The sequence below is a fragment of the Rana temporaria genome, chromosome 1 (genome assembly GCF_905171775.1).
Source record: "Rana temporaria chromosome 1, aRanTem1.1, whole genome shotgun sequence".
Taxonomy (NCBI): Eukaryota; Metazoa; Chordata; class Amphibia; order Anura; family Ranidae; genus Rana; species Rana temporaria.
Genome location: NC_053489.1, coordinates 534,403,750 through 534,547,928, shown reverse-complemented (window position 1 = coordinate 534,547,928; position 144,179 = coordinate 534,403,750). Strand labels below are relative to the sequence as shown.

The window sequence follows — 144,179 nt, the reverse complement described above, 5'->3', positions numbered from 1 at the left end:
GAAATGAATGGGCTGCCCTAAACGCGACATGCAGGAACTTGCAAAAATGCACACTTTGTCGCACATTTGGGGTTGGAGCAGAGCCAAAAAGCCCAACTCCAGCCAGTGCACTCTTTGGGGGGCACAAGAAGTGACATTCTCTTATCTTTAACCACTTGCTTACTGGGCACTTAAACCCCCCTCCTGCCCAGACCAATTTTCAGCTTTCAGTGCTCTCACTCGTTGAATGACAATTGCACGGTTATACAACACTACCCAAATGAATTTTTTATCATCTTTTTTTTCCCCACAAATAAAGCTTTCTTTTGGTGGTATTTGATTACCTCTGCGGTTTTTATTTTTTGTTAACAAAAAATTGGAGCTGCGGTGGCTCAACGCTGACAAGCCATTCACCTCTGCAGCTAAGGTTCGGATCCCGGTCTCGGCTACATGTGAATTGAGTTTGGTGGTCTCAGCCCGGCTCCCGGTGGGTGTGCTATGCAAGGTAAGCCTGCGCTTAGTACGCACACCCCCTCCCACAAAAACCACCACACTTACATGCACTCGAAATTAGGTTAACATGCACGCACTTTGACCACGCGGTCTCTAAAAAAAGAGGCGAAGGACTAACGGAGCTGGTTGAGCGGGCAAATCCTCTCACTCCCTTATAGGGAGTCCCTCTTCCCCGTTGGGCTTCAAAGCGGAGCAGGTAGGGCGGGCTGTGTGGGAGGACCCCCTCACACACCCGCCATTGCCACCCGGGGCATGGAGAAAGGTGGCAGATTGCCTCTGGGGGAGGCCTGCCTACTCCCAACTCCTGCAGTCCGGCTCCTCTCTCGAGTACACGCACAAAATGCACTTAAAAAATAAATAAATAAAAAAGGCCAAATAAAAAAAAAAAATACAAAACCGTTTTATATTTTGTTATAACATTTTGCAAACAGGTAATTTTTCTCCTTCATTGATGTACGCTGATGAGGCTGCACTGATGGGCACCGATAAGGTGGCACTGAAGGGCATTCATAGGTGGCACTGGTGGGCACTGAGAATTGGCACTAATAGGTGGCAGTGATGGGCACTGATCAGCGCTGGTAGCGAGTTTGGGTTGTAGGAACTTGACTGGCCTGCCTGCACAGTCCTGACTTCAAACCGATAGAACACCTTTGGGATGAATTGGAGCAGAAACTGCGAGCCAGGCCTTCTTTTCTACATCAGTGCCTGACCTCACAAATGCGCTTCTGGAAGAATGGTCAAACATTCCCATAGACACACTCCTAAACCTTGTGCACAGCCTTCCCAGAAGAGTTGAAGCTGTTATAGCTGCAAAGGGTGGGCCAACTCAATATTGAACCCTACAGATAAGACTGGGATGCCATTAAAGTTCATGTGCGTGTAAAAGTAGGTGTCACAATACTTTTGGTAATATAGGGCCAGATCCACAAAAACCTGGCGCAACTTAAAAAATCCCATTTAAGTTACACTGCCTTAAAAGTGCCCGATCCACAAAGCACTTACCTAGAAATTTCAGGCTGTGTAACTTAAATCCGGCCGGCGCAAGGCGTTCCTATTCAAATGGGGCGAGTCCCATTTAAATGAGGCGCGCTCCCGCGCCGGCCGTACTGCGCATGCGCAAAGTTACGTTACGCCGAGTTTTGTGGATCGCGCCGGGTAAAAAAAGTTGCGTCGGGAAAAAAAAAAAATTAAAAAAAAATTGACAGCGTCGCTCGGCATGCATTCCTGAGAGGGAGAACTCCATGCCAATTTTCAAATAAAAAACCGGCATGGGTTTCCCCCCCAGGAGCATACCAGGCCCTTAGGTCTGGTATGGGTTGTAAGGAGACCCCCCCTACGCCGAAAAATCGACGTAGGGGGTCCCCCTACAATCCATACCAGACCCGTATCCAAAGCACGCTACCGGGCCGGCCAGGAATGGGAGTGGGGACGAGCGAGCGCCCCCCCCCTCCTGAGCCGTACCAGGCCGCATGCCCTCAACATGTGGGGGTTGGGTGCTCTGGGGCAGGGGGGCGCACTGCGGGCCCCCCCACCCCAGAGCACCCTGTCCCCATATTGATGAGGACAGGACCTCTTCCCGACAACCCTGGCCGTTGGTTGTCGGGGTCTGCGGGCGGGGGGCTTATCGGATTCTGGGAGTCCCCTCAAATAAGGGGGCCCCCAGATACCGGCCCCCCACCCTAAGTGAATGGATATGGGGTACATCGTACCCCTACCCATTCACCTGGAGGCAAAGTGATAGTTATTAAACACACAACACAAGAGTTTTTAAAATCATTTATTAGTCTGCTCCGGAGGCCCCCCCTGTCTTCTTTAGCTCTAATACCAGGGGGGGCTTCTTCTTCTGCTCTCCGGGGGGGGCTTCTTCTTCCGCTCTCCGGGGGGGGCTTCTTCTCCCGCTCTCCGGGGGGGTCTTCTCCGCTCTCCGGGGGGGTCTTCTTCTTCCGCTCTCCGGGGGGGTCTTCTTCTTCCGCTCTCCGGGGGGGGGGGTCTTCTCCGCTCTCCGGGGGTCTTCTTCTATCTTCGCCGCTCTCCGCTGTTGACTCGGCGCACCCCGGTTCTTCTCCAGCTGTCCGGTGCCTTCTCCTTCAGCGCTGGCTGCCTGCTATCTTCGTGTGTTAGCTCAATTACTAGCAGGCAGCCAGCGCGGTCTTCTGTGAAGTCATCTTCTTCTCTTCTCTTCTTCTCCCTTCTTCCGATGTTGACCCGACGCCTCTTCTCACTGCAATGATGGAAGCGCGCCTTGCATCCCATTTATATAGGCCTCACCGTCCCATCATGCTCCGGTAGGTACCCACGTGGGTAGGCCGTGTCTGGGATTCAAACCAACAACCCTAGTGTTGCTAGATGGAAGTGCTACCACTTAGCCACTGTGCTTGCCTGAGGTTAGCAGGCAAATACAAATATTAACCACTTGCTGGCCATCATATGACATCCTCGGCTTTGCAGTAATATATCTGAATGATTCCTGCAGCTACAGGCATCATTCAGATATCAGCATTTTCAGCCAGCGATTCCCTACACCATAAGAATGATCATAGGGGCTGTTCCACTGCTTGATAGTTCTTACGGATGGCAAGAGGGGATGTCCCCCCCCCTCCTCCCGCCGCCCTCCAATGCTTCTACCAACTCACCTGTGCGATCGATGAGTCGGTGAGAGGATCCGGATGTTGATCATAGAGATTTCTGGTGGACCAGATGGTCGCTGGAGTCTCTATGATCGTTGGAGGCCTGGTGCGATGTTATGACGTCACGCCCGACCACTGCATTCAAAATAACGGCGCTGCTTCTTCTGTAAAGTGGTGATCGTTTTTTTTCAGGCTTCCCGGCCGAGTGGTGAGATGTGGGGTCTTATTGACCCCATATCTCACTGTAAAGAGGACCTGTCATGTAATATTCCTATTACAAGGGATGTTTACATTCCTTGTAATAGGAATAAAAGTGATCAAATTTCTTTTTTTTTAAAGTGTCCAAATAATTTTTTTAAGTAAAATTAACAATAAAAATAAATACATTTTTAGGTGCCCCTGTTACGCATACGTAAGTCCCGCCCACATATGAAAACGGTGTTCAAACCACACATGTGAGGTGTTGCCGCGAATGTTAGATCGAGAGCAATAATTCTAGCCCTAGACCTCCTCTGTAAATCAAAACATGTAACCAGTAAAAGATTTTAAAACATCGCCTTTGGGGATTTATAAGTACCGAAGTTTGGCGCCATTCCACGAGCGTGTGCAATTTTGAAGCGTGACATGTTAGGTTTCTATTTACTCTGCGTAACTTCATCTTTCACATTATGCAAAATTGGGCTAACTTTACTGTTTTGTTTTTTTTAAGCAAGAAACTGTTTTGGTTTTTTTTTGCAAAAAAAAGTTTGAAAAATTGCTGCGCAAATACCGTGCAAGATAAAAAGTTGCAATGGCTGCCATTGTATTCTCTAGGGTCTCTGCTTAAAAAAACATATATAATGTTTGGGGGTTCTATGTAATTTTCTAGCATGATTTTTAGGAGAGAAGTGTCAGAATTGGTCCGGTTGTTAAGTGGTTAAAAAAATAATCTAGACCGTTCCGTTGATTTAACTTGAATATTTAAACTCTTGCAGAAGTCCTATTTAGAATATGCTTGTCACTGAAAGTAATATGTTGGCTGCTATTGCTGGCTGCTATGTTAGTTGCCTAGCTGTGTACTCTTGATACAAGTTAGCAGCAGATGAAAGTGGAAGAGACATTAGAATTCCTCAACAATATCGTTATTTCAGGTCAATGACTGAGAAAATATTCGTTCTAAAGTTTCAGTATGACAGCCCGGCAGTGAGCATTTTCAAAAGACAATGGCACCCCACATATTTTTCTCATGAGATGTTTTCTTTAGGATTCTAAAAGCATTTGTTTTTTTTGTGCTCCCAGTGAAGAGATTTAAATCAGTTGTAAACCGCTGGTTGTTTTTTTTTTTTTTAGGACCTGTAAGGTAAAGGCATAATGCCCCGTACACACCATCACTTTATGTGATGAAAAAAAATGACGTTTTTAAAAACGTCACTTTAATTGACTGTGTGTGGGGGAAAACGTCGTTTTATGTCTTCTAAAAAACGACCAAAAAAAATTGAAGCATGCTTCAATTTTATGTGTCGTTTTTCAAAAGGTCAACTTTTACTTCACAGAAATTGACCGTGTGTAGCAAAAACGTAGTTTAAAACGACGTTTTTTCACCCGCGCATGCCCAGAAGCTACTTATGAAGCGAGCTTCAATGGAAAAACGTGGTGAACGTAACCTCGCTTTGCTAGAACATTGTGAGAAAAACGATGGTGTGTATGCAACTTCGTCTTTGAAAATTGAAGTTTCAAAAACGTCATTTTTTACTTCACAGAAAATGTCGTTTTTTTCCATCACATAAAGTGATGGTGTGTACGCGGCATAATGTGCTAGTATGCATGACATACTAGCACATTATGTGAAGCCTGAAAACGAAGCCCTCCAGCGATGCAATCTAATCGCTGGAGGCAGCGCCCATCTTCTCCCGGTCTTCCTTCCGGGTCTGGGCTCCAACTCTGTGAAAGTCTGGAGCCACGATGATAGGCTTGCCTATAGCTAAAAATTATGCACAGGAGTTTACTTCTTCTTTAAGAGATTTTCCTGTTAAAGACTCTTCTTTCCTGTGCAGTCAGTGGAGTAGGAAATAAGGAGAAATATCATAATGGGCACTCTGACAGCCAGGGACAGATTGGGACTCTATGGCCCACAAGTGAAAGGAAGAAAAAGTGCCCATAGCACGCCTTTGTGTGCCACAACGAAAATTGGATGCAGTGCACAAGACACTGTTGGGGAGAAAATTGAGTGTAAGGCCCCTTTCACATTGGGGCGTTTTTCATGCGGTACAGCGCTAAAAATAGCGCTGCTATACTGCATGAAAAATCATGCCCTGCAGTGTTCAATGTGAAAGCCCGAAGGCTTTCACATTGAAGCGGTGCGCTAGCAGGAGCGCACCAAAAGTCCTGCTAGCCGCATCTTTACCGTGGTATAGGAGCGGTGTGTTCACCGCTCCTATACCGCGCCTTCCCATTGAAATCAATGGGAAAGCGCGGTAATACCACCCGCAACGCGGGCGGTATTAACCCTTTTTCGGCCGCTAGCGGGGGTTAAAACCTCACCGCTAGCGCCCGAATATCGCGGTAAATACGACGGTATAGCCGCGCTACAAGCTGCAATGTGAAAGCAGCCTAAAGCTCCCAACTGTCCCTGATTTTGAAGGACTGTCCCCGATTTGGAGCAATGTCACTCTGTCCCTCTTCCCCACTCATTTGTCCCTTATTTTGGTCTGATCTATATATTTGTACATAAAATGCACGTTTTATCTTTCAAAAATTTCCCAGAGCTGAACCTTTCATCCAATTTCTAAATTGCGAATTTTAAAAGCCAATATAAAGGAATAGTAATGGTAAAAAAAAAGCCCCTGCGAATTTAATTTATTTTTTGGTTAGTTCTCCTTTAAGGGACTGTGGCAGGAGGCGTGTCTACATACATACATACATACATGCCTATATACATTTTCTAGTAGGTGTCCCTCATTCCCATCTCAAAATGTTGGGAGGTATGGTAAAGCATTAAGCCTTGTACACACGATCGAATTTTCAGATGGGAATTGTGTGATGGCAGGAAAATCCGACCGTTTGTATGCTCCATCGTACAATTGTTGTTGGAATTTCCGACAACAAATGTGGTATAGCATACAAATGTGTCTTGTCGGATTTTCCAATTGTGTGTACAAGTCCGTGGGAAAAAATCCAAAGTACAAACACGTATGCTCAGAAGCAATGCTAACCATAAGACAACATTAGCAGAAGTTGCCCAAAGGGTGTGGCTAAAGAGCTGAAAAAGCACGTTGTTTCGTGTTTGTTGGATGACAATTCTTTGCCGTTTGTATGCAAGACAAGTTCACGGCCAACGCCCATCGGACAAAAGTCCTACGATTTGTCCGCGGAAAATCCGATCGTGTGTGCGAGGCTTTACAGTGCAGACTCATGCCATGTATAAAGTTGTCCGTAATGCTCCTCGGTAGCTTTATGTTTTTCTCACTTTTGCAGAAAACCTCCTAGGGGCACAGTTTGGAAGACTGAGGACATCTGGTAGTGAAAAAGTAGTGCAGGGAACAGCTCTAGACTGAAGGTGAGTTTTGCAGATAAAAAGTTTTCATTTTCTTTTATATTTTAGTCAGCTGTTGATTTTTTGAAGGCCACACACCATCCTCATTTTCCTATATACCATGCTGTCCTAGAAATTTGCTTTCCTATCAGGAACGTTTAGCAGTTTTAGAATTTGTCTCTTTAAAAAAAAAAAAAAAGAATTCTTAGAACTAAACAGCCATTACCGAGAATAACACAGTCCTATAACAGAGTGGAAGAATCATCCTCATACCACATGCTTGTCATATTTTCTTTCCCATTCTATAAAAATCATAAGGTTAGGGCAAGTCAGAAGCTGCATAACTCGATCCATGCGGACATTTAATAGCTTAGATATGCTGTAATCTCTTACGCAGACATGACTTGGAATACTATTGGTGGCTGAATGTATAACATTGACAATTTCCAGGATCTTTTTAGAGAACACAGCTGCTAGTTGTTGAAGAAAGAAGTATGTCTATTTTTTTTTCTTGCACTACGCATTGGTTTTTCTGTAATCTCTCAACACAGAGGTGTTAAGAAAGCTGCCTTGTGACTTATCTGAACTTGGTTAATCAGTCTGAGGAATTTTGGACTGTACAGTAGTACAAAGCTCGACCCTCTTGGGGTTTACTGTATGTGTGTGTTGTCACATTGAACAAAACAGGCTCTATCCAGTACACAGTGTTCTAAGCAATTGCGATTAAGGTCTGTAACCCTACAGTGGAAGCTTTGAACATTGTTATAAATAGCTCTGTATTAGTAAATTAAGTATTAAGACAATATAAAAAAAAAGCATGTTTCAACTTCCAAAAAAAAGCAGTAAGTATACTCATAGCACAAAATATTATATATATATATTTTCATATGTATACATAACACCATTAGCTTGCAGACTACATTTCAAATTGTCCAATTTCTTCTCTTTCATGGAAGTTCCTAAACTCATTTTAAAGTCCATTGCATGTGGTGGGCTGTCAAACTAACCAGTTTGGAAAGAGGGTGAGGATTAAATAGGCCCCTAATGCTGTATTTACATGGAGGGGGGAAAACAAAACAATTTGGCTAGTAGAGAACTGGGCAAAAGGGCCAGGGAACAACATGGCTGCCTAAATGTTTTGTACAAGTTCTAGGTATGGCTGCTAATGAATTAAATTGCTTGCCCTGTTGTCCCCGCAGTCAGGGCAGCCATTAGAAATTGTGGGGCCCCTTACACAGCTTTAGGTCTGCCCCCCCCCCCCCGGCCTGACCACCAACATTCCCCAGAGCCCCCTCACACCTGTACGCTCTCAGCTCACACCTGTATGCTCTCAGTCCCCCCTCATACCTGTACGCTTCCAGCCCCCCTCACACCTGTATGCTCTCAGTCCCCCCTCATATCTTTACTCTTCAAGCCCCCCCTCACACTTGTATGCTCTTAGCCCCCCTCACACCTGTACACTCTTAGCCCCCCTACACCTGTACGCTTCCAGCCCACCCCACACACCTGTACACTCTTAGCCCCCTCACATCTGTACGCTCTCAGCCCCCCCACACACACCTGTACGCTCTCAGCCCCCCCCACACACCTGTACGCTCTCAGCCCCCCCACACACACCTGTACGCTCTCAGCCCCCCCCACACACCTGTATGCTCTCAGCCCCCCCCCCCCACACACCTGTACGCTCTCAGCCCCCTCCCACACACCTGTACGCTCTCAGCCCCCTCCCACACACCTGTACGCTCTCAGCCCCCTCCCACACACCTGTACGCTCTCAGCCCCCTCCCACACACCTGTACGCTCTCAGCCCCCTCCCACACACCTGTACGCTCTCAGCCCCCTCCCTCACACCTGTACGCTCTCAGCCCCCCTCATATGTGAATATATGACACACGTACACACACACAGACAGACATGTATACACACACACACAGACATGTACACACACACAGACATGTGTACATGTACATACACACACACACACATACATGTACACAGACACACACACCCCCCCTTCACTTGTACAACAGCCCTTACTTGTAAGGTGGTCTTCCTAGTCCCAGCTCTTGTTTCCACAGGTGGCTGAGACACAGATAGGAGCTGCAGTCCAGGATAAAGTACAGGCAGCACTGACAAGGAGTGCACATGCAGGACATTGCCAGAGGTGGCAGCAAAGAGCCCGATGTAAGCTCAATGACAGAGCAGCAGCTTGGGCCCCTTGCAAGTGTATGGGCTGTACCCCCCTGATGGTGGCCCTGCCCACAGCACACCCTGGTAAGAAGCAATTTGACAGCTGGCGAAATACTGACCTGACAACAGGGGCACCTGATGCCTTTGTTTATGCAGTGTTTGTGTACATTTAGCCTAAAATGCATAGTTGTCCCAGACACAGTATTTAGCTAATACCAATAGTAATACTCACTGGAGGGAGAAGTGCCCTCTTTGATTGGTGGTTAATGGAGAAGTTTCCCCCATTATATTCATTGTAAGTAGAGGTGTCCTCTTGGATTGGTGGCCTGTGGAGAAGTGTCTCTTTACACTGGCCAATTTAGGAGTGTCACCTTATTTTGTTGGTAACAGAGAAGTACCATCTTTCATTAGTGATAGCTGAGAAGTGCCATCCTACATTACGGTTTACTGTGGTGCCACTTAGATTGGAGGCTAGTGGATAAGTGTCCCCTTAGATTGGTAGTCAGCTGAGAACTGCCATCCTGGGATTAGTGGTTGGTGGAAAAGTTCCTCCTTATAAATTGTAAGTAGAGAAGTATCCCCTTGGATTGGTAGTCTTTGGAGATTTGGAGAAGTATTTCCTTACAGCGTTGGCCAATGAAGAAGTGTCACCTTAAATTGGTGGTAGTGGACACCTTATATTTATGATTTTTGTAGTGCCACATTACATTGACATTAATTGGAGACTTGCCCCCTTACATTGGTGGACAGTGTAGACGTGCCTCTTAAGTTGGTGGGTCAATGTAGAAGTATCACCTTATATTAGTGGCAGCAGATAAGTGCCACCTTACATTGGTGATAGCTTTACATTAAGGTTTACTGTGGTTTTCACGTTACATTGGTATCAGTTAGGCCTTGTACACACGACCGGATCTGTCCGCTAAGAATTTATCCGCGGATCAGTTCCAGCAGACAAATCCGGTCGTGTGTACGGCCTAGCGGACATTTTTCGGCGGACATTTGTCCAGCCGACCGTTTTTCAAGCGGATAAAAATTTCTTAGCATGCTAAGAAATCTATCCACTGGAAACCTGTCCGTCGGACGTGTTCGGTCGCCTGTAGAGACTCACCGGACACGTCCGACCGACCGCCATCCCTCGCATGCGTCGTACTGATTCGACGCATGCGTGGAAGCTTTGAACTTCCAGGGCCGCCCACGTCGCCACGTCATCGGCGCGGCGACGGCGCGGCCATGCCCCGCGTATTGTTTACGTGCGGATTTCTGTCTGATGGTGTGTACAACCATCAGACAGAAATCTCCGGGCGGACCGTTTTCAGCGGATTATCCGCCCGTGTGTACAGTAGGAGGGTGCTGTAACAGCCAGATAGTTAACTGGTATCGTTGTAATTTTGTGATGGTCATCAAATGCCTGGTAAAGGAATCCTGTGTGACCTTGAAATGTTGCACTTACACAAAGTGTGATGTGAACAATTCAATAAATGTTTGGACTTTATATTATAGATCCTTGAAGTGCTAGCGACATATGTTGTTGTCTTAGTTCAGTGGTTAGTGAAAAAAAGCCCCCTTAGATTAGTGGTCAGCAGAGAAGTATTTCGTAGCATCATGGTCAGCAGAGAAGCACCCCTGGAGCAAAGTTTCCTCTTTGATTGCTTGTTATTGGAGAAGTATCTCCTTGGATTGGTGGTTTGTGTAAAAGTGTTCCCTTAGGTTGGCGGTCAACAAAGAAGTGCCCCCTTACATTGTTGTTAACATTAAGATTTACTGTAGTACCACTTACATTGGTGGCCAACAGAGAAGGCTGCCATTGGACCATACAGCTGTTTTATAAATGAACCTCTTAGTTCAGATATATCACACTCATTCTTGGGAAAACCTTGATGAAGGTGGGTGCTGATATCAATGTAATTAAGTGATGGTCATCAAATGCCTGATAAAAAGGTATGGCCCCGAAACATTGCACTTACGTGAACTTTTATGTGACCACTTCAATCAAATTGTGGATTTTAAATCGTTGGTGTGCTAGCAAAATATGTTCCCAGTTCAGATCAGACTACATTTTTGGAGTCAACTAATATTTCTAAAAGGTTGAAAAAACATTTGCATGCAGCTGTATAACCAAATCTGATGTGCATACTGACAAAGGTTGGAGATGCTCACATTAACTCAGATTAAAAAGCTTGTTGGCCATACATCTTTTGTGGGTCACAGCAAGTGCACATATGTTGCTCTTTTGTGACCCAGAGTCAGCTGATGGTGGGCTATTGTCTGCTGTCAGCTGACGTGGGAGAGCTGCTCCAGGTTCAGGAACCTGACCTTATTGATGGAATCCACCCTGGTGCCTAATCGACAAATGGCTCTGCTAATCAGCATATGGCTGAGAGCCGAAGTCAGATGATGCTGCCTCCTCTCTAAGCAGACCAAGAGCTGAGCCATCAGTGATCATGCAATCGTTGGAGCTAAGTTTAAACGTTTCTTTTTTTTCTAAACCCCAAACTTTTCCTTTAAACACTAAAAAGCTGCTGTATTGTGAGAAATATACAGTATTTAAAAAATGCCGAACTCTGGGATGGAGAAAAAAGAAATGTACCTTACCCCTGACAGGCTCCAGCACAGTCCTCTTCTCCCTAAGGATTTGGATAGGTCTTCAGCATCATCATGTACAATGCCTACAGTGTGACTGTGACAGTGAGCGCCTTAGAAAGAAGGCTATTCTTGTGTAGCGCCTATGTACTTTATAGTACTGGTGCTAGTTAAATTTAAGGGTAGATCAGAGTGTTATGTAACAAATAAAAAGGGGAACTAAAGCGCTGGTCAAAACTCACAAAGTGGGGGTGAAAAAATTGTGTAAACTAAACTGAATATAGATTAATGCAGCTCAAATCTAAATTGTGCTAACAACAAATATAGGGATGAATAAAGAAAGTGATGAGCGCAAAAATACAAATAAATGGTGCATAAATCACATCAATAATGTGTATAATAAATAAAATGTAAACAGTGAATGAGATCCTCTGCTATGGAGGATCCAACATGAGCACACAATAAACTGCTAAATAAGTGAAATGTGAAATCAATACTCCAAAATGAACAGTGTCCAAGACACTAATGTGTTGATGAATACAATACAATGTCCCAAAAAAGAATTATTAAGGTGATTCCTCAGTGAAAGTAAAAAAGCAATGTGCTATGGCTCTTGTGCAATAATGGAAACATCCACACGGCAGGTGGGCTCACAATCTGCTTACCTCCCCCCTACAGGGTAATCAGCCTTGGAAATCCTCAGATGGAGAGCCTGTGCTACGATCTCCTCTTCCAATAGGTGGTCTGCGTTGTCCAGGAACTCCCTCCAGAAACGTGTCCTTGCCACTGGATTCAGGTTCCTGGGCTTCACCAAGATGGCCGCGGCGTCACCGTGTACCAGTTAGAGATGTCAACAAAAAAAGGCTTCCATAGTGAAGTACTTCCCAACAGGGATAAAATTTATTCAAACAAAGGATTTAAAATAGCAAACAGTTTGCTATTTTAAATCCTTTGTTTGAATAAATTTTATCCCTGTTGGGAAGTACTTCACTATGGAAGCCTTTTTTTGTTGACATCTCTAACTGGTACACGGTGACGCCGCGGCCATCTTGGTGAAGCCCAGGAACCTGAATCCAGTGGCAAGGACACGTTTCTGGAGGGAGTTCCTGGACAACGCAGACCACCTATTGGAAGAGGAGATCGTAGCACAGGCTCTCCATCTGAGGATTTCCAAGGCTGATTACCCTGTAGGGGGGAGGTAAGCAGATTGTGAGCCCACCTGCCGTGTGGATGTTTCCATTATTGCACAAGAGCCATAGCACATTGCTTTTTTACTTTCACTGAGGAATCACCTTAATAATTCTTTTTTGGGACATTGTATTGTATTCATCAACACATTAGTGTCTTGGACACTGTTCATTTTGGAGTATTGATTTCACATTTCACTTATTTAGCAGTTTATTGTGTGCTCATGTTGGATCCTCCATAGCAGAGGATCTCATTCACTGTTTACATTTTATTTATTATACACATTATTGATGTGATTTATGCACCATTTATTTGTATTTTTGCGCTCATCACTTTCTTTATAGATCAGAGTGTAGTTAAACTCTGAACCAGATTGTTAAATGCAAAACAGGGTCTCTGTCTCAGCTTGGCTGTGCTGTGGGCTTATTCTGTTGTACTGGGGTGTTCTTCCAGCCCCGGAGCTGCAGGTGGCAGCAGTGGAGTCAAGGTTTGGGTGCTCTTTCCCAGCAGCCAATCAGGAGTGTTTGTCTTCACTGTTCATGCTGGGGAGGGGTATTTATGAGGCAGACGCCATTTGGTCTGGGTCTTCTTCGTCCAGTGTGGCACCCGCCTTTAGGGTGGCCACGCCATGGCGCTATGGCCTACCCGGGCGTGCGTGCCACGCGGTGTTCCTGGTTCCGGGACCATGCTGGCCCGGAGCATCTGAACAGCGACGGGGACCCAGTGAGTGACTGGGTTCCCACCTTTAAAGATCCCAAGCTGTACTGCTGTTCGGTGGAGAGTCAGTCTGAGGAGCGCCATTGAGAGGCTGGCGGTCCAAAAGGGCCTGGACAAACCTCCGGGATCGAGGTAGCCAGTCACTGAGGGATTAACCACCTGTCAGTCGGTACCTGGGTGACAAGTTGAAGGAGATCCAGGCGTAACTCATCTAAGGAGGGATATATCCAAGAATTCAATCCAGAGAGGACCTGTGGCAGAGGTGTCTTTCTGAGGCTCACCGAGGGGAGTCTGTGGCAGAGGCTCTTTCTCAAGTTCACTAAGGAGGGTCTGTGGCAGAGACTTTATCCTACAATTGTCCGAGTGATACTCCGGCTGCCAGGTCAGTGAGAGAGGCCTGTCCGGGTATGCTAAGCCCACTCCGGCGGGAGTGGCGCATTGAAGGGTTACGTTTGGGAGCAGGACTGTTTCCTATTATCACGCCTGAATCTGCTATTCTCCATTCCTCTTCAACTTTACTTATCTCACCATAAGTTTACTGTTTTTACCCGGCTGGGTAATAAAGAGCACTGCAAAGAGCACCTGTCGTGGACATTCCTTTACTTCTACTATATGCAACATGCAACATCCACCCCTAGAAATCCGGGGGTAGCGCTACACTTGTATTGTAAAAAGTTGTTTCATTAAGGGCTTGTTCACACTTGCTGAGCCTTTGCGGCCTGTCCTAGATGCCTGTTAGCCTCCTATGAAAAGCAGGTTGACAGGCAGCTGGGAGCTGATATATTTCTATATTTCCTCCTCACTTCCTGCTTTAACCCTGAAGTCTGTACTACTGTGTCACAACCACTTGCAATGCACACAATGCATTGCAGCTGTGGCATGTGTACAACCCTGTCTAGCCAGTGGTGCAGATTGGGGGGGGGGGGGAGCGACCGACAGTGAAGGGGAGGTAAAACCGTGGCTCAGCCATCCATTTTTACTCCTCCCCCCTATATGAATTAGCCCAATCTTTCAATCAGGTTTAGGTTATTTGTTTAAAATTGCAAAGGTGGGACTTTTTTTTACTGACAATCATTTGGGTGAATAGTGAATATTACTTTTAATATTTTAAGAAACATATCTTTTAGTGATCACCTTTATACAATTAATGTCAGTAGATACATTTTGGGTAGGTAATGTTTTTAATTAATATTTAAACTGTTTACAAGCAGTTTAAAGGGTAAAGGTTTTCGTTGCATTCATAATGCTGAGTTCAGCTATTTCCATCTTGGCATACCTCCTGTGCTACTATCGAAGCCCTAGGCTTGTCAAGACAATTTTATAAATGATTTTTCTCCCTAATCCTACCCTTCAATAACTATTACAGCAAGGGCATAGAGGAGAATGAGTAAGAGCCTGCTACATTGCACAGGGCATTAATGTGCTAACTGACCTCCTTTAGAACAATGTTGAAATGTTAGTGATATTTTTAAAAGGTTACAACATCATCTATTGTACATCTTCCCTTTCAGCATTGAAACTTTCAAGTAATTTCTTAAAAAAGAGACTCTGTCACCACACGATGCATATTATAGATTAGAGGTGTAGAGGGCCTCAAGTGCAAACCTTTTGTAGACCTCACCAAAGGCTCACACATAATATTCTGTGAATGTAATGCTTCAGAAAGCTTTCAGACTGAAGATAAAGATGCAACGGGAGTAATGCCGCGTACACACGATTATTTTTCAGCATGAAAAAAAACGTTGTTTTTCAGCATGTCCAAAAAACAATGTTTTCCCAACTTCATCATTAAAAACGATGTTGCCCACAAACCATCGTTTTCAAAAAATGATTTAGCAAAGCGTGGTGCCGTACGACGGCACTATAAAGGGGAAGTTCCATTCGCCTTTGGGCTGCTTCAGCTGATTCAGTGTTAGTAATAGACGATTCGCGCTTTTCTTTCTGTTACAGCGTGATGAATGTGCTAACTCCATTATGAACATTAGTTTTACCAGAATGAGCGCTCCCGTCTCATAACTTGCTTCTGAGCATGCGCGGGTTTTTTACGTAGTTTTAGCCCACACGCGATCATTTTTTACAACCCGAAAAACATTGTTTAAAACCTAGAAGCGATTCAGTTCGCATGCGCCGCGCTTTATACATTTTTCATTCATTCATTCATTCATTCATTCATTCATAAAACCTGAAAAATGATGTGTAGCCCACACACGATCATTTTAAATGACGTTTGTTAAAAACAACGTTTTTTTTTCATGCTGAAAAATTATCTTGTGTACGCGGCATTAGTCTAAAGCAGATTATATGCATGCTATAGGAGCTTTTTTAGACTGGGGACATGCTTTAGGAGGCAGTCATAGAATAGAAACACATTACATGAGACCATTGCTATTACAGCCCCTTTACAAATCAATCCTTCCATGTTTGTGCTTCCTACAGCCCCCTCAAATTATCTGAGCCACATTGATATTTTTATCAGCAAGATCCAATAAAAAGATCAGTGGGGAAAAAAACATATAATGATAAAAGGGCTGGACAGCACAGAAATAATGTAATATAGTATAAAATAAATAACCTAAACCATTTTCCTTCACTAGCTTGAGCAAGCAACTAGGTAAGGAAAATACAGACTATTGTGTACAGGGGTCTTTAGGACCGTACAGTGGACTCCATTCACAAAGTTGTATCTACCACTTGCCAAATACAGTAAAACACTGTTTAGAATTTTTCAAAACACTTGTTGACATTCACAAATAAAAACGCTACAAAAATACCACAAGCGCTATTTTATGAAGTGATGTGGTATTTAAGTAGTAAAAGTTTGTGGTAATTTACCAGTAGTAAATAGCTGGTTGTTAAGGAGTGGGCAGCTGCCGTGTCCTTAACAACCGATGAGTCATCAGTTGTCAGCGGGGTTCCCCTAAGAAGTCCTTAATCCATAAATGGAAAACTCTAATGAGATGTTCATAGCTACAGATATCCTCTATCATCCTCCCTGGAATCCAAACCTCTTCCCTTTTATAATACACGGGAGGGAGGCTGACACCAGAAAAAGCCCACAAACAGGGAAGGTGGCTAAATGTTAACCCCTTCCCCCTGACCTGGGCAGCCAAGTAACTAACTACCACAATATGCCACCTGCCTACACATACTGTACTTAGTTTTTTTAAAGTTTCTTAGACAGAAGAATCCTTACAACACGTACAATTTCAATCATAGATTAGGAGGTCTCAAGCAGTGGTGGAGAGAGATGATAACCATGCCAAAAAAAACTCTGTCAAATTTTTTAGGACAGCTCCTGGGTAAATTGATAGCTTTAAAAAAACGTACCATGTAGCTGACTACCGTAATTCTTTCCAGAAGTACACTGTGGGAGCCATTGTTTTTATCCAATGCAAAATAATAGCTTTACGGACATAATATGTTCACATTGAACTGTGTTCACAGACAGTGATTTTGGAAATATTTCTGAGCCCAGGCAGTGAAATCCATCACAGAATCATGCCCGTTTTTAATGCAGTGCTGTCTGAGGCCCTGAAGATCACAGGCATCCAATGTTGCACTTCAGTCTTGTCCCTTGCCACAGAAATGTCTCTCTTAATGATATTTTGAACTGTAGATGATGATATATTTAAAGTCTTTGCAGTTTTACAATTTTGTTGCCCTGTACCAACTTTTTTGAGATGGGTTGATGCCACCAATTTCAAAATTACATTTAATATGTTTTCTATTTTCTATTGTAAATTAAATGGATTTATGAGATTTACAAATCATTGTATACTATTTTTATGTAGATTTTACACAGCTTCCTAACTTTTTGGAATTGGGGTTTTCTACTATTCTGCATTTTCTTTGTCTCCAGAGTTGAAGGGGGGGGGGGGGTCATTTTGCCAAATGAACTGTGCGAGGAGTGTGCAGATGTGGGGATCAAAAGATCAAAGCATTCAGGCTAGCTGAAGATCCACAGGAGTAGCTGTCCTTCACACGGATTCATGTTCTATGCTGCAATGACTTTTTTGAGTAGGTTTAAAGGGGTTGTAAAGGTTTGTTTTTTTATTTTCTAAATCGGTTACTTTAAGCTAGTACATTGTTGGTTCACTTACCTTCCCTTCTAAAAAATTTTTTTCTTTGTTTTCTTTGTCTGAATTTCTCACTTCCTGTTCCTCCTCAGTAAGCTGTTCTAAATGACTTTCCACCACTCAGATGATGGTGGAAAGCTTACTAAAACAGGAAGTGAGAAATTCAAACAAAGAAAAACAACATTTAGAAGGGAAATCGAAGGAAAGGGTAAGTGAACCAACAATGCACAATCTTAAAGGAACCAATTTAGAAAATAAAAGACGAACCTTTACAACACCTTTTAATGCTTGGTCTGATTTGTCATCACTAGGCTGTGAGCTATAATACCTGCCTGTATACTCTGTATAGAAGATACTCTTAGCAGGGGTTCACAATCTTAACTGACAAACTTTAGCGTGGACTAGTTGTTTGTGACAAATATAACACTAAGCATAAGGTTACGGTATATTTATCTGTGTATTACTAATGTTCTTCTAATTTTACTATACACTTGCATCTGCTGGGTGGGGGGTTCTATCATATTTAGGTAATGGCAATGTGTTGATTTTTTTTTTCCGTAAAGGTACATTTTGTCGCAGTTATCCTTCAATTAAAATATGCATATTTCAAGGCCATCATTGTGGCTTACTGTTGAACTACTTTGGCACAGTAGAAGTTCTGTAGGAAAGGTAATGCTTCAATATTTATATTCACTATACCACAAAATATCTCTGGTTCTGATGAACCAGCAGGGTGAAATGTTCAGCTTTTGGCAGATTTATGCCTGCAGGGAGTGTAGGTCTTCCTTTCATGCCCATATTGTCTGTCTTTGTGATGGGTTGCTGTCATGTATCTGTCTTTAAAGGCTCAACCACAGTGTTGTATACATAAATAAGAACTACATTTTTTTTTTCAGCTTGCTTCTCCTTTTCCAATTGACTGGTTATTCAAGCATTGAAAACTTAAAAAAATAATATTTTTGAGCATGGATTGGTATGCCACTTTCACTTATTACTGTCATCTACATTTTTCCTTTTAATTTAACTTAAACTTAACTTAAAGTCCATGGTAAGTGCATGTATCCTAAATGGCCTAATCTGCCCGATTCAATTCGTCAGTTTAGCAAAGTCCTGTTCGACAAGAATTTGGCAGCAAATATTTGGCTGTGGGATTGATCGATTTATTTTTCTTTCTAAATTATCTAAGCTTGCAGCAGCACCCCAGACTGATTAATTTCAGTTTCAGGTAGCTTTAGCTTTATTAACATAAATCCAAAATACCCTCAAAATAAATTAAAACTCTTAAATACAAAGGCTTGCAGAAAACCCCAGAGAATAAAAGAATAAGAATAAGAGAATAAAAACAACAAGCCCCAGAGAATAAAAACAGAAAAAGACAACAAAGAGGTTGATTGCCCAATGAACCGGCAATCAAATTTAAAGTACAGTTTCCTAACTAACTGACCATAATTTCTCTCTGTGGGTTGTCAGCTTTAACTATATTTTCCCTGAAACAGTTTCTAATTCATTAACACCTGACTATTTTGTACATCTTTCATTTTATCGAGAGAAGATGGCTTGACCAAAAACTCACCTACTGGCTCTACTAAGCCTTCTGACCAAAGCTCAAAGGCCAAGCAGTGCACTATGGTTTAAAATAATAAATTTGGTTAAATGTGCACAGAAAATTAGCTGGGACTGCAAATTTTGATCCTACAAAATTTGAGCCTATGTTGGTGACATACTTGACTATCATCTCCAATACTAAGTGATGTGCAGGTGTAACATGTATAAGTATTTGTCTGTGACAGCGATCACAGTGCTTCTGCTGACATTGCCTGCTTTTCTATTCATAAAGACGGCACCATCATCTTTCAGGCATTATCCAGGGTCAGCATCTACTTCCTGGACAGAGATGCTAGCTTAGTGGTAACACAGTCATCTAAATCTTGGTGCATGTGCATTTTTTGAGTATCTGACTCAAATTAGCCCCCTGCTGCAGCCTCCCACATATTGACGTATGATGTTCTTTCCTCTTGCCTGTAGCAGACTGATGGCAGCATATGCAAAGTCACTTGACTGGCATTAAAGTGGTTCTAAAGTCTCAAGGTTTTTTGCCTTAATACACTATATGCAATAAGGTAAAAAAAAAAAAACTTCTGCAACCAGTCCCCCCCCCCCAATACTTTCCTGAGCCCAATCTTCATCTAGCGATGTGCACAAAAGCAGCGGCTCTCCTGAGTCTCTCTCTCCTCCTTTACTTGGATACAACAGCTAGAGCCATTGACGCCCACTGCTGTCAATCACAGCCAATAAGGAGAGAGTGTGGGGGGTAGGGCCACAATGCACTCTCTGTATGAATGGAGACACAGACTGCTGCTCGGGAGCAAGCCTGCCTGAGTACCCCCTGGGCAAGCAGCTTGCTCTGGGGGCACTCGACAGGGAGGAGGAGCCAGGAGCGCCAGTGGGGTACCCTAAAAGAAGTTCAGGCCTGCGCTGTGCAAAACCATTGCACAGAGCAGGTGAGTATCATATGTTTGTTATTTTTATTTTATTTTTTTAAGAAGGTTTTTTTTTCCTTTAGAATCACTTTTTAATGATAAATGTACAGCTTTGTGCTGGGTATGTTTTTAAAAACAGAAAACAAATACTCCTGCGCACGAGTGGATTGTCTGACAATCAAAGGTTCAAAGCAATAAGGGTAACACAGGTCTTGCTGCCCTTAATGGATGGGGATATCCTAGTAACAAAACAAGAAAAGACAACAAAGGTGCACCAGCCTAGTGTATTACGGTTTAAAAATTTTATTAAAATACAGTATAAAAAACCTACTCACAATTGTGGTAGAAAGATACACAGTAAGAGGCTTATTCTATAAAGACTGCAGCATGTGGAACCGGAACCACACTCCAAATGGTCATGGAGAAAGTGAAGAGGGTCACTGCTGGCTGACGCGTTTCAAAGCACAAAGCGTCTTCATCAGAGACCAGCAGTGTACTACCATCAGTAAATCCCCTTTATATACACCCATGCGCACATGAATGTGCACCACAAAGCAAGCCATGGAGGACCTCCCAGGGGTAGAAGAGACTCCTCCCACCAAGGTGGGAGGTCTTGCATAACTGACAATAGAGATGGTCAACAGCTAAGAGTGGTATCCTAAATGGCCTAATCTACCCGATTCAATTTGGTTTTGCTGGGTATGCCATAGGGGACTCTGAGTCACCTTGCTTCATGCAAGGAATAGCTCATCACACAAAGGTGTATTAGATAGAGTAGGTGTTGCACTCACAACAGGAGGCAATCGAATCTTAAAGCGGAGTTCCGGCCACAATTTCACTTTTTAAATATAAATACCCCTGTAATACACAAGCTTAATGTATTCTAGTAAAGTTAGTCTGTAAACTAAGGTGCGTTTTGTTAGGTTGTTACAACATTTAGACACTTTATAAAATAGAAATTGACTGGGGCCATCTTAAGTGTGGGCATCATGAAGCCAGACTGTATGACTTCCTGGATTTCAGCCTTGCAGATCTCGCACATGCTCAGTGCTACACAAGCAGTGTCAGATCAGGTTTCAGCACCTGTGCTGTCCAAGTCACATGACTCTTTGAGACTGTGGAGTGCACAGACTCCTGGAAAGTTACACCCACTACATTCCCAGGAGTCTGTGCGGTGTAGGTTAGGAAGCATTAAGCACCTAGGTACAGGAAGTGGGAAGATTAACTATTCTGCCTAGCAACAACACTTTGAAGGCCTCTAAAAAAAAAAAAAAAATTCGTAAAGGACTAATGACATTTTTTTAAAACTACTGATGTAATGTTATATTTATGGGTGGAACTCCACTTTAATGTGTGGCCTGCAGCACAAGTGGCAGGGCTTGTGTGTCTTCTCAAACTAGATGCAATAAGCAAGGAGGGAGAGCTGGCAACTCCGTAGTTCTTATTCCAAACGTTTATTGGCTACATTAGAGCAGTAAAAAAAAAACAAGCAGTTGACGTGCCTTATAAATATGGTAATGGGGAACAGTGATTTACATTAACCCATATAAACCAGAAAGACATCTTCTAGTTGGTTCCTTTATGCTACAATACATACATTGTTCCTAGTCTTACTACATAAACACCAGTGTCATTTTATCCAATAAGGGACAACAAGAACCTAAGAATAAAGAGAATACATTTACAAAGAAATGAAGAAAACATGCTTTACATCCCAGCCTGTTTTGAAGGGACCTGCTGTCTATGACATGGAGGCTGGGGTGGAATCATGAATCTTTTAGCATACTGGGATTAGGAAAAAGCTGAGTCACTCAGAATTCCCTGCTGTGTATGTGAAGGGCACGTTGACTGTACAGCTGTCCCTCAGGAGATAAGGACTGCCTTCATTAATCAATGCTCGGAGTTAGACTGATTTTTATTTACCTTTTGAGTTTCTACTGGAAAGAATGTTAAATTGCAAGGATGCGCATACATTGGACAATTTTTAGCAGAATCGGATAACTGACCAAAGGAAATAGTAAATGACTTTAAAACCCCAAGCAGAGTTATGTGTTGCAGAAACGCCTAGTACAATGCACACCCTATAGCAATGGTCTCCAAACTGCAGCCCGGGGTCGGTATGCTGCCCTCGGCCTGCTTTTATCTGGCTCTTGGGGCATTATTCCCCCCACTGTCCGCAACAGTGAGGCATAGTTCTTTCCACTGACAATGTGATACTGGTCCCCTGACTGACACCAACGATGGGACATTATTCCTCCCGTTTGATACCAATGATGGGGCACTATTCCTCCCAATGAAAGCAGAGGGATTTTGATAAAGACAAAACCTTAGGCTGCAGGCAAGTGGGGATTCCTTCCCAGTGAAGCGGCTGACACAGAACAAATGCCTGGATGAAACCCTGAGATGCTTGCTGTAAAATGGAGCCTGTGTTTCATCTACCACATAAATGGATTTTTGATTGCTTTGATAAACCTATGAACTATTGCACTTAGAGGCGCTCTCCTGTTTTCTTCTTTTGCAATTCTCCCAATGAAACCAGTAATGGGGCACTATTATTTCCAATGATGGTGCACTATTATTTCCAGTGACACCAATGATGGGGCTCTATTCCTCCCACTAATACCAATTATGGGGCACTATTCCTCCCACTGACATCAATGATGCGGCACTATTCCTCCCAATAAAACCAATGATGGGGCAATATTCCTCCCAATGAAACCAATGATGGTAATGATGGGTTACTGTTCCTAATATTGATACCAACAATGGGACACTATTCTTCCCACTGATGCCAATGATGGGGCACTATTCCTCCCACTGACACCAATCATGGAGCACTATTTCTTCCACTGATACCAATAATGGGGCATTGTTTACTTCCACTGACACAGGACATTTTCTTCTCCAACTGGCCACAGTCTGGCCCCCCTAAAATTGGAAAGACAGTAAACTGTCTTTGTTTAGAAAGTTTGGAGACCCCTGCCCTATAAAAACCTACATAGAGCAGATGTGAGCACAATGCACTGCACAGTAAAGCGCACACAACAAATGCGCATTGGGGTGTACTTCGGTGCTAATACACAGGTGCTGGTGTGCATTTTAACATCTTACCAGTATTAGGATCCCTCTTGCCAATCTCTATGAGATTGCTTCTGTTAGCAAGACCAGTAAAATGTTATTTCCTTGCTGCCCCTTGCTAGCAATAGAGATTCAACAGTGTGTGAAGCCGGGTACACACTAATAGTTTTTTTCATTCAACCCTGCAGGTTTAATGGAAAAAAAAAACTGTCAGCTCCAGTCAGAGCTACTGTACTAACCATAAAAGATTAGTTCAATGATCTCCCCCGCTAAGCTATTGTGTTCTGACAGGGGGCGGCCCTTGCCAGAACACTCCGATCAGAGCTTCCAGCCATTGGCTGAGAGAGCTGATCAGGAGTCAGTCAGCTGCTGGTTTTCTAGCATGCACATCCGACAGAAGCCAGCCAAACGGCCAGCTTCTGCCAGACAGACCGACATACAGAAGGGCCGAATGTCGGACGTTTTTTTGTTTAACCACTACTCGACCAGCCGCAGGTCGACTCGGCTGCGCGAAATCACTTAGGTATACGTAATTTTGCATTTCAGCCATTAGGGGCGCGCCTTTCTCGCCCCCTAGTGTTAACCCCTTCCCTGCCAGTGACATTTTAACAGTAATCAATACATTTTTATAGCACTGATCGCTATAAAAATGCCAATGGTACCAAAAATGTGTCATAAGTGTCCGCCATAAGGTCGCAGTACCGATAAAAATCGCTGATCGCCGCCATTACTAGTAAAAATATATATATATATATTAAAGGATCACTAAAGGAATTTTTTTTTTTTTTTTTGCTGAAATTACTGTTTACAGGGTATAGAGACATAATAGTTAACTGATTGCTTTTAAAAACGATTAAAAATTGATAAAAATCAATCATATAATGTGCCTCTTAGATGTAAAAACGAAACTGAAACTAGTTTAGTCTTTGCATGTTATTTTATGCCTCTGTGCTGGACAGTGTCATAGAGAGTCATGGCTAGGAAAACAAAACTAAACTCTCCCATGACTTTTTTTCATAAGGAGCCAGACAACCAGGAAGTGTCCAGAACAGAGTAGAATTACAGCATCATCAGAGCAAAAACGAGCAATGAGGACATGAAACCAGGACTGCAGTAAGGTAAAGGAAGCTATTTAGCTAAAAAAAATTCCTTTAGTGACCCTTTAATAAAAATGCCATAAAACTATCCTCTATTTTGTAGACGCTATAACTTTTGCGCAAACCATTCAATAAACGCTTATTGCGATTTTTTTTTTTTTACGAAAAATATGTAGAAGAGTACGTATCGGCCTAAACTGAGGAACTATATATATATATTTATATATATATATATATATATATATATATTTTTTTTTTGGGGGGGGATATTTATTACAGCAAAAAGTAAAAAAAAAAAATTTTTTTTTCAAAATTGTTGCTCTATTTTTGTTTATAGCGCAAAAAATAAAAATCGCAGAGGTGATCGAATACCACCAAAAGAAAGCTCTATTTGTGGGGAAAAAAAAGACGCCAATTTTGTTTGGGAGCCACGTCGCATGACCGCGCAATTGTCAGTTAAAGCGACGAAGTGCCGAATCGCAAAAAGTGGCCCGGTCATTGACCAGCAAAATGGTCCGGGGCTGAAGTGGTTAAACCGGAAAATGTCTTCCGACATTCGGTCTGTGTGTACCTGCAAGAGAGTCATTCCACAGAGATAAGTGAACGGCTATCCTGAGTGACTCTGTCACCAGTGACAGAATTGTTGTGTAACATCAGCCATAGGCTTTTAACTGTTTACATCAAGCTGAGAAGTTTATTTGTTCTTAAAATGGATTTGGCTTGGCATGCCAGAAGCACAGTTGTGAGACATTTAGGGCCAGATTCATACGCCGTCGTATCTCTGAGTTCCGTCGGTCGTATCTATGCGCCTGATTCATAGAATCAGGTTACGCATAGATATCCCTAAGATCCGACAGGTGTAAGTGACTTACACCGTCGGATCTTAGGCTGCAATTCCAGGCCGCCCGCTAGGTGGCGTTTCGTTTTTTTACGCAACGAATATGCAAATGAGGATTTCAGCCGATTCAGAAACGAACGACCGCCCGGCGCATTTTCTTTACGTCGTTTGCGTTTGGCTTTTTCCGGCGTATAGTTACCCCTGCTATGTGAGGGGTATCCTATGTTAAGTATGGCCGTCGTTCCCGCGCCGAGTTTTGAAATTTTACGTCGTTTACGTAAGTCGTTTCAGAAAAGAGCTGGACGTAAGTTACGCTCACGTCGAAACCAATGACGTCCTTGCGACGTCATTTGGAGCAATGCACGCTGGGAAAGTTTACGGACGGCACATGCGCAGTTCGTTTGGCGCGGGGACGCGCCTGATTTAAATTTTACACGCCCCCTAGCCGCAGAATTTGAATTCCGCCCGGTGATTTACGATACGCCGCCGCAACTTTAGAGGCAAGTGCTTTCTGAATAAAGCACTTGCCTCAAAAACTTGCGGCGGCGTAACGTAAATCTAATCTAAAGATCCGCTGACCTATCTGAATCTGGCCCTTAGAATGTAGATTTGCCAGCAATGTGTCTCTTTATCATAAACGGCTTACAGACCAAAGTTGGAATCGGTTTTGCAAATGTAGTTATGATCAGTCATTGAAAACATACATTGGGAGACATTTTATCAAGAAAATGTATGAAACTATTTGTCAGTCACAATCAGTCGGCATCTTTTTCAGCAAAGCCTCTGTGACAGGTTTACAGACCTGTGCGGTTGTATTCCTGGGCAGCCAACTTCGACAATAAACAGATGGTCAGGGTCAGGTTTAATGCAGTCACAAGTGTGCACGTATGTTAGAGCAACCAAAGGAGGTACTTATAACTGCTATGATTAAGCACTGTTTTATAGTGTGAAACGCGTCGGCTCTTTTTGTCCTGTGTTCTGCAGTGGCATGTATTTTTGATACATTTTTCTACGAATAAAAGGCACATTTGTGTGTGGCTTTCCAGAATTTCTTCTCATCTTATAACTGCAACCTTGTAATGAATCTATCTCACAATGCTTCTCACTGTTCCTGTTTAGCATTGCTTTGTCTTGGGACAGGATTCATAAATGTCCCCTACTGTGTTTTTAAGATAATGTAATAACAGTTTCAAAATCTCCTTGTAAAAATGGTGTGTGCATGAGGCCTTAGTGATGCACTATAAGGCCTCATGCACACAACATTTTTACAGCTGCTGAATTGGGCTTCAGGCATTTTTTCCTGCAGCCAGTAAACTTCCAGCATGTTATCCTATGTGTCCATGCACACATAGGCTTTTATCAGTGTTTTATTGTCAGGAGAGTCTTCTGCCTGGAAAAACTTCCAGAATTAGTGAGTCTGAAGATGTTTTTCAGCTGTAAAAATGCTCAGAATTGCTATTCAGTGTTTATGAGTGTTTTTAAGCCATAAGCTTTTGTGGGAGTATAGTTTGCTAAAAAAACGTGAATGAAAAAATGCTGCAAAACGTGGCAAAACCTGCATTTTTAAAGTGGCATTCTACAGCTAAAGCTACTGGCGTTTTTTTATCATTCAGTGTGTGCATGAGGCCCAAGGCCCCTTTCACACTGCAGTGCAGTGTGACTGGGGGGAACAGGTGCAGCGTTCAGCCCTGCTGCAGACAGCCTGTCAAAGTCCATGGCAGACTGTGACTGGACAAGGTTGAATGCTGTAATGAGTGGTGCCAATGTTTAGGGCCCTGTTCGTTCAGGCAAGAGGTTCTGGAATGCAGAAGAACTGCATTCCAGAACCTCTAACTTGAACAGACAGGGCCCTAAAGCAGGGGTCTCAAACTCAAATTACCTGAGGGCCACAAGACAAGTTTTCATATCCCATGGGGGGCCGCATGCAAACTTTCAAACTTCAAAAACAACAGTACTGGTGTCAGCGAACACATTATTAACCCCCAGCACTGGTGTCAGTGAGCGCATTTTTACCCCCAGCACTGGTGTCAGTGGATGCATTATTAACCCTGACCACTACACTGCACACCAACCACTACACATCACACTGACCACTGCACACTGACCACTACACACTGACCACTGCACACTGACCACTACACTGCACACTGACCACTACACTGAACACTACACACTCACCACTACACTACACGATGACCACTACACTGCACACTGACCACTACACACCCCACTGACCACTACACACTGTCCACTCACCATCAGGGCACAGCACATCAGGTCACAGAGCCCAGCACATCAGGGTACAGGGCACAGCGCACATCAGGGTACAGAGCCCAGCACATCAGGGTACAGAGCCCAGCACATCAGGGTACAGGGCACAGCACATCAGGGTACAGGGCACAGCACATCAGAGCACAGCACAACAGGCCACATCAGGGAACAGGGCACGGCACATCAGGACATGGCACATCAGGACAGGGCACATCAGGGTACAGGACACAGCACATCAGGGTACAGGGCACAGCACATAAGAGCACAGCACAACAGGCCACATCAGGGTACAGGGCACGGCACATCAGGACATGGCACATCAGGACAGGGCACATCAGGGTACAGGACACAGCACATCAGGGTACAGGACACAGCACATCAGGGTACATGGGGCACATCAGGGTACATGGGGCACATCAGGGTACATGGGGCACAATCGGGGCACATTAGGGTACATGGGGCACATCAGGGTACATGGGGCACATCAGGGTACATGGGGCACATCAGGGTACATGGGGCACATTAGGGTACATGGGGCACATCAGGGTACATGGGGCACAATCGGGGCACATTAGGGTACATGGGGCACATCAGAGCACATGGGGCACATCAGGGTACATGGGGCACATCAGGGTACATGGGGCGCATCAGAGCACATGGGGCACAATCAGGGCACATCAGGGTACATGGGGCGCATTAAGGAACATCAGGGTACATGGGGCACATCAGGGTACATGGGGCACATTCAGGGTACATGGGGCACATGAGGGCACAAACAGGGTACATGGGGAACATGAGGGCATAATCAGGGTACATGGGGCACATGACGTCACAATCGGTTTACATGGGGCACAATCAGGGTACAGGGGGCACAATCGGGGTACATGGGGCACAATCGGGGTACATGGGGGGGCACAATCAGGGTACATGGGGCACAATCAGGGTACATGGGGCACATTCAGGGTACATGGGGCACAATCAGGGTACATGGGGCACAATCAGGGTACATGGGGCACAATCAGGGCACGTGTCAGCGTTTACTTGTTGTCTTTTTTTCTTCACATGCAGAGTAGCGCAGGAAGCGTCTCTGTCATAAGTTCACTTCTCTGTCTCACGCTGCGGCTGCTCCCCGCCCCCCTGCGGCCCCCCTCTCTTCTCGTCCATCCCAGGTGATATCACAAGCAAATGGGGATGGACGAGAAGAGGGGGGGGGGCGCCGGGGGACGGGGAGCAGCAGCAGCGTGAGACAGAGAAGTGAACTTATGACAGAGACGCTTCTTGCGCTACTCTGCATGTGAAGGAAATCTACTCCCCTACTTCCGCGGCACCCTCCCGCCCTGCCTGCGGGCCATTTATAACCGGGCCGCAAATGGCCCGCAGGCCGGTACTTTGAGACCACTGCCCTAAACGCTGGTACCACTTGGCACAGTAATAGGTCACATCCAGCCACAGCCTGCCACATACTGGGACAGTCTGCCTGCAGCAGGGCTGGAAGCTGCACCTGTCTTTCCTGGGCCCAGTGGGCAAGAGGCCTAAAATATCCAATATGTGCTTAAAAGTACTTCTAGCACTGGCACAATGAGGTGTTTGTCTAACCTTTGTCTTCTTGAGTGCCAAGACAGCCCCAAAAGCCAGAGACTTCAGGAAGTCTAGAGCCCGGTCAAGCCCTCCATCAGCCCTCAATTGGTCACTTAAAGCGGGGGTTCACCCTATAAACCCCCAAAAAAAAAAAAAAAATTCTTCTACCATAAAATCAGGCATTGTAGCGCGAGCTACAGTATGCCTGTCCCGATTTTTTTATCCCCGTACTCACCGTGTACTCGTACATCGAAGATACCGACTCCCCTCGGGGAATGGGCGTGCCTATGGAGACGGAGGATGATTGACGGCCGGCTCTGGCGCGTCACGCTTCTCCGGAAATAGCCGAAATAGGCTTGGCTCTTCACGGCGCCTGCGCATAGCATGCGCAGGCGCCGTGAAGAGCCAAGACCTACTCCGGCTGTCTTCGGGGAGAGTGACGTGCCAGGGCCGGCCGTCAATCATCCTCCCTCTCCATAGGCACGCCCATTCCCCGCGGGAGCCGAAATCTATAATGTACGGGTACACAGTGAGTACGGGGGTAAAAAAATCGGGACAGGCATACTGTAGCTCACGCTACAATGCCTGTCTCGATGGTAAAATCGTGTCACTGAGGGTGAACCACCGCTTTAAAGGAGCAGTAAAGGAAAAAAAATGTTTTGCTGAAATGACTGTTTACAGGGTATAGAGACATAATAGTAAACTGATTCCTTTTAAAAATGATTAAAAATAGATAAAAATCAATCATATAATGTGCCTGTGCAGTGTCACATTCCGCTCCCTATCACAGAATGCTGCGGAAGTGATGTTTTTCGCCGCCATCTTGCTACACCTTACACTCCTGGACAGTAAAGATAGAGTGAGAAGGGGGCAAGCGGACATCTTGTTACACCCACCGGAGCTTTAGATTTGAGACTTATTTTCAACACAAAACGGAACTTATATGCTTAAAGACAGTGGGCCAGATCCACAGCCAGCCGCCGTAACTTAAATATTCCCATTTAAGTTACACTGCCGCAAAATTTCTACTTAAGTGCCCGATCCACAAAGCACTTACCTAGAAATTTTCGGCTGTGTAACTTAAATCCGGCCGGCGCAAGGCGTTCCTATTCAAATGGGGCAAATCCCATTTAAATTAGGCACGCTCCCGCGCCGGACGTACTGCGCATGCTCACGACGTCATTTTCCCGACGTGCTTTGCGCGGTTTTACGTTGCGCCGGGTTTTGAGAATCGCGACGGGCGTAAAAAAAAAAATACGAGTTGCGGCGGGAAAAAAAAAAAATTTGAAGAAAAAAAAGACGGCGACGCGGGATAGAAGGGTCTACTTTTACAAGGCCTAAACAGTTTAGGCCTTGTAAAAGCAGCCCTAATTTTGCGTTTGCAAACTAATACTTACGGAGAAAAAACGAAGCGTAAAAGCTTCGTGGATCTCCGTAAGTGCTAATTTGGATACGCAAAGCGGCATTTCGACAAGAAATGCCCCCAGCGGCGGCCGAGGTACTGCATCCTAAGATCCGACAGTGTAAGTCCCTTACACATGTCGGATCTTCTCCCTATCTATTGGAAAATGATTCTGTGGATCAGTTCCAAAGATAGAAACAGGGATACGACGGCGTATCAGTAGATACGCCGTTGTATCCCTTTTGTGGATCTGGCCCAGTATTTGGAAATCCGACGGACTGTTTAAATGTTAAATGTTGAAAGCAGCAGCAAACCTGATGACCTTACATGTTTGCTCATGTGACAAAACACCTCTGATTTTCACATTTAACATCTAAACAGTCTGTCGGATTTAAAAACACTGTATTTAAGCATATAAGCTCCGTTTTGTGTTGAAAATAAGTGTGAAATCTAAAACTCAGATGGGTGTAACAAGATGTCCGCTTGCCCCTTTCACACTCTATCATTACTGTGCAGGAGTGTGGGGTGTAGCAAGATGGCGGCGACAGAACCTGACTTCCGCAGCATTCTGTGATGGGGAGCAGAATGTGACAACACAACTGCAGTTTAGTTTCGTTTTTAAACTAGTTTCATGTTTCTGTGAAGTACAGAGACACACAGAACAAAAACAAACAAACACAGGGAAGTGTCTGTTTTTAAAATTAATCTGATGTTCTGAGGTTCTGAGGAGTTTTAGACACACAGTAAATCACACCTTCTTGATCATGGACCACAGTGAGAAGCTCACATGAGTTTTTTCATAAGGAGCCAGACAAGCAGGAAGTGTAGAGATCAAAGAAAGATTACAGCTACTTCAAAGCAAAAACGAACAATGAGGACATGAAACCAGGACTGCAGTAGGGTAAAGGAAGCTATTTAGCTAAAAAAAATGTTTTTCCTTTAGTGACCCTTTAAGCCTAAAACCAAAGTCAACCTGAAGAATTGTCTGAAAATTGGCTCAGTTGGTCCTATGGGCCGTTTCCTGCCCAACATTCCTTGACTGAAAAATCGAAGGACCTTTGTGAAAACCATCAGCCAAAAAATGTCTGCAATGAGGTGCAATGGTGTGACGTTGAGGTGCACAGATCGTACTGCAGGCGGCCACACTGACGTGATCATTGTTCACTTTTTATCCAAATATTTTTCGCAAACTTTGTGGTGTTTAACTTCTTGAGACCCGCGCTATAGCCGAATGACGGCTACAGCGCGGACCTGAATATCCAACTGGACGTCAATTAACGTCCGCCCCTTTGCGCTCCAGAGCGTGCAGCGGGGAAACTCTGTGTTGGCCGTGTCCCTTGGACACAGCCAATTACAGATCGCCGCGAACGGCCAATCAGAGTGGCCGTTTGCGATGCGATCTGTGCGGCCAATGAGAGATGATCTCATATGTAAACATATGAGATCATCTATAACTTTTGCGCTTATTGCGATTTTTTTTTTTTTTTACCAAAAATATGCAGAAGAATACATATCGGCCTAAACTGAGAAAAAAAATGTTTTTAAAAAAAAAAAAAAAATGGCATATTTATTAAAGCAACAAGTAAAAAAATATTGTATTTTTTTTCAAAATTGTCGGTCTTTTTATAGCGCAAAAAATAAAAACCGCACAGGCGATCAAATACCACCAAAAGAAAGCTCTACTTGTGGGGGAAAAAAGGACATCAATTTTGTTTGGGAGCCAAGTCGCACGACCGCGCAATTGTCAGTTAAAGCGACGCAGTGCCGGAAGCTGAAATTTCACCTGGGCAGGAGGGGGGTATATGTGCCCAGTAAGCAAGATAATGCACTGTGAGTTTTTTCCTATCTTCATAATTGTCATTGTCTGAGTGCGGAGAGTCAGTGTTCATCTTGAGTCCCGCTATTAAGATACCTGACACTCACATTTAGATCCTATGAGGATCCATAGATCTGGTAAGCGCCCATCTATCTTTAAAACGGTGGTGAAGCACTGGCACTTTTGGTTATGTTTGCATGAAGATTTTACTGGCTCAATGTTATAGATGGACACTGATATTGGGCACAGTAGTTTACATACTGATGGACTATTTTTATTGATCCTTTAAGTATATCTTTGGCCCCATTGGTAATGGGCTAATTGCACTAGTTTTTTTCTATTCAATGACATGTGTCTGTTTGTATCACAAGTTTTGCTCATATGTGGTTTATATGATAATTTGTTTATTCATTTATGTTAATAATATTATAAGGTTTACAAGCTTTTACACTTGCTTTCGTGGCAGTGCATTTTTCACTTTTTCCATACTGTTATCGTATCCCGACACTCCAGGGATTTTTTAGTGCAGCAGTCCCTTTAGTATACTGGCCAAGTGCAACCTTTTAGATTAAACATAATGAGATGCAGCTGCTGTCCAGGTATTTTGATGGAGACGGCTGTCAAAATACGATAGACTTAAAAGGAGATTTGTCCATCTGCACTGTCAAGCGTGAATGGAGGAATCTTGTATGGCATCCCCTCACATTGAAGGACCAATTTCAAGTTGCAGGAAGGGGTAGGTCATATTTTGAATTTAGAAGAAGGGTGCAGGTTGATTCAGACACTTGAGGGTGTCAAGTTGTATTAACTGTGCATAAATTAATTTGTGAGTTTATTGGATGGGTAATTATATGTTAAATCTCCCAACTTAGATGGGACCATTGGCTTTTTATTGTAAATTTTCTATTGGTAATATAAAAAAAAACACGGAAAAATAGTAGGCTGATGGAAATGTGTAGATTTTTAAACATATTTGTTTGCAACTTCAGATCATGTTTTAGAAGTAACTACTTTTGAACATCACCTATGTCATTATAAAATGTAAGTGGCATCCATATTTTCATGTTGATGTAATGATTTGTCTATTAACCACTTGCTGACCAGCTCACAACAATATACGTCAGCAGAGTGGCACCGCTGCGCAAATTGACGTACCTGTACGTCCTTCCATTAAAGCAGGATAGCGCTGCCACGGGAGCGTGCCCACGGGTCCCGCGAACGCGATGTCCACTGGCGGCCCGCAATCATAGTGAGGAGAGGCAGAAAGGGGAACTGTAAACAAGGCAATTCTCTGTTCTGCCTAGTGACATGACAGGGATCCGGTGATCTGTCATGTTTCGGTAAGCCTATCCCCCCTACAGTTAGAACACACTGAGGAAACATACTTAAAGGGGTTGTAAAGGTAAAAAAAATCCTAAATAGCTTCCTTTACCTTAGTGCAGTCCTCCTTCACTTACCTCATTCTTCGATTTTGCTTTTAAATGTCCTTATTTCTTCCTAGAAATCCTCACTTCCTGTTTTTCTGTCTGTAACTCCACACAGTAATGCAAGGCTTTCTCCCTGGTGTGGAGTGTCGTGCTCGCCCCCTCCCTTGGACAACAGGAGAGTCAGGACGCTCTCTACGTTGCAGATGGAGAAAGGAGCTGTGTGTTAGTGGGCATTCTGACTCTCCTGTTGTCCAAGGGAGGGGGAAGGCATGACACTCCACACCAGGGAGAAAGCCTCGCATTACGGTGTATAGTTACAGACAGAAGAACAGGAAGTGAGCATTTCTCAGAAGAAATAAGGACATTTAAAAGCAAAATGGAAGGATGAGGTAAGTGAAGGAGGACTGCACTAAGGTAAAGGAAGCTATTTTTTACCTTTACAACCCCTTTAACCACTTAACCCCCGAGCCTGTTTTTCAGATTCAGTGTTTACGAGACTAAAACAGGTTTTTTTTGCTAGAAAATTACTTAAAACCCCCAAACATTATATATATTTTTTCTAACACCCTAGAGAATAAAATGGCGGTCATTGCAATACTTTTTGTCACACCGTATTTGCGCAGCGGTCTTACAAGCGCACTTTTTTTGGAAAAATATTTTTTTTAATAAAAAAATAAGACAACAATAAATTTGGCCCAATTTTTTTATATATTGTGAAAGATAATGTTACGCCGAGTAAAATGATACCCAACATGTCATGCTTAAAAATTCCGCCCGTTCGTGGTATGGCATCAAACTTTTACCCTTAAAAATCTCAATAGGCGACATTTAAAAAATTCTATCGGTTGCATTTTTTTTTGAGCTACAGAGTAGGTCTAGGGCTAGAATTATTGCTCTCCCTCTAACGATCGCGGCGATACCTCACTTGTGTGGTTTGAACACCGTTTTCATATGCGGGCGCTACTCGCGTATGCGCTCGCTTCTGCACGCGAGCTCGTCGCATTTTTTTTTTGTTTTCCTATTTATTTTTATTTATTTAATAATTTTTTACACTGAAATAAAAAAATATTTATCACTTTTATTCCTATTACAAGGAATGTAAACATCCCTTGTAATAGAAAAAAGCATGACAGGTCCTCTTAAATATGAGATCTGGGGTCAAAAAGACCTCAGATCTCATATTTAGACTTAAATGCAAAAAAAATAAAAAATAAATGGAAATTTTGTCATTTAAAAAAAATGACAACAAAAAAATGTCTCTTTAAGACGCTGGACTGACGTTTTGATGTCACTTCCGCCCAGCAATGCTATGGGGACGGGTGGGGGCCATCTTGCCCTCACTCGCATCCTCACACAGCAGGCAGCAGGACCCGATCGCCTCCGCCGCTACCGACGGCTCCGGTAAGCGGTGGAGGGCGCAGGAGAGCGGCGGGAGGGGGCCCTCTCCCGCCACCGATAGATAGACTGCCGTTATCGTTTACAGGACCGCTCACTGAAGAGATGGATATCTCGGTTGTGGCAGCAGCTGCTGCCGTTACCGAGATATCCATCTTTAAAAAACCAACGTATATTTACAGTGGTCGGTCGTTAAGGGGGCAAATCCTTCCGGGGCTGAAGTGGTTAAAATATCTCTGTGCTGTGTAGAAATGAGCAATAAATCCCATAGTACTCATATTGGGTTTCTCTTAGCATAAAAGTAATTGTATTAGATCTGTATTCATAGTTCGATCCACGTGTGTGTCTTCTGGGTTTTCCGGAGGTGGTCAAGTCGATGTGGTCATCTATGCTTTGTTACAAGTAACTTGACACTTAAAGGTCTGCCTGTATTCACAGTCCATCTGCTACACAAAGTAACATTTGGTGCTTTAATATGACAGCTTGAAGTAACCGAATCTGTGACATATGCCTAAAAATCCCACTGAAGTCTTATCAACCTGTCACACATCAATAACACATAATTTTATTTGCCAAATCAGATTTCAAAAGCTCATTCCCTTCAGCAAAATTAATGATAGAAAGCATAAACAGCCTACCAACGGAATAGTGTGTGTACGAATAAATGTATATATGAATAAGCACAACCTATTTATTTGTTTACTTCAGTCAGTCCCACATGTACTATATATAGTATGGCTGCAATGACTTAAACTCTTATTTTTTTTTATTTTTTTTGTATATATGCACAAGGGAAAAAAGAATCATTCCTCTCAATTATACTGACATTTGAAATGTAGGGGAATCTGAGAGCGCTGCAAGTGCACAGCATACTGGCACAGCGGTTGGCACTGCTGCTTCTTATCGCTGGGTCTTATGCTTTCTGAACAGGGTATTATCAGGGCAGTATGCATGTTCGAATTACGTGTGGTTTTCCTGCAGAAGGTTTGGTTTCCTTTCAGTCTGCATTCTCTGACTGAACTCAGCTACTCCCTGTGAATATGGTGTAAAAGACAAAGGTACATACATTATATATACTGTGTGTGTGTATGTGTGTATGTGTGTATATATATATATATATATATATATATATATATATATAATGTGTGTGTATGTATGTATGTATGTGTGTGTGTATATATATATAATGTGTGTGTATGTATGTATGTGTGTGTGTGTGTGTGTGTGTGTGTGTGTATATATATATATATATAATATACCGTATTTATCGGCGTATAACACGCACCTTAACTTTAAGAGTGAAGTTTCAGGAAAAAAACTTTCCACGGCACCCTGCGTATAACACGCAGGCACAGTTTACCCTCTATTTTCAGGGTAAAAAAGTGAGTGTTATATGCCAATAAATACAGTATATATTAGGGCTGTTACTGATCAAAATTTTTCTGTTCGATTAATTTTTTTTTTTTGTAATCGATTAATCGACTAATTTCGATTAATTATAACGCACATACAGATCCAACTACTTTTAGCTGATCTCCTTGCAGGCTGATTCCCAGTGCAGCTACCAACCACTGGAAAAATGGATAGTAGGATACAAAAAACACACAAAGGCAGCGCTCAATGGGAATAGCATTAAAACTTTTATAGTCTTCAAGTAGGTAACCAAATAAATATTGCACTGGAGATAAAATCGATGTAGCTACATAAACTGTAAAAATGGTGCGAGTAATACCAAACGGTACCAAAAGCAGTCATAAAAACATGTAGCTAAGTATGATACTGGTATAAAAATGTGTACAATGATACCACTGCTGAATCCAGATGAGGAGAGGTTAACATCAGTCCGTCGGCATGTAGATGTCCCAGGAAGGGAACTATCACAACTCCCAGTGGATGGTTGTAGAATCCCAGGTTGATAGAGGGAAGTGATAGAGGGAAGTGTAACAGCCCTTGCGTGTGGCAGATAGTGAGGTCCCGCCGGCATTCAGATATGAAGGCACAGCAAAGGAGCCCTTCAGATGGACACGGCAAGCCCCGCCTGTGTTTGTGACGTTACTGGATCTCCGACGGAACTCCCTGAAGGCCCAGAAGCCGGCGGAGAGGTGAGTACCAATCAAAAGAATTTTAATCGATCAAAAAGATTTTGATCGATCAAAAAAATTCAAGATTAATCGATTAAAGATTAAAAGTTAATTTGCACAGCCCTAATATATATATATATATATATATATATATATATATATATATATATATATATATATATATATATCAAAGTACAGTTTTAGGTGCAGAGTATTTTGTTTAATTTAAATAGAAGTTTTTTTTTTCATATCATCCATTTTTATCAAATCATACTTACTTACGTAGGTGGAAGGAGCATCCGATGCTGCATCTGTCCCTTGCCGACTCTAAGACTGAGAACTGAGCAATCAAATGCCACTGATCTGTGCAGAGTGTGGTGACTGTCAGCCAGCGGCTCGCTGAGAGGCTGAGCCAGGTGCCGGTCCAGGCTCCTGGGCAGATCCTGACCATATAGTCATGATCTTTCTCCAGCCTAGATTGGCTGTATTTCTCCAGTGGATCACTGCACTCCTGTGACTCGTCACTGAGCCAAACAAGCTTTGGCTGTACTTCTTCTTTAATTCTTTCAATTCATCACTGACCTAGGATGACAGTAGTGTACAGCAGCTTAAATTACCGCCCAGGAACCAGAAACAGAGATGCTGATGCCCTGTCAAGAAGACCCTATGACTTGGGGGTGTCCTCTTAAGAGTGGACTCTCCAGAAGGGATACAAGCCTTGTGTCAGGGAGCAGGACATCAGACCAGAGTAACAACTGGGCTTGAAACCTTTGGAGTCTCAGTGACAGGTATCCCCAAATACTACTGTGATTTGTCACAGGTCAGGGATAGCGGCCTACCTAAGCTTTCAGATAGGCACTTAAGAAAGGACCAGATGGAGGATCCCCTCTGTAGTTTAACACTGAAGGCCCTGGAGGGCCAACGCCCAGATCTACTGCTATCAAACTCTCTGACAAAAGGATGACTAGTACACAAGGAATGGGATCGACTGCAGTTAATCAATGAGGGAAGTCTACCGAAGGAGCCCCTCAGATGATGCTGAAGATAAGTGGCAGCTTTTCTTACAGAGAAAGCATAGAGAGACTGTACAGACTGCCTTGCATGACAATCATGGTCACCTAGGGCCTGAGGGGACATTCAAACTGGTGCGAGACCGGTTCTATTGGCCTTGTATGAAGGCTGCAGTTGAGGCATACTGTCACTCCTGCATACAGTGTATACAGAGAAAGACTTTGCCCCACAGAGCTGCCCCAATGGGCCATCTTCAAATTCAGGGACCATTGGAATTGGTGTGTATTGACCTTCTGTGTCTGGAAATTGACTTGCGTGGACAGGGAAATGTTCTGGTGGTGACCGACCACTTCACCTGGTATGCCCAGGCATTCCCAACTAAAGACCAACAAGCACCTACGGTGGCCAAAATTGTGGTGGAGAAGTTCTTTGTCCACTAGGGTCTACCTCGCCATAGTCACTCTGATCTGGGGAGAGACTTTGAGAGTAGACTCATTAAAAGACTGTTAGACCTGTTAGGTGTTCAGAAGTCAAGAACCACTCCCTACCACCCTCAAGGGGATCCTCAGTCAGAAGGCATTAATCGCACCCTCCTAGAGATGTTGGGCATCTATTTACTCTGCATGCTCTACATCAGCGGTAGGCAAACTTAAAGAGATAGAGATCTACCTGAACAACATGGGAGATGTCATAGATCACCGGGCACAGTGTCGCCTCCTTACACTAGATTTAAACCTCTAATTGCCGGCAATCATTTAAAGCGGAGTTCCGCAAAAAAAAAAAAGTCAGCAGCTACAAATACTGCAGATGCTTACTTTAAAAAAAAGGACACTTACCTGTCCAGGGTGCCCGCGATGTCCTCACCCGTAGCCAACCTGTCCCCTCAGTTCCGGGTGGAGGGGCCGGCATTGCTACTAAGGGAATCAGTAAGTGAAGCCTTGCGGCTTCACAGCCTGGCTCCCTACTGCGCATGCGCGAGTCACGTCACACCTTCTGAGTGGTCCCTGCTGTCTTTTGGGACCTCTGTGTCTCCTAGAAGACAGCGGGGGGAACGGAGGAGGGGCCGGACATGGCATAGATTGCCGCAGATACTGGTAGTGGGAGCAAATACCTGTATTAGACATGTATCTGCTCCCCTATCCCCCCTGAAAGATGCCAAATGTGAGGCTGCTTTCACACTATTGTGCTGCGGTAAATCAGCTAACATTCTTTCAAATGTACTTGCTAATAGATAAAACAAGCTTATTTCCACTATCATACTCCTGGACTAAACAGGTTTTATACCAAAGCTCTCCAAAGTAGCAAACATTCACAGATTATCTCTCAATGTCGAAACCCTAGGGAATGCCAGGGGGCCTTGTTGTTTTGTTTTTATTTATTTTTTAAATAATTTTTTATTCAATTTTAAAGCATATATACAACAGCAGGCCACAAGGTGTGGCAAACAACCACCGGCTATAACACAGTTACCGGTGGACAGATACAAACAAAAAGGAAAAATATTAGCAGCAAAAAAAAAAAAATTAAGTCAAAACTTAATAGGGCCTTGTTGTTAGATTCGGCCAAGGCATTTTAAGTATTGAATGGCAATGTATCTTGGCTGTTATGGAAAGATTTGGATTTGGCCAATGTTTCTCTAAATGGGTTTGATTTATTATATGATCAACCTATAGCCTCATCCAGAGTTAATGGGTTGCAGTCCTCTACATTTCCCTTATTCTGAGGGACTAAACATGACTGCCCTTTTTTTCCAATTGCTTTTTGCAGTGGCAGTAGAGCCTCTACCTTGCTTATTACGCCAATCCAGTGAATTTGCTGCGTTCCGTTGAGGGCACAAGGAGAGAAAGTTGCTCTTTATTCAGACGATATGGTGATATTCTTGTCAGATACATGCATATCTCAACTATCTGCACTGTCCCTTATTACTACATTTGAGATGTTTGTAGGTCTTAAAATCAATTGCAAGTTCATGCTTTTGCCTCTGGACCCCTTTCTAGCCCCTTTACTCACCACCCTTTCTTATATTAGAGTTGCGCCCAAAATTTAATATTTAGGCATTGTCATCTCCAATACCTCTTCTTTTTTTTTTTTCACCATCTGTGTCCCATTGAGGGGATTTCCCTTCACTTCCTGCCCCATAGCCAAACAGGAATTGAGAGGAAATCTCTGCAAATAAAAGGAATTATTTGGGGACACCCAGGTCACCAGAAGTAGTGTGCCCATTGGAAGATTTCCCCTGTATTCATTTCTGGGGACAACCCAAAATTTGGGCTTTTGTTTTATCTTCACTATCAATGCTAATGGTAAACAGGACAGCAATAAAAACTGACATGTGTTCTAATCTCTCTCCACTCCAAAACTGAAAAAAAAAAAAAAAAAAGTTTTGCCTTTTAGTTATATTATATATCTCCAGCACATCAAGGATCTTTGAAATGGCGTCTAAACATATTGAAGCGATTGCCTCATAGCATAGTAGAGTAGCATTTCTTCAGGGCCAAGCAAGTCCCTTCTTAAAGCGGGAGGTTACCCTTAGGCCCCATACACACGAGAGGATTATCCACTGGAAACGGTCCTCCGGACCGTTCCCGCGGATAAATCCTCTGGCGGATTTTGATCTGATGGTTGTACTAACCATCAGATCGAAATCCGCGCGGAATCCATCCGCGGTGACGCGCCGTCGCCGCGATGATGACGCAGCGACGTGCGTGACGCTGGAAGGTAAAGACTTCCACGCATGCGTCGAATCATTACGACGCATGCGAGGGAGGGGATCGGACGGATTGATCCGGTGAGTCTGTACAGACCACCGGATCAATCCGCTGGACAGGATTCCAGCGGATAGATTTCTTAGCATGCTAAGAAATTTTTATCCGCTGGAAATCCATCCGCCCAAAAAATATCCGCGGATATATATCCGCGGATAAATATCCGCTGGGCCGTACACACCACAAGATCTATCCGCTGGAACTGATCTGCGGATAAATCCCAGCGGATAGATCCGGTGGTGTGTACGAGGCCTTAGATTGATGCTCATTTTGTCTAGGGGAATCTGCTAGTTGTTTTAAAATCGAAGCTGTACTTACCGTTTTAGAGATGCATCTTCTCCGCCGCTTCCGGGTATGGGCTGCGGGACTGGGCGTTCCTATTTTGATTGACAGTCTTCCGAGAGGCTGCCGACGGTCGCATCCATCGCGTCACGAGTAGCCGAAAGAAGCCGAACGTCGGTGCGGCTCTATACTGAGCCTGCGCACCGACGTTCGGCTACTTTCGGAAAATCGTGACGCGATGGATGCGACCGTCGGAAGCCTCTCGGAAGACTGTCAATCAAAATAGGAACGCCCAGTCCCGCAGCCCATACCCGGAAGCGGCGGAGAAGATGCATCTCTAAAACGGTAAGTACAGCTTCGATTAAAAAAAAACTAGCCGATTCCCCTAGACAAAATGAGCAGGAATCTAAGGGTAAAAAATGTTATGTACGGGTGAACCTCCACTTTAAGGCATGTGACCACTTCTATTGCATTCTATTGTAGCACTCTTGTTTTGTAGGCCATCTTTCATCTGTTTAACCTGACAGGGTCACTTTATTTTATAGTGTCATATGATCACTTGCTTTCACTTACTTCTACTTAACAGGTGCTGTGTGTGGGTAGCAGTGGCAATGGTGCATTACATCTCCTTGCAGCACCTCACACTGCTGTAGGTTGAGCTCAGAGGAAGACTGACATCACAATGCAGGGCACAATGACAGCTTGGAGGAAATGGCGACAGTGCTGTGTGTAATTCCAGAAGCCACCCTAAGGCTGGATTCACACCTATGCATTTTTAGTGCTTTTTGCACATTTTCAAATCTGCAAAATGCAAAAAGCACTAAAACTGCATAGGTGTGAATCCAGCCTTACACATGAAGCTTCTCTACATTATTGACAGGATCAACGGACATTGAAGAAGAGAGAGGAAAGCAAAAAAAGTGACCTTTGTCAGCTGTCACCAGAACATGTGTTTCCATTGGATTATTTTTGCCTTTGTAGCGCCCCCTTGCTTTCAGCATGGGCACTACGCCTAAATTTAGTGGGAAGGGAGAGTTACTTTGCTCCCTTCCAGTGTTTGTTTAAATTTGGGACCTCTGTCATTCTGGAAATGTCCACTGGGTCAGTCTGCGGTCAGGGAGTGCAATGCCACCCCTGGCCGGCAGCTGGCTCAAGAGGGGTTCTAGCAGAGCAGATGTTCCCTCAGCAGCCAATTAGAGGATGTTTTCCCTCGCAGGGCATGCTGGAGGAGGGTATATCTGGGACAGAGGTCATGTGTTGAGGTTCCTTCTTTTCCACGGGGTCCCCGTTCCAGGTGCGGTACCCACCTTCAGGGTACGCGCATCCATGGACCCCGCCGGCGCGGCCCACCTGGCCAGAGCTAAACTCTGCAGCGAACCTCATCCTGATGAGAGAAGGGACCTCAGCGTTCCACTGGGTTCCAAGGCCTATTGAAAGAATCCCAGCCTGGGATCGGGTGTCCGGACCACTGACAGGTATGCTTGCTGTCATCCGGGGACCATTCATAGAAAACTGGGAGGATTCTCTTTCCTTTATTCACTCAAGTCCTCTATTGAAATTGGCCTGTGGCAGGGGCCCTAGAGACAGGTCTGTGTGAGAGACCTGTTCCTCCCAGTATTATCCTAAGTGACGCTCCGGTTGCCAGGCCTATCATAGGGGTCTGTCCGGGGGCACTTCACCCACTCCAAATAGAGTGGCGACGTGTAACCAAATTGGTTCAATGCAGAGCAGTGTATTGCTCAGTTCTATATCCAGGCCTGATACCTCATGGTTCTCATTTCTTCCTTCATCAACTTTGATCTCCCCAAATTGTGTTGATGTTGGTCGTGTTTGGCCTGGGCAATAAAGCATTGCAACTCTTTATTGAATGTCTGGACCTCCACTCACTGTTGCTATTCTCACTGTTACACCCCTAGACACTGCCAGGGTAACTTAGTAGGCCGGTCACCAAATCAACCAGCGGCTCCTTCGGGGGTAGCGCTACACCTTTTTTTTTTTTCGTGGGAATGCAAATGACAATAAAATGCTAACAGGTTTTAATCACCCACTCTCTTCACATCTGCACAATAACCAGTTTATCTCCAACATCCCATTGTATGTAACCAGTACATCACCCTTTCCCTCTGTCTGTGTATGACCTGTACATTTATCTACTGTAGTGCAGTGGTTCTCAATCTGGGGGTCGAATGACAATTTGCCAGGGGTCACCGAATCCTGGGCTGCTCCTGAAGCCCGCGCTGCTCTCCCAGCCTTTTCGCGGCCGCCCAGCAGGGCTGTCCCTAGAACCCGCACCCGCCCACTCAGCCTCTTCTTAGTTCATGGCATGGTTGGGGGGCAGAGACTAGAGGTCAGCTGACTGGTGAGGAATGTGTAGGGGGAGGGGCTGGAGGAGACCACGTCTCCTGATTTCAGCATAGGTGTCACTGCTACGAGAGACCACAAAGTCCGAGACACCGTGAGTAACACTTATAGTTGCCATTAAAAGTCCCCACTACAGTTCTCAGATCGGTAGATGACCTGGATCAAGAGCACCTAAGTTGGCTGATCAGAACTCCCCCCCAGCACTGCCACTCATCCCAACTCCCCCCCAGCACTGCCAATGATCCCAACTCCCCCCCACCAAGGAGTAAGAGAAGGAGTAAATAATACACAGAAGGGAGAGGAAAAGAGGGGGAGGAACAAAAAAAAAGGCAGAGATAGAATAAGAGAAAGAACAAAAAAAACGGCTAGAGAGAGGGATGGGGGAAAAAAAGAAATTAGGATAGAGAGAGTAAATCCTAAAATGTATCATATGGGGTTTTTATACTGTACAAGTGGAAGGGGCTCAGGGAGCGCTAAATGTCCGTGGGTTAGGGGCGGAAATTACTTGTCTTGCCTTGGGTGCTGACAAACCACGCTACGAAAATAATTTTACGGTTAGGGGTCCCCACAACTTGGGAAATTTTATCAAGGGGTCATGGCACTAGAAGGTTGAGAACCACTGATCTAGTGCATCAATACCAAGCGCCAGGTTTCAACCCCCTCAATACCAGCATGTTTCTTCATTTCCTAAAAGTTGTGTCAAAAATTAGATCACCTTGGGGTGTCTACTTTCCAAAAAGGAGTCATTTGACTATGTCACAAAAATAAGATAAAATGATTTGAATACAGTGTTGCATGACCTATAATTGTCAGCCAAAATGGCCTGGTAATGAAAGGGTTTTACAAGCTGATACTGAAATAGGCTCTGCAACCACAGTTGTTCCACCACTGATGGCTCTCCAAGATTTTCTATGTAGAACAAGCTTCATTAATGAGTAACTGTTCTGTTTTATAGTGTCTGTTAATTGCTGTAAATCACTTTCTGTGGCAGAAAGCAAATATTAGACAATGATCTGCTAAGGTGTTTGGAAGTGACCCTGCTGTGTGTGCGTAGAGATCTATCCACACATTTGATGTAGTGCTAGTGTTTGCTGATGATTACAACGATGACTGCACCTTCTTACCTTTGTAGCACTTTCACTCAGGCAGTATTTGCTCAGGAATTTATTTTTGGTCCCATATGTCAGTAGAATGATTGGAGTCCTCACATAATACAAACACAAAGCGATATTAAAGAATACTGTTGACATGTGTTCAGTAAATTTTCATTGTGTTGTATGTACTTTTTGTGTGTGGTTTATTTTTTCTACTACATTGTTTTTTTAAATTGCTGTGGCAGATTAAATACACAATTCTAGAGCTATGCACATCCATGAGATGATGGTCAAAAATTCAGTTCAAACGCATATAAAATGTGCTAATAAAACACAAATCCCAATGCCAACCATCATTTCATGTATCTGAGTGTGCTTCCTTAAGGTATGACCTACTACCTGGGGGAAAAAAAACACTAATGCTGGACAAAAAAAAGGGGGTACACACCTAAGTGAAAATGTCCAAATTGGGCCCAAAGTGTCAATATTTTGAGTGGCCACCATTATTTTCCAGAACTGCCTTAACCCACTTGGGCATGGAGTTCACCAGAGCTTCACAGGTTGCCACTGGAGTCCTCTTCCACTCCTCCATGACGACATCATGGAGCTGGTGCAGTGCCGATCCTGACCTCTCTGGGGCCCTAAGCAAAATGACACAGCACATTAAAAATGAGAAGCGGGGGGCGCTGACGACAGTGACATGTCTCAAAAGAAAGTTGAGAAGCGGGGGGAGGGGGTGTTCTGCTGTCGGAAATGACATCTTACATTAAATTGAGAAGCGGGGGGTGCTGACTTCTTACCTCTTCTCCCATGCAGCCAGCGAGTTGAGAAGCGGGGTGAGGGGGCGAAAATGACTTCTCCCCAGGCGGGGCCTCTAGTAATTTGGGGGGCCCTTTGCAGCTTTGCAGGGCCCTAAGCGCCTTGCATAGTGAGCCTATAGGGCGGATCGGCCCTGAGCTGGTGGATGTTAGAAACCTTGTGCCCCTCCGCCTTCTGTTTGAAGATGCCCCACAGATGCTTAATAGGGATAAGGTCTGGAGACATGCTTTGCCAGTCCATCACCTTTACCCTAAGCTTCCTTAGCAAGGCAGTGGTCATCTTGGAGATGTGTTTGGGTTCGTTATCATGTTGGAATACTGCCCTGTGGCCCAGTCTCTAAAGAGAGGGGATCATGCTCTGCTTTAGTATGTCACAGTACATGATGGCTCCCTCAATGAACTGTAGCTCCCCAGTGTCGGCAGCAATCATGCCGCCTCAGACCAAGACACTCCCACCACCATGCTTGACTGTAGGCAAGACTCACTTGTCTTTGTACTCCCCCACCTGGTTGCTGCCACACACGCTTGACACCATCTGAACCAAATAAGTTTATCTTGTTCTCAACAGACCACAGGACAAGGCTTTCTTGTGGATTATCTTTAGAAGAGGCTTCCTTCTAGGACGACAGCCATGCAGACCAATTTGATGCAGTGTGCGGCATGTGGTCTGAGCACTGACAGACTGACCCCCCCCACCCCTTCAACCTCTGCAGCAATGCAGACAGCACTCATACCTCTATTTCCCAAAGACAACCTCTGGATATGATGCTGAGTACGTGCACTCAACTTCTTTGGTCGACCATGGCAAGGCCTGTTCTGAGTGAACCTGTCCGGTTAAACTTCTTTTTAGTCTTGGCCACAATGCTGCAGCTCAGTTTGTCAGGGAACTCCTGTAAGACGCTTTGCACATAGACGTGCGCAAGCGCATAGCCTTTGCCATAGAATGGCTCACAGGCTCGCACATGTGCGCCAGAGCTCGCAATTGCGGGCATGCATGCGTACAGATACGGGCACGCGCGCACACGTACGAGCCTAATTCAGTTTGGCGCCAGACAGCCTATTTAAAGGGAGTCTGGGCTCTTATGCCTTGCTGACTGATCTTCAGCTGTGTTCCTGAACCTTGCTCTGATCCTATGTGTTTTCCTAGTGTTTGACCCGGCTTGCTCTTGACCTTGGCTCTGTGTCCTGTTCCTGTACTTATGTTTATCCCTGACCCGGCTCCATTCCTGACTTTGGCTCTGTCTATGATTCGGTACCTCACTGCCCGCTTGCTGACGAACCTGGCTATCCCTGAGACCTCGCTCCTGTCTACGTTCCTGGTTGCTGTTAACCCTCAGTTACCTGCCTGGCTGTTACCTGTTCCTGCTAAGCTCATTACAATCTGTTCCTGGCCGCTGAACCCTGCCAAGCTGTTCCTTAGGGACCCCCGGCTCCAGGCACTCGTGTCCCTCTTGTCCTTCGGCTTCCTCTGTTTCACCTTCAGCGGAGCCAGGACAGGAGATATAAGAGAGGCCGACCTCATCAAATCAGTCTCCCACCCGATCCCTGACACAGTTTCAGGGTCTTGGCAATCTTCTTATAGCCTAGGCCATCTTTATGTCGAGCAACAATTATTTTTTTCAGGTTCTTAGAGTTCTTTGCCATGAGATGCCATGTTGAACTTCCAGTGACCAGCATGAGAGAGTGAGAGCGATTAACACCAAATTTAATACCTGCTCCCCATTCACACCTGAGACCTTGTAACCATAACGAGTCACATGACACCGGGAAGGGAAAATGGCCAATTTGGACATTTTCGCTTAGGGGTATACCTAGCAGTTGAGACATTAATGGCTGTGTGTTGAGTTATTTTTAGGGGACAGCAAATTTACACTGTTATACAAGCTGTACACTCACTATTTTACATTGTAGCAAAGTGTTATTTTTTCAGTGTTGTTATAAGGCACGGTGGGTGTAATGCAAGATGAACAGGTGGGCACCAGACACTTTTTGAATGCAAAGAGATTTATTGTCTCTTAAACAGGACTGTGGGAGAGAGGATTAGGGCCAGGACACTCTTAAATAGATGCAATGTAATTGGCAGACTCTGAGAGTTCTATAGGTAGAGCGTTATACAGGTGAAGACCTCCAGCCGGACATCACTTCTCTATAGGTAGGACCGCTGTCTACTATGGCAACAATCTTGTAGCTGTTACTAACGGTAAAGGTATTCAACTTTCTGCGACACAAACCGTTCTCTTTACCCCACACTCACTCACTGTGGGTCTTCACTCAACGAGCTCCCAGTCTCTCTCGCTAGACTTCAGATCCACTAGCCACTGGATCCCCTGAGCTCTTTCACTGTAGCACTCGGTATCTTCCTCAAGCGTCACCCCTGATCACTGCTGGGTCCCTGGCTTGGCACTCACAGATACTCCTCAAGCTTCACCCCTGCTGACACATTAGGTCTCTGGGTAGGAACTTCACAAGCGTCACCTCTGTTGTCCTGCTGGGTCCCTGACTTGTCACTTGCTGATGCTTTCCCACTTTCCGGTTGGCGAGAAGTCTGCTCTGGTACTGGCCTCAGCTTACTCACAGTGATCTCCAGTAGCAAGGTGGATGGTCCCTTTGTAACGACCGCTTCCCCTCTACCTCCGACCACGACTGGTTCCCTGGCGACAGAATCGTTATTTCTGGTTGGACTACAAGCCCAAAGTCCCAACCCTGCACTACTTCTGGCTCTCAGATAGCCTAGCTGCAGCCAGATGTCCCTTGGGATAAGCCTTAGATTTCTGGCCTAGCAGCCTGGGGCAATACGACACACGTCCACCCAGACAGCCGTCCAGGTGGCACAGAGCCCCGATCACCCGACTCGGCCCAAATAAATAGGTTCTCCCAGCAGGCCACGGGACCCAAGAAAATCCCTGCCCATTGGCTGAGACACCCCATTCATTCCTAATCTGTCTTTGTAGTGCCCTTGTCTTATCTATCACTTGGTAAATAAATTTAATAGCAACCCTGCCTAAACATCAGGATGCTGTGTCTGTGTGTGTGTGTGTGTGTATATATATATATATATATATATACACACATACACCCTACTGTGCAAAAGTTTTTGGCCTCATATCCTTCATGTAATCCCAGACAGACTCAATGATGTTGAGATCAGGACTCTGTGGGGGCCAAACCATCACTTCCAGGACTCTTTGTTCTTCTTTTACGCTGAAGATAGTGCTTAATTGCATTTACTGGGGTCATTGTCCTGCTGCAGAATACATTTGGGGCAAATCACATGCTTCCCTGATGGTATGGCATGATGGATAATTATTTGCCTGTATCTCTCAGCATTGAGGACACTATTGATCCTGACCAAATCTCATACTCTGTTTGTACAAATGCAGCCCCAAACTTGCAAGGAGCCTCCATCTTGCTTCACTGCTGCTTCCAGCCCTTCGGTGAACAAACTGCCTCCTGCTATAGCCAAATATTTCAAATTTTGACTCAATAGACCAGGGCACCTGCTGCCATTTTTCTGCACACAGTTCCTATGTTGTCGTGCATAGTTGAGTCTCTTAGCATTGTTTCCACCTCTGGGGTATTACTTTTTGTTCACAATTCTTCCACGAAGACCACGTCTGGCTAGACTTCTCCAGACAGTAGATGGGTGTAACTGGGTCCCAATGGTTTACACCAGTTCTGTGCTGATAGCATTTCTGGACTGTAACGGAATGAACCGTGACACCCAGAGACCTTTGAAGGATGGGGGGTACTCCTGTGCCAGTGTCACTAATGACTCTTGGGTCTAGGGTCACCCTGTGCCCCCTTTGGGCATAGGGTGACTGAGAAATGATAATTCATTCCATTGTGTGATGCTAACTAAGTCTGAAGGGTCAGATGTCTCCTTTCAGGGGTAGGGAATTAGCATGTCAATTATGTTTAGTAAAGGAATGTGTTTGTGTGAAAAGTCTATTGATGATACTATGTGATAGGAATAGCAGGTGAGAGCCAAAACGTCTGACATAGAAATGTGTATTATGCAGGTGAATCACTTAGTATCGGAGTCTGGACGTCTGGGGAATAATTAACTCAACTGAATGTCATTGTCTAAGAGAAGGTGTATTGAAGCCCCCCCCCCATTGTGTGATGTGTGGGTGGAGTGTGTCTTTGTCCCTGTGATTAACTGTACTGTATATAAGAAAGCTAAGATACCATTAAAGTTCGTTCATACATTTTGAAACCAGTAACAGAGCGTATGTCTCGATATTCTGGGAAATTAGTTGGATCGTGTCTGATGTCTGTCGGACTGTCGGATAAGCTGTCGTGGGGCAATGGAATGGGAATATCGTAAAACGGCGGTGACAGTTACATGGACATCTTCCGATATCGAAGAGAAGTAAGCATGATGTGTCTTTCATCTACTGCATTGGGTTTCCTTGGCCGACCACTGCGTCTACAGGTCTAAACTTTGCCTGATTCTTTGTTCTGAAAAAGAGCTTGAAAAACACATCTTGAAACTCCAGTCTGCTTTGAAATCTATGTGTGGGAGAGACCTTGACCTAATACAGTATAACTATCTTGTGTCTTGTTGCTGTGTTCAGTCTTGCCATGGTGTATGATCTGTAACATGAAACTGTCTTCAGAAAAAATGGGAAAGGGTAACAAACCCTGGGATTTTTAAGGTGTCATGATAAATGGTAGATCCAAACAGATATAGATCCCTGTCATGTTGCTAGGCAGAACAGGGAAGGCCTTGTTTACACAGGCATCTCCACATTCTGCCTCTCCTCACTGCAATTGCGGGCCGCCGGCGAACATTGAGTTAGCAGGACCCACGGGCACGATCCCACATGCCACCGGCGGCGCATGCCCACTATGCGGGTATTTCAAAGGGATGTAGGGGTATGCCCTTTTGCCTGCCCGTGCCATTCTGCCGACATAAATCGGGGGTCGGCATGTGGTTAATTACTGTATTTCAAGCTACATGAAAGTGCATTAGCACCTGCTTGGTAGAATTGGTTAATCGTACACCTGACTCTAATCCTACAAAACCCTTCACTTTTTGCAAGTTTACAAAGTGTGCCAGTGTAAGAATTGATCCTGGTTTGAAGCCAAAGGGTAATCACACCAAATATTGATTTGATTTAGATTTTTTTTCTGTTCGCTTACTTTTTTCATTTTGTAAATTGATAAAAAATAAACAAATAAAAAAAAAAAAAAATATATAAAAAAAAAAATATATATATATATAGTTAAGCATTCTTACTTTACAGTATTTCTCCACACTTGCCTAAAATGTTTGCACAATGCTGTATATGGCAATTTTTGGTCAATTCTAACCACTAGGTTTCTTTTGGGAATCACAAATACCAATGAAAGCAACTGCTGGAAACTAAGCACCCACAATTTCGATCGATTGGTTGTAAAGTTGAAACTGGGCAATAAATTCACAGCTTTAAGACAGTTCATTGAACGGTCAAACTAAATCAAGTCAAAGATCAATTCAAATAAAAGCGACTGGATTTTTCTGTTGGGTTTGATTGAAGCAGTTCTTGTGGCTGATTGAAACCAACATTTTATGTGTTCAAATGTATAGCGATTTTGATATGAAATGGAATGGCGATTAGTACAGGGATCTAGCTTCCATGTGCTTCTTGCTGCAAAGGCTAGTTCAGGGCGGACTGACCATTGAGTCAATCGGGCACTGCCCGAGGGCCCCATGCCACTAGGGGGCCCCATCCGGGTTGCCAGGCTCAGTAAAACCAGGGACAGTATGTAAAAATCTATGTTTTTTTTGTTTGTTTTTTTAGATCTGTCCCTGATATGTCCGAAACCAACATGCTTTTGATGTGAAAATCCTGAGATTTTAGTTGCTCCGCCTCTGCACTGCCTCCTGGCGTGGTGGCCATCTGTAAGCCCAGGGGCCCCATAATCTTCTATTGCCCAGGGGCCCCATGAGTTGTCAGTCCGCCCCTGGGCTAGTTATAGGTTGGGGTGGTTGCCATTTATTTGCAAAGATTGTGAATTGGTGCAGGCACTCACGGGATACCTTCAGCTGCCATTGTGCCCTTGCTGGGTGTCCTGTTCATCCCTATACCTTTAAGGTGGGTTGGGCTCCCTCCAGGCATACCTGCCCTCAATCTATCCAACTGCTATACATGTGCTCCAGTTTGGGACACTCTCGAAGTTACTGTATAGAGTTCAGACTGCAGTTAACTGAAGTGCCTTGAGGTGGCCACTGTGGCTTATGCATGTTTGCAAATGTGTGTGACTAAACCTCTTGTTTTTGACATGAACTGTTGGACATGATCAATTTGGTTTTGTTGCAGGCTGGCTGGTAAGTGAGCTGGGGATTTTTGTTTGTTTTTGATGTGCGTTGCCATTCCAGGTGCTCCTTGCTACAAAGGCTAGTTATAGGTGGGTGGTTGCCATTTGTTTAGCTGTAATCAGCAACTTTGACTTAGATATATCTGCACCAATGAAAAATATGTATTGACATGAATATGTATTGGCGCCAGGAGTTCCATAACGCATGAGGATAGTGTGCATTCAGAGTATATGTCAATGTGGGTGCAACCCCCAGGTGTAGAGCTGCGAACATCTTTAAATTCATCTTAATGGGCACCTGTATGTGGCAGCTGTGTGTCCAAAGAGAGTTATTATGTAGGATCTGCGTGCTGTATGGCTGGGTACATGCAGCCTCAAGCTGGCCATACACCTATAGATTATCTGCAGATTTTCTATGATTAGATGGAAAAAGTTCAACCGATTTATCCACATACCCTAAACTGTATGGATGGAGGAATCTCCCACTGGGCCAAGCTTCAGTATCTTACTAGTCGGCCCCGCTGGCTCTCAACCTAAACAATGCCTGCACCCAATCAGAATGTTCAGGGGGCCGACTAGCAAGATATGGAAGCTTGGGCCAATGGGAGATTCTTCCATTCACGCAGTTCAGCGTAGGTGGAGGAATCTGTTCCACTTTTTCTATCTGACATAGAAAATCTGCAGCTAATCTTAGGTGTATGGCCAGTCTTAGTTGTGTTTTTAACTGGAATACTAGAGTTTAGTTATTACTGAAATAAAATGTTGCAGAGGAAAATCTTTGGCAAAGCAACTTACACAGTTAAAAACTAATAAACTTAGGGAATGATTATTTTGTCACCTCCAGTTACAGGCTGTTCTTGGCATATCATGTCCCTGCAGCCTCCCTTCTGATGTTCTTTCTGCTCTTGTTTCAAAGTTTAATTAGATAGGGAACATGTTTGTCACAAGTTCTGGATTCTAGGAAGATTTTTCATAGATTTACAAACAGTATGTGTAAAATCCTAAGAATTTGAGACGCTCAAAATCATGAAGAAGGAATTGAAAGGATACAAAGACAGTTATGTTTGAGTTCATATCTCTGTGCTCATACAGATAAGCATACAAGCATTATTGCAAAATTGTACTGAAACATTTAGACATGACTCTTTCATACCCGTGTACTATTCTGTGTGTTTTGACATATGGAAAGCACATTGAACGCAAGACATACTGGAGACAATGGTGCTGTTCACACCTCTGTGTGCACACCGCATTGCTCTGGAAACAGTGCTGCCTAGCTGCTCTCCCTAGAGTACAAAGGCATTTTGAACTGAACAGAGGCAAATATAGCAGATACTTTGAGCTAGATTCAGGTAGCCCTGCGTAATATCTCCGATACGTTACGCCACCGTAAATTAGGGCACAAGTTCCGTATTCAGAAAGAACTTGCGCCCTAAGTTACGGCAGCGTAACGTATGTGCTCTGGCGTAAGCACGCCTAATTCAAATTTGGATGATGTGGGCGTGTTTTATTCAAATTTAGTGTGACCCCACGTATTTGAAGTTTTTTACGAACGGCGCATGCGCCTTTCTTAAAAGAATGCCAGTGCGCAATGCTTTAGACGTGAACGTAACTTGCGTACAGCCCTATTCGCGAACGACTTACGCAAACGACGTAAAAAATTCAAAATTCGACGCGGGAACGACGTCCATACTTAACATTGCGTACGCCTCATAAGAGCAGGAGCAACCTTACGCCGAAAAAGCCTAACGTAAACGACGTAACAAAATAGCGCCGGGCGTACGAACGTTTGTGAATCGGCGTATCTACCTAATTGGCATATTCCTTTCGTAAATCGACGGAAGCGCCACCTAGCGGCCAGCGTAAATATGCAGCCTAAGATACGACGGTCTTAGGGAAATCTATGCGTAACTGATTCTATGAATCAGGCGCATAGATACGACGCCGCAACTCAGAGATACGACGGCGTATCTGGAGATACGCCGTCGTATCTCCTACCTGAATCCGGCCCTTTATCTTTGGTTTGTGTTTTTCAAATGCAAAATCATAAACTGTGTCTATCAGGCACAATCAGTAGGACACAGCAGCTAATCTGCTTTCAGATTATTTTAGAGTTATGGCCCATACACACAATTGGATATTCCAATAACAATTGTCCGATGGATGTGTTTTGTCAGATAATCCGACCGTCTGTATGCTCCATCAGACAATTGTTGTCAGAATTTCCGACAACAAATGTTGGCTGTACATGATCTCAAATTGCTCGACAACAAATGTGTTCAGTCGGATTATCCGATCGTATGTACACAAATCCGTCTGACTAAAATCCAAAATACAAGCACGCATGCTCCGAACCAATGCTAACCATCAGACGACATTAGCAGAAGTTGCCCAAAGGGTGTCGCTAAAGAGCAGAAAAACCACGTTGTTTTGTGAATGTTGGATGAAAAAATTCTGCCGTCCGTATGCAGAACAAGTTCATGGCCAACGCCCTTCGGACAAACATCCACGGATTTTTTCGGTGGAAGTCCGATCGTGTGTACGAGGCTTTAGACAGATCATATAAATGTGTGCTCTGTTGTACATAACCTAGTTCTGTGCACTTGTATAGTATTTATCTAGTTGGGCCCCTCATCCCTTTGAAAATGTTGTAATATAATTTTATAAAATGTCGTCTTCCATGTGTTTATGGTCACTAATGTGTCCTTTTTACATATTTTATTATGCATAGTAACTCGAGTTGGTTCGGTTCACGCCAGAACTCTCAAACATCACATAAGTTCGGACCCGAACCCCATTGAAGTCTATGGGACCCAAGTTTGAAAAATCACAGCCGATCACAAATGTAAACACAGACCAGTAACTGCCTGTTCCTGGCTCTTCTCTCCTCACACATCGTTTCCAGCATCAGGAGAGAAGAGCCAGGGACAAGTGAGTTACTGATCTGTGTCTGTCAGTGTAATGCACCAGATCGAAGAGAACCCCATCAGCAATGTTGCAGTCCTCATCAATGCCCATCAGCAGTGTTACTGTGCCCCCCCTCTCAGTGCACCAATCACCCATCAGTGCCCATAAAGTGCACCTGTCATCGGCAGTGTACCTGTCGCCCATCAGTGACCATCAACAGTGTACCTGTTGCCCATCAGTGACCATTAGCAGTGCACCTGTCACACATAAGTGACCATCAGCAGTGCACCTATTGCACATCGCCTATCAGTACCGCCGCACATCACCAGAATACCCGTCATGGAGCCGCCCATCACCAGAGTAACCGTCATACAGCCACTATCATTAGAGTGCCCATCCTACAGCTTCCCATCACCAGAGCACTCATCACACAGCCACCATCAACAGTCTACCAGTCCCAGCCATGTCTCAAATAACTTAATAAGCCGATCCCAACAACAACCAGTGGCTCCTGAGGGGGTAGCGCTACACGTGGGGGCTCGTCCGGGATTATCGGCTGTTACCTCTGGCAACGGAAACTGAGTAGCAATTTACTAAAGAGCGAAAAGTGTCGTGACTGAGAACTGTCCGGCTACGAGGGAGTTAACCTCACACAGCTAAGCTTGGGCGTACGTGCAACACAGCATGCGCCTACAACGTGTCCGGACAAGTTCTTCTAGTGGGAGGAGCCACCCTCCCCTGCATGAGACGTGGGTAAAGTTTCGCACCAGACGAGAGAAAAAAACTCCCATCTTCGCGCCAAACCAGCAGAACCACAATTTCCTTGTGAAGAGTGGATCGTATGAGTGATGTCTGCTTCAACGGAAAATCCTACTGCCCCTGCTGGGCTGAGGCGCCCCATGACCACACTGGGGGTGTCCTCTATATCTGTCCCATCTGGAGTGCCTGTGACGGATACGGGCATTCGGTTGTCTACGAAGGGGCAATTTGTACTGTTGTCCTCTGGAGGGACAGAGATGTTGGGCCTGGCCTGCCCTCGATGCCAGGAGTTGGCTGTTCACCTTCTGCCCTTCGCCCAGTGTCAGAAATGTTTGGCGTATCTATTCGAGGTCATGCCGTCCATCGATTCCCCAAGAGAATACCGAGTGGCCTGATTCACGGGAGCAGTCACCGCGGAGGTGGAGGCCCCATGGCCAGAACCTTTCTCCTCCGAGCAGATGGTGGAACCAGAGACCACGAATGTTGATGTCGCCACCGTCCCGTCCCCTAGGACCTTGTTATCGGCTACCTCGTTCTCCTACCTGTTAAAGGTAAGCCCGTTGGACGGGACGGGGAATGGAAGTCACTGTGTGGCCCGCACGGCAAGCGTGCAGGCCGAGATCACCCGAGAGGCCGTTTCGGTCGGTGCGGCCTCTGTCCGGTGCATCAAAACTGGAGAGAAACCTTCCCGGTTGCCTGACTGCAGTGAATGTAGGCTACCTTATCGGCCCGATTTGGCTCCTGTTCTAACTAAGGGCCGAACCTGTCTTCCTGCGGAGGAATACAATTCCTCAGATTTTGAATCCTGGTCGGGTGGTTCTCTGACGGATGGTGGCGATCTTCCCGACCATCTCTTTGAGCCTCGGTTTCCCGAGCAACAAGGCTTTGGAGGATTTCGGGCCTCCCGCACCAGGAGAAAGAAGCACTCCGCCCGGAGTGCACCTCGTGAGCCCGGCACTGCATACCCGAGCATCACCTGCCCAGCTTGAGGAGCCGGTGAGTCCGTTGCTGTGTGTTTTTTTTTTTTTTTAAGACTCCCCTCCAACTCGTGTTATGCCCGTTCTGCGCGGGCACCCAATGCTTGTGTTGCCGGGCCCTTGTGTGACTGAGTAGGTCAGATGGTGAGTTGCCTGACCTACCCGCTTTAAGAAGTTTTGGACAAGGGTTTTTGCCCCCACTTTTGTTGTTTCTCCCAGTTTTCCCTTTTCCCCCTGGCCCCTCCGGATCCATATTACAGTTTATATGAAGAACTTCAGAGGGGTTGGGTTCAGTCAGTTAGAGTGGGACCTTGCCAACTTCTCCACAGCAGTACAGGAAGATTCAGCAAGAAAATAATTGCTTTGCCCTTTTTACTTCCCTTTTGCTGCTACTTCTTTGCACTTGAACTGAACTGCCGCAGTACCAGCGCACTGACCGCTAGGGGCAGTGTTCTGAAACATTTACATTGCAGGACAGAAATGTACATACAGTTCTTTTATTTCTTTTACAGTTTTATATTTCATGCAACAGTAAATTATTGCTCAGCACTTACACTTAGGACTTACACTTAGGGCTCGGGCCCGAGCGTACAGTCTCAATTCTGACCTTGGAGGTTGTATATAGATAGAAAATTATATTAATATGTCAGGATGTATATTGTGTATGTTTCTCTTACATTTTTCCTATGCAGGTTCTGGGCCCACCTACTATCAACACTGCGGAGAATGGGCAGCTAGATAGATAGGGTTGTGTATGTGTGTATGTCATATGTTATTTAAATGATGCCAATATTGTAATTGATGTTACAATTGTGTTCTCTCTTTTTTCCCACTTTTCCATCTGGTTAGCAAGTATCAGGCTGGCATTCAGGCTTGAATGCTTTAGGACACTGGGGACAGTGTCATTTCAAGTGGGGGGAGTATGTAGTGCCCCCTTACTTTCAGTATGGGCACTACACTAAAGTTTGTGGGGAGTGGGAGAGTTATTTTGCTCCCATTCACAATTTGCTAAATTTGGGCTGCTGTCATTCCTGAACTGACCTGTAGGGGTCAGTCTGCGCTCCAGGGATGCGATCCTATCCCTGGGTGACAGGTGGCACTAGAGGGGTTCTGGCAGAGTCGCTTTTCCCCAGCAGCCAATTGGAGGAGTTTTCCCTTGCGGGGCATGCTGGGGGAGAGTATATCTGTGGCGGACACCATTTTCTTTGGTTCTTCGCGGGTTCCAGGTGCGGCACCCACCTTCAGGGTGTGCCCATGCAATGGACCCCGACGATGGCCTACCAGGCTGGGGTCACAGTGGGTTCCCAACTTTATTGAGAAGATCCCAGGCTGTGTGCCGCTCGATGGGGGGTCGGCTTGAGGAGAACCCGGAGGCAGGTTGTCCAACAGGGCTTGAACGAACCATCGGGGATCCGGTGACTGGGACATTGACAGGTACACTTAAACTGTCACCCGGTGACCCTAATCTAACCTACTGGGAGGATTCGCTCAATCCGTTCGGTTCATCTAAAATACTAGGCCTGTGGCAGAGGCCTGTTCCTCCCAGCAACTTAAAGTGACACTTCGGCTGCCAGGCTTGTGGCAGAAGTCTGTCCGAGGGCACTTCACCCACTCTGGCTAGAGTGGCGACGAACTGTAACTACTACTATTATACTACTGAGAGCAGGATTGCTCTTTCTCATATCCAGGCCTGATACTGCAAAGTTCTCTCTCTCGGTTCATCACCCTTTTTGCTTTACCTCATGTTGATGTTGGCCGTGTTGGGTCTGGAAATAAAGCATTTGAAAACCCTTATTCATTGACTGGACATTCGCTCACTACTCTACTCATCAACTACACCCCTAGACAACACTGAAAGGTAACTTAATAAGCCGATCCCAACAACAACCAGCGGCTCCTGAGGGGGTAGCGCTACATATATATATATATGCACACATGTTTTGCCTTTCATTTTGATTTTAAACTGAATAGGCTGGTTTATGAGGTCAAGCAGATCATCACGACAGTCAACAGCCTTCGTGTTTCTCTCGGAAAGGGTTTTCTTAAACAATTTTGTGATGTAGGTATTATAAAGTATTTTTTCCTATACACTGTTCCTTTCACAGAACCACAATAAATAATTGTACATGACCGATAGGTGTGACATAAATCTCCTTCCCAGCTATAGTAACACACATACTGCTTTTACATTTCGGTCCTGTGTAGAACAGACTTTATTTGCTCATTCTAACTATTGAATAATGTCCAAGCACAACACACATTTGTTTTCTCTGCGCTGGTATGTGTGATATTACAGAGTGCTTGGAGAATGATACAATGATGTATGTTCTTTTATGAGTTCGCTCTCTGGGAATCGCCACGGTATAACCAGGAGACCTATTGCGAAGTAAAACGTGGAAGCTGTAATGGAGAAAACCATGAGTCACGTACACAAAACCTCTACCCTCATCCTGCAGGTAATTTTATTTCCTTTATGAGCTAGCATTCTTAGGGCCCATACACATAGGTGTCAGAATGATGGGCTCAGCTTTCTGATTCTGGGGGGAAAAAAAGAATGTTGACCCACTCACACTATGTCATGATTTACACACTGTCATTCCAGTAATTGTAGTTCTTCTCTCCAGCTACCCCTCTACTGGGAGAGAAGTTAGAAATATGGGGCTGACATCAAACGCAGTTTAGGTCATTTAATAAATTTTGGAAAACTCATTTTTTTTGGAACATACATTTACAGGCCACTTTATTAGGTACACCTGTTCAACTGCTTGGTAACACAACTTACTAATCAGCCAATCACATGGCAGCAACTCAGTGCATTTAGTCATCTAGACGTGGGGAAGGCGACTTGCTGAAGTTCAAACTGAGTATTCGAATGGGGAAGAAAGGGGATTTAAGTGACGTTGAACATGGCATGGTTGATGGTGCCAGATGTGTTGGTCTGAGTATTTCAAAAACTATGAACCTACACAGGATTTACATGTACAACCATCTCATGGGTTTACAGAGAATGGTCCAAAAAAGAGAAAATATCCATTGAGCGGTATTTGTGTGGACGAAAATGCCTTGTTGAGGTCAGAGGAGAATGGGCAAACTGGTTTGAGATGATAAAAAGGCAACAGTAACTCAAATAACCACTCATCACAACCAGGGTATGCAGAATGCCATCTCTGAATGCACAGCACATCGAACCTTGATGCAGATGGGCTACAACAGCAGAAGACCACACCAGGTGCCACTCCGGTTGGCTGAAAACAGGAAACCGAGGCACAGACTCACCACAATTGGACAATAGAAGATTGGAAAAACGTTGCCTGGTCTTATAAGTCTCGATTTCAGCTGCAACATTCAGATAATAGGATCAGAATTTGGTGTAAACAACATGAAAGCATTGATCCATCCTGCCTTGCAAGAGAGGGTGGCTACATAAAGTGGAACCAGGAAAATGACTGTAGCAACCCTCTAACAGGAAATCAGATCACAGCAGTACAAAATGTAATTTGGAGATTTGGAGGAGGCTGAGAGCAATATAAGGTCCCTTTTTTGAATAAAAGATACACACTTGAATACATTTTATTTTTTTCTTAAAGTGTTAATTAAGGTAAAATGTTATACTCGCCTGCTTTGTGCAATGGTATTGCACAGAGTGGCCCAATCCACCTCTTCCTGGGTCCCCCTTCAGCGATATTGGCTCCCCCTCTTTCTCGTTTGCCCCATAACATGCTATGGAGGCACAAAGTGTTTGCTTGCTTACGGGCTGTGTCTACGTTTTTCAACCAGGGTGCTGCGGCACCCTGGGGTGCCATAAGGAGGCCTCAGGGGTTCCATGGCAAAAGGATTAAAAAACAAACTGCCCCAACTAAGGCAGGTAGTTAAAATGAGCATTCTTCATTGCTGGCTCAAACCTTGTTTCAACTGCAATGTCAGTCTTGTGTGTTTTGTTTTAGTATGTAATCTCTGGAACTCCGTGCTCTGCGGGCTGCCTGGCTGCGTCCTGCCAACCGATGACATCATTGGTTGCTAAGGAGAGCGTCGGGAGCCCGTCGAGCATCTTTCCTTGTTTGCCCTCAATTGCCTCCATGGTTGAAAAGAAGATACGGGTCGACGGGGGGCGGAGGCTTTACAGGTGGCTGCTATGGCTGATCCAGCAGCTGAAGATGAAGGAGTGCAGCCTTCTAAGTCTTCTTCATGTCAAGTGGTGCGGTAAGTGGCAAAGGACAGAAGCTCCTTCTCACTGACTGACGCCACGTACCGATCACTGACTGAGGCCACGTACTGCTCACTGACTGACGCCACATACTGCTCACTGACTGATGCTGCCACATACCGCTCACTGACTGACGCCACATACCGCTCACTGACTGACGCCACATACCGCTCACTGACTGACGCCACATACCGCTCACTGACTGAAGCCACATACCGCTCACTGACAACACATACCGATCACTGACTGACGACACTTACCGCTCTATGACTGAGCGAAAGGTGGTTCTACAATGTATTGACTCAGGGGGGCTGAATGCACACCACACTTTTCAGATATTTATTTGTAAAAAAAAATATATATATAATTTTTCTTCCACTTCACAATTATGTGCCACTTTGTGTTGGTCTATCACATAAAATCCCAATTTTAAGGCGTATGAATACATTTTCAAGGCACTGTAAGTACGTAACAAACATTGCAAGTGACTACATCTCCATCTTGTGGTGTTAACAAAAGGGCACAGAGTTTTAAAAAGCTTTTCTTTCAAGCAGCAAGTGAGGGTGAAGGAGATGCCAGTGTGCAAAGTTAAAGTAGTAAATGAAATTAAGATTAAAAGTGTTTCTTCCACCTGATCACACACACACTGTGTATATTGTTTACAAAATAATTCTGTGTAAATGCCTGTGTCAGTCAGTGGCATGACAACAGGGCTGAATTTCTGGAGCCATGATTTCACCAACCGTCTTCTCTTGCCCTCCATTATCAGCATTCCATCTCATCAGCTGCACTGACACAAGGGAGCCTTCTAGATCAAATAACTCAGCACTGAAGCTGATCAATAAAAGGTATTTTCACAAAACTCTTTTTCAAATAGTGGGCAGTGTGGGTGTATGAGGAGGAGGAAGCAATGTTTTTACCCTAAATTGTATTAGCCTTTACTTCTCATTTGAAGTATATGTCAAGTATATGATTGCGGGCAATTGCGGGTGCCCGGCGGCCGCCAGGCATGCACACCAGGTCCCGAGCGATGTGGCAGGCACGCACACGCCCCCTAGATGACCGGGAAGCCCAGGACTTCATATGACGTCCACCCAGGATGGGAGATCTTGCTTGATTTATAATGTGATTTATTGGGGTTCCATTATGTGAAACCCATCAAAGATTTCATGACTGGTGAAAATGAAACTTTTACTGCACAACAGAGGCAGAACATAGAAACCTTAAGCCAGGAAAAAGGATTGGAATTCAAACCAAGAACCTCAGTGCTGCTAGGCAGAAGGGCTGACCTGTTGGCCACTGTGCTGCTACATGTGGAACCCTCCTATACATAAATACTGCATTTCTTTGGATATATACGGTAGGTGGTGGAATTACATTAGTCAGGAGTTATTCTTCTTGATTTATCCTGTGATATTTGGTGTGATATTTGGTAATTTTAAATTTGCATTAGCAATGGTATTGTTTGTGTTATGTAAAGATACCTGTGTGAGTTTGGGTAAAGATTTTTGTGAGATGGACAGCAACAAGTGAGAGAGACAGAGAAAAATATATTTTACCAAAACATTAAAACGTTACACATTCTAGCTTTCCTAAAAACAAAATAGATAAAGATGAAGCAAACTTGTTGCAAGGACAATTTCTTTGAGAGAAAGATACATTTCACCTCATCATGAAAAGTATTTGGGGAAGTTACAATTGTACCATTAGAAACAATGGCTGATATTTGCATTGGGCTACATAACCCTGCGCTAATTTTGGTATTTACTATAGAGCAGGGATCTGCAATTAGCGGACCTCCAGCTGTTGCAAAATTACAAGTCCCAGCATGCCTCTGGGTGTCATGCGTCTGAGTCTTGCAATGCCTCATGGGACTTGTAGTTCTGCAACAGCTGGAGGTCCGCTAATTGCATATCCCTGCTATAGCACTTGGTAAAAAAGGCATTGAAGTTAAAATGAGAGCACAGAACATGGAAATGCAATTAATTTAGTAACTATAAATGGCTAAATAACTTTTCTCATCAGCAATATATAGCAATCTTGTGATTTCTATCAGTGCCTGGTTAGAACTTGTAAGAGCATGACTCCTGACCCTCTGTCTGGACAGTGCTGATTGGTCCTGAACCGATCAAATGCACCCTTCCAAAAAGACAAAAAAAAACCTCTCTAGCAATACACACTAAAGTGAGAATGTGCAGAGTGCTCCCAATGCTCTGTTCTATTCAGGAGATGAATTGAGGACAGTGAAAGAAGGGGAGAATCAGAAAAGACAGGATCAAAAGCCTTTCTATGCAATGTGCAAGATTAACCCCTTAGGTTCCACAGTGAGTATAACAAGCATGTTTTACTGCATATACACACTGATTTTATTGTTGTGGGTTTAGAAACACTAAAAGGCATGGTAGAAAGTGCTTGTTTTTACTTTGTATTTATGCTAGATACAGTGCCTAGAAAAAGTATTCACACCCCTTGAAACTTTCCACATTTTGTCATATTACCACCAAAAAAACGTAAATGCATTTTATTGGAATTTTATATGATAGACCAACACAAAGTGGCACATAATTGTGAAGTGGAAGGAAAATGATAAATGGCTTTCAATTTTTTTTACAAGTATATACCTGAAAGGTGTGGCGTGCATTTGTATTCTGCCCCCCTGAGTCAATACTTTTGTAGAATCACCTTTCGCTGCAATTACAGCTGTTAGTCTTTTTGGGTATGTCTCTACCAGCTTTGCACATCTAGAGAGGGTCAACAACCTGTAGATCGGGATATACATAGAGTGCAATCCAGGAGGCCCTTCATGTAATGTTGGAGCTATAGTAGGGAGCAAGAGACGCATAAGCCGATGCCTCCTCTGTAGTGCTGGCTCCTATCCCCAGCAGAGTGATTCCGACTGCACTCCACCTCTTATCCCAGATAGCTGTCTCCAGAGTGGTGCCAGAAGCAGGAAAGAAGATATCTTCAGGTCAGTGTGAAACAATACACTGGGCATAATAGTATAGGGCTGCTTTCAACCTGATGTGCTGCTGTTTAGCCACACCGCCGGGTGCAGGGCAGTGTACCTGCGGGTTTGCTGCACTTAGCCAAATGTGCCAAACTAAACCCCTGTTTTTAACGCATATTGTTAGACGGGTCAATTCGGTTGGTCGCAGGCTGGTCGCAGGCTGGTCGGTAAGTTGAGCTTGGAAATGTATTTGCTTTTGTTTGGCATACGTCTCCTTTTCAGTGTGCCTTGCTGCAAAGACCAGTTATACTGTAGGTGGGGGCAGTGGCCACTTGTTTGTGCTTAGCCATAGACATCTATTATATCCTGCGGGTTTGGTTGACCACCGGAATTAAATCGACGATTGCCATGCAATGCATGCGATTACTACATGGTAGTATAGTAATTAGAGGTTTAAATCAGGTGTGAGGAAGCAACACTGTGCCCAGTGATCTTTGACTTCTCCCATGGTATATCTCCACCTCTTCTGCTGAGATAACTTCTGACAAAGCACTCCGAACAACTGAGATAAAACCACCCTGAAATTTGTGTTGGGGTGGGTGCTATAAATAGATTAATAGAGAGCTTGTCTTGTCACAGCACAGCTCTGCACATTCCTTCCTCTGCCTATAAGGAGAGGGGGGGGGTGCCTTTCCTCCAATCAGCTGTCAGTGTATACCAAGAATCCACTTCTACTGCTAAGGGATTTAGGAGCTACCCCAAAAACGAATAGTAGATATAACAACTCTGGCCCCTTTAGGACCCTCACACATTCCACCGACACACATTCCCCAAATGCGAATGGGAAAGATAGACCCATTTGTAATAAAACAAACATTGATCGATCAGGACTAGATGTAGTTAACTTATCTTCCTATGCTCTTTCCCCTATTGAAACTGAAGTTTTACATTTAGGCTTGAACTTTTGTCCATCGCAAAAGATCGATAAATTTACTTTAGCCAAAGACTTGCATTTATTTGCAAGGAATCTGACCTATAAATATATTTTTGACACTGATAGGGGATGAGTGCAAGATGCAAGACTTCAGGGCCCTGAAGATTCTGATCCAACTACTTGATGAAAATGAAGGATCTGTTGATTCTACTATTAAGGATGAGGAATCCGATCCTGAACCATGTAAATTTAAACCCAAATCGCAGAAGTGTCCAAATCTCCAAACATGCCCTGCAGTTTGGGCATTTTTGAAACGGACTAAAAAGCAAATCGAAAACTTTGTTTTCCAAAGCCATGGATAACAACTTGACTCGTATACAACAGCAGGCACTCACCAAAATTACATGGAATAGTGAATTGATTGTGAAACCCTTCGATAAGGGGGGCAACGTGGTTGTCATGGATAAAGCTCAGTATATCAAAATGTGTAACAAAATTTTAAACAATAAAGATTGGTACAGGGTAGTACCCCAGGAAGATATGATAGAAGCTAGGTCTCAGTATCTCTCAATTATTACAAATTCTTATCAGCAAAATCTCATTGATAAAGACCTACGCGAATAGCTAGAAATCAAATGGCCTATAACTCCAACATTCTATTCGCTGCCAAAAGTTCATAAAAACATAAAAGACCCTCCTGGTCGTCCTATCATTTCAGGCATTGGTAGTCATACAGAAATGGGCAGTAAGTACGTTGATACACAACTACGACCACATGTGATAAGTCTACCCTCATATCTAAAAGATACCCTCGAGTTACTTAGGCCTTGTACACACGGTCGGACGGTCCGATGAAAACGGTCCTCCGGACCGTTTTCATCGGACATGTCCGCTGCCGGATTTTGGTCTGATGTGTGTACACACCATCAGACCAAAATCCCCGCGGACAGCGAACGCGGTGATGTGGCCGCAACGATGACACAGCGACGTGCGCGACCCTGGAAGGTCAATGCTTCCACGCATGGTTCCAGCGGACATGTTTCTTAGCATGTTAAGAAACATTTGTCCGCTGGAAACCTGTCCGCTAGGCCGGGAATCCGGTCCGGTCAGCCGCACAGACGTCCGAACATGTCCGCGGAAATGAGGATCAGTTTCAGCAGACATATTCGGTCGTGTGTACGAGGCCTTAAAGTTATCGAGGGTATCACAGTTCCAGCAGGTGCCATTATGGCAGCGATAGATATCGAGGCACTCTATTCCAGCATCCCCCTTAACAAAGGGGTGGAGGTAGTATCCAATTTTCTGAGAGAACAAGATCATAATAACTGGAAAGTATGTACATTTGTTACAACATTGCTTGAGCATATCCTGACCACCAATATGTTCCTCTTCAACGGCTCCACTTACCTCCAGGTGCAGGGGGTTGCAATGGGGACATCCTGTGCCCCATCGTATGCCAACATGTACCTGGGGGGGTGGGAGAGAGCTGTTTTTTCGGATGACGGCGTGGCGATATACCTCCGCCACATCTTATTGTGGCGGAGGTATATCGACGATGTGCTGGTCATCTGGATGGGGTCAGCTGCCCTATTGTCTGACTTTATGCAATATCTATCTGTTAATGATTTCAATTTGAAATTTACTATTGAGTCAGACACTAGGAGCATTCCATTTCTTGACCTTCGCCTCTTCCTAAATGATGATGGTACATTATTTAGTAATCTATATAGGAAGGAGACTGCGGGTAATACCATCCTTCACTATTCGAGTTCACATCCACGTTCCCTGGTGCGGAGCATCCCTTTCAGCCAATATCTTAGGCTGCGCCGAAATTGCACAAGGGAAGAGGATTTTGAACAGGAAGCACATGCTTAATATTTGCGCTTACTACAGAGAGGATACAGTAAAAAAGTTCTGAAAAGAGCGTATGCTAAGACGAAGCAAAATACACGGGAAACTTTGCTATTTAAATCCAAGAGTAGGGAACCTAACCCCACTCCTAAATTTAGTACCACCTTTAGTACTCATCAGGACACGTTTCGCTAACTGATCAATAATAATTGGCACTTTTTATCGGAGGATTCTATCATCTCCAAATATGTTTCTAATAGACCAGAAATCGTCTATAGGAGATCAAGGTCAATTAGAGATGGCCTTATACATAGCCATCTCTCTCCTGACACATCAGTTCTGGAGGCGTCTGGTGGATTTGGAACATATAAATGTGGCCATTGCGATCAGTGTTCATGGATTCAAGAAGGTGATGGTTGCTCCTTACCAAGAGGTGGTTTCCTTAAATCCAAGGCTTTTGCAGATTGTACTACAATCGGAATTGTAATACTTGGCCACATGCCGATGTGGTGCCTTTTATATCGGCAAAACGAAACGTCCTTTTGCCAAAAGAATTCAGGATCATCTATATTATCTAGATGCTGGCCTTGTATACACTCCAATCTGTAAACATATTGGACTTAATCACAGTTATGACCCGTCATTTGTATTGTTTTTTGTATTGGAGGTCATCCCCTTTCCGGAAAGGGGAGGTGACTTCGATAAGAATATACTTCAACGTGAGGCCAGATGGATCTTTGACCAAAGGGCCACCTATCCACCTGGCCTCAACACCTTTTTATCCTTTAAACCCTTTCTTTAGATGCAGTATCAATGTACTGTTATCCACTTATCAATATAAGGTACCCCTTCTCCTTTTTTGGGATAGTTTTTTAGGTAATCTCTATATACATACAATTCTTATAGTGGTTGATGAATTGTTGTTGAATTTATTACACTAACTACTAATGTCTATTATTATATTGGCATTATTATATCTTGTTATACTTTTTATGTCTATTATGGTATTAAATTATATCAAAATGTAACTTTTTTTTCTCTGCATTACTGATTGTGCCTGACGCCTCCCGCTGGTGTGATGTGCATTATGTCTATGGCTCTGAGTTTGTGCGGATATTTGTGTGCCCCTGTGGAGAGGGGAACGCTATGTGTTCCATCCTCTCTTCCAGCTACGACAGGGTGCGCGCGCACTGTGAGTCTCAGGCGTGCGATCCACGTGTGTATTCCGCGCGTGCGTCCTGTGCACGTGCGTGCGACATGCGTTCCACGTGTGCGGTTCACGTGTGTGCATGCGCCGTGCATGCGCCGTACATGTGGATGCACTGTGCGCGCACGCACTATCAGGGGTGCGCAGACCGGACGTGAAGTCGGAGGTCACGATTGACCTTTCACTTCCGGTGAGAGTGGTAGTTCTAAAGACAGCGCTGACAGTGAACATGTCTTGGGACAAGGAGACACAAGCCCATATTTAGCCGCCAGGCAGCACGGATTGTGCGCCAGTTTGCATAAGATACCCCCTCTGCTGGAAATCAAATATATGCCTTACCATCTTCAGGTAAATATCCCCTACTTTTATATCTGTATGGCTTTACATGGCAATGTGCAATGTACTTCTGGGAGTGTATGCTGGTTGACTTTCTTGTTATACCATCGGTACCCTGCTATAATGACATCTTTATTACGCCTTTTGAATATACTTAAACCCTATCCTTCAGTATTTTCTTTGTGGATAGGGAGGCCAAAACTAGTGGGACATATGATGAGAGGATAGGATGTGGAACTGTGTATGAAGTGGACATTTGGCTCTGGATATATATGTTTTTTATTTATTATCTTTTATCTGTTATTGCCGTGTATTATATTTCATGTCTATTTATCCACTGTCTTAGTCCATCTCACTATCTGTCTATTTACCTGATAGATTATATATCCATCCAAGCATTATATGCTGGGTTATGAAATGTTTTGCATTACATTGGCTTACCTCTGGCATTAATTAATTTAATTTAATAGGTTCCCGGCCACTCACATATTTGCATGTATACCAACTTGATTTAGTTGTGTGTGTCTTATAACGGTTATTACACATAGACATATACATGTTACCTTATTATTTTGTATTTTAATAATTTACTGACTTTTGGTTTGTTGTTGGGGTCTCCACTCGCTCTAATATCTGCACATCATCTGACCAAGTGGATATGACTACCACTGGTCAGTGCCTTGGCATTTTTGCTCCCCTCGTTCTGGCACATATAACTCCGTTATTAGCAGAATTGGTGAGCACACAGTAATTTTCACTTTACTGATATAAATATGTAATGTGCTATATTATATTATTTGATGTGTATTAATGGCGTATTTTTTATGTCACACACAGACCACATAATCCAAAAGAAAAGTTGCAAGGCCCTGGCGAAGCACCTTTGTGCGAAACTTGTTGGCTACCTGCATACTGTCATTTATCCTGCTTTTGTAACTACTGTGGTCCATATTAATCTTTGGAATTGTTTTTAATAAGCATTATTAAATTTTGATAAATTTTCATAAAATCATCTGTGTTTAGCGTGCTTGCCTTTTTACAGCATTTGACACTTCTCACTTTAAAATCCCTTAATTTGGGAGAGTGGTTATCTCTCCCAAATTGTTTATTTTTTCTTTTTATTTGATTCTAATCATGAGACTGTGAGAGTATGTGATCTGGACCTGTAAACAATCCCACTATCTTTCTTTTTTATGCTGAATGAGGAAATAAAAATTCTAACACGATGTTAGTATTCTAAACAATATAGCAAGCTGAAGACAGCATATATACATGTAAAACTTATGTAGTGAGATTTGTTTCATCTCTGTGTATCATCTGAAGCTGTTCACTTCACTGGGTATAGGAGAGGGTTTACATCCATTTTAATGTGTTGTTAACATGAGCAATTAGCTGATTTTACTTGCTTACTGCCAGAGCCTCAATTATTATACTGGTAAATGGTGACCGGTGAAGTGGACCTCCCCACTCTTTGTGTCTGGCTCATGTTGTAGCTCTTTGTATGAGGTGTGATCTCACCAGAGCCGTAGACATTGTGCTCGGCAGAGATCCCTGGATGGAGACACTCAGGTGGAGGTTGCCTAGCAACTTTCACAGAGAACAAGGAAATGTGCTGTTCTGTCTATCAGACGCTCCATTCTTCGGTAATTGGAAATGAAGGAAGAGAGGCTTTTCAAAAAAATAAATACATAAATATGTGTCCCGACACACTGGGCAGAGACAAGTGCTTGTCTGGAATCGCTAATTCCTGCTGTCTAGATCTCTGAGCTAATAGAAGCTGGATCATTCAAAGCAGATTATCAAATGTACTTTATACACTTTTGCTAAATGGTGGCTGTTTTATTTTGACACTTGTTAAACCTAACATGCAACACAATTCATTAATATTATTTACAGCTCAATCTGATATTATTATTATACCTGCTCACTTGCAGTGGTGGCTGGTGCTCCATTTTGGGGGGGGGGGGGGCGCAAACAAACCACTCGCCACCAAACCCCCACACACCATTTGGTCGACTACCCCCCGTCACTTGCTTATCCGTCCACCAGCCCCACTCTTACCCCATCTAGGTCACGGGCAGCTTCGACTCCTTTGGGAACAAAGAATGGCGGCACATCCAGAAGTAGAATCAAAAGAATTTATTGAAAGTCCATAAAATCAAGCGAACATGACAAACATCAATCCAAAAAAGGTGCGCATTTCACACAGACATGCTTACTCATCACATCCTTTCTGCGTCTCCTCCTCAGCAGCTTCCTCCTTGGCGGCCAATACAGGTTATGGTTCCACTGAGCACCAGAAGATGAGCTGGTATATATATCCCCTGGGCATGTCCTGGAGTCCATGGGAAGATGGTAGTTCAAGGAGTTGTAAGAGACCAGGGAATTGTGAGAGTTAAAGTGATTCTAAACCATTCAATTTTTTTGTTAAATAACAAACATTATACACTTACCTGCTCTGTAGAATGGTTTTGCACACAGCACCCCCCGATCCTCCTCCTCTTCTGGGGTCCCCCCCCTACGGGACTCTACGTTCCTCCCACTTTCGAGTACCTCCCCAGCAAGCCGATTGCTAATGGAGGTACTTGTGCAGGCTCAGCAACAGCAACAGAAGCCAATGATTACTGCTACTATCAATCTGTCCTGTGAGGAGGGAGAGAGCGACTGCTTTCCTGCACAACACTGGATTGAGATCAGGTCCTTAAAAATATAAGGGGGTGGAAATCTTGGAAACCGTTTTTTTACCTTAATTTCAGTGAATGATTACCTAAACCACTTAAGGACCTTGCCTGTTTTTCAGATTTGGCGTTTACAAGATTAAAACAAGATTTTTTTTTGCTAGAAAATTACTTAAAACCCCCAAACATTATATATTATTTTTCTAACACCCTAGAGAATAAAATGGCGGTCATTGCAATACTTTTTGTCACACCGTATTTGCGCAGTGGTCTTACTAGCGCACTTTTTTTGGAAAAAAATCACTTTTTTTAATTAAAAAATAAGACATCAGTAATGTTAGCCCAATTTTTCTATATATTGTGAAAGATAATGTTACGCCGAGTAAAATGATACCCAACATGCCACGATTCAAAATTGCGCCCACTCGTGGAATGGCGTCAAACTTTTACCCTTAAAAATCTCCATAGGCGACGTTTAAAAAATTCTATAAGTTGCATCTTTTGAGCTACAGAGAAGGTCTAGGGCTAGAATTATTGCTCTAACGATCGCGGTGATACCTCACTTGTGTGGTTTGAACACTTTTTTTATATGTGGGCGCTACTCACATATGCGTTCGCTTCTGCGCGCGAGCTCGTCTGCACGGGGCGCTTTAAAAAAAAATTTTTTTGTTTTCTTATTTATTTTTATTTATTTAATTAATTTTTACACTATAAAAAAAAATAAAAATGGATCACTTTTATTCCTATTACAAGGAATGTAAACATCCCTTGTAATAGAAAAAAACCTTACAGGTCCTCTTAAATATGAGATCTGGGGTCAAAAAGACCTCAGATCTCCTATTTAGACTTTAAATGCAAAAAAAAAAAATGTGTCATTTGAAAAAATGTGTCATTTGAAAAAATGACAACAAGAAAATATTGCTTTAAGAAGCATGGGAGGAAGTGACGTTTTGACGTCGCTTTCGCCCTGCTATGCTGTGGGGATGGGTGGGGGCCATCTTGCCCTCACTCGTATCTCAGCAGAGCAGGAGAGAGGACCCGATCGCTGCCGATGGCTTCGGTAAGCGGAGGAGGGCGCCGATAACGGTGATCTTGCGGCGAATCCGCCACGGAGACCACCATTATCGTTTACAGGACCCCTCACTGAAAAGATGAATATCTCGGTTGTGGCAGCAGCTGCTGCCGTTACCAACATATCCATCTTTAAAAGCATGACGTATATATACAGTGAGGGGTCACGGAGTTTCCGAAAGGAGCCAAACATGTAAAGGGGCGAGTCGGCTCTACACGGCGCCTGAGCACCGACTAGGAGCCGTGTAGAGCTGACTGCGCAGGAGCCATATAGAGCCGACTCGCAGCTTTACCTGTTCGGCTCCTTTCGGAAACTCTGTGACGCTCCTACGCAATACGGGGGGCGGGGCATTATCCGCCGGGGGGAACATTTTCTGATAGACATCAATCATCTGGGCGAACGCCCAGATTACATTACGGCTTAGCTTGGAAACGCCTACCTACTCCCGCGGGAGAAGTACCCGGAAGCCGGTTTGCAAATATAAATTATAAGGTATGTACAGCCTAAAAAAAAATAAAAAATGCCGACTGTACATGCTGGTAGTATAAAGAATTTGGTCTTATATAAATGTTATTTGGGTGAACCTCCGCTTTTCTGTGGTTAAGAACCACTTTAAATGAGCCTGCACCCTAAGGAATGTGACTAAAGGGGCACACTGCTACAGTATCAGAAGGAGGGTTCAGGTTTTCGTAAAGTAGTAGGATAGGAATACCATGCTTGAGAGCAGGCCAGACACTGCTTGCATATAGACCTATTTTATAAATTATAAGCTATGACTGAATGACCTACCGTAAATCATTAAAAGAAATTGTCGCATAATCTCTTTCAATGATTTAGGTCATTCAATAATTTTTTGATTTAACATGAGGATGTGTTTTGAAATAGTTATATTTATAATATTTTTACTCCTTTTTATTATATATTTTTTTTACCTGTTTTTTTGCTTTCCCTAGAGGCAGTATTTTTGTGTAATATATTGTTTTATTTTGATCCATTATATTGCTGTTATATTCAATCTTGTTTTGTTAACTTGTATTTAGTTTGTACATGTTTTTATTGTAATTACATGAAGATATTTTATGAGGTCCTGAAGAAGCGGATGTTCCCGTGAAACGTGTTGACCCTATCGCAGCGATCTTTTTGGCATCCTAACAGGAATATCAAGGTATTGGTTGTTTGTGTGATCATAACCTCAAATGTTCATTAATGACTTGTTTTTAACAATTATTTGTATGTGTCACATATATGAATTAATAAAATTGGATGACGTCTTTTTAAATTGGGTTGAGTTTACTATTGGAGACATATGTAAAGGCCCTTTTTTTTTTTTGTGAGTCACAAATAGGGAGGTTGCCTCCTCTGGTAAGAGTTTATACTGGATTAAGGTCACCACATATGTGTTTATTTCATAGATAAAAAATAGGTTGAACTACAGAAACCCTCTATTGCTGTGTCTAATGAGACACATACTTTACCTTATTTAACAAGGTACTTGAATAAAATATTTGGCGATTACGTATAACCAGTTACGCGCACACAATGTCATACAGCAGCATTTTTAGCATAAATGTCACATCATGTTTTATAAATAAGCACTTTGTGTTCCTGTAAAAAAGGAAATTCTTAAAGGCCTATATTTTGCCCAATTTCTGTGTTCCACTGACCACTATCAGTTTTATCCACTATTAATGAGATCTTCATGGTCACCCCGGTGACACTGTTGCCGGGGAGATATTGTTTGGCTAAGGGACAGGGAGCAGAGTCCTATTACACTGTTCAGTGACTGCTGGCTGATCAGGCTCCAGCCTTCCTTCATTCATACAGACTTACTGAATGTCCCATGTCTTTTAGCTGCCAAGTCCTACATCATGCAGAACCATCATGGCCGGCCCTCCACATCTTACTCCTGCCGACCTCAATATGAATCAGGAAAAAGGATGCTTTATACAGGTAAATTGCAACAATAGATTGGGAAACCCTCAATACTAACATCATAAAATTAAAGACTGTGGGTCAGATCCTCAAAGACATTACGCCGGCGTATCTGTTGATACGCCGCGTAATTTCAAAATTTTGCGCGTCGTATCTTTTGGTTGGTATCCACCAAACAGATACGACGGCAAGATGCAATTTTCCGGCGGCCGCTGGCTGGCGTTTCAGTCGTTTTCCGCGTCGAGTATGCAAATTAGCTATTTCCGACGATCCACGAATGTACGAGCGGCCGTCGCATTTTGTTACGTCGTTTTTGTTCGGCTTTTTCCGGCGTATAGTTAAAGCTGCTATTTAAGTATGGCCGTCGTTCCCGCGTATAATTTTAAATATTCAACGTCGTTTGCATAAGTCGTCCATGAATGGCACGTCGAAAACACTGATGTCCTTGCGACGCCATTTGGAGCAATGCACCCTGGGAGTTTTGACGGACGGGTGAATGCGCAGTTCGTTCGGCGCGGGGACGAGCTTCATTTAAATGAAACACGCCCCTACTCGCCGCACTTGAATTCCGCACCCTTACGCCTCGAGAGATAGACTACGCCGCCGTAACTTACGGCGCAAATTCTTTCAGGATTCAAAAACCAAACCTGAATAAGTTCTCCCAGATCTTTGTGGATCTGCCCCTGTATGTGCTCTTTGAGTTCCATAGGATCACCATGCTGTACAGCAGGCTGAGACACATTTGTTTTTTAAAATCCTGCTGTAATTGCCATGTAGTTAGCTATAGAAAGTCAATAGGCATGGCTGCTTTTATTTAAATAACCCACCAAATTGGATACATATTTTTGGTAGATTCTAGTACATATCCTAAATATCACTTTTTATGTGGGCTGATCCTATTAATTCTTTGCTATTTTGCAGAGGAAAGCATATCATTTGCATTGAATCTCCATGGAGTCAATTTCTTGCTATTTCTCTGTGCTTGCATGCTGCAGAGAAATATTCAACATGGCAGCACCCCGACTGAATTAAATGTCACGTACAGTAATCAAGACATTGAGAAATGTGTCAATAAACGGTACTGTTTAGTTAGTATATAAATATAACTTTTTTTGAAGGTAAAATACGGTTCACCATTACAAAAACTGCCTATGCAGATGTAGCGCCTGTGTACTTTTCAGTACAGGTGCTATGTCAAATTTAGTGGGATGAGAGAGTTATTTGCTCTCATCCAGTTTGATTTGTTTAAATTTGGCTGTTGCCAGCCCTGAACTGTCCTGTGGGTCATTCTGTGCTCCAGAGATGCAGTTCCATCTCTGGGAGGCAGGTGGCGCCAGAGGGGTCCAGGCGGAGGCGCCTTTTCTCCATCAGCCAATCAGAGGAGTGTTTCCCTCGCGGGGCATGCTGGGGGAGGGTATTTCTGTGGCACACTACATTTTGTGGGTGTCTTCGCGGGTTCCTGGTTCGGCACCCACCTTAAGGGTGTGCGCACATCACGGGCCCCGGCGATATGGCCTACCAGGCCGAGGCGCACGTGCTACGCGGAGTTCCTGACTCTGGGCTCTCATGGCCCGGAGCAACTGATGCTGCAAAGGGGCCCCAGTGACTTAATGGGTCCCCCATCTCTTGTCAAGAGGATCCCAAGCGAGTTGTGCTGTTCGATGGGGAGTCGGTCTGAGGTGACCCCGGAGGCAGGTGATCCAACAGGGCTTAGACGAACCATCGGGGATCTGGGTGACCGGACACTGACAGGTTGTATGCTGCAAACTGTCAGTTGGTGACCCAAGGACAAGAAGGCTACCTGAGGGAGATTCAGGCAAGAATTATTGACTGGGAGGATTCGCTCTATGCTATCTGGACATTCCGTTATTGCTCCTCCATCATCATCATCATCCCTAGACACATCACAGAGGTAACATAATTATGCCGATCCCAAATCTAACCAGAGGGGGTAGCGCTACACAGATAAGGGGTGTTTGTAGATAAAAACAAACTGTGCAGCTCTATTCCTACCCCTTGAAATTTTCCAGTTTGTCATGTTACAACCAAAAATGCAAATGTATTTTATTGGGATTGTATGTGATAGACCAACACAAAGTGTCACATAATTGTAATGTAGAAGGAAAATGATAAATGGTTTTCAAAATGTTTTACACAAAAAATCTGTGTGGCGGGCATTTGTATTAGGCCCCATTGCTCTGATACCCCAAACAGCACCACCATGAAGGCCAAGACAGGTCAGGGAACCAACTAGGTTCACATTTAAGCATTTCTCTGTGGCTGTGTTTGAATGGGTTGCTGTACTTGTGGGAAATGCAGTAAAAAAGTTCCTGACCTTTTAAAAAAAATATGGCTGCCGGGAAACCGTATGGTGCTTTCTGCACACCAGAAACACGTACCAGGTTTTCCAATGTGTGGGAGTGCCATTAAGGCTGCATTCACACCTGAGCGTTTTGTCGCCTGAAGCGCGACGCTCAAAAACGCTAGAGGGGAAAAAATACATTATTCCCTATGGAGATGGTTCACATCTCCAAAACGCCTGACGCCGAACGCCTGAAGCTCAAACAAGTTCCGAACCCTTTTTTGTGCGTATCGGGCGGTTTGGGCGTTTTTGAGCATTTCCATTTCCCATAGAAAGTAATGGAAATGCTCGATTCAAGCGACTAGCGTTTTGTCGCTTTAATCAATAGAACATTTCACCCAGGCAGAAGATAAAAAAAATCTACCAACATAGCAACAAGTGATGTAAAGATGATCATTTTCCCTATTGGCTAAAATAAAAAACGTCTAAGTACAAAAACGTTGGACGACGCTGTATGTAAAACGCGCAAATAAGCATGAATACGTGCGACAAAACGTCGGAAAAAACGACCGAACGACCTACGCTCAGGTGTGAATGCAGCCTAAGAATTAATAGCACCTTTTGTGCGTCTCTTAAACAGCAATTTATCCACCTTCCCGCACCTTTCATAGTGTGAACCTAGCCTTAAAGTGGTCTTAAAGATTCGATTAAAAATAAAAATAAAATAACAAACATGTTGCTTACCTCCGCTGTGCAGATTGTTTTGCACAGAGTGGCCCCGAGCCTCGTCTTCTGGGGTCCCTCGGCGGCTGTCTTGGTTCCTCCGAGCTTTCCCAAGGGGGTTACCTTGCGGGCGTGCTCCCGAGTCCTGTATTCGGCATCCATAGACGGCAACTACAAGACTTGGTCCCGGCCCTCTTGTCTTTGTTGTTGATTGACAGCAGCACGAGCCAATGACTGCGCTGCCATCAATCTATCCAATGAAGCCAGCGCGTTCTTGACGTGAGACTTTTGAGGGCTCAGGTAAGTAAAGGGGGGGGGGCTGTAGGCATTGGATGTTTTTTTACCTTAATGTTTGCATTAAGGTGAAAAAACACAAAGCTTTACAACCACTTTAAGGCTGGGTTCACACTACAGCACGCAGCGGCTCACAGCAGGAGTCCGGAGCTTCTCCATTCATAGTTTCAGGTCTGATTTCAGCCCAAATTTTGGGCTGAAAGGGACCAAAAGACACACAGGACTCCTGTGCAATTCGCACTGGAGCCACTGTGAAGATGTGTGAACCGGCTCCATAGAGACCCAGTCACAATCTCCTGCTATGCAAATTGGATAGGGGGAAACCCCCATCCAATTCGCAATAGTGTGAACCCAGCCATGTGTGCTCTGTGCTGTTTAGGTATTGGAATACATTACCTTTATCTATGTCAAAGGATGGTCCATATCTAACCCTGATGATCTTTACTCCTGCTTATATTCTGAAATTGTATGATAAGTGTATATTTTAATATCACAAATAATCATACACAATAACTCAGATCATAACTATTTTTTTTATTAATTTTTTTGTATAATAATTTTGTAACAATGATTAGGATGTAAAATGATTAACAAATCCGCAATAGTGACACTACATCCGTTCATATTTTCTGTCAAGCACTTTCTACATATACGGATTTAGAGGATAAATTCACCTTTTGGAGCATGTTACACATTACACCTATATTTTGGATGTGTCCAGCACATGTCTTTCTCACCTCCACCAACAGCCTGCGGGGGATCCTCTACCTGCACCCAATGTCACATTTTTAAAACCGTGTAGCTATGCAGGGCCCCATCCTTCCTGCCCCATCATTGACTCTTAGGAATATATACAGTAAATGAGAGAACTACAACTACTACAAGTCTCATCTTCCACCGTGGGAAATGACTAGTTCTCAATGAATTGCGACGGTACTGATGAGTGGGCTTGTAGTTCATTCAAAAGTCCCACCAACTTTCAAACTGACAGCCTGTACCTAGTTACAGGCTGAAAGCTGCAGGGCTTGTCTGCAGGAGCTTAACCTTGCACCCTTGATAACAGGTCCAATGCTTTGCAGGCTCCCATGGAAAAAATAACTGCACATTTTTTTGCTGAAAAATTTGTAAATTGATAATTTTTTTGGTGAACTTAGCCTTTGTTTTCATGGCTCACATCACATTTTTTGTAGCTTATTTTTATTAGAATTTGTAGCCTTTTGTGTCCGAATTGTAATTGTTTAATACAGTGTGCACTCGCAACACAGGATTCACAGAACACTGTGGGTTTTCAAAAGGGAAAGCAGGACAGAAGCTGCTTGCTTTCAGATACTGAAAGTTTAGATGAAGCTATCTAAATAGAACATACAAGGAGGGTATGGGAAGGAAGCTGGATCACTGCTTCTAAATTTTCAGCTTAAGCTACTGCATTCAGGAAACAGAAGGTTTGTATCATCAAAATAATCTGGAAAACATGAGAAGAGAATCATATAGTATCATTTGCTGTTTCTTTTTTTTTAATACAAAAAAATAATAATGAATCTTCCAAACCTGACCATTATAAAAAAAAAGAAGAACCTACAGTATATACAAAGCACTATACGTCCTTTTTAATATATGCTAGTATCAGTTTAGGTGCATTTAACTTGTTTTCACCAGTGTCATTCATTTATGAGGCTTCACATAAAAGGCCATCTTCCAAGGTACCACATATAGTATGTGTACCTGTGTTTGTGCCAGAATGAACTCCAGAATGCTCTCTTATCATGTAAACCAAGCTATAACCGATTGGCGTTGGGTCTTGTACTAATGATCGGCAAAGGACCTGCTCCTGGTTACATGATCACTGTGATAGTTTGTGATTGGCTATCACAATGATCACTCTTTAGCCTCGTACACACGATCAGTCCATCCGATGAGAACGGTCTGATGGACAGTTGTCATAGGTTAACCGATGAAGCTGACTGATGGTCCGTCGTGCCTACACACCATCGGTTAAAAAACACAACGACGTGCTGAAAAAGTTCAATGCTTCCAAGCATGCGTCGACTTGATTCTGAGCATGCCTGGATTTTTAACCGATGGTTGTGCCTACTAACGATCGTTTTTCCCCATCGGTTAGGAATCCATAGGTTAAATTTAAAGCAAGTTGGCTTTTTTTAACCGATGGTTAAATAACCTATAGGGCCCACACACGATCGGTTTGGACAGATGAAAACGGTCCATCAGACCGTTGTCCTCTGGTTAACCTATCGTGTGTACGAGGCCTCAGTATAACCAATCCTTTAATTTTTTTTTATCTGAATAAAGAAGAAGATGTATTGTATCTGCCATGAGCCAAAGGAGTTGGAGGTAAACAAAAGTCTGTGTGTTTTACCTTCAGTCTGTGTATAAATGGATTAAAGTGCTCTTGCATTATGACCAGTTGGCATCTACATATTTGGATCTACAGTATGTACAATGTGTTACAGCCAAAAGCATGAAGTCTGTAAATTACAGCATTTCTTAGTTTGATATTTTAACATACTGCACAACAATGCAAGCACAGTATGTGCTACTTGTTTGAATAAGGGCTTCCTTTAAAATTATTATATTTATAATGACAATCTCAGATTAATGTCTAAATGATCCATATCAATTAATCTAGTGTTATAGTTGCAGACTGAATACATTAAATACAACCTTATCTTTGTGGCACAAGGCCTTTAATATAGACATAGCTAAGCAACAGATCTCTCTATCAACTATTTCGGACTGCACTCAATATTTACCTGCTTTTTGCACACACGAGAATAAATAATACACGCAAAAGGCTTATGAAGTTTATTGACAATCCCAGTAACCCAATACAAATAATATTGTATGTTTCTAAAAGCATTTGTGGTCAATCTACACAGGCTAGGGTACAGTGTAGAGCCAAGAGAAACACACCTAGCTCCTTTCAAACCTTTGATATTTCTACCCTGAGACAAATAATGCAATGAGAATTAATATTAGTTGTATATACAGAAAAGTGAATTCCATTGAAATTATGTTGATACCTTTTTACTTTGGTGTATTGTTGCAAGACAGGGCCCATGCGCCAGTCAATAATGGTCTCCATGGCTGCCCGCAGCTATATGTGACCAGTACAGTTACACAATAAATATGCGGTGGGTGTCCAAGGCTACATTTGGTCCCTTTTTTAACATTTACAGCCTAATTGAACATTCAGTTTCTATCAGCTAAATATGTTCTGGGTGCATCAAAACACGAAGTGTGAAAAGTCTTACAATTAATTTGATCTAGAAAGCAGCCATAGCCTAAGCCAGGGGTCTCCAAACATTTTAAACAAAGGGCCGGTTTATTGTCCTTCAGACTCTTGGAGGGCCGGACTGGCATCAGTGAGAGTAAACATCTGGTATTAGGGGGAGGAATAGTGCCCCATTGTTGGTATCATAGGGAGGAATAGTGGCCCATTAGTGGTGTCAGTGGGAAAAATGGTGCTCCATTGTCGGTGTCAGATGGCAGAATAATGTCTTGTATCATTGGGAGGGATAGTGCTCCAAGGGCCGGATAAAGGCAAGAAAAGGGCCACATCCGGCCCTCGGGCCGCAGTTTGGAGACCACTGGCCTAAGCAGTTAAACCTGGCTGTTCCCAACCAAACATGCTGCAGAAAAGGACCTTTGCTCTCTCTGCCGAAGAGAGATGTACAACACAACCACTGCTGACAGATGTACAACACAACCACTGCTGAGTCAGCGTCGTGCTCCATAATGAAGAGTTCTAACTCTGACTCAGCAAGGGCAAAGTGACCTTAGCAGAGAGACCACTGTTTCTGCCCAGAGAGCAAGGATCCTTCTCTACAGCTTGCTGGAAAGGCACAGGCTTTTCTACACAGGGAATGGCTGCTTTAAAAATATAACACGCTATAATACTTTGTAAACCTTTTATTGTGATGCACCTGGAATGTATTTAACACATTTTAAAACAAAAAATCTATTTCAGCTTTAAAGGGGTTGTAAAGGTTAGTTTTATATTTTCTAAATAGGTTCCTTTAACCACTTCAGCCCCAGAAGAATTTACCCCCTTCCTTACCAGAGCACTTTTTGCGATTCGGCACTGCGTCACTTTAACTGACAATTGCGCGGTCGTGCGGGATGGCACCCAAACAAAATTGACGTCCTTTTTTCCCCACAAATAGAGCTTTCTTTTGGTGGTATTTGATCACGTCTGTGGTTTTTATTTTTTGCGCTATAAAGAAATTTTTGAAAAAAATGCAATATTTTTTACTTTTTGCTATAATAAATAAAGTGAATAAGTAATGCTGCGCTGTAAAAATGAAATAGGGTGGATATACCTAAGGTAAGGAGGAACTGCTATATCAAGTGTAAAATAAACATGTAAAACATAAAAGCATCAATGAATGAGAATAAATATCTCTGCAAATAAATAACAATATAAATGACATCAAATCCAATAATGTAATAAATACAAAGTGCTGGGTGCAACTGTAATAAAGCATGCACTGCTAGCATAAGTCCTCAAAATAGCATGACTATAAACAAGTGATGCATGTGAAACATATGTGAACTGAAACATAAGTGTTCATGCATAAACGGCAAAACAGATACTGATAAACACAATAGGCATGTGCATTTCGTTTCGTTCCGAATCGAAATTCGGACAAATTTTTCATTATTCGGACATTCGGATGCATACGAATTCCCAAATTGCAATATTAACAAATTTACCGAATCCGAACGAACGTTTTCGATTCCGAATCGAAAACCCGCGGACGAAATTCGAAAAAAAAAAAAAAAAATCGAATTGAATTCGAAAAAATAAATACAAAAAATATTCGAATTTAATTAGAAAAAAATTCTATTGGAAAAGAGACTATTTGTTTTTCTAATCCGGTCGAAATATTTTAGAATTCGACCGGATTTTTCGAAATTCGGTCGAAAACGAACGAATTCCGAAAACGAATTCAACACATGTAACGAACCTAACTTAACGAAATTAATTAAATGACGAATTAAAACTAAACGAAACACATTTTTCACTTTTGCACATGCCTAAAACACAAAGTGCTGGTGCTTGTGCCAAATCATCAACGTGGAAGCTGCTGAAGAAAAGTAAAGGGTTCTGATTTCCTTTGAAATTGATGAGGGTGTACCCTTACCTTACTGCTGTAAGGTAACAGCGTGTATACAATCTGTCTGGGCAGATACAGCAAAGAAGCTCCAGTCGTTTTTACAATGTGATGTGTCCCAATAAGGTACAGCCTCTATAAAAGTAGCATGTAATCAGGCACAAAAACAAAAGAGTGGCGAACTCGCAGACGTCACCTCTGGTACCTGTGATAGACTCTTACGCGTATTCGTCACGATCACATGACTTCCTCAGGAGTAACTAGAGGTAGATTAGAAAAATGTTACTGCGCTGATCTAATTATCCAGAGGTATTTAATCTCTGGGAATATGGACATAAGTGAAATATCAGGGCCACAATGTACCCAATCTTAAGTGTGAATAACCTGAATACAAACAATAAAAAATATAAGAAATATATGAGACATACAAATGTGACACAGTGATTCCAAACTTAAATCATATATCTAGATCAGTGTGTCAGCATACAATCCATATGCCACAGTGCTTCTATGAGAAAAATGGCTGTTGCTGCTACTGACCAACCAAATAGTGAAAACAATACGAAAGATATTACAAAAAAATATATTATATATATATATATATATATATATATATGTGTGTGTAAAAACCCAATATGCGGTACGCCAACTGCACCGTGAGTTGTCCAATAACCAATATTGGAACAAAATAAAATAAATATCAATAAAAGTGAAATAATTATCAAACAACCATACAAATGTGCAATGTGCTGGCTGCACTTAAAAATAGTCCAAATGACAGGCAATCTTGCTCTTATACAATAGGTTCCAGCAAACACAAGGTTCAATGTTGGTAATGCTGTATACAGGAAAGTGCCGCTATCTCTTCCACCCGACAAAGATGTGCCACCATCACCAATGGTTAAAATCAACACTCACCAGACCCCAGATATTATTAGGCTCCAAAGTGGTGTCTTTTCTTTGTCGGTCAGTGGGTGTTGCCTCCTTTTCCCTTTTACAAGGTGTCATCAATTCCTCAAAAACAAGGGGCTCATCATGGTGTAGTATATTAAAATATGTATTTATTTAAAAAAGGTAAAAAAATATAACACTTACAATATAAAGTGCCTCTGACCGGCACTGAGTGTCTTTGGCAGTGTCAACCGTTAAAAGCCGCTGACCAGCATTTAAGTGGCGTCCTAAGAGGTGTGCTTGCCCCGCTGTGCTCCGCATGTATTGCTACAAGGGGTCCGTGCGCGCTGGTGTGCTGCACCCTCAATGTGTGTGTCCAAACAGCCTCTGGTTGGACACACACATTGAGGGTGCAGCACACCAGCGCGCACGGACCCCTTGTAGCAATACATGCGGAGCACAGCGGGGCAAGCACACCTCTTAGGACGCCACTTAAATGCTGGTCAGCGGCTTTTAACGGTTGACACTGCCAAAGACACTCAGTGCCGGTCAGAGGCACTTTATATTGTAAGTGTTATATTTTTTTACCTTTTTTAAATAAATACATATTTTAATATACTACACCATGATGAGCCCCTTGTTTTTGAGGAATTGATGACACCTTGTAAAAGGGAAAAGGAGGCAACACCCACTGACCGACAAAGAAAAGACACCACTTTGGAGCCTAATAATATCTGGGGTCTGGTGAGTGTTGATTTTAACCATTGGTGATGGTGGCACATCTTTGTCGGGTGGAAGAGATAGCGGCACTTTCCTGTATACAGCATTACCAACATTGAACCTTGTGTTTGCTGGAACCTATTGTATAAGAGCAAGATTGCCTGTCATTTGGACTATTTTTAAGTGCAGCCAGCACATTGCACATTTGTATGGTTGTTTGATAATTATTTCACTTTTATTGATATTTATTTTATTTTGTTCCAATATTGGTTATTGGACAACTCACGGTGCAGTTGGCGTACCGCATATTGGGTTTTTACACACACATATATATATATATATATATATATATATAATATATTTTTTTGTAATATCTTTCGTATTGTTTTCACTATTTGGTTGGTCAGTAGCAGCAACAGCCATTTTTCTCATAGAAGCACTGTGGCATATGGATTGTATGCTGACACACTGATCTAGATATATGATTTAAGTTTGGAATCACTGTGTCACATTTGTATGTCTCATATATTTCTTATATTTTTTATTGTTTGTATTCAGGTTATTCACACTTAAGATTGGGTACATTGTGGCCCTGATATTTCACTTATGTCCATATTCCCAGAGATTAAATACCTCTGGATAATTAGATCAGCGCAGTAACATTTTTCTTCTTAGAGCACTATTGACCCCCACTAAGGGCACACAGTACTGCAGCAGATCACAGTTCACATTTATTTATTTATTTATTTTCTTTTGCGCCGGTGACACTCACAACCAGAGGTAGATTAGAGGTGTATTATATAGGGGTGTTCATTTAATTTGGCGAACACCAAAAAACGGGTGCCGGAAGTGGGGCAGCGGTCATCTTCCGAAAGCCGGAAGTGGGGCAGCGGCCATCTTCCGAAAGCCGGAAGTGGGGCAGCGGCCATCTTCCGAAAGCCGGAAGTGGGGCAGCGGCCATCTTCCCAAAGCCGGAAGTGGGGCAGCGGCCATCTTCCCAAAGCCGGAAGTGGGGCAGCGGCCATCTTCCCAAAGCCGGAAGTGGGGCAGCGGCCATCTTCCGAAAACCGGAAGTGGGGCAGCGGCCATTTTCTTGTAGATTATAACCATCAGAGTTCGGAGCACAATATACAGAACCGCTGCTTTTGTCTCTTGAACTCGAACATGATAGGTAAATGATGTCTTGGTGGCAGATGAGATATATTCCTGCTCATAGAGGGAAAATGCTACCCCAAGCTGTTACAATAAATAAATGAAAACACAAATTAAAATATGGATAAAATAAAATAACAAATAGTTGGGCATAGATGTAAAGCGCATAATGGACCGGGTGTGACATGAGCGAGCAATAAATAATGTATAATTAATACTCAGATAAAACGACTATCAAATATCACAATACTCCTAGCTACATGTGGTAACTAGAAAAATAAGAATTAAAAATATATAAAATATGGAGAAGAGGAGAGAAGGAAAAAATAATTCCAAGGGAATCAAAATCTATATTCAAACCCTGTGGTGCAAAGGTGTCGAGAGTAAAAACAGGATTCGAGTTGGCTCAGTGTTCTGACTTTGTGGCTGCCTCGCCAGTGTCTCACATAGGGCTCAATGCCCCAAAACTTTTTAAAATATTTTGGACGTGTTCTTTTATTCGTACTCGTAACAGTCTTTTTGTTATAATCCCAAAAAAATCTATAAAAAATTATTTTTCTCAGTTTAGGCAATACGTATTATTCTACATATTTTTGGTAAAAAAAAATGCATTAAGCATATATTGATTGGTTTTGCGCAAAAGTTATAGCGTCTACAAATTGGGGATACTTTTATTGCATTTTCATTTATTTAATTTTTTTTACTAGTAATGGCGGCGATCTGCGATTTTTATTATGACCGTAACATTGCGACGGACATATCGGACACTTTTGACACATTTTTGGGACCATTCACATTTATACAGCGATTAGTGCTATAAAACTGCACTGATTACTGTATAAATGTGACTGGCAGGGAAGGGGGTTAACACTAGGGGGGGCGCTGAAGGGGTTAAATATGTTCCCTAGTGTGTGATTCTAACTGTAGGGGGAGGGGACTCACAAGGGGAGGAGACCAATGTGTGTTCCTCTGTACTGGAAACACAATATCGGTCTCCTCACCTCTGACAGTACGTGGATCTGTGTGTTTACACATACAGATCCACAGTCCTACCGTGATTGCGGGCAATCGCAGGTGCCCAGGGGACATCGTGGCCGCCGAGCATGCACATCCGGTTCCGCGCGATGCCGCGCGCACGCCCCCTAGATGGCCGGGAAGCCCAGGACGTCATATGACTATGGGCGGGTAGGGAAATGGTTAAGCTAGTGCATTGTTGCTTCACTAACCTTTTCCTTCAATTTCGCTTCTAAATGGTTTTTTTTTTAATTTCTCACTTCCTGTTTCTCCTCAGGAAACGGTTAGTGAACCAACAATGCACTAGCTTAAAGGAACCTATTTAAAAAATAAAAAACAAACCTTTACAACCCCTTTAAAATAGAGGCATTTATTTATTCATCCTTTTTGTATCCTGAGGCGCGTGGTCCTCCAAGCTATTCCTTTCATCTGCACTTTGTAAAAGCTGACATGCCATCTTGGAAGCTCATTTGGGTGGCACCATGGTACACTTATTTCTCCCCTATAATATAAAGCAGTACTGGCAAAATGCAACCTATTGGACAGTAAGAAGCTGAAAATGTACAGATCATGGTCCTTGTATTGCTTGGAAGTAGACAAAGTTTTCTAGAGTGATTGGTGTTTAACTCCCTCTGTACTTAAGCTTTCAGGGTACCATGTCTAGATACACGTAGACTTGTGAAACTCTACAACTACTTCAATGTTACCTGAGGCATTTCAACCATTGTGTCTACTACAGGTCCAGACTATGTCAGAGATTACAGACCAAAGCTCCCTGACTTTACCCAATATGTAGGAGAACGAATGCCATCCCATGAAAGCACTAGTGAAGTGAAGTATTTATGTCGTGCTCCACCAGGCACTCCTGCACCGTTGCCTAAAGCACGTTATGTTGGCGGAATAGGCTGGGGAGTGTCCGAATTCACCTGCCTCAACAGAAGTCAGCTTTGTAGTAGCTACCAGATAAAGGTAATGTGTCTTTTGAACTTTTTGAAAGCACTTGTACTGTTATGCCGCCATGTTCGATGGAAGCTTGTTGTCGGACATTCTGACCGTGTGTAGACTCCATCGGACATTTGCTGTCGGAATTTCCGACAACAAAAAGTTGAGAGCTGGTTCTCAAATTTTCTGTCAACAAAATCCGTTCTCGTTAATTCCGAGCATGTGTAGACCATTCCGACGCACAAAATTTCATGCATGCTCTGAATCACGTAAGAGACGGAAGCGCTCGGTCTGGTAAAACTAGTGTTCGTAATTGAGATAGAACATTCGTCACACTGTAACGGACTGAAAAGCATGAGCAAAAAAAAAAAAGTGAATCGTCTCTCACAAAACTTCTACTAACACGACTGGTATTGAACTTCCCTTTTCTAGTGCCGTCGTACATGTTGTACGTGACCGCGCTCTTGGCGATCGAAATTTTCGTCGACATTTGTGCAACCGTGTGTACGCAAGACTAGTTTGAGCCAACATTCGTCAGGAAAAAAATCCACGGTTTTGTTGTCGGAATGTCCGATCGTGTGTACGCGGCATAATGGTCACATTTATTTTGTAATGGCTGCCTGCAAAAAATGCATGATTATGAGTAAGGTGACAGCTACATCTCTGCCCAATTGAGGCTCCATACAGACTTTTAAGTGCTAAAGTAGGTGACGATGGCATGTAGGCTTTTTCTGACATAAATAGTGTACATTGAGAAAGCTGAACAGCAGGAGACCACATTAAAACCTATTCACAGTCTAGCAGTAAAATTACTCTACAATAAGTGTGAAAACTGCCCTGATTACACCAATTTATTGCTACAAGTAAATGTGAAGCATTTTTTTAGTTTTTATGGCCCTGAAAAAATCAAGAATATATACAAAAACACTCTACTTTCCCTTTGACAACGTTTCCTATAATGGCATCCCAGTCTTAGTCCGTAGGGTTCAATATTGAGTTGGCCCACCCTTTGCCACTAAACCAGCTTCAACTCTTCTGGGAAGGCTGTCCACAAGGTTTAGGAGTGTGTCTATGGGAATGTTTGACCATTCTTCCAGAAGCACATTTGTGAGGTCAGGCACTGATGTGGATGAGAAGGCCTGGCCCGCAGTCTATGCACTCATTCATCCCAAAGGTTTTCTATCGGGTTGAGGTCAGGGCTCTATGCAAGCCAGTCAAGTTCCTCCACCCCAAACTTGCTCAACCATGTCTGGCTCCCAGTCTGGCTCCCAGCTCCCAGTTGATGGTGGCTTCACATGTGGACTCTCTGATCAGAAGTGCATTCTTTGACCAAAAGTGCCTGAGTTAAAAAACAGGAGTTTAAAACAGGAGTCTTCATTATTTTTTCCAATCACTGATCCGGAACAAGCTTGCAGCTAATAAAGTTGGAACTCTTGATATATAGATTCAGCGGTGCAGCAGACGCTCTCACCTTAGTCTGCTCACCCCAGGGATAGTGAGAGCAGGACGCTCTCACACGAGTCGGCTCTCCCCAGGTATAGTGCAGCCAGGCAGGGTCCTCCCAGCTCTCGGCTGCTGCAGACACAGCACAAAAAAACAGGACTCCCATAGTTTAACACAGGGGTACATATCCCCCCCCACACCCACCTAGGCAATTGATCCAGGGTTGCACCGATCGCCCGTTAAGGGGTCAGGAAGGAATTTTTTTTCCCGGTCGCTGCAGATTGGCACAGCACGCCTGGGGTTTTTCGCCTTCCTCTGGACCAATCGGGGAGAGAAGACTCAACGAGTGACGGCTCACTTGGATAGTCTTCCACCCATCACCATATAAGACCCCCCCAACCAACATTACTTCCCTGCGTTTTTTTTTCTGCGACCATGGGTTACCTAAAATACTCTGCAGAAACCATCCGGGAACTAAAACCATTTGCCTCTATACTCCCAGTTGTCACCAAAAAAGCTCTAAGGAATGAATGAATGAATGAATGAAAAACTTATATAGCGCGGCACATGCGAACTGAGCGACTGTTGAGAATCAATCGACGATCAACAGTCAAAAACTATGCGCAGGTACCCCTGCCCAAGCGCATAATATGCGCTTTGGTCAACACAAAATCGGCAGTAAAACACCGACAAGAAATCTATGATTTCATCCTTCAACACGATCTAGACTGCCTCTTCATCACAGAAAGCTGGCTGACAGCCGACTGCAACACCATTCTAACAGAATTGGTGCCAGCAAATTATCGCATTCAAATGCAAAACAGAGTGGGGCAAAGAGGGGGGGGCCTGGCGGTGATCCATAAGACTCACCTCTCGATCACCAAACCAGTCCTTCAAAACTCGCCTCCATTCATGGAAACCCTCACTCTGCAGCTGCAAACAAATCCCCAAGATACGGTCCATATGCTACTTTGCTATAGACCACCAGGCCCAAAAACGCACCTTCTCACGTCATTGACGGAATTCATCTCCACATATACCCTAAACATCAAACACCTTTTGGTGCTTGGGGATTTCAACCTCTGGGCCAACTCCTCGCTGGACCCCGTAGCCGACGCCTGCATCGACCATCTGGAAGGATTGGGTCTGCAGCAACTAATACAAGGCCCCACTCATGCCTCAGGCCATACGCTCGATCTCATTTTCAAACAAGATTTGATAATTGACGTCCTGAGAAATGAGCCGCAACCATGGACCAATCACCATGCCATCAAATTCACAATCACCAAAAATGCCAGCCCAAAAAAAAAACGACAAAACCGGTGACAACTCACTGGACTAGATCTCAGAAGAAGCTCCACTCGGAACTCTTCAAAACAACACTAGGGAACAAAATAAAAACAACCCAACAAAAACAAACAGCCACAGAAACACTTGACGCCATCAACAAGGCGCTACTACAGTCAGCTGACTTAGTAGCACCAAAACGCAAAACTTGCATCCGGAAAAACAACTCCAGCTGGTTTAATGACCAGCTGACGTTACTAAAGCAAGAGCGTAGAAGAGCAGAAGCTGCGTGGAAAAGGTGCTCTTCAGATAAAAACCACACCATTTACAAGATAATAACAAAGAAATATCACAAAGAAATCTTCACGGCCAAAAAAAATCATTTCTCCAACATCATCGCAAATGCCCTTAACCGCCCCCCAGAACTCTTCAAGCTGGTCACTCAGACTATGAATCCAGCTTGTTTAGAGGCCCTCAATTCTGATTCACAAGAATTTTGCAACAAATTATCGGATTATTTCATTAATAAAATTGAAAAAATCTGTGAAAGTATTCAGCAAAATGGAACCGTCACCAACTCCCCCCCAAATCACAAACCTAATACCCACATAAATCCACCGCAATCACCAAAATTCACTCTAAAACCCATTTCCATCGATGCCACTAAAAACATCATCAGGACTATGCGTAATAGCACAGCACCCAATGATATCATCCCCACTAAACTGCTGAAAGAAAGTGCCGATATACTGGCACCAGCTATCGCGCAGCTCATTAACCAATCATTCAAGGAGGGCATGGTGCCCACCTTGCTAAAACAAGGTACAATAAAACCAATTCTAAAAAAAACTACCCTTGACCCCAAAGACCCAAACAACCGGAGGCCCATAACAGCTCTATATGTCTTCTCCAAGGTAATGGAGAAAGTAGTTGTACAACAGCTGCAACTGCATTTAGACACCCATTAATTACTCGATCCGTTTCAATCAGGCTTCCGTCCGGGTCACGGAACAGAAACGGCGCTGCTCAAAAAATGGGATGGCGCTCTAGAGGCCGCAGACGAAGGAGAATCTTGTCTCCTGATACTGCTGGACCCAAGCGCGGCTTTTGACACTGTAGACCACGGACTACTACTGGCTAGGCTAGCTGAAGTAGCCGGAGTCGCTGAAGGTGTTTTACCCTGGTTCTCCTCCTTCTTGGTAAACCGATCACAAATAGTGAAACTGGGGTCTTTCACTTCTGAAAAACGTACGGTGTCATGCGGAGTCCCTCAGGGATCTCCCTTATCGCCCGTATTGTTTTATATCTATCTTCGCCCTCTCTTTGAAATCATCAGGAACCAGAAGTTACTTTACCACTCCTATGCAGACGACACACAACTGTATTTCCGCATCTGCAACAAAAAGGATCATTCTCTTGGACTAGAGAAATGCCTTACTCTAATAGATAACTGGATGACAAACAGTTATCTTAAACTCAATGGTTCGAAAACAGAACTTCTCCTGTTTCACGCTAACCGGAAAAATCACCCCGCGTCAACATGGACTCCCCCACCCATTCTGGGTAAAACTATCACCCCTAGCACCAAAGTCAGAAGTCTCATTTCGATACCTACATGACAATGGATGCACAAATAGGGTCTGTAGTCAGCAGATCGCACCATCTGCTGCGCCTACTACGTAGACTCACGCCCTTTATCCCGAAAGAGGACATTGCAGTCGTGGTGGGAACAATCATCAATTCCAGACTCGACTACGCAAATGCCCTCTATCTAGGACTCCCCAAATACCAAATCACTCGTCTGCAAGTCGTTCAAGATACGGCCGCTCGACTAGTGACTGGGAAAAAAACATGGGAATCAATCTCACCTTCACTGAGATCCCTTCATTGGTTGCCAGTAAAAGACAGAATCACTTTCAAGGCACTCTGTCTAATACATAAGTGTATTCAAGGAAACGCCCCCCAATATCTATGCGAAAAAATAAAAGCCCATAACCCCAATCGCGTTCTGCGATCCACCAATCAAAACCTCCTCCAGATACCCAAAGCCAGATACAAGTCCAAAGGAGATCAAAGATTTGCAGTCCAGGGACCTCGCCTGTGGAATGCACTACCAACTACCATCCGACTGGAGTCGGACCACTTGGCCTTCAGGAGAAAGATTAAAACCCATCTCTTCTGAGGTCAAGGGGTTCCTTACCCATGAAATGGATACAGCGCCCAGAGGCGATTCAGTTCGCATGTGTTGCGCTTTACAAGTCTCTCTCTCTCTCTCTCTCTTTATGGACCTTACTTTGTGCACTGCTGCGCAGCCATGTTGGAACAGGAAGGGACCTTATGTGCCCTTATGTGCTAATTTTAGCCTGTGACAGGGTGCACATATGCCTTGTTATCATGCCACTAAGGCTGAGGTTACGTGACCATAGTGTGATGACAGTATGTCACTCTTCAGGCCTGAGATGGGGGTTTTCATGCATTGTGATATTAGTAGATGAGGGAAGCAATGTGATATAAGCAGTTGACCTCTATAGTCTACGCTCTCTGTCCTCCTGAGCAGGAAGTTCAATTTACCTTTATCATTTATAGGTAAAACACCTTCTGTGTGCAGGTCCCCTCCCTAGCTCTAAGTACTTACCTGAACCCTATCTCGATCTAGCTCTGTGCCTAAAGGCAGCGGTTCTCTCTGCTCTTTCCCTCCTCATAGGACAGTAAGGCATCAAGGGGAGCCATTGGCTCCTGCTGCTGTCAATCAAATCCTATAATGAAGGAGCAGAGTGGGGCAAAGCCACACTGTCTGTAGCTATAGACACAGGGAGCACAGGTTGGGATCGAGCTTGCAGGTGTGCCATCACAGGAAGTGTCTTCCAATGGTGGAACACCAAAAAGAGGAGGGGCCAGGAGCAATCGTGGAGGCCCCTAGAAGAGGAGGTCTGCTCTGTGCAAAACCATTACATGGAGCAGGTAAGTATTACAAGTTTATTATTAAAAATTACCCTTTACGATCACTTTAGGAAATAGACATAACAGATCATGGAAAGTGTATTAAAAATCCTAATTATTTATAAATGTTATCGTCTCTACATGTAGATGTTACAGTTTCTCTATTTATTTGTATCATCAATTTATCCAGATTAATCACACTGGGTTATCTTATCCATTTATCCTTTTAAATTGAAATTTAAACAGCTCAGATGATTCTTGTAGCATGTTTTCTGGTTCAAGAGTTCAGTAAATAGGATCACATACTTCAGCACTGGGAAATACTTTTCTGTCATAGAGCATGATGAAACCCGAATGGACACCAATTTGTCAAGCATGGCTTACTAGTTTTAATTGAGAACTAAGTTCTTTGTCTTTTAATGTTTCTAGGTCAGGTTTTGTCACCGGAATTGCACATCAAGTACTTGTTTCTCTTGGTTTGTTCAATATAAATTAAATGACAAAGTATCATGAGATAAAATCCTCCTCTTGCTGGATAGCAAAGTTTAAAGATCTGCTATGGATGAATTACATCTGGTGTAAATAAAACAATTAATGAATCTAGCTAAATCAATTGATGAATACTGAAGCATAAAATAAAAGAGTTGTATTGAGCTTTAATTATATGTGGATAGCCATGCACTTAACCTCTTTACTTCCTGCACTCAGAATAGAACCACAGGAATCTATTCTTAATGACTAACCTCTGTGGCATTTCCTACAATGCTATTCTCCATGGGTCACCTCCAGGCCCGGACTGGGACAAAAAATAGGCCCGGGCATTTTAGACTGAGCAGCCAATTTTTCCAGGGCCCGGGGGGGGGGGGGGGGGGGGTAGGCGCAGCGCGGAAGACATTCGTGGGTGGCTGGTGTCGGCCCTGCCCTCCACACTGTAATGTACAGAAAACACTGTAATATAACGGGAACTGCATTGTAAAGGGGCACTGCAATGATTACAGTGCCCCTTTACAGTGCAGTCCCCTTTATATTACACTGTCCCAGTCCTATTGTGGCCATACAATGCTAGTACTGTCTGTCTCCTATTGTGCCCACACTGCCCAGTGACACTGACCTGCTCTCTTTTTGGTGGTGCGGTACAGCGTGGCTCTCTCTCTCTGGTGGTGCAGGAACAGTGTGTCTCTCTCTCTGGTGGTGCAGGAACAGTGTGTCTCTCTCTCTGGTGGTGCAGGAACAGTGTGGCTCTCTCTCTGGTGGTGTGGTACTGCACAGCATGGTTCTCTGGTGGTGCGGTACAGCGTGGCTCTCTCTGGTGGTGCGGTACAGCGTGGCTCTCTCTGGTGGTGCGGTACAGCGTGGCTCTCTCTGGTGGTGCGGTACAGCGTGGCTCTCTCTGGTGGTGCGGTACAGCGTGGCTCTCTCTGGTGGTGCGGTACAGCGTGGCTCTCCCTGGTGGTGCGGTACAGCGTGGCTCTCCCTGGTGGTGCGGTACAGCGTGGCTCTCCCTGGTGGTGCGGTACAGCGTGGCTCTCCCTGGTGGTGAGGTACAGCGTTGCTCTCTTTGTTGGTGCTGGGGCTATTAGTTCCCCCAGCACAGTCCTCTCTTTCAATTTACATGTCTCCTATAATAGCTGCCATAAGCACTCCTTTAGCGTGTTTTTGGTTCCCCCCCCCCCCCCCAGCAGAATGCATGCTGGGGAGTGTAGTTAGCTGCCTGCTGAAAACAATTGGGCCAACTATCTCTGGGACTACATTTCCCATAATGCCTTTCTGTTTCTTCCGATTGGCTGCTGTTGTGGGCACATCTCCTCACATGTGCTGCCGAGTCCCGACAAGAGAAGGGGAGGGGTGAGCGGGGGAAACGTCCTGCCAGCAGCCTGCAGCTCTCCCCCTTGCCCCACCGTGCAGACCGTGACACCTTGGCTGTAGGAGGAGGAGGAGCAGTCCCTGGGAGCAGAGGAGCGGAACTGTTCGTATCGGCTCTGAGGCTGGGCTGTGTGTGAGTGAGACGCACAGCTCAGCCGATGCAGCCGAAAGTTCCGCTGAAGGCACAGGCACGGCCGCATAGTGGTATCGGCGAGCGGCGGCCGCGGCCTGTGTTAACCATGTTCAGCCCGCGGTCAGCGCTTACCTACCGCTGTGCAGCCTGAACAGCAACAGGCTACGGCGCGGGTGGCCCTGGCCGGGTCGGCCCACCGGGCATATGCCCGGTCTGCCCTATGGCCAGTCCGGGCCTGGTCACCTCTAAATTATATAAAACATATTGAAGTCTAGAACAATTTTTGTGTTCAATTGCTGAAATGTATACATGGAGATTATACAAATCCGATGGAATTTTTCGTCGGAATTCCGTTCAAGCTGTCTTGCATACACACTGTCAGACCAAATTCCGACCGTCCAAAACGCGGTGATGTAAAACACTACGACGAGCCGAGAAAAATAAAGTTCAATGCTTCCGAGCATGCGTTGGCTGCATACGTCGAAAATATCTCCTAAACCTTTACGGTTTAGGAGATATTCCACTCGCAAAGAGCCGCTGACTGCAGCGGCGCATGCGCACAGGGGATTCTCGGCTGAAGGCCCGGCAGATGCCGGACCTTGCCGGAAAGAAGGCTCCCGTGCTCATGTGCGGGAGTGACGACATTGCGGCTCCAGCCACTCGCCGCGATACCCAGAAGACACGCCGAGGCAACATGTCAGCTACCTCGGCGTGGACCAGGTAAGTTACCGATGCCTCGTTCTAAGGTAAGTATTTCATAATGAGCTAGTATGTGGTGCATACTAGCTCATTATGCCTTTTGCCTTACAGGCGACAAAAAAATAAATAACACATTTCTGGGACTATGCAACCGCTTTAAAGTTGAACTTCAGACAAATATAATCAAAACACAGCAGTTATTATATAAAATAATTGATTCCTTATACGTCTATACTCCTAGCACTTTATTCTGTTCTTATACTGTTTTTCTATTGTTCTTGTTTTACATTTGTTCTAGGGGAGACCTATTATTTACTGTTGACACCCGTGTATTTCGCACAGCTACGTTGTGCACAAATGCCATAGTTATCAGCAGTAGTATATAATTTATAGCAGTATATGGCAGCAGTAATATGGAGCTTAGTGTGGATACTGTTGCTGTCTAGTAGCAGTTTGTAAACACAACTCGCTATGTTCTAAAGGAGACCCTTCTTTTATACATGTATTGCTTCCAGAAAGAGAAAATACATGCTCACAATGATAAATGGTAATGTGATGCATTTTCTGTGAAATGGATAAAATCTATTAATACAAAAAAATAATAGCCTTGAAATTAGACAGCACAGTGTATTAGAATAATAATTAAACAGTTCTGTCATTACAAACATGTCTTAACTTTCAAACTTGCATTTTCTCTTACTACTGAGCGGGTGTAAGCTTATCAAATACAAGAACACCCTCTCCAGTAGGGATGGAAAGAGCAACAACCAAAAGTGTTATATATACTGTATATATATATATATATATATATATATATATATATATATATATATATATATATATATATTTTTTTTTTTTTTTATTGTACTTGAGTCTTATCATTACAGTTACATGAAATGCATTTATAATGATGAATAAGGATAAAGAGGATCTGGATGTCCCTACAGACAAGGGGCCAGATTCTCAAAGGCGTTACGACGGCGCAACACCATTAGCGCCGTCGTAACTCCTCATCTGGCCCCGGGTATCTATGCGACTGATTCTTAGAATCAGTTGCGCATAGATACCCATTAGATCTGACATGCGTAAGGCTGTTACGCTGTCAGATCTTAAAAGTAATTTTTTTTCCCGCCGCTAGGTGTCGCATCGTCGTTTTCCCCGTCGTCTATGCAAATGAGGTAAGTACGCGAAATTTTCCGAACCTACGCGCGTCCGACGCTGAGAATTTACGTAGTTTCCGTAGCGTACGCGACGCGTAAGGTTGCCCCTGCTATTAGCAGGGGCAACCAATGTTAACTATGGCAGTCGTTCCCGCGTCGAAGTTTTAAAAAAATACGTCGTTTGCGTAAGACGTCCGTGAATGGCGCTGGACGCCATTTACGTAAACGTCTAAGCAAATGACGTCGGGGCGACGTCATTTAGCGCAATGCACGTCGGGTAATTTACCCGACGGAGCATGCGCAGTACGCTCGGCGTGGGAGCGCGCCTAATTTAAATGGTGCCCGCCCCATTTGAATTGGGCGGGCTTGCGCCGAGCGAATTAACGATACACCGCCGCAAGTTTACAGGAAAGTGTTCTGAGAATCAGGATGTAAACCTGTAAACCTGCGGCAGTGTAGCGTACAGCACATACATTACGCTGCCCAGGAGCAACGTTAATGTATGAGAATCTGGCCCTTAGTCTACATTTCAGAATTATATGCATTTCCTAGCAATAACCATAGACCGTAAATAAAGTATAGACTGAACACAGTGGGCCAGATTCAGAAAGACTTACGACGGGCGTATCAGTAGATACATCATCGTAAGTCCTAATCTCAGCCCGCGCAAATTTAAGCGTATGCTCATAATGAGATACGCTTAAATGTTGCTAAGATACGACCGGCGTAAGGCACTTACACAGTCGTATGTTAGATGCATATTTACGCTGGGCGCTAGGTGGCGTTCCCGTTGTTAAATATGCAAATGAGCAAATACGCCGATTCACGAACGTACGCCAGGCCGGCGTATCTGTTTACGTCGTTTGCGTAAGACTTACGCCCGGTGTAACGTTACCCCTGCTATAGTGAGGCGCAGCCAATGTTAAGTATGGACGTCGGGACAGACGTAATTTACGTCGTTTGCGTAAGTCGATTCACAATTGAGCTGGGCGTAAGTTACGCTCACATCGCTTTCATTGACAATTAGCGACGTGATTTGGAGCATGCGCACTGGGATTCAGTCGCGGCCGGCACATGCGCAGTTCATTCGGCACGGGGACATGCTTGATTTAAATGATACACGCCCCCTACCCGCCGAATTTGAATTCCGCCGGGTGATTTACGCTACGCCGCCTCAACTTTACAGGCAAGTGCTTTGTGAATAAAGCACTTGCCTGAAAAACTTGCGGCGGCGTAACGTAAATGACATACGTTACGCCAATATAAAGATCCGCTCTCCTACCTGAATCTGGCCCAGTGTCTATATGTATTCATATTTGGTGGTTGAGCACCATGGGGGCTTTTGCCATCACAAGGAGACCCGTGGTGTGGTTTGTAGGTGTATTATGGGTTTGTGGAGGGAAAGAGGGAAGGTGAGTGATGACAGGGTTAGATACATTGGGGGAGGGGTACTAAGAAAGAGAGAAGAGAGGCATGGTGGCAAAGAAGTTCAAAGAGGGAAAGATGGTTAGGCCCAGGGCTGGACTGGGACAAAAATTTGGCCCTGGACTTCATCCAGACCGGCCCACTTTAATTCAATAAAATGCCCCCACATCCATTATTGTATATCATGAGAGGGTGAGAGAGAGGGAGGGTTGAGGGAAAGGGGGTGAGAGAGGGGGGTGAGTGTAAGAAAAAGAGAGTGAGTGTAAAAGAGAGGGGGTGAGGCGTTTTTTAGGCGCTTTTTGGCTAAAAATGGCGCCTGTAAAGCGACTGAAAAACGCTTCCGCTGCAGTCCCAGTGTGAAAGCCTGAGTGCTTTCACACTGGGGCGCTGCCAGGGCAATATAAAAAGTCCTCCAAGCAGCATCTCTCTTTTAAAAAAACGGCCCACTGAGCCATCGGCCCACCGGGAAACTCCCTGTAGTCCCTATGGCCAGTCCATCCCTGGTTAGGCCCTAGCTTAGAGCATGTTATGGCCTAAAGAAAACAATGAGAAAAGTGGAGGGGGGATTTCCAGTAGAGTAGCATGAGCTTAACTAAGTGTGTCAGTGTTGGGGTTACCCAACTACTATATAAAGTGAACAGTATCTCCGGTGAAATGGAAGATATCCAGTAGTGCCATGTTTTCCTGAATTTTTACTTTTTTGGTTACATAGTGAATGACAGTCATTTTATTTTTGGGGAGTAGATAAACAGAGGGGTCATCCTCTAGGTCGACCTTGGAGAGCGTGTGGATGGTTTATTTGACCAATCCCCAGTACTCCCACAAACATGAACAGATTTCAAAGTATACAGTGCCTTGAAAAAGTATTGATACCCCTTGAAATTTTCCACATTTTATCATGTGACAACCAAAAACATAAATGTATTTTATTGGGACTTTATGTGGCACAAAGGTATGAAGAGGAAGGACAATTATAAATTGTTTAAAAAAATAAAAATTACAATGTGAAAGGTGTGGTATTCAGCTCCCTTTACTCTGCTACCCCTAGCTAAAATCTAGTGAACCAATTGCCTTCAGAAGTCACCTAATTAGTAAATAGAGTCCATCTGTGTGTAATTTAATCTCAGTATAAATACAGCTGTTCTGTGAAGCCCTAAAGCCCTGTACCCATGATCGCATATCTGATGGAATCTAATCCGATGGATTTTTTTGTCGGATATCCAATGAAGCTGACTTTCATCAGTCTTGCCTACACACCATCAGTCAAAAATCCAACCGCCCCAAAATGCGGTGACGTACAACACTACGACGACCCGAAAAAATGAAGTTTAATGCTTTGGAGCATGCGTCGACTTGATTCTAAAACATGCGTGTATTTTTCTCCCATGGAGTTCCACACAGACATTCGGATTTTTCTATCCATAGGAAAAATTTAGAACCTGTTCGGTCTTTTTTCCATTGGTGAAAAAAAATAGATGGGGCCCACACACGATTGGTTTGTCCGATGAAAACAGTCCATCGGTCTGTTTTCATTGGACAAACCGATCGTGTGTACATGGCTTTATAGGTTTGCTAGAAAACCTAAGTGAACAAACAGCATCATGAAGGCCAAGGAACACATCAGACGGATCAGGAATAACGTTTTGGAGAAGTTTAAAGCAGGGTTAGGTTATAAAAAAAAATCCCAAGCTTTGAGCATCTCACGGAGCACTATTCAAACCATCATCTGAAAATGGAAAGAGTATGGCACAACTGCAAACCTACCATGTAGTCTCCTCATGTATCACTAATTTACTATCGGTTAAATCAGTCTGGATGTCGCACCACTTCTTAAAATGTAATCCATCCAAAATCAAACATCATTTTTGGCACAACTGCAAACCTACCAAGACATGACCGTCCACCTAAACTGACAGGCTGGTCATAGAGAGCATTAATCCAAGAAGCAGCCATGGTAACTCTGGAGAGCCACAGCTCAACTGTCCACAGGACCACTATTAGTTGTGCAGATCTAGCCTTAATGGAAGGGTGGCAAGAAGAAAGAAATTGTTGAAAGAAAGCCATAAGAAGTCTCATTTGCAGTTTGCAAGAAGCCAAGTGGGGGACACAGCAAACATGTGGAAGAAGATGCTCTGGTCAGACGAGACCAAAATTGAACTTTTTGGCTTAAAATCAAAACCCAATGTGTGGTGGAAAACTAACACTGCACATCAAACTGAACACACCATCTCATTGTGGGGATGCTTTTCTTCAGCAGGGACAGGGGAGCTGTTTAGAGTTGATGGGAAGATGGATGGAGCAAAATACAGGGCAATCTTAGAAGAAAACCTGTTAGAGTGTGAAAAAGACTTAAGACCGGTACGGAGGTTCACCTGCCAGCAGGACAACGACCCTAAACATACAGCCAGAGCTACATTGGAATGGTTTAGATCAAAGTATATTCATGTGTTAGAATGGCCCAGTCAAAGTCCAGACCTAAATACAATTGAGAATCTGTGGCAAGACTTGAAAATTGCTGTTCACAGACGATCCCCATCCATACTAACAGAGCTTCAGCTATTTTGCAAGGAAGAATGGGCAAAAATGTCACTCTCTAGATGTGCAAAGCTGGTAGAGACATCCCCAAAAAGACTTGCAGCTGTAATTGCAGTGAAAGGTGGTTCTACAAAATATTGACTCACTTCACAATTATGTGCCACTTTGTGTTGGTCTATCACATTAAATCCCAATAAACTACATATACATTTTTGATTGTAACATGACAAAATGTGGAAAATTTTAAAGGGTAGAAATATAAGGCACCATATGCGATAGGGTAGCATCTTGAAATTAGCATCTTCAACACTTAGGTGGTAGATGGGGATGTAGGGAAATCAGGGCCCTGTACCATATGGATAACAATTTGTATCCTGCTTCTTGGATTTCAAATTGATGATTTATGTGAGTGAATAGATTGATTTGGTGGATCTCATGAGATATAAATGTGGTGTCTGACTCCTCTTGCCACCTATTTATACTGTATAAAGAGGGATGGATTGAGCATTCCACTCCTGTCACTGAGGAGGACTTAAGGCATCATTTTTCAAATTTGGTGCTTAATGGAATCGGTAGTCACCCCTTTGGATAATGTGGAGGAAATGTAACAGTTGAAATTTTCACCAGTTGTCCAGTTCATGGGTGTGGTCTGAGAGGTTTGGTTTTTGAACTTGTCATTTAAAAGCGGAACTTCACCCATAACAGTTCAATATTAAAGTTTCTTTAACAAAAGAACATAAATTCCACATTAATATTTATACTACCAAAATTAGTGTGTGCTGTAGGTTGCCTCTAGCTTTTCTCCTCTTTCTTCTTGCTGGAGCCGCCATTTTATTGAAGCCCAGAGCAGTCACTTCCTTATTGGATGAGGGAGAAATGGGAAAGAATCAGAGATATGGTAAGACACTATCCTTGTAAGTTTAACTCTTATTTTTTTATCTCCCTGACAGCAGAGTTTGTCTTGTCACCTCTCCCGATTTTCTTTACTCCATCCCTAGTCTGTCAGCACAGTCTATGTCATTGCTGTTGCTTTCTTCCCCCTTCAGCAACAGTAACTCTTAGGCCCCGTACACATGACCGGATCTGTCCGCTGAAACTGGTCCGACGGAACAGTTTCAGCGGACAGATCCGGTCGTGTGTAGGCCCGACTGGACAATTGTCCAGCGGGTCGGACAGTTTCCAGCGGACAAATGTTTCTTAGCATGCTAAGAAATCTGTCCGCTGGAACCATGTCCGTCGGACATGTTCGGTCGTCTGTACAGACTCACCGGACATATCCGACCGACCGCCATCCCTCGCATGCGTCGTACTGAATCGACGCATGCGTGAAAGCTTTGAACTTCCAGGGCCGCCCACGTCGCCGCGTCATCGTCGCGGCGACGGCACGGCCACGTCCCTGCGTATTGTTTACGCGCGGATTTCTGTCTGATGGTGTGTACAACCATCAGACAGAAATCCGGCAGCGGACGCAGCGGACATGTCCGCTGAAAACGGTCCAGCGGACCGTTTTCAGCGGACAGATCCGCTGGTGTGTACGAGGCCTTAAAGATGTCAGCTGATTTGCCTCTAGAGGCTCTAATTTTAGGCACAGTTCTGAGAATAGACAGACACTGAGCATGTGCAGAGCAGGGTAAGACAGTGCATTACATGATTTTAAAAAGGATAGGCACTTATTTTAAATGTTTTACATAACTGTACCTGCAAAAGGTGCTAGCCTGAGGTCTCAGGACTTCCTTTTCAAACTAAATTTCCACTTTAAGGTGAGGCAGAAAGCCTGTAAAGTACCCCAGCAGGATCATTTAGAGAACTGAGGTTTTGTGTTTCTGGGTGAAAAGATTGGTGTGCCCAGAATTGGAGTCATATGAAGTCAAGTTGTGGAAAGGTTTTTTCTGCTACCTGTGTTCTCCTCTACTAGTGACACCTCTTCCTCTAATCCCTTGGCCGGTTGTGACATTACAAGGAAGTGAGAGGAGATCTACCCATTGGGGTCTAAGACAGCTACAAAAGTTTTAGCTGTAGTTTTGGCTGGAGATGAGCTTTCATCTTCTTTCATCTTCTTCCTTTGTATCCCACCTATAAACTTAGGTTTTATGTTACAGTGTTGCCAACAGTATAGTACCAGCTATTCCTGGAGCTGCATCTGATCATATTTGGAACCATAAGAAGGAAAGTTCTAATTATCACAACACTCTTATGGTTTGGATATTAGTGAAAATATTAAAAACAATAAAAACTTTGAATTCAACCTTGGTTTTGCACACGCAGAGAGCCAAGCACCAGGTTTACATTATCGACAGCCCCACCAATTGTTGACTTTTACCTTTGCTTTGCTGTCCTGCCATTTGGTTATTAAAAAACAATAAATCTGTCTAAACTCCAAGTTGTGACTTGGAACTTACAAAGGGATGAACAATCTTTCAGCCATCATGGGACAAATACTGGGTGTCTGTGCAACCAAGCACCAGTGCTGCATGTTGGAAGATGGGGATTGAGTCATGTGCTACCTTAGGCAGCCCATACATAAGTCCTTTTTTTTGTTTGTTCAATCAGTGGGTTGAATGATAAACAAAAATTTCCTGACCCCCCCCCCCCCCATCCACACACTTGTTGTGGATGGGGAAAGCCTACCCGCTGAGCTATTGTATTCTGACTGTAGGGAGACTTTCCCGCCATCAGATTAAACTGATCAGTGCTGCTGGCTATACCCGGCGGCACTGATCATTTAGGAAAACCCTGACAGGTTGGTTGTACAGAAGCCTGTTCATACATGGATCGAAATTCAGATGGTCCCTGCTGAATCAGCCGAATTTTTATCCATGTATGGCCAGCTTTATATCTAGAAGTACTTCTTACTTCCCTATTCTCAGCAAGCATTGTGTTGGGATTGATAATTAAATGAGACCTGTGAAAGTCTATAGCCAGGGTAGTCTCCACATGATCACTGCCCATTCCTAACTTTGCAGGTAGGATCAGGTGTTGTGCCCCACATGTCAATGAGCACAATTAGCCATCGAAAGGTATTTTATTTGATGGATTTGTGAACACGTGCTGCAATCTGTATTAGTCAAGTTCAGTAATTTTAGTGAAGCACTGTAATATTTATGTACTTATTTTTCTTGCTACTGCTGTAAGGGCAGCATGGAATGATAAAGTAAAACGCATTGAATACAGTTTTTTTTTTAGTACAATGTACAATATGGATTACTAACTGCTTACCTGTGGCTGTCATTCTTCTTGTTCCTTAGGAGGGAGAATTTCGCAGAGCTTGTGAAGATAAAGTAACTCACAGATTTCAAAATCCCTGGTAAGTCCTACTTGACTAAAGAGAATAAAAGTACTATGAAAATAGGCAGTTGTCTCCATAGTACTTTCTATCCTCGGGAGCTACACTATGCTTGTAAGAATAATAAGAAAAAAAGGAATAAAATACCAACCTATTTTTTTTTTTAGTTTCTGTTCTGTAACTTCTCTTATTTTATTCCAAAGTACCTATCTTAAAGCACATCTAAAGCCCAAACTTTTTTGTTTTGGATAAAGTAGAGAAGCGTTAAAACCAGGTTTTGTATTCTTTTTTTTCCATCTGTGTTTCATTAGGGAGTTTTCCAGTAACTTCTTGTCCTGTAAACTCAACCGGAAGTAAGAAGCTATCTTGCCAATGTGTGGGATATCCCTTCTTAGACATTTGTCACAGGCAGGTTACAAGTGGACCCGTTGGAAATTTTCTCCTCTATTACTGTTCTGAGACTGAGGCCCCGTACACACGACCGAGTTTCTCGGCAGAATTCAGCCAGAAACTCGGTCGGAGCTGGATTCTGGCGAGAAACTCGGTCGTGTGTACACTTTTCAGCGAGGAAGCCGACGAGGAACTTGTCGGGCCGAAAAGAGAACATGTTCTCTATTTTCTCGTTAGTCAATGGGAAAAGTCGGCCCGCTGAGTTCCTCGGCGGCTTCCACACTGAACTCGACGAGGAACTCGATGTGTTTGGCACGTCGAGTTCCTCGGTCGTGTGTACGGGGCCTGAGAGTCACTCGAAAATTTTGGATTTACCATTACGGTACTTTAATTTCTGTGACATTAGTGATCTGGACAATCAGAGAACAGTAAAGACCTGACAGTGGTTCTAACCTCTCACCACTCCAAATCTACAAAGAAATTTTGCATCTAATGCCTCGTACACACACCCAGTTTTCCCGTCGGGGAAACTGCCATGACAGCTTTTGGCTGGGAAAACTGTCCGTGTGTATGCTCCATGGCAGTTTTCCTGACAGGAAAACCGCAGAGAATCCTGGCAGGAAAAATTAGAACATGTTCTCTCCTGCCGAAATTCCCAGCAGTCTTTTTCCCAGCAGTTTCCCTATGGGAAACACTGCAGTGGAGCATACACACGGCTGGGATTCCCGGCCAAAGCTCTCACCGCAGTTTTCCCGACTGGAAAACCTCTGGTGTGTACAGGGGGAAAGTTACCACGCAGGTTCTCCGTTTTCCCCCCGGGAATCCCGGTCGTGTGTACAGGGCTTAAAGCTAAAATGCCTAGGCACCCATGTTGCACTGGCCCCAGCTTTTAATTTGCTTTTTATTATTTATGCGATTCATTGAGAGAGCTGCGCTGCGGCCAAAACTCCTATGCACATGCATGGCAGTGACGTCCTCATGGCTCAGCCCATGAACCCAGAAGCAAGACCTGGTGAAGATGGAAGACCTTTCAGCTGTGACAGCATGCTGCTGAAGGGGCTTTATTTTATGGTAGGTCTCTATATTGTGCTAGTATGCAATGCATAAAAGAACATTATGCTCTTAACTTGCAGTTTTTTTTTCTTTCTTTAATTGCATCTGAGTGTGTTTTTGAGGCCTTTTCAAGAAAGTGCCTGATGCTCTCATCCAGGCCTAGGGCCTGCAAAGAGAATAATCAAGAGATTGTAACAATAGGCAGGGCAAGGTGGTGCTGTAGGGAAGTGCAGAAGTATTGTCAGTGCAGTTCCCCTGGTTCCCACTGGGTGTCACTGTCTAATAGTGTGAGACTGCTGCAGTACTAAGGCAGCAGACCATTATTAATAAAGTGGAAGTAAACCATCCTATCCTTTTCAGCCAAGGAAGCTGCCATCTTGGCCTCTGTTTAACCGTCAACTGCCATGATTCTGAACATGTGATCAGTTATGACATCAGCCATTGGATGGTTTCACAGTTTGGTTCAGAGCACATCCAGCGTGACAGTTACATTCCTGGCATGTGCCATTGAATCTATAGGTTAATAGATTTGTGATTTTTACCTATCAGTAAGCGTAGGTAAAATTAATATCTCCCAAACGTGCAGCATTTAGGAGATATTGGTTTGTTTTACAGACAGCGATGTCACTGGCACATGCACTGTGCACTCTGAATTGAGGTAACAGTGAACCCCAAACAGTCACACCAATTTGAAATGTGACAGTGGGTACAGGGGAGATGAACACCCCACCTTCTCTTACGAGTACTAGGGGGGAGAAGAGGGTAGTGGTTAGGAAGATGTTGCACATGTTAAACTTTAAATATGGGTGTAACATGTTCCTAAAAGTCAACTAAGCCTTTAGGTTTAACAAAAAAACAAATAAAAAAAAATCAACACAAGGGACAATACTTACAGTAAATTACAGTTTGTTGCTAGTTTACTTGAAATCTTCCTTCTGTGATTCGCCCCCACCACCATAATCTTCAAATGTGGTGAGGGGTTAATAGAGCCGAAAGAAGTGTGACGGGCACCACTGATGACTATGCCGGCTTCCTCTATTCAAAGAAGCTGTACCATAGCTTCTACGACTGAAACACAATCCATAGTGGAGGAGGTATACCTTTCATTCATCTGCCCTTCCTCCATTCATAGATTGTGTTTCATTCACAGAAGCCCCAGAATGTTGGGCTTTCCCCCTGCTAGTCAGTAATGTTGCAGTAGGAGGTATACCTTTCATTCATCTGCCCTTCCTCCATTCATAGATTTGTGTTTCATTCACAGAGGCCCCAGAATGCTGGGTTTTCTTACTGTTAGTCATTAATGTTGCAGTAGGGATATAAAAGACTAGGAAGGTGAAGTCTGGCTAGTCTATAGGAAAAGCTAGACTGCAGTCAGGGGGAATGTAGCCTACAGTGAATCATGGACTCTTTCCCTGGAGACTTGATGCTTGGTTGTTTGAATAAGGCAACATTCTTGCAGTCATATTCGTCTGTATCTTCTCTTTGGAAGAGTCTGAAGCGGATTGTTTGCCTGGGAAGGCTTGGAGACTGCTCGGTAACCGTTTCACAGTGTGAGTGGAAACACTCCTTTAGAGTGTATTGGCCACAGGTTTAACTTGGAATGTGACAACTTGTTAGGTGTCGTCATCTTTATCCTTGGTTGCTTGAACAAGGCAGCATTCTTGAAGTCATGTTCATCCATATCTTCTCTTTAGAAGAGTCTTTAGAGGACTGCTCGGTAACCCTAACCCTATATCCAAGGCCTTTCAAAACTATGTTTGGTCCGTAATATCAGAGACTTGAAAATTCACTCATTTAGACAAATATAGGTCTTATTACTATGGGTGACAGCCAGACCCGTCTCTGTCACAGAAAGGTGCTGCTGTATACAGTCCAAGAATCTGTAGTATAGGCATGGAAAGAGCATCAACCACTTTTCCTATTTCTTTCTTTTTAATAATCTGAGTGTTTATCATGTCATTTTGATATACATTTCTCTGCAACAAACCCTATAGGGAGAAATATTTTCGTTCCTTTGCTACACAATATTTGACCGCTAGCAACGGTAGAATACCTTTTTCTCTTTCCTCTTCATATTATGAGCCTTGAGGTCCAATATGTAGTCTCCCATGGTTAATTGTGTGCTGATAAGATAGAGAGACCTAGGCACATCTCATTGGCGCATTTGGTGTACCCAGATATTGTGCCGCTATTTCTGGTGTGCCAGATAAACGTGAAGATTAATTAGCAGTGCAACTGGCTGTAGTTGCAATGCCAGTCCCCTTCCTACATGAAAAAAGAATGAATGAAAGGCAATTCAAAAGTGCCGCAACACAAGTGCTTTTAACCCCTTCTTGGGGGTTAAAAGCGCCCCGCTAGCGGCCGAGAAGCGCCTAAAGCCCAACTCTGGTCAGATGTAAAATGCACAAATTGATAAAGCTCTGTGTTCATAATTGCACCCTTAAAAGTAATTTTTGAGTGCAAGCACGGCAGGTGCCTAAACTTGAATTGGTATCAGCCTCTTGCTTAAAAAAAAAAAGATAGAGAGACCTGTTCTTTTTGATCAAGTGTGTCCTGACGAAGCGAAATAGCAAAACGCGTTGACTCATAGGGGCTCACTGCTGTCCATTTGGTGTCAACCTTCTGTTCACATCATAGTTTTATGTATCTTTCTGTGTTTAATGTATGTTTTTTTTTTTTATTCTTTCTATACTTGATCTGTTTGTGAGCGATTCAATAGTAGTTAAATATTTTTTTTTATTATACTCTCGTCCATCTTGCCTACAAAGTCCGACCCAAAGTCTTTGACTTTTTTCACAAACTCAATCCTATGGATGTGGCTTTAGGAGTGTTGTTCTATTTTTTTCAACATGTATGAAGTACACCTCAATAGCTAAAAAGCAGGTGCCTTATATAACGCCAGGCTGCTATGGAGCTCAAAAAGCATCCCAGCAGCCATATGGAGATCCATTCAATCTAGAGAAACATCACTGAATGAAAGAATATGCAGCATGCATCTCATAGACAAAAAGTCAATAAAATCAAGCAGAGTTACATATCAGATAGCTGCAGCCATGGTGTCACCTCTGGGAACAGCCGTGCATTTAACGGGGCCCAATGCCAGCCATAACACCCAAGCAAGAAGCCTATTTAAGGGTCCATACAGCGGGATCTGCACCTGGGGAGCAACAGGTGGACGGCCACAAGTTTATTGCAGCCAGGTAAAGGGGTGCTGCTTGGTCCTACTAGGTGAGGAGGAAGAGAAAGGAACGCTGGCCCGAGGGCGGGAGTAACATTTATGGGTTAGGTCCTGCAGGTGGGGGTATGGGCAGAGCATACCCAGTAGTAGGCTGACATGGAGCTGTCAGGAAAAACTGTTAACAAAATATTAATAAAGAAAAAAGTAAGTTTAATGCTAGATCTACGTTACTGTTGGTGCCAGCGTTAGGGTTATGCTCAGCGCCAGCATCAAAAGGTCTGTGTGGTTTAAGTAAGATAAAATAAAAAATAAAAAAGTGTGCACTTGTTTGTAGGCCTCACTAAAGATAAAAACATCAACTAATGCACACAGGTCATATGTGGTATCCTTATGCACGTCAGGAGTGGGAGGATTTATTTTTTGGCCAATAGCAAGAAATACTATATACAGCTACAGTTTTAACAATAGTATTTGTTTTATTATTTTGACCCAATTTTCTTTTGATAAAACAATAAAATCAGGAGCTATCCATGAACATTTAACTTCAAGTGAAGGCCTAATTAGTCCTGAAAAAATAAGGTATAACTCACCTGGATACACGAAGAAGTTGCAAAAATATGTACATATATGTACAGTTTTACAACCCATGTCAAAACTCGATTCAGGCAGTAAGGTTCGTTTTCCCTTCCTCATTAAGGGATTGAATAATACAAGTTAATGTTTGCCAAATTAGTAACCATTCAGTTTTGGTGGAGAGTATTGTTTCATCAATAACTGTTGAGAAAATCAGCATTCATGGCATTCCTGCCTCTTACACATTACCCAGCACTGTGTTCTCTGAGCCAGCTAATGGGTCCTAGGGTATAAAATATTAACACCAGCAGTCAGGGTTACGCAAATTTAAAGATTTGTAGTATGTGTAAGAAACATAACTCAATCAAGACAATCTGTGGTTTGTTCTGTAATAAATAAATATAACAGCTTCAACTCTTCTGGGAAGGCTGTCCACAAGGTATAGGAGTGTGTCTATGGGAATGTTTGACCATTCTTCCAGAAGCGCATTTGTGAGGTCAGGAACTGATGTTGGATGAGAAGGCCTGGCCTGCAGTCTACGCTCTTATTCATCCCAAAGATGTTCTATCAGGTCAAGGTCAGTGTGGAGGAACTCCACCCCAGACTCGCTCATCCATATCTTTATGGACTTTGCTTTGTGCACTGGCCCAAATCATTTCAATCATCACTTCTGGGTGGGGGGACTGTAGATTAAGGGCTGTTATGTCCCCTTCCTCTGATATCAATGTCCCCCTGCCACTCCCCTGTGATGATTTTGTCCAGTTCTGGATCCTGAGAGAGAGAGGAAAATCTGACTTCACAAGGTAAGGAGGAAAAAACGCATAGTGACACGATTTAGAGCAGAGGTCTCCAAACTGCGGCCCAGGGGCCAGATGTGGCCCTTTGCTAGCCTTTATCTGGCCCTTGGGGTACTATTCCTCCCACTGACACCAACAATGGCACACTATTTCTTCCACCAATACCATTGATGGGATACTATTCCTCTTAGTAACCACTTAAGCCCCGGACCTTTAGGCAGCTAAAGGCCCAGGCCAGGTTTTGCGATTCGGCACTGCGTCGCTTTAACAGACAATTGTGCGGTCGTGCAACGTGGCTCCCAAACAAAATTGACGTTCCTTTTTTTCCCACAAATAGAGCTTTCTTTTGGTGGTATTTGATCACCTCTGCAGTTTTTATTTTTTGCGCTATAAACAAATATAGAGCGACAGTTTAAAAAAAAATGCAATATTTTTTACTTTTTTCTATAATAAATATCCCCCAAAAATATATAAAAAAAACGTTTTTTTTCCTCAGTTTAGGCCGATGCGTATTCTTCTACCTATTTTTGGGGAAAAAAATCCCAATAAGCATTTATCGGTTGGTTTGCGCAAAATTTATAGCGTTTACAAAATAGGGGATAGTTTTATTGCATTTTTATACAATTTATTTTTTTACTACTAATGGCGGCGATCAGTGATTTTTTTCGTGACTGCGACATTATGGCGGACACTTCGGACAATTTTGACACATTTTTGGGACCATTGTCATTTTCACAGCAAAAAATGCATTTAAATTGCATTGTTTATTGTGAAAATTACAGTTGCAGTTTGGGAGTTAACCACAGGGGGCGCTGTAGGAGTTAGGGTTCACCTAGTGTGTGTTTACAACTGTAGGGGGGTGTGGCTGTAGGTCTGACATCATCGATTGTGTCTCCCTATAAAAGGGATGACACATTCGATGCAGCCGCCACAGTGAAGCACGGGGAAGCCGTGTTTACACACGGCTCTCCCCGTTCTTCAGCTCCGGGAGAGATCGCGGAGGGGGTGGCTAGAAACGAATAGCCGCCCCCTCATCCCGGATCGCTCCCAGACGATTTCCGACCGCCGCATGTACCGGGGGGGGTCCCGATCGGACCCCCGACCCACGTCTAGGCAGGGACGTATAGGCACATCCATCTGCCTGTACGTGCCATTCTGCCGACGTATATTTACATGCGGTGGTCGTAGTGGGTAAAAAAGGGCACTACTCCTCCTCCTATCGACCACCAACCCTCAGGCCATATTTATTCTCACTGATGCCGGCTCAGGACACTTTCTGCACCCTCTGGGCACAATCTCGCCCTTCTAAAATCTAAAGGAAAATAAACTGGCCCTTTGTTTGAAATGTTTGGAGACCCCTGGTTTAGAGGGAAGATGGAGAGGGTGAATCTTCCTAACGCGGGCATAGACAGCAGTGAAAAACAATTGTTTTACTTCACCGATTTTTATTTTATTTTAATCCAGCCATTAGGTAGAGGGGTTGACGCTGACGATTATCCAGGAGTGGAACTTTAATTGAAATAATCAGAGTGTGTAATATGTAGTTGTAATGTCTTCTAAGCTCTCATGCACAATAACAATTTAGCGAAGATTGAAAACCAAGAGTTACATTCTTTCCATTGAACTGGTAGTGTTGAAACAGAAATTGATGACTAAGGTTCTGTAAAATTATGCAAACATATCAGAGAGATTAGTTTGCAGAATGGTTTTTGACTTCAGCCTCCTAGTGACTGGAAACACAAAGAATGCGCTTGTGTGCAAGAAAAATATTTATGTTTAATTTGACTTGTCTGTGTGGATGAGCGACCAGATGGGATCTATTAGGAAAGTGCCTATGATGTCACTGGAAGGAAAAACGAGAACGTCTAGGCCATGTCAGGTCTTTAGTGCCATCTGCTGTAAGAACAGGAGAGTTACATGAGGATAGAAGGCAAACATAATTCATTCCAAATGTTTGTAATACTGCGTAGTAGAGCTGCACGATTAATCATTAAAAAAATATCGCAATCTCCATTCAACCCCACTTGTGATCTTAATACGGCATTCCCCATGTTTCATTCATGTAACAAGTGCAGAGCTGTTCTCTGCTCACTCACAGCTGTCAAAAAACAAAACAAAACAAACAAAACAACAACCATCCGACAACTGTTGATCAACATTGCTCAGCGCTGAGAGATAAAAGGAAACATTGTAACATTTCAATCTTTTAGATCAAAGGGAAAAACTTCCATCTGTAAGGCTGCATTCACACCTGAGCATTTTGTCGCCTGAAGCGCGACGCTCAAAAACGCTATAGGGGAAAGAATACATTATTCCCTATGGAGAAGGTTCACATCTCCACTGCAAAACGCCCGACGCCGAACGCCTGAAGCTCAAACAAGTTTCGGACCCTTTTTTGTCGCACGTATCGGGCGGTTTGGGCGTTTGAGCGTTTCCACTTCCCATAGAAAGTAATGGAAACGCTCGATTCAATCGACTAGCGCGACAACGAGCGTTTGCTACGGGCGTTTCGTCGCTTTAATCAATAGAACATTTCACCCAGGCAGAAGATAAAAAAAATCTACCAACATAGCAACAAGTGATGTAAAGATGATAATTTTTCCTATTGGCTAAAATAAAAAACGTCGAAGTACAAAAACGTCGGACGACGCTGTATGCAAACGCGCAAATAAGCATGATTACGCGCGACAAAATGCCGGAAAAAAACGCCCAAAAAAACTACAGAACGACCTGACGCACAGGTGTGAATGCAGCCTAAATGAGGTCAGTTTAACCACTTAAAGACTGAAGCCCTGTACACACGGCCGGGATTCTCGTCAGGAAAAAAACATTGTTTTTCCTGACAAGCTTTCGGGCAAGATTCTCTTGCCGGCTGAGTGTACACACGTACGATTCAAAAGAACCGCCATTCTTTTGAATGGCACGAAAGCGGTGACGTCATCGACTACGACGAGCATGTGCTCGTCACATTTGATGCCGTCGCCGCCATCTTGCTTCACCCTATCTACGCCTTGAAAGCTACCGCGCATGTGTCAAAGTCATTTTGAGCATGCGCGGGTTTCTATGGAGACAGGTAAGTATACACACGCTCAGGTTTCTCGGCAGGAGAATCACAACGAGAATCACAACGAGAAAATGGAGAGCAGATTCTCTATTTTTTTCGTCTAGATTCTGGGCAGTTTTCTCGACGAGAAACCTCAAAGCGTACACGCGCTCGGGTATACTCGGCAAGAAAGCTCTGCCAGCAGTTTTCTTGCTGTTTCTGGCTGAGAAAACCGTGCGTGTGTACGAGGCTTAAGCCTTTTTCTGACGTTTGTTGCTTACAAGTTAAAATCTGTATTTTCTGCTAGAAAATTACTTAGCGCCCCCAAACATTATACATTTTTTTTAGCAGAGACCCTAGTGAAAAAAATGGTGGTTGTTGCAATATTTTATGTCACACTGTATTTGCGCAGCGTTACTTCTTTCAAATGCAATTTTTTGGGGAAAAATACACTTCAAGGAATTAAAACTAAACAGTAAAGTTAGCCCAATTTTTTTGTATAATGTGAAAGATGATGTTACACCGAGAATCACAGTCTTTATTCTAAGCAAAAAAATCATGATTCTCCTTTTCCAGAATCGTGCAGCTCTACTGTCTGGTTAAACCGTTCTTTTCAGAATTGCATAAATTCAAAGAAATAATCTACTTTGCTCAAATATTAAAAAACAAATGGGACTTTGATTTCTTTGATTGCACTGCTGTTTTTGTGTGGATGTAATGATTGTGATCGCCTTTCTAACTTTTTTGGGACATATTAAAGTGTTACTAAACCCAGGACCCTGCATTCTCTATATATATCTGGTCTCCCACAGTACACAGAACATGTGCAAAGCAATTATTTTAGTAAATATAAACTGCTAAATACCTTTTCTCATCAGCAGTTAGAGTAGTCTTGTGACTTCTATCAGTGTATGGTTAAAACTTGTAGGAGGAGATTTCATTCTCCCATAATTGTTCTTTGAGGATGCAGGACCCCTGACCCTCTGTCTGGACAGTGCGGATTGGCCCTGTGCTGATCACATGCACTCTCCCAAGAAAAAATTTAAAAACGCGCTAGCAATACAAACCAAACTGAGCATGTGTAGCTTGTCCCCCAAGGCTTTGTTCTATCAGGAGATGGTTTGGGGGGACTGGGGGGGGGGGGACTGGGACAGGATAAAACAGCCTTTTCAAACACAATGCAGAGAATTAACTCCTTAGGTTCCACAGTGAGTATAACAATCATGCTTTACTGCATATACAGACAGATTTTCCCTGTTGTGGGTTTAGTAACACTTCAACTTGCAATATTAATTGCCTCTTGTACTGGATGAGGATAAGCAATGTCAATCTCTGAAACAGTTATACTATACAGGCGATAACTCAAGATGGATTTTTATTTATATTATTATACAGAATTTATATGGCACCACTAATTTGCACAACACTTTACAATGCAGTAGTTACAAAACAATTACATTCAAGACAAAAGGGTTAGAAGGGTCCTGCTTGTGGGAGAAGTTTGTTTATGTGGAAAATCATGCTTGAATTGGCTACTCTGTATTATAGATTTGGTAATATTTATATTCTTTCAAGATTGATCTAAAGGCCAAGTTGTTTTTTCATTTTGTGAAGGGTGAGGTAAAAGGTCTCTCATTTTAATAGAATATTATCAAGAGTAAAGCCACTTCTTCTTTGATCCCCTACAATTTGTTTTCCAGACAGTGGAAAGTACATACTTGGGTGCCTCCGTGATTTTAATACATTGGCTGATCTTAATGAGTGCTTAATGCATTTATCTCCTACATCCCCCGAGGAAGTGAACCGCTGGTTCATGAGACGTGTTTAGAAGTCATTGCCTCCTCATGTCTGAATTGTGAATCAAGGTCTCTGATTGATGTGTTGTAATCATCGTATGGTATAAGAACAGTATTTGTAAAATGAGGGCCAGATGGGGAGGTTCTACTCATGTATAGAAATTCTGAACCAACCATAAAGAAATCATCCTTTTTGTTTCTGAGCCCAGGTTCACACTGGGTACGATTTCCTTCGATTTGAGATGTTTCACGTGAAATCGCATCTCAAATCGGCGGCATTTGCCGGCAATTGTCGGCAATGACACTGTCCTAATCGGTGCGGCGCTGCACCGATTTCAAAAAGTAGTTCCTGTACTACTTTTTGCGATTTCGGGCCGCGATTTACATAGACATCTGTGCAGAAACCTGCACAGATGTCTCTTAAATCGCGGCCGAAATCGGGACTGCCAGCGGAAGTGAAGCCGTGTGAACCAGGGCTCAATGATTCTTTATTAAAATTATAGAAATTACAATAGAAATATTTGTAACTGAAAATACTTTTGTTTTTGTTAGAGTAGAATCCATACAGAGTTATAAGTTCTGTATACTTACTAAAACATCTATTTACAAAACTAACAAACCAGAATACGAACCCATATTTTCAAAAAAAAGTAAGTTTTTTTTTTTTTTTTTTTAAGCAGAGACCAATTAAATTTGAAAATTTCAGACACATGCCTCAAAAAATATTCCTTATCCCTATATTAAAGCTTTGTGAATTGAGCCTATCACATGCATTAATTATGTATGTAATACCGATATGTTTCCAAGCACATGGACCCTTTCTGTGTAAATCCTCAAATTGAAAGGCCATTTTTTATAATCAAAAATATTTTAATGTTTAAATTCTTTCTGAAGCTTTCATTCTCTCATGTGTTTAGGTAGCTTTAAGATCTCATAAGTATAGATAGCCGTTAGAAAGCTCATTTCCATCTGTGCAGTGCATTAAAGGGTCACTAAAGGAATTTTTTATTTATTTTTTTGCTGAAAATGACTGTTTACAGGGTATAGAGACATAAAAGTTAACTGATTCCTTTTAAAAATGATTACAAATAGATAAAAATCAATCCTATAATGTGCCTGCAGGTTAGTTTCACTTTTAAACTGTTTTCATGTTCCTGTGAACTAGAGAGACACACAGAACAAAAACAAACAAATCCAGGGCAGTGTTTTGTTTTTAAAATGAATCTGATTGGTTCTGTTAAGTTTTAGACACACAGTAATGACAACTTAGACCACAGTGAAAAGCTCCCAGTACGATGGTTATAAGGAAAAAGACAAGCAGGAAGTGTGGAGATCACAGCAGAATTACAGCCACTTCAAAGCAAAAACGAAAAATAAGGACATGAAACCAGTACTGCAGTAAGGTAAAGGAAGCTATTTAGCTAAAAAAAAATTCCTTTAGTGATCCTTTAAGGTATACATTTGCAGGTTACCTAACCCTTAAAAAACACAAAAAAAAGAAAAATGCACTATTTTAGCAATGTAGTGCGTGGTAATCTGCATGATTGCTGCACCACAATAGTTGCTATTACCCTTGGAAACCAATATTCCAAAAAAAGTGGACAGAGGCTGGACAGGCTATCCCGAGGTCCCTTTGGTTTCTCTGTGAAACGTGAAGGCACCTGAGGGATTTTGTTTGTTCTACAAGTTCTATTTTCACCTACGTTTGTATAAAAAACTGCCTTTTCACTCACTCATTACTTGCACAGAAAGGTTGGGAATATGGGGGATTAATGCATACCTGTTTTTCTAGAGAACTGCAGATCATTATATAGCATGCACAATACATATAGGTGTATGCGGTACAAGGACATAACAGTCGTGTCTATTTAAAAAAAATAAAAAAATATGCAAGCTAATAAAACATAACTTGGATTTCTTCTATAATACAGGCACCCTCTGCCACATATACTTGACACAGAAGGGCCTGGATCAAGAGCTACATTGGCATGGACAACACTGTGTGAGAGAAGTAAAACACCAACTCCTATTCCAGGCTATATACAGCAGGTATGTTAACCACTTCAGCCCCGGAAGATTTTCCCCCTTAATGACCAGGCCATTTTTTGTGAGACGACACTGTATCGCTTTAACTGACAATTTCGTGTGTGTGTGACGCTGTACCCAAGCAAATTTAAGCCCTCAAATTTACGTACCCAAGCAAATTTACATCCTTATTTTCCCCACAAATAGAGCTTTCTTTTGGTGGTATTTGATCACCTCTGCAGTTTTTATTTTTTGTGCTATAAACAAAAAAAAGAGCGACAATTTGCTATAATAAATATCCCCCCCCCCCACAAAAAAAAAATGTAAAAAAAAAAATATCGCAATAAACATAAATTGATTGGTTTGCGCAAAAGTTATAGCGTCTACAAAATAGGGGATAGATTTATGGCATGTTTGTTATTATAATTTTTTTTTTTTTACTAGTGTCGGCGGTGATCAGTGATTTTTAGCGGGACTGCATCATTTCGGCAGACAGATCAGACACTTAACTGACATTTTTGACACTTTTTCTTGGAAACCAGTGACATTATTACAGTAATCAGTGCTAAAAAAGTATGCACTGTTATTGTACTAATGACACTAGCAGAGAAGGAGTCAGGAGCAATCAAAATGTGTTAAATATGTTCTGTTTGTGTTTTCTAACTGTATGGGGGACTGTGTGACTGGGGAAACACAGACCCGTCTTCCTGCATAGCAGAAAGGCAGGATCTGTGTGATCTCACCTATCAGAATGGAGATTTGCCTTGTTTACACAGACAGATCCCTGTTCTGTCACTGTGGGGAATGATTGCGGATCTCCAGCTGACATTGATGTTTGACTTATCTGTAAAATCCTTTTCTTGGAGTACAGTACAGTGCACATGCTCAATCAATCATGTTAAATCTTGACCATAGGTTATATGCGCTCAACGTCAGGTGAGGCCACTGCCAAACAAAGCTGTTAGGGCAACCCATATAATCCCTCTAACAAGCAGAGGAATATGCTAGGACAAAGAGGAGGGTGTGCTGTGTTCTGTACTGTAGCCCATGAAAATAATTTTACAAGTATAAAATCTATATTTTGTAAAGGACACAGGCTCTATGCCATCTTGACCATGGGACACCCACAAACAAGATAACTGAGGGTGGGGAACACGACAAACTAAGCTAACCGACCCAAAACAATGAACAAGGTTCTCCACTCAAAGAGCTGCACCTTATGGCAAAAAATGGCAGAGGCCTATACTTCCATCTAGTAAACTTTTACAAAGGTGTCAACAGAAGACCAGATGGCAGCATTTCAAATCAGAGAAACGGATGTCTGGTGCTGAAGTGCCCAAAAGGCACTGACTGAATGCGGCATATGAGTCTTAACAGAGCAAGAAGGAATCCAATCCTTCCAGGCAAAAGCCTTAGGCCCCATACACACGATAGAATCCATCTGCTGAAAAATCCCAGCGAATTGGTTTCAGCGGATAGATCCTATGGTGTGTACACTCCAGCGGATCTGTTTCCGCAGATATTTATCCCCTGGGATGGATTTCCAGCGGATAAATATTTGATGACATGATATCAAATCTATCCGCTGGAATCCATCCCAACGGATGGATCCGCTGGTCTGTACAGACTCACCGGATCCATCCATCCGAAGGGATCCCCCGCATGCGTCGTAATGATTCGACGCATGCGTGGAATTCCTTATATGACAGCGTCGCGCACTTCGCCGCGTCATAATCGCGGCGACGGCGCGACACGTCATCGCCAGAGGATTTCGGCGCGGAATTCGATTCGATGGTGAGTACACTCCATCGCATGGAAATCCGCGGAAATCCTCGAGAGGATTTATCCGTGGAAACGGTCCGCTGGACCGTATCCGCGGATAAATCCTCCCGTGTGTATGGGGCCTTAGTGATAGCCTGCTCAATCCACCTGTGAAAGTCCACAAGCAGGTCAAACCGAGAATACAATGTTTGGATGAATGCATTGCCTGAGAGATAAACTTGCATTGTGTGTACTACAGCTAAATAATGTAGAGGCATTTCTTTGGCCTGCTTTAGGATAGGTAAAGTGGCAATGTTGCACCCTGACCCATGTCTTCCATGTGGCAGTGCCAAGGGCTACCGATCCAGAAGCTGCAATCTTGTTACTCCAGTGTCATCGTATAACCAAAGTCTTTAATTTTCCTACCGTCAAGTGGGGATAGGTTGTCCATCAACAACTGCTAAGTGATTAAAGATGCTAGTGTTCAAAGACTGTAGGGTATCATCGATTATTATGCCCTTTATGGTTTAATAGCCTTTAATAGCTATGACTAAGCATTGAAGTTCAATGTGAAACGCGTCAGTGTTTATTTCCCACTGTATGCTGTTTTTTTGTAGTGCATTCTTTTTTACCCAATAAAGGGCACGTCTTTTTTAGACTTATTGGAGTGCGGCTGTCCATATACGTTCTTTTTCTTTGCATGCTCTGTGCATTGCCAGCACCCGTTGGTTCTTGAGTGGACATTGATTGCCGTAGGTGTGCTCACCTGAAGTGGCAGTCTCCCCTATCTGTTTGTAGCTTTTAGGTATGGCTCCAACTCCAATGACTCTGACAACATCCAGTCTATATAAAGAGACTTCCTTTGGATGCTTAGGAGCAAGACGCAAGGATGGCAGAACAATGTCCTCGTTGAGACTGAACAATGAAACTACCTTTGCAAAGAAGGAAGGCCTGGGACATAATACAGCCTTGTCGTGTAAAGTATGTGGAGAGAGACACTAGTTTAAAAAGAAGTCTAACCGACTTGATTGCCAGCAGAAATGCTACTTTTTTGGTAAGAGATTGTAAGGGAATATGCCTAATCCGTTCAAATGTTGGTTTTTACAAGGCAGAACAAACCAAATTAAGATCCCAGGGGAGCACAAGATGCTGTAAAGAGGAGGTGGAGGGCCTTATAAGAGAAACACCTTGAATAACATTTATTATGCAGAGAAAGTGAAGTTAGAAGCCTTTGAATAGATAGTAAACTGAAACTTGCCCTTTAGGGTGCTGAGAGTGAAAGGCCAAAACATGGGAAATGGGCAATCACTGGGACTGAATTGACTGCGCTCACACCTGGCGAAGTAGGATTTCCGGGTATGATAATAAATCTTTCTGGTTGTGGCTTTTCTTGCTATCAGCAAAGGTAGCAATGGCAGGCTCAAAGACCCCTATATCCTTCTGAAACTGTTTCAACAGCTATGCTTTTTAAAGCCAGACACTGAGTAAAGTCAGAGACATGGTGGAATAGAAGACATTAAGAAAGCAGATCCAGTCTGTTGAGGAGGTCAAGGGTCTTCTGGAAGAAGCCTGAGTATGTCTGTGTACCAGGTTTAACTGGACCAGTTTAGTGCCAAAAGAATCACTGTCTCCCTATTTTGTGGAGCCGGTAAAGTAGAATGTTCAGTGGAGGAAAGGCATAAATTGGCCTGATCCAAGACCAAGGGATAACTAGAGCAGGGTTTCTCAACTCTAGTCCTCAAGGCGCCCCAACAGGTCATGTTTTCAGGATTTCCCTCCGATGAAACAGCTGTGGTAATTACAAGAAAGTGAAACTGATCAAATCACCTGTGCAAAATAATGGAAAGCCTGAAAACATGACCTGTTGGGGCACCTTGAGGACTGGAGTTGAGAAACCCTGAACTAGAGCATCTGAGGCCAGAGCTAGAAGATCCCTTGTCATGGATAAGTTGTTGCTGCAGCTGGTTGTTGTTGTTGTTGTAGTTAGTTGTTGTTTGTGTTGGTGGTTGGTAGTAGTGTTGCTCACGAATATTCGCATTGCGAATATTCGACTCGAATATAGCATATTCGAGAAATCGCGCTATATTTCGAAATTCGCGGTGAATATTCGCAATTCCGAATATTCGATTTTTTACAATTTTTTTTTTGAATCAGATCACATCCTAGATATCTCCATCGACGTCTAAAAGCATTACTGGTATAATTAGAGACCCTGGGCCGAGTAGCTGAAGCGTTCATTGAATTTTCCAGAAAGATCGCAATGCGATTATTCGGCAAACGCAATATCGCGCGATTATTTTCCTCGCCCCGATCTTCCGCATCAGAGCGATTTTTACAGTTTCATTTTTAAAACAGATCACATCCTAGTGATCTCCATAGACGTCTGAAAGCATTGCTGGTATGATTAGAGCCATTGGGCCGAGTAGCTGAAGCGATCATTTTATATTGCCGAATATTCGCAATGCGAATATTCGGCAATAGGAATATTGCGCGATTATTTGCTCCGCCCTTTTGCATCAGAGCCAATCAGAGTTCTCCTTCCACACTCGTCACAGGTTAGCAACCAATAGGAACCTGCCTGCATGGACATTATATAAGCTCACTCCCAGCACCATTTCATTGCAGATTCAGAAGCTTGCTATAGAGTGTGGAGGCTGTTTCTGTGTTCCTGGTTTCCTGGTTTCCTGTGTCTTTGTTCTTGATTGATTTAGATCATCACCAGCATTGCTATTTAGTGATTCCAGTGGATCTTTTCCAGTATATCAACTGCTTTTTTCAAAGCAATAGACCCAAGAGCTTTTTTCAAAGCTACGTTTTGTGCTGTTTTGTGCTGTTTTTTTCATTTGTGTTACTGTTTGATCCTGCAATCCTCCCTGTTCAGTTATATTTGCAAGAGATTTCAGAACACATATTGATCTGAGCTTTATAAAAGAGCTTTTCTAAAAGCTAAGTTTTGTTCATCTTGTGTTACTGTCAGATCTTGCAGGTTCACTGTTCAGTGATATTTGATAGGCATCTCAGTTCAAATTTTGTTTAGTTTTCCCTAAAGAGCTTTTATAAAAGCTAAGTTTTGTGTTCAGTTTAGTTAAATTTTGTGTAGTAAGTGTACACACTGTTAGTGTACATTTATTTCATCTAGCTTAGCTTAGTGTGTGTTTAGTGTCTGTGTTTTGTGTTTAAAAAAAAAAAAAAAAAAAAAGTTAGTGTTTGTTTAGTGCTTTTTTTTTTTTTCTTTAATTTTGTAGTCCTTGTCTGGTGTACTACTTTTCTTATAGTTTAGTAGCTGTCTGTGTACGTCTTTGTCTGCGTGCCTGTCTTGTAAAAAAAACACAAAAACACATTTTGTTCACATTTTCCCCCCCAATAAAGTTTAACCCCCCCACACACATATCAGCAATTATGAGCGGCATCCGTGGCCGTGGCAGTAGGGGTAGGGGAGTTACTCCCAGTGCTGGATCGCTGCCAGCACGGGGTACCTCTCGTGCCCCTACTAGTGGTAGAGGATCGGGTGCAAGGGGAGTACGCCTGACCCGGGAGTTCTTCCCATCGGGCAGCCGCCCGATATTGCCATCTCAGGCTCAAGTAGTGGTGGACTACATGGGGCACAGCAGTGCCACTGAGTCGTCGGTCCCGACTCACAGTAGTACCACCATTACACCGTTGCCTGTACTACCCCCCCCCCAGCCCCCAAGAGTCCAGCATCTTACTGTTCGACAGCGACAGTGAGAGGGATCTCTTGGGGGAGGCCATGCATCAGGCAGACCTCCAGCTCTGTCCTGATGGTCAGGACCTTTTTGAAGGGATGGATGAGGAGGATGGGATACCTGCTGGCAGTATCCCAGAGACATCCCTTCAAACTGGTGCTGCTGTTTTGGTGCAGGAAACAGCAGCACCTAGTCAGACCCAGGCGTGGGTGAGGGGACAGCGGAGCCAGGCTAGAGGCTCCATGTCACGTGGTTCCCTCAGACCAACACATCTCAGCCCTTGGTCTGACATCTCTGGGGGCGAAGAGGGTGACCCATCATGGTTGCCATCTGACGCGTCGGCTCACTACGTCAGTGACGACGGGGAAGGTAGGCACCCTGGTGAAACGGTGCGCCAGGTCACCACCAGGGAGACCATCGTCAGGGTCTCCACTGGTGATGGCAGCAGGAGGTGTCAGGAGGAGGAGCAGCAGCAGCAGCAGCAGCAGCAGGCAGCTCCACCTGTGCGCACCGAATCCCAGCAGGTGCAAGTAAGCGTCACCCCATCTGACAGGAGGGCGGTGCTGAAGTCACCTGTCTGGAATTTCTTTACCCTGGTGGCAGACAACCCTACCGTGGCCATCTGCCGGATTTGTAAAGTGAGGGTGAAGAGAGGGAAGTGTTTGGCTCGGGTGGGTACCACAGCCCTGAACCAGCACCTCAGGATAAACCACTGGGCGTTGTATGAGGAGATGAAGCGTGGTGGTGGTAGCAGCGCCACCACCACAAGTGAGCAGGGTACAGCAGCCCCTGCCACATCTTCATCTGTTTCCAGCAGGTCATGCCCCCCCGCTCCCTCTAGTAGAGGTACTGGTACCGGCAGCCAGACCTCTACTTCCACAGCACCCTCCACGTCTGTGTCCCGCACTGCCGTCCGGCGCCAGGCGTCGATTTCAGACGCCTTTGACCGCACCACTCCCTTCCCCCCTGGAGACCGACGTGTGCGTTCCCTCAATGGGCTCCTGGCAAGGGTTATTGCCCAACATCTGCTGCCCTTCAACATAGTTGACAGCAACCCCTTCAGGCAGATGTTGGAGCAGGCCCAACCCCAATGGCGTGTCCCCAGCCGCCATTTCTTTGCCAGGACTGGTGTCCCTGCCCTACACCAGCACATTGTTCAGAATGTAACCCTGTCGCTGGATCACGCTGTCAGCGACAGGGTTCATCTGACAATGGATGGCTGGACCAGCAGGCATGGGCAGGGACGCTACATCAGCTTCACGGCCCATTGGGTTTCCCTCCGAGGCGTCGGTGAGGGATCGTCGGCAACCGATCTTGTGGTGCCGCCCCGGGGTGTCCAGGGGAGAACTGCTGGTCTCCCTCAAGCCACTGTCTCCGCAGCTGCTGAGCCTCCCAGCAAGCGCCCCCGTAGCTACTCAAGTGTGGGGCACGTGCGCTGTCAGGCCGTGCTCCAGCTTGTTAGTTTAGGGGACCGGAGACACACTGCAGAAGAAGTGCTGAAAGCACTTCAAGCTCAGGTCCAGAAGTGGCTGACACCCCGAAGGCTCCAGCCAGGTATGGTTGTCTGCGATAACGGCAGCAACCTACTCGCCGCCCTCCATGCTGGCAGTCTGACGCACGTGCCCTGTCTGGCACATGTCCTCAACCTGGTGGTGCAGAAGTTCCTGCGCACTTATCCAGGGTTGAGTGACATTGTGGCAAAGGCGCGTAGGATTGCCAGCCACTTCAGGCGCTCCCCAACCGCTACCGCGTCCCTGTCCAAATTGCAGCGGAAGTACAATCTGCCCCTTCACAGGCTGATTGTGGACAGTGTGACGCGGTGGAACTCCACCCTCCACATGCTGAAGAGGTTGTGGGAGCAGCAAAGGGCGGTGAGGGAGTACCTGATGGAACTAGGCACTCAGAGGGCTTCACCACAACTCCCTTTCATCGCCTGTGCGCAGTGGGGGCAGATAAACCAGGTCTGCCAAGTGTTGTCCTCCTTCGAGCAGGCGACCAAGATGGTCAGCAGTGAGCAAATTGGCCTCAATAGCGTGCTGCCAATACTGTTCATGCTGGAGAGGACACTAGATCGCCTGCTCGAGGCTGGGGAGAGTGCCTTGGTGGAGCAGGAGGAGTCAGCAATGCTCCACCGAGACCAGGGCCAGGACCAGGAGGAGGAGGAGGAGGAGGAGGATGATGATGAAGAGGAGGAGGAGGTGGTTGCTGGTGTCGTCCCGGAGTCAGGGCCTGGTCAGGAGGGAGAGCCGGTGTTGGGGGCACCGATAGTCCGGGGGTTGGGCATGTCTGAGTTTGACCAGCAGCGCCTCAGGGAAGAAGAGTCGCACCTCATTAACCTGGCCAGCATTGAGGAGTCACAGCGGGCTGTGCTCTTCCCCATGGCTGCCCACATGCTCAGATGCCTCAGGAGGGACCCCCGGGTTAAGACCATCAAGACGAGGGATGATTTCTGGATGGCCACCCTTTTGGATCCCAGGTGCAAGGGGAAACTGGAGCAGTTCATCCCAGCCAGCCGGAGGCAGCACCGGATGGAGGAACTGCAGGCAGCCATTGTCAGACGGTTGGAGCAGGCAACTCCCCGGCCTCCAGTTGTCCCCCCTCATCTCACCCAGCAGGTGGCTGCACCCAGCTGCAGCCGAGCAGGGGACCTAATGGAAGAGATGAGGATGTTCTTCCAAACCGAGCGACCCAGTACCACCACCAGCAGCAGCAGCAGCAGTCACCACCAGCGGCTGGCCCACATGGTGGCAGACTACATGGCGTCCGTCGGTGCTTCTGACAGTATGAGCACCGACGACCCCATGGAGTACTGGGTTGCCAGATTGGACACCTGCCGCGAGCTCGCTCAGTATGCGCTGGAGTTATTGTCTTGCCCCCCCTCCAGCGTACTATCTGAGCGGACATTCAGCGCGGCAGGTGGGGTGGTCACGGACAAGAGGACCCGTCTGTCCACAGAGTCCGTGGACAGACTCACATTCATAAAGATGAATGAGTCCTGGATCGGCGGTGACTTTCTGGCACCCGTCGTCGGTTCAGGGCGCTGAAGGGTCCCTTGCCATGCATTCCCTGATGAAGCCCCGGACCTGATGTATTTACAGTGCTGAATATAACTATTTCAACATCAGAGAAAATCAATGTTAATATTTGGTACAGTAGGCTTTCTTTGCAATTACAGCGGTCAAAAATTTCTTGTAGTTTTACACCAGCTTTGCACACACTGGAGGAGGGATTTTGGCCCACTCCTCCACACAGATCTTCTCTACATCAGTCATGTTTCTGGGCTATCGCTGAGAAACACGGAGTTTGAGCTCCCTCCAAAGATTCTCTATTGGGTTTAGGTCTGGAGACTGGCTAGGCCACGCCAGAACCTTGATATGCTCCTTACAGAGCCAATCCTTGGTTATCCTGGCTGTGTGCTTTGGGTCATTCTCATGTTGGAAGACCCAGCCTCGACCCATCTTCAAAGCTCTAACTCAGGGAAGCAGGTTGTTGCCCAAAATCTTGCAATACATGGCCCCGGTCATCCTCTCCTTAATACAGTGCAGTCACCCTGTCCCATGTGCAGAAAAACACCACCAAAGCATGATGCTACCACCCCCATGCTTCACATTAGGGATGGCGTTCTTGGCATGGTACTCATCATTATTCTTCCTCCGAACACGGTTAGTGAAATTATGATCAAAAAATTATATTATAGTCTCATCTGACCACATGATTTTCTCCCATGACTCCTTTGGATCAGTCAAGACAATTATGTCAGCAGTTATTTCACACCCTATATACTCTTATTAAGACTGCTGTACATCATGGCAACTCCTGCCCATGTGATATGACTCTGTATCAACTACTACTGTTAATACTACTACTGCTGCTTCTGCTGCTGCTGCCCAGTCAAGACACCTATGTCAGCAGTTATTTGACACTCTATATACTCCTATTCCTACTGCTGTTCATCATGGCACCTCCTGCCCATGTGATATGACTCTGTATCAACTACTACTGTTAATACTACTGCTGCTTCTGCTGCTGCTGCCCAGTCAAGACACCTATGTCAGCAGTTATTTGACACTCTATATACTCCTATTCCTACTGCTGTTCATCATGGCACCTCCTGCCCATGTGATATGACTCTGTATCAACTACTACTGTTAATACTACTGCTGCTTCTGCTGCTGCTGCCCAGTCAAGACACCTATGTCAGCAGTTATTTGACACTCTATATACTCCTATTCCTACTGCTGTTCATCATGGCACCTCCTGCCCATGTGATATGACTCTGTATCAACTACTACTGTTAATACTACTGCTGCTTCTGCTGCTGCTGCCCAGTCAAGACACCTATGTCAGCAGTTATTTGACACTCTATATACTCCTATTCCTACTGCTGTTCATGATGGCACCTCCTGCCCAAGTGATATGACTCTGTATCAACTACTACTGCTAATACTACTACTGCTGCTGCTCAGTCAAGACACCTATGTCAGCAGTTATTTCACACCCTATATACTCTTATTACCACTGCTGTTCATCATGGCACCTCCTGCCCAAGTGATATGACTCTGTATCAACTACTACTGCTAATACTACTACTGCTGCTGCTCAGTCAAGACACCTATGTCAGCAGTTATTTCACACCCTATATACTCTTATTACCACTGCTGTTCATCATGGCACCTCCTGCCCATGTGATATGACTCTGTATCAACTACTACTGTTAATACTACTGCTGCTTCTGCTGCTGCTGCCCAGTCAAGACACCTATGTCAGCAGTTATTTGACACTCTATATACTCCTATTCCTACTGCTGTTCATCATGGCACCTCCTGCCCATGTGATATGACTCTGTATCAACTACTACTGTTAATACTACTGCTGCTTCTGCTGCTGCTGCCCAGTCAAGACACCTATGTCAGCAGTTATTTGACACTCTATATACTCCTATTCCTACTGCTGTTCATCATGGCACCTCCTGCCCATGTGATATGACTCTGTATCAACTACTACTGTTAATACTACTGCTGCTTCTGCTGCTGCTGCCCAGTCAAGACACCTATGTCAGCAGTTATTTGACACTCTATATACTCCTATTCCTACTGCTGTTCATCATGGCACCTCCTGCCCATGTGATATGACTCTGTATCAACTACTACTGTTAATACTACTGCTGCTTCTGCTGCTGCTGCCCAGTCAAGACACCTATGTCAGCAGTTATTTGACACTCTATATACTCCTATTCCTACTGCTGTTCATGATGGCACCTCCTGCCCAAGTGATATGACTCTGTATCAACTACTACTGCTAATACTACTACTGCTGCTGCTCAGTCAAGACACCTATGTCAGCAGTTATTTCACACCCTATATACTCTTATTACCACTGCTGTTCATCATGGCACCTCCTGCCCAAGTGATATGACTCTGTATCAACTACTACTGCTAATACTACTACTGCTGCTGCTCAGTCAAGACACCTATGTCAGCAGTTATTTCACACCCTATATACTCTTATTACCACTGCTGTTCATCATGGCACCTCCTGCCCATGTGATATGACTCTGTATCAACTACTACTGTTAATACTACTGCTGCTTCTGCTGCTGCTGCCCAGTCAAGACACCTATGTCAGCAGTTATTTGACACTCTATATACTCCTATTCCTACTGCTGTTCATCATGGCACCTCCTGCCCATGTGATATGACTCTGTATCAACTACTACTGTTAATACTACTGCTGCTTCTGCTGCTGCTGCCCAGTCAAGACACCTATGTCAGCAGTTATTTGACACTCTATATACTCCTATTCCTACTGCTGTTCATCATGGCACCTCCTGCCCATGTGATATGACTCTGTATCAACTACTACTGCTAATACTACTACTGCTGCTGCTCAGTCAAGACACCTATGTCAGCAGTTATTTCACACCCTATATACTCTTATTACCACTGCTGTTCATCATGGCACCTCCTGCCCAAGTGATATGACTCTGTATCAACTACTACTGCTAATACTACTACTGCTGCTGCTCAGTCAAGACACCTATGTCAGCAGTTATTTCACACCCTATATACTCTTATTACCACTGCTGTTCATCATGGCACCTCCTGCCCAAGTGATATGACTCTGTATCAACTACTACTGCTAATACTACTACTGCTGCTGCTCAGTCAAGACACCTATGTCAGCAGTTATTTCACACCCTATATACTCTTATTACCACTGCTGTTCATCATGGCACCTCCTGCCCATGTGATATGACTCTGTATCAACTACTACTGTTAATACTACTGCTGCTTCTGCTGCTGCTGCCCAGTCAAGACACCTATGTCAGCAGTTATTTGACACTCTATATACTCCTATTCCTACTGCTGTTCATCATGGCACCTCCTGCCCATGTGATATGACTCTGTATCAACTACTACTGTTAATACTACTGCTGCTTCTGCTGCTGCTGCCCAGTCAAGACACCTATGTCAGCAGTTATTTGACACTCTATATACTCCTATTCCTACTGCTGTTCATCATGGCACCTCCTGCCCATGTGATATGACTCTGTATCAACTACTACTGTTAATACTACTGCTGCTTCTGCTGCTGCTGCCCAGTCAAGACACCTATGTCAGCAGTTATTTGACACTCTATATACTCCTATTCCTACTGCTGTTCATGATGGCACCTCCTGCCCAAGTGATATGACTCTGTATCAACTACTACTGCTAATACTACTACTGCTGCTGCTCAGTCAAGACACCTATGTCAGCAGTTATTTCACACCCTATATACTCTTATTACCACTGCTGTTCATCATGGCACCTCCTGCCCAAGTGATATGACTCTGTATCAACTACTACTGCTAATACTACTACTGCTGCTGCTCAGTCAAGACACCTATGTCAGCAGTTATTTCACACCCTATATACTCTTATTACCACTGCTGTTCATCATGGCACCTCCTGCCCAAGTGATATGACTCTGTATCAACTACTACTGCTAATACTACTACTGCTGCTGCTCAGTCAAGACACCTATGTCAGCAGTTATTTCACACCCTATATACTCTTATTACCACTGCTGTTCATCATGGCACCTCCTGCCCAAGTGATATGACTCTGTATCAACTACTACTGCTAATACTACTACTGCTGCTTCTGCTGCTGCTGCTGCCCAGTCAAGACACCTATGTCAGCAGTTATTTCACACCCTATATCTGACTCTGTATCAACTACTACTGCTAATACTACTACTGCTGCTTCTGCTGCTCAGTCAATACACCTATGTCACATTTTTAAGTTTATCAACATAAATTTCATATCGATGCGTTCACAAGGGCCGTGTATTTCAAACGGTGTAGTCGTTGTATCGATCGCATGTACGGTTGAGGATTTATTAAGCTTTGTTTGGAGGCTTAAATCATGTATTTGATCTGTGAATTAAAAGCGTTTGTAATGTTATTTCTTTCCATAAATAACTTTCCTGACCTCAGTGCAATATTCCTCCTCACTGACCTGGGGGGGAGGGGAAACCTCTTGAGGGGGGAGGGGCGACCAGGAAGTCAGCATACTCTATACTTTGCAGATAGAGAAAGAAGCTGTGTGTCCTAAAGATAGTGTAGTGGTTATGGTGAATGTCTTTGGCAAGGGGCTCAGCAATTAAGCTATTCAGCATTCCCACTCGCATTTTCCTCAGGAAATGCATTGTCTAGTTACATTATATTTTAATACTACTGCTGCTGCCTCCATGCTGAGTAAAGCTTCATGACCTCTCTGGCACAGCGGATCCACCAACAGCCTCCGCTACAAGCTACCAGACCGGATCTAAACAGCAAGTGTAACTATAACAATGAACCTTATGTTAAACCCTGTTTTGCGGCATTTATACTGCAACCATTGGGCTGTCTGCAAGAGCTCATCTGCATTCTCTCTCTCTTTCTTGCTCTCTCTCTCTCTCGGTATATATATATATATATATATATATATATATATATATTGTTGCTTTTGTTATGTTCATTTTTCAACAGTTTATTTTGTGTTCGTCGTGTCTGTGTCCGTGTGCTTTAGTTTGTCCTAGGTTTGTGTTAAATAAATTAATAGTATAAAATGTTGTTGCTTATTATGAAGTTAGATGTGTTGATGTTGATTTGTTCGATGTGAAGTTAGATGTGTTGAAAAACCTAAAAATCTATCTCAAAAAGAAATGAAACATTTCCAAAAAATAATATTTTTTATTATAAAAAAAAAATCAAAGTGATTGGCTCATGCGCTTTTGCAATTTTTCCAATTCACGCATTTCTCTCATTTGTTGCTCCTCCAGTTGCTTGTTTTGATTGGCTAAATAGCACATTTTCCTCTGGTTAGCAATAATTAATTCTTGCCTTTTCGTTATTGCTGCTTGTCTCTGCATAATCTCTTTTACAGCTGTTATGATATAAGAAAAAACAATTTGATTACAAAGACCGTTAACAAATACATAAAATATTTTTTTTGCTTATTAATCAATCATTATCATGTCTATACATTTGTTGTGTGTCTAACACATACAGGGAGTGCAGAATTATTAGGCAAATGAGTAATTGGACCACATCATGCTCTTTATGCATGTTGTCTCACTCCAAGCTGTATAGGCTCGAAAGCCTACTACCAATTAGGCATATTAGGTAATGTACATCTCTGTAATGAGAAGGTGTGTGGTCTAATGACATCAACACCCTATATAAGGTGTGCATAATTATTAGTCAACTTCCTTTCCTTTGGCAAAATGGTCTAAAAGAAGGACTTGAGAGACTCTGAAAAGTCCAAAATAGAGAGATATCTAGCAGAGGGATGCAGCACTCTTAAAATTGCAAATCTTCTGAAGCGTGATCATCGAAAAATCAAGCGTTTCATTCAAAATAGTCAACAGGGTCAAAAGAAGTGTGTGGAAAAAAAAAGGCGCAAAATAACTGACCATGAACTGAGAAAAGTCAAGCGTGCAGCTGCCAAGATGCCACTTGCCACCAGATTGGCCATATTTCAGAGCTGCAACATCACTGGGGTGCCCAAAAGCACAAGGTGTGCAATACCCAGAGACATGGCCAAGGTAAGAAAGGCTGAAAGACGACGACCACTGAACAAGACACACAAGCTGCAACGTCAAGACTGTGCCAATAAATATCTCAAGAAAGATTTTTCTAAGGTTTTATGGACTGCTGAAATGAGAGTGAGTCTTGATGGGCCAGATGGAAGAGCCCGTGGCTGGATTGGTAAAGTGCAGGGAGCTCCAGTCCGACTCAGACGCCAGCAAGGTGGTGGTGGAGTACTGGTTTGGGGTGGTATCATCAAAGATGAGCTTGTGGGGCCTTTTCGGATTGAGGATGGAGTCAAGCTGAACTCCCAGTCCTACTGCCAGATTATGGAAGAGACCTTCTTCAAGCAGTGGTACAGGAAAAAGTCACCATCCTTCAAGAAAAACATGATTTTCATGCAGGACAATGCTCCATCACACGTGTCAAAGTACTCCACAGCGTGGCTGGCAAGAAAGGGTATTAAATAAAAAAAAGTAATGACATGGCCTCCTTGTTCACCTGATCTGAACCCCATTGAGAACCTGTGGTCCATCATCAAATGTGGGATTTACAAGGAGGGAAAACAGTACACCTCTCTGAACAGTGTCTGGGAGGCTGTGGTTGCTGCTGCACGCAATGTTGATGGTGAACAGATCAAAACACTGACAGAATCCATGGATGTCAGGCTTTCGAGTGTCCTTGCAAATAAAGGTGGCTATATTGGTCACTGATTTGTTTTTGTTTTGTTTTTAAATGTCAGAAATGTGTATTTGTGAATGTTGAGATGTTATATTGGTTTCACTGTTAAAAATAAATCATTGAAAAGGGTATCTATTTATTTTTTGGTTAAGTTGCCTAATAATTCTGCACAGTAATAGTAGTCACCTGCACACACAGATATCCCCCGAAAATAACTAACACTAAAAACAAACTAAAAACTACTTCCAAAAAAATTCAGCTTTGATATTAATGAGTTTTTGGGGTTCATTGAGAACATGGTTGTTGTTCAATAATAAAATGAATCCTCAAAAAATACAACTTGCCTAATAATTATGCACTACCTGTATACTTCTAGCATCAATACCATATTATGGTTCTACAATCTGACAGGTGCGCTTTATATGTTGTCCATTTTTATATCTACATTTTGTTGTTGAAATGTTATTAATCATTGTGCACATATTTACCTTCCTGAGCGAGGCTCACAGGAACGCTCTCTTCCTCCTGCTCTTCCGCTTGAGAAGTTGGGGTGGTGGGGGGGGGAATCTCCTCAGCTTGCTCCTCAACAGGAGCTGGGGTTGGGGAGTGGGAGGGCCCTGGCTGCTCCTCCTCATCCATGTCCTCCTCTGCCGCATCCTCCTCTGCCGCATCCTCCTCCTCCTCCTCATCGGCCTGGCGCCTTCTGCGCTTGGCGCGGACAACTGGCATTGGAGCTCCTATAATAACACAATGTTCATATATTATAAAAATGTTTTCTAATGACGTATGCAAATTCTGTGTACTGTGCTGTATTGTATATGAATACAAATTGATTTATATAGACAGTTAACCAATGGGACAATGTTATATTAAAGGGTCTTGTGGGCACTACAGGGGACTGAGCGTGAGCTGGGATGCAACCATGTTAAAATGAGCTGTTTTTGTCTCCTTTGTTTTGTTCAGACCATCTCATGTTAAAAAAAGGGCCTGATGGAGCACACGGGATTACTATAACAACCCCACTCCTAACACAGGAATTTAGTGGTAATCTATATATATAAAACTCAACGTGTGTGTGTGCATAAATGTATGTATGTATGTATGTATGTATGTATGTATGTTCCAGCATCACGTACAAACGGCTAAAGATATTTATATGAAACTTGGCACACAGGTTACTTATATGTCAGCCACAAACATAGGATAGGTGGTTTAAACCTTACCCACCCCCACTTGCCATGGTCGGGGTTTTTCTTTAAAGTCCCATGCAAAGCAATGGGAAAATTATGTTCCCACATAACTTCTGTGTTCCTGTCTGCTGCCCCATGTCTTTTTTCAACAGTACTATGAATACCTTGGCCGGTGGTGATATATGTTAGCACAACATGGCATCTTGGTTAACAACATCTGACCTTACATGAATTACATATGACCTTACATAACTGTCACCAAAGGAGCTGCGGTGGCTCCACGCGATTGCCACTGCACTGACAACTGATTCACCTCTGCAGCTAGGGGTTCGGATCCCGCTCTCGGCTACCTGTGAATTGAGTTTGGTGGTCTCAGCCCCGCCACTGGTGGGTGTGCTATGCGAGGTTGGGTTGGGAGGACCCCCTCACACCCGCCATTGCCAACCGGGGCATGGAGAAAGGTGGCAGATTGCCTCTGGGGGAGGCCTCCCAACTCCTGCAGGCCGGCTCCTCTCTCTTTCGAGTTCACGCACAAAATACACTTTTTTTAAAAAAAACATAACTGTCAACAATAACTTACCTGGATGATATTTAGCCCGAAGACGTCTGACATTACCCATTTGGCGCCTCTTGAGGTCAGACCACTTCTTAACAATGGCCTTGTGGTCATGTTGGCCGCCAAAGTCAGCGATTAGGGCGCTGACCACAGCCCTTTTCTGTGGCTGCCGCCGCAGGTCATCATATCCTGTTTCCAGGAACTTCTGCAAGATGAAGAACAAAGTATATTGTAATACTTCTGTTGACAGCCTTATGGATATATGACGTAAATGTATGCTATTCAACAATTGGAAGCATTCTCGCCTTATTAATCAATTTTACTTTTGCTGCATTTAGGGTGCCACAGTTTAGAGACCCGTGCATAAAGGCCTGAAAAATGGGGGCCTGCAGAACTTACAATACTAGAAGTGCCAGCATTCCCAGGCATGCTGGAAGTTGTAGTTCTGCAACATCTAAAGGGCAATATGTATTCGAACGTCCTTGGGCCTTGAGGACACTGAAGTCAGGACGTTCGCATACGTCCTATGTCCAAAAAATTTTTAAATTCATTATGCTAAATAACAAGGAAAAGTGCCTAAATACACATTTGCCAACCAGGGTGTCTGCAGCTGTCCAGGCATGCTGGGACTTGTAGTTTTGTAAAAGCAGGAGACACATTTTTTGTGAAATACTAATATATGATCATATATACTAACTTTTAAACTAGACTAAAATGCTGGGCTGGGCTGGGACTTGTAGTTTTGTAAAAGCAGGAGACACATTTTTGGTTAAATACTAATATCTGATCATATATACTAACTTTTAAACTAGACTTAAATGCAGTTGAAGATGATGAAATAACAGTGGTCAAAATACTTACACAAATCAGCAACTTTTCCTCAGACTTAGTGAAATTGCTTCCAACCATGTTGCTGTGTGATTGCGCTGCGATCATAAGTTGGAAACTGGCAAGGCTCCAGGAAATGGTCGCGTGTTGTTCGCGTGTTGATTGCGCTGCTTGGACCGAGATGGGTCCATATGGCTTCGGCTGTATGGACCACAGTAACTCTTTTCCCTGTCAGGAGCCTAGGAGCCTAACGCCCCGGGGGGTCAGAGACGGGACCTTTTCGGAGGACCACTGACGTATGCAACCGTCGCAGTTTTTTGTGATGTCACTCTTTAGGTGTGTGCAAATTTTTCCTTGCACCGGGTGGAGTTTTTGGGTTGTGTTTTGCACGCCACAGGCTTTTCAACAGAAAATAACCAGCTGGAGGCAGAATGGTTGCAAAACACTACGGGTTTGTTACCTAACTCTGGGTTTCAAGACCAGTCCACCTCCAGCTGTTGCAAAACTACTACTCCCATCAGCCACGGTCTGTCAGTGCATGCTAAGAATTTTACTTTTGCTGCATCTAGGGTGCCACAGTTTAGAGACCCGTGCATAAAGGCCTGAAAAATGTGGGCCTGCAGAACTTACAATACTAGAAGTGCCAGCATTCCCAGGCATGCTGGAAGTTGTAGTTCTGCAACATCTAAAGGGCAATATGTATTCGAACGTCCTTGGGCCTTGAGGACACTGAAGTCAGGACGTTCGCATACGTCCTATGTCCAAAAAAATTTTAAATTCATTATGCTAAATAACAAGGAAAAGTGCCTAAATACACATTTGCCAACCAGGGTGTCTGCAGCTGTCCAGGCATGCTGGGACTTGTAGTTTTGTAAAAGCAGGAGACACATTTTTGGTTAAATACTAATATCTGATCATATATACTAACTTTTAAACTAGACTTAAATGCAGTTGAAGATGATGAAATAACAGTGGTCAAAATACTTACACAAATCAGCAACTTTTCCTCAGACTTTGAGAAATTGCTTCCCACCATGTTGCTGTAATATTGGGAAACTGGCAAGGCTCCAGGAAATGGTCGCGTGTTGTTCGCGCAATTGCGCATGCGCGATCGAAAAATCGCAATCGCAATATGTATTTTGGTTAAAATATCATACATATTCGATTTCAGAGTGCTGCTACAGCAGTTTTCGAAATATCTGCAATAAATTTCGCATTCGCATGTTGCGATATTTAGATAAAATATCAGGAATATTCTGAGCCAATCAGAGCGCTCCTCCAGCATATCTCGAAATTGCGCAATAAATATCGCATTCGCATGTTGCGATATTTCGATAAAATATCAGGAATATTCTGAGCCAATCAGAGCGCTCCTCCAGCATATCTCGAAATTGCGCAATAAATATCGCAATCGCATGTTGCGATATTTCGATAAAATATCACGAATATTCTGAGCCAATCAGAGCGCTCCTCCAGCATATCTCGAAATTGCGCAATAAATATCGCATTCGCATGTTGCGATATTTCGATAAAATATCACGAATATTCTGAGCCAATCAGAGCGCTCCTCCAGCATATCTCGAAATTGCGCAATAAATATCGCATTCGCATGTTGCGATATTTCGATAAAATATCACGAATATTCTGAGCCAATCAGAGCGCTCCTCCAGCATATCTCGAAATTGCGCAATAAATATCGCATTCGCATGTTGCGATATTTCGATAAAATATCACGAATATTCTAAGCCAATCAGAGCGCTCCTACCGCAGTTATTAAAAAATCGCAATTATTTTCGCATTCGCAATAGCGAAAAATCGCATTCAATTAATTTCGATAAAATATCACGAATATTCGAATTTAGCGAATATATCTCGAATATTCGAATATATATTCGAGATATATCGCGAAATCGAATATGGCATATTCTGCTCAACACTAGTTGGTAGGTATGATTGGTTATTTTTGGGTGTGGTGGGTTGTTTTGTAGGTTGAAGTGTGCTGTTTTTGTTGTTGTTGGCTGCTGTTTTTGTTGTTGCTGGTTGTGGATGTAGGTTGTTATAGGTGGTTGTGGATGTTTACGTTTTTTTGTGGTTGTGGGTTGTTGTTTATATATTTGGTTGTTGTAGTAGATTGTTATTGTATTTGGTCATTGGTGGTTGTTTTTGCTGATGGATGTTGGTTGTAGTTGTTTAATGCGTTTGTTGTGGGTTGTGGCTGTTGGTTGGTGTTGATGCCAGTTGTGGTTGTTGCTAGTCGTGGATATTGGTTGTTGTAGTTGCTTGTGAATGGTTGTTTTTGTTATTGGTGGCTGTGTGTTGTTGATGTATTTGGTTGTTGTACTTAGTTATTGTTGTATTTGGTCATTGTTGGTGGTTGTTGTATTTGGTTGTTGCCAGTTGTGGTTGTTAGATTTGGCTGTGTTGTAGTTTGTTTATTTTAGCTAGTTGTTGGTGGTTATGGTTGTTTGTTGCTGGTTTTCGTTGCTGGGTGTGGTTGTTTGTTGTTCCTGCTGGTTGTTGTAGTAGATGGTTGTTGTAGTAGATGGTTGTGGTTAGTTTTTTGTTTTTGTTTGTGCTTGTGGTTGGTGTTGTAGTTGGTGGTTATTGTATTCTTGTCGCTGGTGGGTTCAAGTGTTGGCAGTGGATGTTGTTGCTGGTTGTGCTTGTTGGTGGTGGCTGCTGTAGGTTGTGGATGTTGGTGGTGCTGGTTGGTTGTTTTTTAGTTGGCTGTGGTTGTTGTTCATATCATATTGAACAACAACCATTGTGTATAAATTCACTCTTTTACTCGCATTTTGCGAGTATAATTTTTTCCAGGGCGAGTGAGGATCGTGAGTGAACCAGGCTGACAGACGGGAAACTGTCAGGCGGCAGGGCTGGACTGCCCTGGCGCCGCTTTGAGCGAGGCTGCAGTAGGACACCTTCATTGCAGGACAATACAGTGTCCCGCAATGAAAGTGACAGTCTGGGAACAGGGGTGGACCGAGACAGCCATAGTGCTGGCTCTGCCTCCACCTCTTCCACCTACTACTGATCACTGGTTGCTATAGCCGCTTGGCGTCTGGCAACCAGTGATGTCACTGCTCACGTTGAAAGCGGAGGAGGATTTCACTTCCTTCTCCTCCTCCGCGCTAGTGCTGCTGGGGAGTCACTGCTGGTTCTCTCACCTCCGCTCCAGTGACTGGCTTGCTGCTTGGCTGTGGGGTGTTTCTGTTCCCACAGCTGCGAGGCATCTCTCCCTCTCACTTCCTCCCCCCTCACACTAACACTCGGACTGAAGTCCCCCCCCCTCTCCTTGGCTCGGATGTCAGGAGGGAAGGAGGGGGAGGAGAATGGACACACAGCACTCAGGAGGATGGGACATGCTGATCTGAGGTCAGTACATACACAATCTTAATGCTTGGCACTTGCATGAGAAGGAGAAACAGAGACGGGGGCAAGTTGTCAAAAAATAATACTTATAGTGATTTGGGGGGATAAGAGCATGTTGTATGTGTTGGGGGGGGGGCACTAGGAGGGGAGAGAAATTGTTTTTTATTCAATCCCACCTTCCAGCAATTTCTCTCCCCTCCCAAAGCGTGCCCCCCCAACACATACAGCGTGCTCTTATTCCCCCAAATACACTGTCAGTATTCTTCTTTGACAACTTGCCCCCTTCCCATCTTCAAAGACAAACTGGCTGCTATTGAGGGGACAATTGTACCATCTGGAAACTTTGCTAGAGATTCAGGGCAATTGCTCCGGGTGTCATTCCCCCCCCCCCTTTTTTTCAGCAATGGGCTCCAAGACTCAGGACTGGTTCACAGCACAAATCACATAGGAACACGCTCTGCGTTCCTTTGTGATTCACATGCCTTCCAGCCCTTTCATTTGAATGGGCTGAAACCATGTCGGTCTGCACCAAGAGCTGTGCATGCGCTACCTGCCCCAAAAGTCGACAAAAAATGTCAGAAATCATCTTTTTGTGTGTGTGTGGGGGGGGGGGGGGGGCACAGTAATGTGCAAGTGATGGGGCACAGTAATGCTACATTGATTGGGGCACTGTAAAGCTGCAAGCGATGGGGCACTGTAAGGCTGCAAGTGATGGGGCACTGTAAGGCTGCAAGTGATTGTGATAGGGCACAGTAAGGCTGCATTGATGGGCACACTGAGGCTGCGTTCACAGGCAAAGTGAGGCTGCACAGATGGGTACTGATATGCTTTATGTTACTTTTGTTATTATTTATTTTTGGAACGTAATTCTGTTTAAAATATTTAACAGTTTAATTTCATGAGATAATTTACAAGGTCGTGTTTAGGGGCGGACTTAGGGGTGGGGCAGGGGAGGTGTTGGTTGGGGCAACTGGTGGCGAGTAACTCTTAAGGCCTGGCTAGTGGCTCAGGACTTGAAATTTTGAGCCCTGTTGTACTCATTTGGATGAAAAGACCTTGTCCATGTGTTGACAGCTGAGAAAGTCTCTCTGCAAATTGTCTACTTCTGAGATATGGACTGCAGAAATTGCAGGACAGGCGTTTCTGTTGACGAGAGAATCTGGTTTGTTTCCTTCAAGTCAGCTAAGCTTCTCTTGACCCCTTGATGGAACCTGAATTGGCTGCCCATTTAGAAGGGGGCTTCCAGCCTGAAAGCTCTGAGCTACAAGATGTTCATGGTAAATTTGGCCTCCTCCTTTGACCATGTTCCTTGAACTATCTTGTCCAGATTGGGTGAATTGGTTAGGTAATGTAGGAAGGACAGGCTCAGGGACCCCTTTTTTTTTTTAAGACCTGGGCTTCAGCAGCAATGCAATAGCTGTCCTTGTGGTTTCCAAGCAAAATTTGGGAATTTGATGGCATTTGTTCAGTGATTTTAGTCCAGGATAGGACAAGTGTGCCCTTTCCATAGAATCTGTCCTGTTGGTATAATGGCACAACTACTTCCTGAGACAAGAATTGGTTCAGGGCATTTTGCAAATCTGACGGTCCTTTGGCAGTTTGGATGATATGAGATAAAGCAGTGAGTGGGTGAAGTTTTGAACTTTATTTTGTCCCCCTTTGAAAGGAAAGTGACCAGGCTTGAGTCACAGGAGATATATGTGAATGGAAAATGGAAATTTGTGTCATTACTTTTTCTGGCACAGCCATACAAAAAAAAGTTACCCAGTTAAAGTATACTGCTTGAAAACAGATCCTGTGGATTGTTTATGGCCTTACGCCAGTTAGCTGCAGTTTGATGAACAGAAAGTTTAGCAGTAGCTGGTTGCAGAGCTGACCAAGTTTAAAAAGAGAGCCTTTAAGAGTTTTACAAAACTTCCTTTTTGCAGAATTTTTGAATGAAGGAACATCTTCAGTTGGTACAGTGAAAGGTTTGTGTAGGACTGAAAGCGCAGGATCTACTACCAACAGGGCAGCTATCAGAAATGTTTGGGTCGTTGTCTTATTCCACGGGGGGGAAGAAGGCATCAAAAGTTATAAAAAAATCGCTAGTACCGCACCTACTGAATGCTGCCAAAAGATTAATTCCAAGGGGCTGGCAAGAGGTGGAATGCCCACCAATCTGGGAATGGATTGATGCGGTTGAAGAAACTTATAAAATGGAGGAACTGCAAGAGGACATAGAGGGCAACAATATGTTACAAAATATGAAATGGGAAAATTGGAGAACCTTTAAGAAATCATGGAGTTACGCGGAAAAGTTAAGAGAAGATATTTAAGGCCACCTTAGAAAAATCTGAGAGAATTAGAGGTATAAGGAGATTGTTTTGGGTGAGATGGGGGGGGGGGGAGGGAAGGGTAAGGGGGGTGAAGTATTAAGGGAAAAACTTTTGTATACTTCTAGCAAAAGAAGTTAAATATGTATTCAAGGAAATAATATATATAAGGAAAAAAAAAAAAGGAGGGAAAACAAAAACAACTCACACAAGAAGCAGAGACACTAATGATGCAAAACCTAAATAGAGATGCAATGGGCTGGTACGCAGAACATGAGCATATAAATGCACACTCTATGAGGTAGAGTCTGAAGTGGAAAAAAAAAGAAAAAAAAAAAAAAAAAAAAAGAAATGTTTGGGTCCTTTACACAACTTTAGGCCTGACCACCAACAATGCCCAGGGCTTCCAAGCTAGTTTAAAATAAAATAAAAAGCTGACAAGTTGCTGACACAGGGGCACAGTACAGGCAGCTCACACGAGGGGTGCACATGCATGTAGTAGCCAGAGGTGGCAGTAAAGAGCTTGATATCCAAGCTCAATGACATAGAATGCAGCAGAAGCTGCAAGATCCTTTCTAGGGCACAACATTGTTCCCCTTATTTTGGCCTGGGCGGGCCTCTCAGGCCCCTTACAGTTGTATCAGCTGTACCCCCCTGGTGGCTGCCCTGAATACCAGAACAGACCATTTTTTTGTGAACCGTTTCCCCTGGATAGGACATGGAAATTAATTTTGGAGGGTTGAAAATCTTTTCAAGTGACCCAATCATACATTGCCCATCCTTTTTGTTTGACTGGAGGATGTCTTTTTAGATTCAGTAGGTCCAGTTGTACTAAAAGGGGCATAGCTAGATGAGGGAGAATCAAGTGCAACAATGCCAAGGGCTTTGCCCACAGCAGAGGTGAGCATATTGCACAACGCTGCAGCATCAGGTGTATAGGTGTCTGGGGGTTAGAAATCTTTCAAAACCTACTCTAAATGCCTCAGGTCTGCTTCATATGGCCACATCTTGGGACTTGACTTGGGTCGAGATGGTGAAGTTTAAAGAGCCTGGTGTTTTGGAGCATTGGACAGTGATGGCTGTATTAAAGTGGTCTGAAGAATTGTGACATAGTTGAATAAAAACCTGCCTTAATCAGGGATGCCTTATAACATACCTCAGATGGAGCTAAAATCAGATGCAGAGAACAGTGTTAAAATCAGGTTGGGAATGTTTATGTAATTTTGCTGCGAGTAGGAAGCGGAATATACGGTGCATAAAAAAAAAAAAAGGCGTACTCCACAACCTGGCAGAAGACCATAGTAAAGTCCTTGTGACAAAAAGGCAGAAGGAAGCACCTGAGTACCTTATGAGGGCTCTAGGCAGAAATGGCAGTAAGGTGTGGGACATATGGTACAATTTACCACCTAGTCGTCCAATAAAAACAAGGTTTTAAGTGGTTGAGTTTTAACACCAAGTTTGAAAAGGTTACTCTGTAAAGTGAATACATTCAACAGTCCCAAGTGTGTACAGTGATAATTAGTTTTACCTGTCCAGCTCACTGATCTTTATATGGGGTGTAGGCTTTACCAGTAATGGTGGGCATGCCCCTGGGGGGTTGGGGGATCAGGGCTCCACGGCTCTGGATAGCTCCCTTCAGCTGTCTACTGTACATGTATTGCACAAGGTGAGTGTTGTATTATGTTGAAGATTCCAAAGATAAAATAAGGTAGTTAAGCTAAGAGTGATGTATTCTGTAAGGGGGTAGAGTTCCATGACCTTAGACCACCTGGAAGAGTCGGAGTTGCGGTTGTGTCCTCAAAAGCTTGCCACTGTCCAATAAGTAGAAATTACCAGCCTATAAAGCCAGGGTCTATGATTATCTCAGTTGAACAGCCAAGTAATCTTAAAGTGAGCAGGGCACAGTTATCTGCAGTGTTTTTTTTTATCCCTCTCCAAAGCACCCATAGCTGTCTCCTGCTCTGTTCTTCTGTTATCAGCCTGACTCCTGACAAGTACTCCATCACACATGATAAAAACCACGAGTTGTGTTGGGGAGGATGCTATAAATAGGATTAGCAGAGCCCTGAACGATTCAAGGGACAGAGCTGAAAGTCTCTACCTATGAAAGTGGGTGTGTGCCCTTTCTCCAATCAGCTATCTTGGCTGTATGCCCAGGCTTCACTGCAGTGCTAACCAGGAAGAGAAACTCTCTTAACACAATATGTATGTACTTTCTAAAGGAGAAAATAAAGATGATGACAGCAGAAATATATTTAAAAAAAAAAAAAAAAAAAAATCACCCTACATAAGTTTTACTTTTAGATCTGTAGCGGTTCACTTTACTGGGTATATGTATAGGTTTACATCCACTTTAAGGGTGTGGACTGCCCTTTTGGCAAGAACACTGTAAAATACTACCTACATTAGATTGTGCATCTAATCACATGCATAATTAGAAAAACTTATAAATAGGTAATTATGTAGTTTAGAAAACTCTAGCGCAAAATGTCACACCAATCTATTCAAGTACAATATGATACAACTGGGACCATCTTTCAGTCAAGTAAAATCTGACTGGCTTCTGTAGGGCACTAGCTTACAAAATAGCCGCTTTGTTTTTCATGTTTATAGATGTATTATGCTTTGACAGTTCTATGTGCGATAACGTGATACTTTCTTCTGTAGGATAAAAATGTTGCTGGCAACACAGGAAATGGCGAATAGAGTAATGGTTTGTAAGCAGACTCCTGGTGAAGCCAACTTGGACACATCTTTGTGTGTATTCACATGCTACTGCTTACAGAAGAATAACCAGAAAAAAAGAGAATGAAGACCAAGGTTTTTGCGGCTGGAGATGGGCGTTATTAAACCATCTTCTTAATTCTTGTAAATGTGTCATTTCTAAATCTCATATTTTGCAAGAGTCTTTGTGGGGGTTCCAACTAGGGACATTTTTACATGGTTACATTGGTCCAGTTTACACCAATGTAATTATGTATGTGCCATTCCTTTGGGATCCCTGTGGATGCTGAAAATCACCAATGCAGGATACTGTGGTAGTGGTGTCTACTACAGCAATTTCCAGATTCCATGGGGGATCCCACAGATGTGACACATACATACCTACAATGGTCCAAGCTAGTAAAAATTGCCATACCTTGCAATTAGCTTTAACTAGTGGCCAGCTAGTGCAAATTTTTACCCCCCCTTCCTCCACATATTGTGCATCTTAGAAACTTCCGATAAAAGGTATTTCTAGAGATACACGTGTAAAGGAATATGAGCAAACATTACTTATCACCTTCAGGAAAACATTAATCGTCTTGCGGTCTGTAGCTGCTAACCTGACACAAGCATGGAAAGCAGGAGAGTGAGCAGCATGATAGGCAGGCAAGAACCATTAAAACAAAACCAAAAAAAAATTCCAGCCCTATGGTTTTGAAATGTCCGTTTTCCTTTTTAAAGCTCATATGGTACACAGAGAGAATGAGGTACAGAAAGCAGCAGGAATGAAATAACATTAGCCTCTTTAACAAATAGTACCAAATCACAAAACACTGCACTCAATGGCAATTATGTGCAATAAGCATTTGTCAAAGTGTTCTTCACAAGGCATTATAGCAACAAAGTCCAGAGTATATCCGTGCTGTAAAAACACAGCTCCATTTACCTCCACTATTCCGGGCAACCTTTACACCTTCTTCTTACCAGACCTGAGCTGAAAAGTTTACTATTGCAGATAACCATAGCACAGGGTTACAAGATAAGTTTTCCTTTATTGCATTGGCTAATGAACACACACACACACACACACACACACGATAATAACACAGATAACACATGTATTAAAAGGTTTATTGCACCAAATTCCACATAAAATATATTTAAAATTATACAACAGTATACATAACGAATATATTCCCCAAATTCAACTGACAACTGTTCAATGAATACTATACAGTGCAGATAATATCTACCTAGGAGACAGTGCGACACACACACACAATCACATTAACAACATCTCCTGCTATGTGGACAGCATATTCATACATACACAATAAGACTGTCTGCATCAACACACAATGCGTCAAAGAAAAAAAATCTGACCAGCTGGGGTTAGGGTCACACTTCACTCTGTACCAAAAATATACTTCTAAATTAAGCAGCAATATAAAATGAAAGTTCCAGAATCAAGTGTTGTTATCTGGCCTCAACACGGTGACAGCAGCTCATTTTAACAATATGCCAACATTAAGTAAATGTTAGACTCTTTGCAAATACAATAAGCTTAATATCTGTACATTTCCTCCATAAACACTCTGAAATTAATTAAAATCCAAACTTGCTGAAGCAGAATCTACTTTAATACTGCTAAAAAAAAATTATAATTAATTCTTTAAAAAAAAAAAAAAAACAACAACATTACTGGATTATTTTTAAACATAAAAAAATAACTAGCATCCATGTCTTGTGTAGTGCATTTCTACCCAACTTACACAACATAGTAAAGCGAATTGTGACACATTTCAACGCAGTCTGGTCTATCACTCCACTAATAATTTATACAATGCATTAATGAGGTGCTTTCCCCCCCATTTTAATGAAAATTAAGACTTACAAAAGAGTCACAGTCCTAACAATTGAGGTAGTAACGTGAAGA

The 144,179-nt window shown here is 43.7% G+C and overlaps 1 protein-coding gene across 2 annotated transcripts; it reads left to right on the top strand.

Annotated features, from left to right (window-relative positions):
* Positions 1–58,434: 58,434 nt before the first annotated feature.
* C1H4orf45 (chromosome 1 C4orf45 homolog) lies at positions 58,435–142,707 on the top strand. 2 transcript variants are annotated; one of them, XM_040332411.1, is made up of 7 exons: positions 58,435–58,577; positions 72,423–72,515; positions 73,202–73,300; positions 86,250–86,479; positions 103,183–103,241; positions 115,982–116,099; positions 142,205–142,707. In XM_040332411.1, the coding sequence occupies exons 3-7, from the start codon at positions 73,219–73,221 to the stop codon at positions 142,241–142,243; spliced, it is 528 nt and encodes a 175-aa protein (XP_040188345.1). In that variant the 5' UTR covers positions 58,435–58,577; positions 72,423–72,515; positions 73,202–73,218; the 3' UTR covers positions 142,244–142,707. The 2 variants fall into 2 exon arrangements, with proteins under 2 accessions (XP_040188345.1, XP_040188352.1); XM_040332418.1 differs by lacking the exon at positions 58,435–58,577 and adding an exon at positions 68,219–68,336.
* Positions 142,708–144,179: the final 1,472 nt, after the last annotated feature.

Excerpts from the sequence above, each read along its gene's own strand:
- C1H4orf45 (XM_040332411.1), top strand. The coding sequence starts at position 73,219 with ATGCAGAACCATCATGGCCGGCCCTCCACATCTTACTCCTGCCGACCT. Across the intron at positions 73,301-86,249 it reads AAAAAGGATGCTTTATACAG|GTCCAGACTATGTCAGAGAT; the intron begins GTAAATTGCAAC and ends TGTCTACTACAG. Across the intron at positions 103,242-115,981 it reads CACAGATTTCAAAATCCCTG|GCACCCTCTGCCACATATAC; the intron begins GTAAGTCCTACT and ends TCTATAATACAG.